Below are 121896 nucleotides of genomic sequence, written 5' to 3' on the forward strand. Positions count from 1 at the left end.
TTATAGCTTTGGCTTTTCATAACTTGCTCTTTCCAAAAGAATATTTGCCATAAATCCCCTTATGTAAAATTATCCCATAATTGTATATATACTTAATCATATCATAAAACAAAGAGTATCTGATATGGGGTATCTGAAATTTGCTTGGATGAATGGTTACACATACCAAAAGTACGTATAGCTATAATGTAGCTACATTAGAAAGTACATTGTAAATAACGATGATGAAGTACATCCATTCATTTAGAGAAATCATTAACATCTATAGTTTATTTCAAAGATGCATTGCTTTCTGTGGACTTTTTCATTTTTACAGTGCAGTCGTAAAAATTGTTGCTGCTGTTATTTTCCAAGATAGAACCATGGTTTACTAAGCTTAATTAACCGTCAGGCGTCTGTGCACTCAATACAAATACTCCTGTTTTGTCATCAGTCATTCTGCTCACTTGTATTACAGTATTGTGGTGTAATATTTTGAAATTTGCCCAAAGCTTCTTTTCTTTCTTTTTTCCTTTTTAATCATCACATTTTAGACAGGAGAATAGTGTACCCTGAGATTTGATGTGATGTGATGTGGAAGCCAGAATTGTATGAGATTGATAGCAGATAGCGGTTCACTCCTTGTAGCCTCTCTACTGTCGCCACCTGTTTTAATCTTGTAGGACATCAGTATATGGGACCAGGCAGGAATAATTGAGAAGCAGTTAGAGATACAGCTCGGGAGAGATGGAAACTGTGACTTGAGTTTAATCTCTTTTAATCTAACAGTTTATATTTAATTCTGTCTCAACTGAACTCCTCTCCTCTCGTCTTTGCTGCTGTAAAACGTAGCACTGCTTTGTTATACTTCGTGTGATACGAATAATACTCGACCAGCTGATCCTGGGGCAGTTGGTTCTGTTCTTTGTCCTTCTTAACAGTCCAGAAATAAGCAGCCATGTCAGTTTGTTTTACTTTTATTTTGTCACAACTGGTGGAGTGTTGTACGTGGCGTGGTGGAGGTAGGATGCAGATATTTTAGAAGTAAAAACTTGATTTATTTAGACAAAGAACAAAAGGCGCGGCTGAGCCGGAATACAAAAAAAAACCCCTTAACTATGAAAAAACTTGATTATGACAAAACAAACAAACAAAACCAGACTGTGACTATGATTGATAAACAAGGGCACAAACCTGACACGTGAAAGACTAAAAGGATCTGACAGAGTGCATGGGGGAACATGGAAACTAAATACAGAAGGGAGGTGATTAGTGATGGAGTGCAGCTGAGGGGGAAAGCACAGGTGAAGTGAGTGAAGCTGATAACCAAGAGTGACTGAGGGAAAACATGGCAAAACTAACGACTTAAGAGAAACCTAAAACATGAAAAACCTACAGTCATAACAGAAAAACCAAGAACTAAAAACATAACAAAACTAACAGACGGGACATATTTGTGATGGTGAACTTTTATTAGCAAACACTAGTCACTCACAGCGTTGCTGCATATTTCTCCACTGGTTCTCCTCACACCATAAATGAGTTCCTTTCTTGAGATCTCCCCTATCTATCCCTTTCTTTTCCCGGTCTTTTTGATCCTGTCAGGATCCCAAACATAAGGCTGTTGTCTGCCACGTATGTGTGCAGGCCATACTTGTTCAGACTTATTGAGTTGCAATCCTGCCATGATCAGTACTAAACAAGTTTAATTTGATGCTGATGTGTTTTTAGATACAAGTCTAGTGTAAGTGTAAAATATGTCTCTATAAAGACAAACTGTTTTGTACATCAGTAAAAGATATGCATAGGGTGGTTTGCTTGAAAAGAACTTATGGTAAACTAGCTTTAGATGGCATAGTTTGTATCGCACCATATAGAACTTTTTTACATTTATGACCATTAGAATCTAAGCTCACATCTGTCCCGGAGCTGTGGCAAAGCCTTTCTTATATTATTGTTTCATGGTGGTTAACAAACAGCTCATGTATTACTGCCCCAAAGTGGGGATAGTAGCAGTTTTATGCCAGTTGTCGGTTAAAACAAGATCCATATCAGAAAGATAGTTGACAAACTCGTAGATTTCTTATAACTGAATGACTATATAATAATATAATAAATCTTTGTTCATCTCTAATTAAAACATTAATGGTTTTACTTAATATATATATATATATATATATATATATAGATGCAATCATAGGCTATGTTCTGCTGTGAAAAGCAGCCATTTACTGAGGAACAGTGTTGAAATTAAGTATGAACCATGGTGGGTGACGTGTAACAACAAAATGACAGCACTGTTACTAGGGGCTAAGTGCTAATCTTGGGCAGTGGGAAAAAAATGAATTCTCCAAAGATATTTAACTAAAAAGAGGCTTAGTGGTGTGATTCTGCCCTAGTTCTCACCAACACTTTGTCAGTGTGTGAACATGATGTGTAATTATTAGTATGCATGTGAGGTTGTTAAGATGTGCATATTTTGTGCACATTTAATCCTCAGAGTGTAGAAACGCACACAAAAGCTGTTGTGTATGTAAGAGCATGTTACTCTAATCCAGCCCGTGTGTGTGTGGATCAAAACTACATGTGTCATTTAAGCTCAAAGAGTATGATCAATGCAACATTCTTCTGCAGCCAATGAGGAGAGAGCCCCTGTTACTGGGCAGTTGCATGTGTTTATTCCTCCCCCTCCTGTTCTTTCGTGAGGTCGATGTCATGCGTCAAGCCTCATAGACTCTTAGATCAGCATGAGTCTTTACGACACACCAGGGTCCTGCGGTTGTGATGAACATCAGCACTCTTACTGGTTTTGTAGGTCAACCAGTGCTGTATGGGTGCAGCCCAGCTCATGTCACATGTACTTGTGTAAAATTTTTCTCATAGAACAGAGGGCGTTCAGGAATTCCTTTTAACAACAACAGGATTATCGACAGGATGATAAAGCAAAAGGTATTTTTGTGGTTAGAGATCACCACGTTCGCATTCCTTTTTTACCATATTTGCACTGACAGCTTACTTGAAATTCGCTGAAAATTGTCTTCAAAGCATCCATCCATCCATTTTCTATACCCGCTTAATCCCATTCAGGGTTGGAGAGGCTGGGTACTCCCTAGACAAGTAGCCAGTCCATCACAGATACACAGAGACTAACAACCATGCATGGTCACACACACAGGGTCAATTTAGAAACACCAATGAACCTAACATGCATGTTTTTGAATAGTGGGAGGAAGCCAGAGTCTCCAGAGAGAATCCCTGTATCCACCAGAAGAGCATCCATACCAGTAAGGCCCACAACCAGGATTCGAACCAGGAACCCTGGTAGCTATAAGACAACGGTGCTACCCGGTGCTAAAGTTGTGCTTTCATCATATATTTAGATTTCCCTTTGCTAAGAAATGAGTGTTGCCAGGGCTCACAAGAGTGTAATGCTGAGACTCATGCAGATTTAACAATGAATTGTATGATTGCAATTATTTGAGCTAATTGTGATCATATCTGCATAGCCCTCTTCATCATCTTCAGTCCCCTGCATGAAAACAGCTGAGTGAAACCAACAGAAATGTCATATTTCTGCATATTTTTCCTTAATGTGTTTAATATTAGGCATAGATTCAGTAGGTGAGTCTATGTTATCTTATTGCACCATCATCTCTGGCTGTGGACATGCAGTTTTGGCTTTAAAAAACAAACATTTAAAGATTATATGGTTTTTTAAATTCTTTTCCTGGGTTCCTGTGTCATTTTTTTTAAAATGGGTTAATGTAATTACTCATTTATAAGTGGGCTAATACTGTGATAAACGACAAAATGAATAAAGACAGTATGACAGTCATCCACTAAAGTTTTTATAAATGCATGACCCCAACATAGCGCAGACTTATTGAGTTAAAACATTTGTTTGTCAGACTGAAAAGTGCAAATTTTGTTTCGAGTAACCCATGTAAAATTGGACATAATGTATGGGACCTGACATTTTTCACCTAAAGAGACAGGTCTGTGTTAAAACCATGAACAGATATGGGAAATGCTTATTCAGGGTACCATCTCCAAATGTTGACATTGCATTCAGAACGGTGAGTGTGCATTTTGCTCTGGAAAATTATTGTTATAGCTGGATTACCAAATACAGTAATGTGCATTTACGGTTTAGTCCAGCTCCTTAGACTCATTTAGGTCAGTTTTTGTTATTATAGCAGTACACACACAGCTGCATGCAACTTCCAGGGGGTGCCTGTTTGTTGAGTGTAAAGTTGTCCTGTTTAGTGACTTTTTATAGTGTATTTTTATAGCCAATGGTTAAATTTACCTCGACCTCACAATAGCTTCACACAATTTTGTTTCATTATGGCAGCTTGAATAAATAAAATCATTAACTTGCTGTGGAACTTTATCACTCTGAAGGTAAAATATTTCTTTCTTTGCCATTATTACATAGCTTTGGACCATACTCATTCACAGTAATTGGGGATTTATGATTTACAATTTTGAGCGTGTGATCTTATGTAGTCTTATTATCTTTATTGCATTCCCACATCTAAATAGGTTTGCTCATAATATATCGTGTTTTTTGTTTTAAGCAAAAGTAGAATAATTCAAGGAAAATATTTTGTTGATATATGACAATATGAGGTCCTATTATCTGGTACATCAGGTAGATCGCCGCATAAAGTTTTCAGTTTTTCCACTTAAATGCTGTCACATTTCAATCAGTGTTATTAGTGCAGCATCAGTGCATACGTTATTTAATATGCCAAACAGCCAACTACTTGCTTACATTTGACCAGCTACTTTATGATATGCTGTTTATGTTTATCAACCACCAACTGATAACAGAGCTTCCCGAACTTTTCTTCTCTATTTACCTGCGATAATTAGCTGCAGCTTCTGACAAACAAGAGCGACTGGTGAGGGTGTCCTTATGAGAAGTACACATTGTTTATTTCTAATTGATACAAGGATGCTTATATTGTACTTAGTGTTCTTTAACCAAAACGAGTATAATACTGTTCAGTAAGTTCAAACATTAAGAAAACTGATATTTCCAGCTGCTCCTATCCACCACAGGTATCCTTTACACAACCAGTGCATGACTGACTTACTTATTTGAGTTGTTATGACAATATGACACCTTGTGAAAAATCTGTGACTCTATAAAAACTATTCTACATTTTTATATCTGTGCATGCACAGAAGCTCTATTTGTTGCTTTTAAAAGCATGTCTTAGTGAAGCTATGAGAAACATTAACAGAAATGTGACCAAAGTGTGAATGACTAAATAAAAACGTTATAACAGACTGATGAAGCTATCAATGCTACCTATCTCATGTCTTAAAAAAAAGAAACAATAGTCCTTTGTTTTACATGGATAATAACAGAGCTTTTCAAAGCCCAATAGCTGCCTAGAATAAGATCACAAATACAACTGAGCAAAACAGGAACAAAATGGAGAGAAAGGAGGAGGAAGTTTAAACCTCTTCTTTTCCTTATTTGTCATGGCAAATGTGATTTTCGTGGTAGATATATTGGTAATTTATTTACTTTCTATGGGTTTCAAAATGATTAGAAATGGCTAAGCAGGCTGACGACAGCTAGCAAGCCAGAACCACAAGTGCCAATGGCTGCTTGCATGCTCAATAAAACTTTATTGTACTGAAGTGCACTGAAACTAAATTATATGTGACTTAAAAGGACATTTTATTACTTTGGCCGGTAAAATTATGCCTCCAATTCTACTGGCCGATGAGTCAAAAAGCTGTGCTGTGGGACTGTGTGTGGAACAATTTTAGCCCAGCTGACAGCCCTAAATCTCTGTTTTTAGATTTTAGTTCAAATAGTGACAATCAAGCTTTTCCTCTGGACAGGCCTCCTGTTGTAAAGGATGTAAAAACACATTCTATTTGGTATTCCATCAGTACCACCACTCCTGACCACATGGTGGCATCAGTTCTCACTGACTTAGTCTACAAATTCAGTGTCCCTGATGAGCTGGATGTTTGGAAATCCTCTTTACTGGAAGGGTTCAACTTTAATCTTAACAGTCTATTTTCACCCTTTATACAAAAACCATACATCAACAAAAATAAGGCAAAAACAAATGTCTTATCCCTTCAGACAAATAAAAAGAATAACAACAGGATTGACATGTAAGACAGCTAGTTACTCATAACAAGATCTCATATACAGGAAAACATTTCCATCTTGTTTTTTAGGTCATACATATTGTATGTTTTTGAGTACAGAAAACATGAGTCATATGAGTGAGTGACATTTTCTAATTAAACATTAAACACCCTTTTGGGGACACAAATTCCCAGCTTTACCAAGTGCTGTTTTCAGACTTAAACGTTGTTTTGCCAGTGTTCTCTTTTGGTTGGTCAGTATAGTATTGCTGTTGACAATTTTGTATTTAGGTCAGTGGTGCCCCCTCAGGGTCTGACGAACCACTTTCTCCCAGAGTCCCCATGATTGACACATTTTCTTATAACAAATGAAGTCCTGCTCCTCCGGTTTTAAATTCTTGATGAGTAACATGTTATAAAATACAAGATTAAATGCTGCTCTTGGTACATTCTCATTTGAATGTCCCTGAATACCACTCAGATGGTCCCTGAGCACCGCTAATACTAATGGTTACTATGAGTACAAATATATTACAGCTAGGCTACCTTACATTGTCTATCTGTGCATTATATCTGTTCCTTCTGTGAATGTCTATTTCATGTCCCTCTAAGTACCACAAACAGATATTTTCCCTCTGGGTGTGTAAGATCTTGTTTTGCATAGACTGCAGCACCATGTGACCAGACAGCAGCGATGGCTACCTGTTGTCCTCTGTGCTTCCTCTCATCCTCACCACTCCTACGCAGTGTGGTAATAATCAACAGCCTGGCAAAACCAGAATTACCAGGACATCCTCTAAGAACATAATGCCTGTCTTAGACACAAGGCATCTGGTGGCATTTCTTTGCTGTATACAGGGGAGGGGGCTGAGGTGAGGAGAGGGGGCGAGGAATGGTGAGGGAAGTGAGGGAGGGAGGAAGCGTTAGGCTGGGATTAAGTGGGAAACTCTTTGGGGGGGGTGACGACGAGATGACCTGACCACATGGTCCATCCGTAAAGCGCTTTTCTTTGGCGCTGGCCCTCTGCCTTGGACAGCCAGTCCAGGTCAGATCCAGAACCCCCGCTGAGCAATGCCCCATGCTGCTGTCAACATACTGATCTGCAGGTCTGCTCAGTCAGCTCGTCCAGCCTGGCGTCATACTTTGGAGAAGGTGTTGTCGGGCTTGCAACTTGATTCTTGACTCAGCGAAAAAAAATTGTCTTAATTATCAAAGAATTGCAATGCATACAAAATATAATGTTCATTTTTTTAGTTTATTATGTCTTCACCCTAACCGTAACAATTTCTTTCAGCACATCTCAACTGAACCCTAATATTTGCTAGGGTACAACATGCCTAAATATTTTGTTTTAACACCTGGATACCTCCTAACTTCTAAACTTAGTTTAATCAATGTTTGATCAGTCTTACTATGTACTTTTTTGCAAATAACTTTTTGCCAAAGTGAAATCAAGTTTGCTCTTGTATGACAAACAACAAAATGATGTATTCTACCATTTCTGTAACTTAGAAAATAACTCTTTATCTAACTTTTGTATGTTGGCAGCTTCATCAAATACACATGCCTAATTTGTGTGAAAGAGAAGGATTACCAGTCAACACTTTTGACAAATTTAGAGCAAAACAATTTATTTCACAGTTATTATTTTTAACCCTACAGCTAGGCTCTCTACTCACAATCATTTCATAACTGATTCATTTACAAATGTCATAAACTAGTTAAAAATCCTTCATATCCTTCGTTCAAAATCCTTTGTTTCATTCAATCAGTGGACAAAATATAAAAGATATTCAATATCTTTATGAATTGCAAGTAAAAACCTCAAATCTCACATTTGAAAAGATAAGACTGGAGAAATTTTTCATTTTAGCAAGTCTGATAAGAAAAAATGATCTATTATAAAGGTATTGGGCGATGCATTTTCTGATAGTCAGCTAATTGATTAACTCACCTGTTGCTTCACATACTATAGTGTGATCTGTCAGCTACTGTAATGCCATCAACCTTTAATTGTCTGTAGAGGCATGCATGGAAAATGTAAGGACCATAAACTGTTTAATCAGAGTGGAAGTCTTTATTTGCACTGTGCAGTCATTTGTGCTTTAATGTAGCAATGTTACATTATTTCCAGAACTTATCGCTTGTGTTGATGCAGAAAACAATATAAGTTGTGACTGTTGTGATTATATATTTTTTTAATTTACTGTTGGCTGCCTTTTTGATGTTTCTTTGTTGTTTGCAGCCTAATGATGGCCTGTTCTTGTGACTGCAGCCTGTTAGTTGACTATAACAAATAAACACACCAGATTCTTTTTCCTTGTTTCATTAATTAAGAAATAGAACGGGGAATAGCCCTGTTATTTGAACCCCTGAAAATACAGTTGCACATATTCAAGAGCTGTAATTCTTAGAAATATTCTCCAGTTTTTATGTGAATGCCCTTAAGTGAGGAGTGATCATCTGCAGCACACATTCATTACCTAACTGTAACTTGTAACTTAAATTTTGCTAAACAGCTAAAATATAATAAAAAAGATTGTATTAGAATTCAAATATTCCTGGACGTGGCTGAATATTGTACCCTGTCCACTGTCAGGCTAATAATAGAGCAACATTTCCTGATAATTAGAGAGTTTCAACTGCTTTCCAGCCACTGTCTGTTGAAATTAGTATTGACTGCAGCATTTGAACCACATCCTACCCCTCTCAACTTCTCTTAGACCTCCCAGAGTGTACAACGTTTTTGCACAAGGTGACTTCCAGCTCCTGACAGGCTTTCTGTTGAGGAAACGTTGAAGATGCCCCAGGGCACATTGCCAACACCAAGGCCAGATGGGAGCCTCAGTCTCTACCTGCCACCCCCCTCCACCCGGTGCCAGTCTCTTGACACCCCCTCCTGCCATCTGTGCCGACCTGCCCCTAGCTGTCAACAGTTCAAGAGTGTCTTGTGGTGCTCCAGCCGACAACACAGCTGTGCAGATGTTGTAAGGGCGAAAAGATGTCGATGGAGGCGACAGCAAGGCTAACATCTGTAGTCCCTGTGGAAACAACAGAGCAGCACTTTGTATGAAACCCAGTCACAGTGATACTATGAGCTGATAGACGTGGTGCTTAATGTCCTGTGTGGTGTCATCAGTGCTGCTGCTGGCTTATAAAGGCCTCAGAAACCCCCACGCAGGCACTCAGCCACCACTGAATAATACTGTGTCAGTACAATAAATATGTTCTGAGGATTAAATCCAGATTAAGACTCCAGGAACTACACAGATTTACATCAGCTAAATTAAATACATCAGAGAGATTTGATATGGATAACATGACAAACATATAATCCAAATATCATTATGATTCCTAAAGCTGTGTATCCCTTGCATGTTTTCATCTTTAGTAGCGTAGCAGAAATGTTTCAGTGAAAGCGACCTGCTCTCACACTTCTATCCTCTGCAGTTTTGCTGTGTAGCTTGTGACTGCTGATTTTCTTGTCAGTTGATGCTCCCTCCCACCTCACCCTCCTCATGCTGCTTGATGCAGTCTGTGGCGTGTGTCAGGTACAGCCCTTCATTACCACTCTCACACACACACGCACACAAACAAGAACAATGCATTTATGATGTGTTCAACTATACTGTGTCTATGTCAGTGTTCGTGTGAGACAGAGTGGGAGAGTGCAGTAGAGAAGGGGAAATGAATAAAAGGACTTCATACATTTTTATGACAGCACCGATAAGGTCAGTCATGTGTCTGGTTACTAAGCAACGCTGCCACCCCATGTTGGACAGATACGGACCAGAAGAGTCAAACTCAAAGATGTTTACTATTGCTTTGTGAGTGACAGTCTCTTGCTTCTAGGTTATCTCTGGTCAAATATCACAGTCATGATACCATGAATACAAACAGATTAACACACACCAATGCCGCATCACTCTCTAATTCAATAAAAGCGCAGATAAATTAAACACCTTATGAAGACATTTAGGCCCAGATTTACTAACTCTGTGAACCTGGTGCAAACTGTTTTGGTACTGATATGCTATTTTTGGAATTAACAATCCATTACTTAGCACCAAAATCATGTCTTAACCTTTGCTCCTGCTGCTGCGCTTTGGACATCCAGGTCTTTCATAACAAGAACGACTTTACTGACTGGAAAAAGTGACAAGGAAATGTGCATCACATTTTTTTTTAACTCTCCGTGTTGTTTTTCGCTTTCTTGGTTTTTATTTCATATGTTTATTTGTTTGTAAGCACCATCACATCTTTGGGTAGGATTTAATCCTCCACTTTTTTCCATGTATTGTTATCAAATGGATGCAGTGGATGCATTGGTGGTTTTATAGTCACATACCTCAATTTTGTAGAATAATAACCGCTTGCTAATGGACAAGGGGTGGACTCATCTGGCTGTCGGGAAAGTCAAAAGGTTTTTAGTGACATGATATCCTTTAGTAGATCTTCCTCACTTGTGTGTGCTGTCTGATTCTGAGCCATAATAAGCAATATGAATACAAATATGAATGGGAACAAGCTGTAACTGTGTCCATCGCCTTCTTATCCACAGATCTGTTTTTATTTGGCTAATTTGCACGTCAGTTCAATTCATTTAAGGTGTATTTATATAGCACAAAATTACAACAGATGTCATCTCAAGGTACTTCAAAGACATAATCCAATTCAAGCCAGTTCGTATCAAATTCATTGTAATACAATCATAACACAGTCAAATTCAATTAATTAAATTCCAAATTAGTCTAATTCATACATACAGAGCCAATTTTTTTAAAAAGTAGCCACGCTAAGGAAACCAAGTGTCACGTTTTGAGGTGTCCTTGGTTCATTTCTCTCATGTTTTTTCCCCTGTCACGTTAAGTTTCACTCACGTCACCTGTTTCTGTTCCACAGCTGCACGTCATCACTAATCACCTCCCCACAGTATTTAGTTTCCAGGTTTCCCTCACTCATTGCAGATTCCTCACTTTACATTTCATGCCACGTTCGCTCAGGTCAGGTTACCGCTTAATGTTTGTTATTTCATCGGCATAGTCTTAGTCTTGTTTATATATAAGTCATAGTCTTGTCTTGTTTTGTTTACTTATTCACAGTTTAAGTATTTGTGATATCCGGCTCAGCCGCGTCCTTTGTTCTTGCCTTGTACTTTTTGTTTGGAATAAACCTTGTTTTTTGAAGTTCCACATCTGGGTCCTCCCTTCCACACCACGAATACTATCCCCAAGAGATTGCACCGAAACTTATCTTCAATCCAATCCCCCATCCTGAGCGTGCACAAGCGACTGTGGAAAGAAAAAACTCCCTTTTAACAGGAAGAATCTTGTGGCAGAACCAGAACCATCTGCCTCGACCAGCTGGGGTTTGAGAGGACAGGAAAGAGGGGACAACAAACACCATAACACCAGGCCAGAGATACCTGCTGAGAAAGAGAAGCACAAGTTAATGACAGCATTCATGTCATATGTACATGGAGAGTGAAGAGAGCAGAATGAGGAGAGGTGCATCATGGGAGATCCCCCAGTAATCTAGACCTATAGCAGCATAGCTATACAATATTTCAGGGTCACCGAAGCCACCCCTAACTATAAGCTTTATAAAAAAGGAAATTCTTAAGCCTAATCTTAAAGGTAGAGAGGGTGTGTGCCTCCTGAACCCAAACTGGCAGCTGGTTCCACAGAGAGGGGCCTGATAACTGAAGACTCTGCCTCTCATTCTACCTTTAGAAACTCAAGGAAGTGCTCTATTTGGAAAATATTCCACTATGAGATCTTTAATGTATGATGGAGCTTGGTCATTAAGAGCTTTATCTGTGAGGAGAATAATCTTAAATTCTATACTGAATTTAAAAGGGAGCCAATGAAGAGAAGCTAAAACTGAAGAAATATGATCTGTCCTGTTAGATTTTATCAGAACTCTGGCTGCAGCATTTTGGATCTGCTGGAGGCTTTTCAGAGAATTTGTGGGACAGCCCAATAATAAAGAATTACAGTTGTCCAATCTTGAAGTAACGTATACATTTTGTTTTTTATTTAAACAAGCTGGATGCTCAGTTTTTGTAGATTTGGTTTTAGGATTTCAGCTGCAGAACTGGACACTCACATATTTATGATTTGCAACCACATACTAATATGGCCAGGATAGTAAATCTGCCCCTCACTGTTACATTATGACATATATATTGAGCATCTATTTTCAAATGTTGATCATTCAAATTATGTCAGAGAAGATTCTTCCTAATGTGTCAGTTTGAGTTCGCACAGAATAATTCTTTATAGTGACAAAGCTTAATGCAAGTTTTTTTTGTTTGGTTTTGTTTCACTGGAAAGATAACGAGCTCTGAATATTAGAGCAAGAAAACAGAATTTGTTCAGGAAACTGGTGGGGCTTGATTTATGTAGTGGCCTGTCAGGGGCTGATAAATTCATTGGGATTTAACATTGTTAAGCTAAATAGATTTTTCCAGAAATTTTGATGAGTTTTTGTTAAACACAACTTTAATTTCAGACAAATGAATCAGTCTTTTCATCAACATTTTTTTTGTCTTCACTGTGAACTGATAAATAATTGCAGCTGTTCTATTTAGTGAATATTATAATCTTAATGAAGCTGCCAAGTGCAGTGGACACAGATATACAATATTCTTATAAAAACCATTCGGTATGTGAAAAATGGTCAATGGATTTAAACCCTGTAGTTCATATTTTATATCACCATTATGGACTGACTCTCATAAATGTATTTTACACAAGCTGTAATGGAATCTAACCTTGTGAATCACGTCTCTGATAACATCTCAGACTGCAGTCCACCTCATGTGCTAATGCTTAAATTCGGAAGACCTGCGGATCAGACTGTTGACCACTCAGTGAGAACTGGACAGCAGAACAATGAGCTGCTACATGCAAAGTAGTCAATAAATTGGATCAATGAATAGCCCAGGAAAGGTTTTAAACAATATGTTATTGAACACCTAAAAAGGGTGTAAAAGTGGATATTTCTGTCTTTCACTTTCAAGACAATGATCCTTGAAACTGTTAGGCTGTTTTCAGCCAAAAAATGTAGTTGTAGATGGTGAATCTTCTTGGTTGACAAAACATCAAACATCAGGATTGATGGTATCAACAGTTTCTGTGTAACTAAGCCTGGACTTGTTGAGTAAATGTCCCTGTTAGAGAGTTTCGTTTGAAACCTTCCAAGCAGAGACGGCACTATCCACCCTATAATGGCCAGGAGTTATTCTCAAAGGACTCGCAATTTTGCATCCCGCAGACATGTCAACTCATTAATCTTGAATTGTAACTTTGTTTCATGCTCTGTTTAGAATTTATTGGTGGAGATTAGATTGCAAAGATAATCTAATAAAATGAGGGTCTCAGGATGTACATTACTACCGTTCCTACCTGTCTACATATAATGTAGTTAGAATTATTCAATAATCTGACTAAGGCAAACAGAATCCCCTCATTCCTAATGAAGTACAGATTGAGTTGAACATTTTAGTTTTCTTTAAGATATTTCTTGGCTTATTTGAATGGAATCAAAATGCTATGGGGAATTATGTTAATAAGAACAAGTCAAGTCTTTCTTTGTTAATGTAGCTCTTTGTAATTATAAAGAATTAATTGATGATATTCCTCCCTGTATGCTGGCTCCCGGTTGAACTCATATACATGTGGTACATTATGTTGTACACAGGTTTGTCTCAAACGAATAGGTACGAAAACTAACGGTTGAATAATGCCTTTTGATTTGTGCACGACCTCACAACATATCAGGGAGTTAAAGCAGGGATTAGACAAATAAGGTTTGAGCTGTATTTGACCATGCAGCAGTGACTTTAATCCAATCTCTGTACACAAACTCTACACATTGAAGAGAATCACTCAACATATGGCTGTGTGATTAGACATAACAATACAAGGCAGTTAATCAAGTAGACTGGTGAGGTATTGGGGCTTTTAAGTTGCTTCTCCTGTGATTGTGGGTGTTTTCAGCAACATAATTGCAGCGACATTGTTGTAAATGAGTTATTATGAAGTATAATTGTTAGCTTTTTTTAAATTGCCATTTTTTTGTAGCTTGTGCTGAATGCAGGACAATTACAAACCCATTTCCAAAAAAATAATAAAATGATTTATAAAGCAATGTTCGACATACAATAGAACGTTTAAAACATATCAAATGTAAAACGTGAGACACTATAATGTTTCATGAGAAATATTAACTCATCTTGAATTTGATGGTAGCAACACGTCTAAAAAAAGTTGGTACAGGGACAATAAATAGCTGGTAAAGTAAGTGGAACTAAAAAGAAATGGGAAGATCAGGAAGAACTGTAAAGAACATGTTGCAATTAATTAGGTTTATTGGCATCAGGTCAGTAACATGATTGGGTATTAAAAGAGCACCTTGGAGAAGCAAAGTCTCTCAAAGGTTAAGATGGGCAAATGTTCAGCAATCTGCAAAATCTGTGTGGGCAAATTGTAGAACAATTCCATATTATTGTTCCTCAATGTGAATATTCCATCATCTACGTAATATTATCAAAAAAGCCAAAGAATCTGAAGACATATCTGTGTAGAGGGGACACAGCAACAACAATCCATCTTGGTTGTCAGTGATCTTCAGGCCCTTAGACAGCACTGCATTCAAAACAGACGTGATTCTGTCATGGAAATCCCAGCATGGGCTCAGGAACACTTCGGGAAATCATTGTCTGTGAACACTGTGCCATCCACAAATGCAGGTTAAAGCTCTATCAAGAAGCATATATGATTCAGACATGACTCAGAAACATCACCATCTTCTCTGGGCAAAAGCTCTTTTTAAAATGGACAAAGTGGAAAGCTGTTCTGTGGTCAGATGAATTTGAATTTGAAATTATCTGACCTGCCTGCCTTTCACCAATTGAAGACATGCCACTTGCAATTGTGCATCATGAAATCCAAGAAAGCTACAAAGAAGGCCAAGAAGGTTAGAGGAGTTAGAGTCCTAAATTAGACAAGAATCGGACATTCCTCTCTCCAAGGTCCAACAACTGGTCTCCTCAGATCCCAGATGTTTATAGACTGCTGTTAAAAGAAGAGGAAATGCTACACTGTTGTGAACATGAACCAGTCCCAACTTTTTTTTAGATGTGTCACTGCCATCAGTTTTGAGATGAGATCGTATTTTTCATGAAATAGTAAAATAGTAAAACTCAGAACAGTTTATATTTTTTCTATGTTCTATTGTGAATAAAATACTGGTGTATGAGGTTTGCAAATCACTGCATTCTGTTTTGTCAGTGTCCCAACTTTTTTGGAATTGGTGTTGTGTAAATGTCCGGCTCGGATGATTGCTCATACATAAAAGGGTCTAAGTTTGGATTTGAGGTGTTTATGTGTGAGTCAGTTTTGCAAACAAGATGTCTCTTATTGGTTTTCAGTTTTGACTTGGTAGCCTAATGCAACTGGAACAAAATAAATGAATAAGCATTTATACTAATAATGCATTTGAAAAGGCTGGAGGGTCATTTAGAAGTGGCAGGCTGCAGACTGGTGCTATACCAAGGGAGGGAGAGGAAGATGAGGCATGCATTTTACACTTAACAGTAACTGGATGAACAAACAAATCAGCCTTACTGGGATCTAAGGAGACTGACAGGGAGGAGGATTTGATAAGATCCCCAAATAACAAAAAATAAACTCTTTGTATACAAGATGTGAGGAACAGAATATGTGTTCCTCTCTGCTATGTTTTTTTTCTGGTGGCTGACATCAGTGATAATAATCTGTTTTATTTTGGGGATGCCTGGCTGGAAGCGCATGCAGGGGCCAGACAGGCGATGACAGGTCCTGCATTCCTGGTGCAGAAAATCTTCATGTGCAGGTCTGATGGGGATGCTAAATCTAAGAGACAGATACTATATCTGGGGGGAGGGATGAAGCCAAGACCGCCTTTAAACAAAAATGGGCCATGGTAGATTCAAACAGTCACATGGGCAGCGAATGTCACTGCAATGCTATTGTGCCGGTGCCTGTAAAATCATTTCATATTTAACTTATAATGGAAAGGTGCCCTTCCTACCGCAAGTCTGAATAACACTCTCTTAACACTCACTCACATAGAAATTCTACATCTGACATTACATTCTTCGTATTCAGACAAATGCTCAGTGTTATATGGAGGTCATATCAAATCAAATAAGTTTATTTGTCCTCTTCTTCCCATTTAGTTTACACATGCTAATCCACCACCACCTCCTCCTCCTGTGTGGTTTGAATGGAGGTGAACTCATGGATGTCTGACATGGCCGCTGTTTGATGCCCCCTGGTGCAGTGGGGGGGTTGCCACTTATATTTGTCAAGGTCAATTAATGAATGCATGGGGTAAGGCTGTCAGGGTCCCCAAAACGCCCCAGGGGCTCATAAATTATCCAGAAAACACATTTATTTTAAAGACAGAATTTGATCTCCTAAAATTAAGGTAATTTAGCTATCCCCCCTCTCCAAATGCCTACATAGCATCCAGTCAGGTGTAGCCTACATCACTCCCTCTCCCTTCCTCCCTTTCTCCCTCCCTAAGCATCAGTCCTCCAGCTCTCTACACCAGCAGTGCCTGCAAGGCATAGAAGGCTGTCCTGCATGGGCTAATTCTGTCCTGCTTATGTTAATGTACAGTTCTCCCTCTGAATGGGGCACCTTGATCCGTCATTTCAGTGATAAACCAAAAGAAAGAGGGGTTTTTAACGCTACTTGAGAGGCTCAGCTGTGCGCCCCCTCATCCACCACCCCTGCACCTTTAAGGCAATGGAGAGGGACAAAAGCGGCTGCGGAGAAGGAGGCGAGGGTTTATTCCACAGTGCTCTGAGGCAGGGCAGGTTCTAAGCGCAGGGACCAGTGTGCGCAGTTTGTGTGTGCGGCTGCGGGGGGAAGATGCGTGTGCTTGTTGCTTGCCGGACGGAGAGAGGCGGCGAAGAGAGAATGAGTTTCCAGCGCAGCTAACAATCAACTCCATGCGCTTTTTCAACCACGAGAAAAATTACAACTTTCACGCATTGTTTTTTTTTTCCCAATATAGCTGCAATGACACATTTGGGTCTTTTCCATGCAGGCTTCTAATTTATTTATAGTTTAATAATCATTTTCTTTATTCTAATTTTGGAGGCTTTTTGTTTTGGGTTTCGTTGTTTTAATTGTTTCGCTGTGGAGTTGGGTGTGCGCATAGACTGTTTGTCCTGTGGGTCTCCAGCCTCTGACTCAGCAGCGGCACAGCTCACCTGGACCGGAGCGCACCGAGCCGAGTTCCCTCATGATCCACGCAGAACAGCACTCCGATACGGGGGGACGGCTGCACTGAGGCCTGGCGAGGTGCGGTGCGGTGTGGTCAGTCCGAAAAAAAGGGGAGACGCACAGTTGTGGATCATATACTATCTCCCGCTGTACCAGGAGACAATCAGCAGTAGGAAGAAGCTCAAACCTCCTCCTCTTCATCTTCTTCTCAACGTGCAGGATTGAGAGAGAGAGATAGAGGGAGAGAGGGAGGGAAACAGATTTGCAAGCTCCGTTTTCTTTCATTGCAATTGACTTGTTGAAGAAATAAAAGGGAGAAATAACAAGAAGAAAGAGTACGGGGAGAGAAGAAGAAAAAGCATAAGATTGGATATTGAACGGAGCGGGGCATGTGGATATTGGCTCTTATCTTTTCCCAGTGCATCTTGAATGGTAAGTGATGCATATGCACTCGTCTAACTTCAAGTTTAGGTTAATTATCCCACTGGGCCGAGCGTTGAAATAATAACCTGAATAATCTGGAAGCAAGTCTGCATTGAAGATATTTATTTATTTATTTATTGCCCTGTAAAATCGAACGGAGGAACAGGCTGTTGCTATGTCCTGTCACAGGCAGTAGGCACTTTTGGTGGGGGGTTGATAGTTACATCTGCAGGAACCCTCAGAAAACTGAAGAGCAAAATCGTCTAGCCATTCATACATGTTCAGCATTTAATAATAACCCTTATAGTAAGAGAAAAAGAGAGCTTCAGAAAGAAGGAGAACTGGAGACTGAGTGATAGGTGCTGCATGTGCTGCATGAGGAACAAGATATTTCAAAATTTATCATATTAGTTTTTCTACAATTCGTTTTTAGGAAATTTAAAGTCTAAAACAAAATCTTACAATTATTTTGCTTCATTTTCAGTAAATGCTAAACAATCTTATTGATTCTCTGCCATCCAGCTGCACAGGGCCTCAGTCTGTTTGGATTTTCCTGCATCATTTTAAGGTGCCTGATATGCATATTAGCAGTTTTCAATCACATTTATATATATAAATATGTGGCTTATGAAAATAATCTTTTAATAAATTATCTAGTGACAATATGTTTCCATGTTTACTTGGTGGCATCAGCATTTGTTTAAATCTTAAACCTACATTTTAATTGCATTTAGAGGGAACAATTGTTTCCCTAACAAGAATAATTTCTTGAATTCAAAATTCAATCCCAAATCCAAGAAATATGCTGATCTAAATGTGATGTGTATCCATTTGTATGCTGTAATATAAGAAAATAACTTTATAATTTAAGTATTCAGTGGAATTACATTAAAGTGTGATTGCATTTTTGCATGCTTTCTGTGAAATATATCAAAATATGTTGTTTATATTCTAGAAAAGGGATTAAATTGGTTGGCTGCGCTTTTTTTTCCCCCCACCGGCATTGCACCCGCCATATTAGAAGCACAGACATGGAGTCATTTTGGACTGGGGGAAAATAAAAAAAAAACAGACAAGCCCTTATCACCCTTGCCCAAGAGCACATCTAACAAAATGCATCCAGAGCCTGTTTTGTGCACAGTGCATTCCTCAAAAGATAAGCTTGATAAAAGGCGGTTGTGTATTTATTGTACAATGGGCGACTGATTTTTACTCTTTCTTTAAAGCGAATACAAGAAGTGGGGAAGGGGGGTTAGGTAGGAGGATAAGGCACTGTAGGGTAGAGGGTGGGATGCGCGTGTGTTGGGGGGCAGAAATCAGCTCGAAAGACAATTAGAGTATTATTGTTTGTTTTTTTTAGCTCTTTAGAAAGGTAGGTGGAAAGAAAGGGGTTAAAAGGGTTAGAAATAAATAGTGGACAAAATATGAACAGAGATTAGAGGACGATGCGTCAAGCAAACATGACAGGAAAACCATTTTGTGACCATGCTAAGGGCTCAGAGAAGACAGGGGTTATTTATAGGAGAGAATGGAGCAAAAGCAAATATCCCTTTCTGGAAGAGAAGCAGTACAGTTCCAGAAACAGAGAGGACACTGACGGTTATTCCAAATCCTATTCAGTGTTGTGCTGAAATCTCTGTTCACTGTGCTCGATCCATTGCTTTGCTTGTGAATGGCTTTCTCAGTCTCTTTGGTCCAGGCAACAGCGTTGCAAAATGGCTGCTGCTAGAGACATCTACATGGAAACTTTGAATGGCAGCAACAGCACTTGTATTTGTGATGAATGTTACATTTGTAACCGCTGCTGATGCACTCGCTTTATTTGACACTGACCTTCCCTGTTGATTCAAAGATTTGAATGTAGTTTTTGTGTCAGAAATTAGAATTGCTCAGATGCATTATGACAAGCCCGTCTGTGTGTTTTCTTTCTTGATCATGCTAAATTGACAGTAGGCAGAATAAAAGAACTATGACTATTGATCTTTGATGATATTGTTTCTGCTGCACATTTGTTTTCATTGAACAGACCTACAAAGATTAAACTTAATTGGCTGCTTCCATCAGAATCGTACATTTTGCAGCCCTTCTAGACAGAGAGCTGTAGCTCCCTGAAATAAAGGCTTTTAGAGCTCTGGTCCAGTGCAGGCTGCTGAGGTTGTCTCTATGGAGACCCAGGTAATGAGTGTTGCTGCAGTGTGGGCTTTGGGCTTGAGAAACACTGCACTCTGTTCAGATGACCCAAGCAATCCTGATAGATTACAATCTTTTACTCTTTTCTGATTATTTCTGTCCAAGATTTCATTTCAACACTTAAGATACCTTTTAAGGCTAAAAATACTTGAACTGATTTAGATCCGTATGATTATCATGTTCATGACAGCTCATGTAGATATTTGCAGTGCTTGTTAGAAGAAAGTGTATTACAAGATTACAACCTGAGTCTACCTTTTTGCAGTAATCCTCTACGAGTAGTTCCCAATGTACAAACTCCATTTAGTTCTGAACTGCTGTTTGCCTGTTTAAAGACACATTTGCAAGCTCATCTATAGTAGATATAAACAATTCAGGATAGTAGAGAGGGAAATCTGCTGTAGAGTTCACTTCAGTGATGCTTGAGCTTTTGAAGTACTTTTGCAAAAGCATCTATTAAAACATAAATGTGATAGGAACAAAATATTCCAGTTATTAAGGGACTGAATTAGGGATGTGGCATAATATTGCTTTTGCTTTGCTACATGGGGATGAGGACCTGAGTAGGGAGGTCTAACGTGTGCTCTTTTGGATAGTAAGCTAGGTTAATATACAGCAATACTCCTCTAAATACTCTCGTTTGTATTCACAGTCATATATTTAAATAAGTCATAAGTGACTCAAAGTCATTCACTGGCCACCTCAGCAAACTCCATCTGACTTCATCTAATCAAAAACATAATTTTGAATATCCAGGCAGTATGTTTCTCAGAACACTAGAGTTAAGTTTCTAGTATGCACTGTAGACTTATTTCCTAGGAGAACAGGGCTCATGTTTTACAAAGTACAGAGATGTATTTCCTTTCATTGCATCTCTGATCTGATGTAGCATTCCATGTTTGGGTCTATTTTATTGTCTTAACGAATTACCACCAGTCAAAATAACGACGCTTAGAGGTCACACGAGGGCCAGTGGTAAACTGGGTTTGTGTACAGTCGTGTCTTTTGGTATACATCTGTCACTCCACATTGAGTCAAGATGGGTTGACAGAGTTACAGAAACACACATCAGCAAACAACAACTGAGCTCAGCTCCTGAGTCGCACATTAATACCAACACAGCAGTCAGCAGTATGTAGGCCACATGGAACGTGGCTTCAAAATGCAGTACGATTTCTCTGTTTAAGTAAAAAGTTGTCATGTCTGCATGTGATTAGTTCTGATCTGAGTTACTGATGCTGCAATCAAGTATCAGGGCATTCATACGTCTATTTAAAACTTGTTTTTAGCGTCAGCATAAACAGAATTGGAAATAAATGTAATTATAGATTTGAAATGGATCTTATTGTTATCATTATCAGACAGACTTATTCCATTTCATTTATTCATATAGGATGTATTCATTACACAGTTACCACTTTGTTTAAATCATGCATAAGACGTAATATAGGAAGGAAGGATTAGTGACTTGCTGTTTCGTGGACAGAGTGGACTAATCACTATGGGATTTGTACGTGCCATCGGGTCAAGATTTTTTTTTTGTCGCTCCACAGTGTGTGTGCTTGTGCCTTGACTTGGCTGTGAGTAGACTCAAGCATATGTTAATGGATGCACATTGAACTGTTAAAGGTTTCATTTAACCCAGACCAGAATGCTTAAGGAGATGATAGTGTGTAGTGAGGCAGAAAAAGAGGAGGAAGAGTGGGGGAAGAGGGACTCAGAGTCAGCTCGTGTTATGTTGTATCTAAAGCTCAAAGAGTCATTTCAAATCAGCCTGGTTTTCCATGCAGAAACAAAGCCAAGACGAACAGTCCTTATTTTTCGTTCAGTTCATAGTGTTGTAAATAATGAGTGCCACAGCCTACATTTACTGGTATTAATGTAGTATTGAGCCCTTTTACCTGCATGGTGTGGTTGAATACTGTTAATATAACGCTCCCTGCCACCTTTTCTGGTGATACTCCATGACGTCAGGATGTGGATTTGATGAAAACAGCGTGATCATTTATCAAATGTCAGTAAATATGAAGTTGGATTTAATAAGGTTGAATAAAATGTGATAGAACAGTGCTCTTCCATCATTAGAGAAGGAAATGTTGCAGCTCGAAAGAGACTTTTTAACTGAATAATTGTTATTGTAATCTTTTATTCATACACATCTATTACTTTGAAAACATTTTTTAAATGAATTTGAGAAGCTCAGTTTACGGATGAGCTGTGAGAAAACTTGCCCCCACTAAAATAAGACCCAATTTTGTCTTTGGTTTCTGTCACCAAGTAAAAAAAAAAAGCAGCAGCTGATTGATGCATCACTGGAGTGATGGCAAACCTTATTACTTGAATGTCTTTGACATTTTCCATTTCATGTATTTTTTCTTCGCTCAAAATGGCTCTCCATGTGTATAATAAGTTAGCTTAATGTATTGGTTGAGTAAATGCTTTGGACCACAGGTTCAGGCATGTGCTTCCTGGAATTGTGACGAAACAAGATAACAAATAGTTGTAGTGTTTGTGTCTGTAGACTTATAAGATAAAATAGGGCAGTAGGTTAATGCTGTGATCAGGCAGGTAACAGAGGGCATAAGGTAAGCTTTTTAAATAAAGGCTATAGCCACTGTTTGCATAAACCTGGAAGATTTTATTTGAACTCAACATGCAAAGATGTACGGAAATCATAATGTAATTTCTGATTCAGTGATTCAATCAACTTAAAGATATAGAGACATTCTTCATTCAGACCATGACAGTAAACCTCTGTGAGATCTACTGTAGTGGCCATCTCAGCATGTAGTGTGATATATACAAATGATGCCTGCTGTTCAACCTTCATCCCTAATGCTTTTACTGTTGTGCCTCGGTTTCTGGGTTCCAGAATTTATGAAAAATTCAGTCATAATACAAAAATTGAAACAGCTTTATTCGAGTCAAATAAGTTTGAGAGATCTTCTTAGTTGTCATTGTCAAGCAGGATAGACCAGAGATATCACATTTAAAAAAATCATTTTCTCTCTTAAAACCTGCAAAATGCAAAGGGTGTGAAGGTCAAGGAGATACATCTGTAAGTGACCCAATGAAGTGCCCACACTGGAAGTGAGCATTTGTATAAGATATTCAATACGAATTATATGCCTAATTTGTTGATTGCTGTAAGTGACATTTCACTTTCCTTAAATCTATATTTTTCAGTGTGGAGAAATTGTTAACAGAGAACGGTTACTTTGTGAATGTATGTTCAGGAAAGGGAAGTGAGTTCATTCTATTCACTCAGACGTTGTCAAAGCATACAGTCTGTACTGTGTTGTATTGTGGCAGAAAAACAATGCTGAGGCTTAATGATCCAAACAACTGCTGTTCTACAGAAAGATCTGAAGTCCAATAATATGTAAATATTTCTTATCTGTTCAGTTTATACAATAGATTTATACTATAGCATACTTGATTTTTTTAGGTACACTGCACTGCAACGATTGCTTGATGGAAAAAGCACAATTGGGCTTCAGAGGGCTCAAACTATATATAATTCATATCAGTAATGAAATTTGATATGTGATACTAAATATGACATTTACGAGTTAAGAATTTCTCCTCAACAACTTCTTTTTGGCAATTTAACAAAGTGAGCGATGACCGTGCCATAGAAATACTCAACAGCATAATTGTCACTTTGTCCTTGTGTGACTTCCATAATTTGTTGAAATTTATTTGATAGCTTAGAAATGGAGATTGTCTAAAGTCTACATGCAGGAACATGGAGGTTCTGTTGTTATGTGTGAAAGCAGCCGACCTGCTTGGTAAACACATTAATTTATCTATTTGGAAGTTATTTTTATTAATTTGTTCTGTGGTTATTGACTGGATTTACTTTGACAGAATAATATAGTTTACCTAAACCAATTTTAAAAAAATTGGATGATGAATAAGAAATTTTTCTTTTTTTGTTTTTTAAATATAAGATCAAAAATAATCTCTGATGTTTTTTGCTGAATTGCAGTTTGGGATACTGAATGCAAACCCACAAAAGCCTATCAGTGATGAAATATCGAAGCAGGGCCTCAATGGCAATTTCTTCCCCCTGTGGCTGACTACTGGACGTGTTCATTAGGCATAACCAAACCGCACTGATTAGCATTCAAAATCCAGCTCTGCTCCTGTAGCCCAGAATGTGTAACATTTTCAAACATTCTGGCAAATGTTTCATTAAAGTGTTGTTAGCCCCCAGCTTCATTCCGCTCCAGTCTCCACTCTATCGGGCCTTCCCAAGAAGTGATTATGCTAATTGCTGTTTGATCAGATGATTAAATTATAATTTGATTAATCCTGGGCACTAAACGCTCTGAATGTGTTGATGTGTATTTTTCTGCCCGGCAGTGTTTGCAAGGCCCTCTGTCACCAATCTGGCAGTCTGATTGCATAGGACAAGATGAAATAAATGCAAGGTTGCAAGTGGAGGTAGATGTGGACATCAATGAAAAACTGCTTTTGATGTATTATAGTTTTGTAATCACGGTAAACATGATGGTTAATGAAAGCTCCTTCTCATCTTTGTGCAGATTGAGTGCAGCTCTAATGCAAACATCTGCCATTTTCGCAACCATTGCCTGTCTCTGTTGCTCTCAATTGACAGTGTATTCATCAGGGTGATTTATGATAGTGCTGTTGCAGACAGCCTTACAGAACTGAATAATTTTGGTTCTTTATCATATACCCACATAACAAGGTATGTTCTAAGTTGGACATATTTTGACTTCTTATTCTTCTTGAATGATGATGAATTGATGAGTTGTACGCACAAAAGTAGAAAAAATAGTGGTGCAGAGACAAAAAATCCACCCATCATGAATTGACCCACGGTGCCTTTGCAATATTGCAATAAAGGAGGGGCTGTATTCTGTAGTACGGCTGCTGAACATAAGATACTGTTGCCTCTAAGGGAGATGGTGGGCTGTGAAAGGGAGGGGAGGCAGGGATGAGGCACTAAAGGGGTGGCTATGAGTGGAAAGGCAGTGATGTCTAGTTGTCTGACCTACAATTACTTTTAACCCCAGGACTTTGATTTGCCTCCACCATCGCCTCCCCGCTTTTTTTAATCTCTTTGTTTCTCTACTGCAAAAGTAATTAATTCTGCCTCAAGATAATGCAAACACAGGAAGCAAAATGTCTTTTTCTCAAATCTCACTGCAAAATCGGCAAAGATCATGTTTTTCTAAATACTTGTTAATGTAATGTATAGCATAAAACACCACGGCTCCACATGAGCCTTTCTGAGGTCCTCCAGTCAATGCAATGAATAGATGCAACCATTAGAGTCAGCTATTACCTACAAAAATATGTCCTTTATATTTGAACAAATGAGTGGACACTGTCGTCCACAGGTTTGAGCACTAAAGGCTTTTTCTTTTTTGGGTGTTAGAATGTCGTCCATCTTGAATTACTGAGAGGATTAGGCAGGCATAATCTAGCAACTACGCTAATGACACAAAAATTTGACGGGTTAAGGGTTATGGTCTCTTTCCTCCTTTTTCAAGAATGTCCTCCAAAAATATTTGGTCTAAGTGGACTCCTCACATAGACGGTGAAGTCAAACCAGACGTGGGCAGGAAGCTGATATCAGTACTGTCAACATTTCCCACAAACATTATCGGTCTGTGGTTTGCTAACCACCTGTGTTGCATTTCAGCTCTCAGTCATTCACTTCAACATATCATGTTCATTTAAGTCAAATGTTATGACTGAAAACCTAATTTAAAGAAAAATGTTGATCGACGAGTTGATCTAGAAATTTTCTTGCAGTTTCCTCTATTTATTTATGAATGATAAAAATAATAATAACTTGAATTTATGTGGTGCCTTTCAAGGAACCCAAGATCACTTTACAAGTGTTGAATGAACAGCTAAACAGCTAATTTTCATAATAAATCATTTAAATCTGTGGAGTGATAGATATACGTACTTCCTATATAGCCTATACACTGTGCCATAGTATAAGTACTGTAGATGATTTGCAAGTTGTCAGCCTTCCTCCTCCAGCTAATCCCTTCGTTCATCCCCCCCTGTAGGGTTTAAAGTCCTCCTTCTGAGCTCACCTGAGATCCACTCTCTGTCTCTGTTCCTGCCTTCCCATCAGCTCAGGCAATCAACAGTATAGGAAACAGAAGTGGGTGGAATTTTCACTGAAATAGAAAAAATGCCACTCATCCACTCTCTCAAAGTATGTACAGTGTATACCGTGCAGCACTGTATTAGATACAAATTTAAGTCAGTTGAGTAAGTTAAGTACAGTTGAAAGGTTCGGATACGAAAGTCAATAACTAAAGAGGACTTCTTTAAAAAGATCCTTTATGTAAAATTCTCATCCCGCACTGTGTTGAATGAAGTTAACCAAATGTTAACCAAGATTCAACACCACTGGCAACAACACCCTAAGCACACTATCTGGCATTTATAAAAAAAAGTATTTTCATAGATGCAGACTTCTGTAATCACAAAGGCAGTGCTTTAGAAAACAAAGATCCTGCAACCATGCTCTGTGAGGATGTGCTTCAAAACAACAGGAGCTAGCTAAATCTTAGCATCAGCAAACCAGCAGTGACTATTCAAATATATCAATGTTTGTCAGGTGGAATGTTTGTCTTTTTTATCATGCTAACTCTGGTACTAAATATGGAAACATAAATTAAATGACATTGAGGGTATCATTAGTTTTGCAGGTATTTAGTCATAAACAAAAAAACTGGAAATAATTCTAATTTCCACCTAATTATGGCCTTAGTTGAAAATTAAAATGACCACTAAAGTAAAAATTAATCAGAGGGAGGAGGACACAAGCTGCTCCTAAACTCAAGGTGGTCAGTAAGAATATTTGGATTAGTAAGAAATGTAACATAGTCATACAAACCTGAACAAACATGCAATGTAAATTTGGAGAGATGACCCACCACCTACTTCAAGCTCTGATTCGTACGTAGTTTTTGTAGATTAATATGACATATTGCTTTGTCGTTTATGTGCTGTTATTTCAGTGCTGTCACTTAAGTGAGCATTATGAATGTCTACTGTCATTCTTTTTCTCCTCCTCTGAATTTCTATATCAGCGTCAGTGGCAGCAGATATTCTATGTTTACTCACTCACAGTTTCTCCTCTTATTACTCAATCGTGATCACTGCATTCTATTTCCTCTCTCCCCCACTGGCTCAGTCAATTTGCAGAAATTTGTCCATAGCCAGCTTGGTGATATAACTGATTAAAGTCTTAAATGTACCCAGTGGGTGGGAACTCCCTCCTCCTCTGTTTGCGCTCATGTAAATGAGCGTTCATATGCATCAACTAACCCACTCCACAGTGACTCTTCTCTTGTCCTCCAGAGAGTTGACATCAGAGTAGGGTATCATTGGTTTTACATAGCGGCTACATGGCACTGAATGCAGAGCTCAACATTATTCATGAGGGCAAATTGGACGCCAGTGATTTGGGAGAATGAGAGGACTCTGTTCTTCAATCTGCAGATCTCTGTTCATTGCAGCACTTCTCTTTACGGCTTATTGTGTAAGCCCCTAGGGCAACAGAGGAGGGGGTGGAGGTTGTGGGGATGTCATCATGAGGCTGTCCCGTCCTCCACCCCATCTCCACCCCTCCCTATCAATTGGCCTTTTCCACTCCCCCAGCCCCCTCACACTCCCTCCCCAGGCGGTTTCTGTAGATTTCTGCCTTAATTACCTGCATCGCCTGCCATGGGGCTGTCAGTGTGGCTCAGTGCTAGTTTGACCCAGTGGAGTTGCCCTAATGTCTTGATGCCCCAGTGCCCGATCTGGCACAACAGAGATCTCTGACCTGGTGAGGACCACACTTTGGCTTAGAGCCAATCAGACCTCAGTGTTTAAATACGTTAGCAGCCTTGGGCAGGGAAGACATGTTGAGGCTAATAGCTACATCAATGTGATAAAATCGTAGGTGAAAGGATTAAACCAGAGTGTTGTTTCAGACAGTGGAGCAGACACAAAAATATAGTAATGACAATTTTTTTTTTGTCATTTCAACAGGACAGTAAGAAGACTTGGCATACATCTAGCTGAGGTTGATTAATGGTGTTTGGTTGTAAGTAAGTGCAGGCTGAACAAAAAGCTATGGACACATCAGTGGGCTAATGCACAGGCTAATGCATAGGCCTATTTATGTTGCGTGTTGGTGGGTCCTGTATTGATCAGACATTTACTTAAATAAATTGCCTGAGTGATTTGGAAGCAACTACTGATTGGCATGGTCAGAGTAGAGGATCATAGGCGTTACTCTGCACACAATGAAAATAAAAAGCTAGATGTTTAATCTTTGGGGGGAAAAATATCGCTAAAGATCGTTTACATCCTGGGCCTTTTCAAACTCAGAGTTACCTGGCTTATATACACATTCACGTGCGTCCAGGCAAGTATTCTCTGTAATGGCTGTAGGCAAAACCAACATAGTTTCTGTCTCCATTGACCTTCCTGACGTCTCGACTGCACACTAAGCCCATGTCAGCATCTATGTTTTCATAGGCTTCTAGACATAAACGTCCACACCTCAACGCACACACATCCATTTCACACACACACACACACGTACACTCTCCTTGACTGAAGCATGTCTGGTGCCCTTGAGCTCTATATGTTGTAGTAGAGGGTCCACAAAGACAAGACTGCACGAGTAGTCACCTGCAGTCCACGATTAGAGGTTTCAGAAAAGCCTGCCACCAATAGGTGCTGACATGTGGGACTGTGCCAAGCATTATTTCACACAGCAAGCAGGGGGGACCCACTTCACTAACCCAATAGGACCCCATTTCCCCTCCTCTGCTCCTCCCCTGAGGATTGCTAAGACAGACAAAAGAAAAAAGAGAGTCCATCAATTATAAATGTTTTAGATTCATAATTTAACAATATGACTTCCTTTTTTGTGAGTTTTGGCTCAAAGAAAACTGTAATTGATTCAGACTCTGGCACAGGCTGCTATGTCAGAGACAGCATGTGTGTGTGGGCATGAAGGGCATGAGAGTGAGTCGGTGTTCCTTCTACACAATATTGTAATACAGTGTATGATGCCACAGCCATATCAAACAACTTGAGATAGAAGGCATGGAAAGATTTGTTCAGTTAAAAACAAACAAGGAATTAGCTACTACAATAAGCTTAATAGACACAGAGATAGAAATAGCCCCATTACAGATTTAGGTCTGTTAAATAAGAAGTTGCAACATCTAAAGAAGACTACTCAGTCAACAGTAATCTTTAAATAGGTAGCAGTCCAGCAGGGAGAGAAATCTTATGAAAGGTTACCGGTCAACTAAGTTTGGATAAGGTCTGCATCTAACATCAATCTCCATTTTTTACATTCTGCTGGCTTTTGTTATTTGCTTAATCCTGTGTTTCCAGATATCCAGTATCAATAGATCCCCAAAAGTGTTCTTCATTCCTTTTCAAAACAATACATTGCAAATGGTATCTCTGAGATGTGCATTTGTTGTGTTACATCTTACTATTTTATGCCAGCCATTCATGAGATTATCATTTAACTGTGGTGCTCAAAAAACACCCTTAATGACAGCCAACGGCCTCCCACATATTTTTTAATTTGCTTGCAAGCAGTGTATGAAAGGAATTGCCCGTAAGTCACAGTTGAATATCTAAAAAAATGTGCCTCAAAGTGAAGATTTTTATTTCTGCCTTATTTGATAACTAACTGACAAGTCATAGGGGGTAGACTGTACCATAAAAAACAAATTTTTTTTGTTTTTGTTTTCCTCTTTGTTTTATCATTTGCGCCTGTCTTCTTGTGTAAAGGTGGAGTTGTTCTAAATGTGAGTGGCAGGGTCAGAGGGGTCTGATGGAGAGAAGAACGTTCGAGGGGAGTGAAAACAGACAAACCAGAGCCACAAAAACAAGCTTTTGAGAAATTTGAAAGGTTGTTTGATGACAACTAAGAGTACACTCGCCTTTGACAACTGCCATAGCATTTCCTTTTTGTCTCCCTTACTTCCCGTTCTCTTTCCTTATTCTCTGTTAATAGTGGCCTGTGTGTCACATTTTGAGTGCATTCTCGCTCTCCCGCTCCCCCACTCAACCCCTGCCCGTACTGTTTTTCTTGGCCATGCACTGAAAAATAAATGCACTCCCCCTCTATCTGAACGGTTGGGATCTGGCAGGGTTTTGCGTCCATCAGGCTTTCTCATCTTCAGGAATCAGCCACCCATAAATGGCTGATGGTGGTAGTGGAGGTGGTTGTGTCCTCAATTTTTTATGAGCTGGTGCAAATCATATTGAGACAAAAGCAGTTATGTGGAAGCCTCTCCTCCCCTCATCACTCAGTCACTCTTTAAACATGCTGAGACCACAGGCTGCTTGATGACCGTTTGTTCTCATTCAGACAGCAATTTTTCTGATAGATGATTACAGCAAAATGCTACTGTGTTGGGGAGGTAGATGAATATGAATATGTTACTCAGATATGAAGAGATAATGCACTCTAAACAGATATGAGCAGAATCCTTATTCTATCCTTCATTATTGTTTTTTACCCATTACTCTGTATTAAAACCTGGTAGCTTGCTTAACCCGATAATAAATAACTGACAAACTCCCCCCACTATGCATATAATCTCTTTTCTCCTGTATAGGTAAAGAAACTGTGCTTATTTGGCAAATTGGCAGTAGGTTTTGTGTTCTGTCACAGAATTTACCTCTACGTAGACTTCCTCCAATTGTAAATGTATCAAGTTTGTGAAGATTAATCAAAGAATGAGGCCCAACTTGATTCTGCCTTTTATTTTCTTATCTTGCTTTAAAATCAAGCGCCTTGTCAGCGGTTTTCAATCAAACCAGCATATTGTGAGTTACCCGAAACTACATCATAGTCAAACGGTGTCCCATTAACAGACACTTGTGACTGTGCATTTGGGAGATCATTTACAAAAATGTATGCAGATGGTAAGAGGCAGTACTTCATTTCTATTTTGAAAGCAAATTAACTACATTATGGTTAAATAGTCACACACATAAATGCCTCAGGCTCCCTGCTATTCATAACAGATGTTGGGATTTTATGATCATCTTGTTGGCAGATTTTCCTACTTGAGAGAACCATCAACAAGCTGTTACTCTGTGTGATTACATGGTTGTAAATGAACCACTGAGAAGTTCCCCATGTATCATTACAGATAGAGAGCATTTCTAAATGATCTATTATGCCAGTAACTCATCATTTTGGCCCATGCTTTTTTGTATATGTATTTTATTTATGTCACTGTATTACAGTTCTTAACACAGCTTGAGTAACTTGATGACAGAACTTGTGAAGTTAAATGGTGTCACCCTGAAATACTGGTGAAAGTATGTACAGCTTTTAACATGGCCAAACATACAATCAATAGAAAAATCCCCACTTCTGAAGTGTAGTTCCTCTGCCTTTCCTTGCCACCTCTCGGATGAGAGACTACAGTCTTGTAGTTGTCGACAACTACAGGCGTTCCTCTTTCAACACCTTCAGGCCCGGCCCTCAGAGTACTGTATGTGTGAAGTGAGCAGAGCTACAAATGCGCAGAAACATGTGTACGCCACAGTGTTTGTTTGTCGTAACAGGTTGAACGACCAGTGGGTGGAAGTGGCTGGTGACTCGAAAACACTCATTAGGAATTTATGAAGCGCTAAAATGTTTGGTCTCGAGGGAGGGGGGATTGGCAGCTGTCGCGCAGGAAAGCTGGCGACAGGAGGAGGGAGCCCACATTAGCTGAGAGTAGAGAGCGTAGTATACAGTAAAGATATCTGAAATACTTACAGTAAGTGACTGACACTGATTGTTTATGCAATAGCTTTACAAGGGTATAGAATTAATCTTTTTAGTCATATTACAGTGCGTCTAACATGGAACTATGAAATTTATGTTTAGTTTGTAATTACATTGAGATGACAGAACTAACTAACGCATACATCTAACAGGCCTTAATTTTCTGTGTCACAAAAACAGAAGTATGCAGTGTTTCAGCATATATATTTGTATATATGTTGGTATGTGTTTTGACTCGTGTGTTTTCATTAAAGACAAAAAGAAAAAAGAAAAGAGTGCACAGTGGGTCCAGAAGAGCGGTGCTGGGAGTAGGTTCAGGGCGATGACTGCCAAATTGGGACTTGAATACCAAACTTTGTGCATCGGGCTCGAACACTTTTACAGTGTTATTATAGCATTCAAATCGGATTTATAATGAAAAATGACATGGAAATATTACTTTCTACTATACAGGACCCTACATAGCTGGTGCCTCCCTATCAGTTAGTGATATTCTCACAGTAGACCAGACTTATGTCGAGCCCCTTATGTCAATGCATAACATCTTTCAGAGGCACATTTGCAGAGTCTAATGCATTGCATCTGAAAAGTATAACTTTAGAAATAGTTTTTTAAATGCATTTAACTCAAATGACCAGAGCAAATTCTACCTAAACAGTTGAAGCAAGTAAAATAAACAAATAAATTAAAGAAACTTTATAAGTTTGAAACATTTGTAGAAAATAAATACAGCTTTGGTTTTTACTAATCGCTAACCACGGTATGCTGTTGTGTTTAGAATGAGTTGCTGGGCTGAGCATCTGAATTCACCACTGAATCAAATGCTTTTGGAGGGTTGTTGCTCATCCATTTGTTGTTTGGAGTTTAGATTAGTCCATAGATCTTACTTACAATAGGTAAACAGCTGGCAGGACTCTTGCAAAAAACAATATGATATGATACAATACATAATCATATTGATACGATACAATATGATTATGAATAAAATGTGAATAAAACACTTCTAATGAAGAAGCAGTGCAATGTAACCATGTTTTTGTCTTTAAATCTGTTTTTAATCGCAAGGTTTTGCTTTTTATCACCTCATGACCTTAAGAAGAACAAATATAACAGTGTTGTTGGATGTATTGGCACCTCTTAGTATCATGGTGAATAAATCAATACATTACAATCATTAATAAAGACTGTGCAAACACCACAAACAAGTTTGCAATTAACAGGGGGGGGGAGCTATTCATAGGGGTCTGGACCTTTCACACATTATGACTTTATTTTACACAAGTTGTATTAAACAACTCCCTCACAGTATGGCAGCCAGTATTGTGCACATCCTGTGGTTGTTCATTACCGCCCAGAGTGGCATTGTCAGTTTTCATCCAGAAGTGCCTCACATTACATTGACTCGCATCATTGGTGAAGGTCTTCTATTGCAGTGTACGTGAACAGCAAACAAACAGACAGACAACAAGCAAAGTAAAAACATAAGCCGTTTCCCTTCACAATGATCATTCCACCTGAATAATGATGAATTTACCATGTTTGTCAAGAAATTATGGAAGCTTTGGACAAAATCTCACTAGATTCCTGAGTTGTCCGTTTGCTTAACACAGAACCATATTGTTTAGTTGCTATATCTCAAGATGATGTAATCAGGTGTTTTGTTGAGCCAACACCATAAAGACGTACTGTTTATATCAATATAATACCTAGAAGAGCAGTGAATTCTGTCATGTGAGCAAAGTTTTTGCTTGAAAAATGACTCGGCTGTCAAAAGAGTTAATGAACGCTTTCAGCTTTAGGTTTTTGTGACAATAACACAGATGTGCATGTTTCATAGGGAGTTGTGTAAGAAGGTCTGACTCTTTCTCTGCTGGCTCTATTATATTTACATCCACTGCTGCTGTCCTGTTGAGCTTTGCTGCAATGCCTCCTCATAGACAACACGAGGAACACTCCTGCAACCTCCTTCTCACTGCAGTGAGCACAAACAAAACGGTCAGCCCAGAAAAAAACAAAACAGCCTAAATTTAAGCAGGGCAGGGGAGCACAAGTTTGTGAAGGCTAATAGTTATTCTGTTTTCACGATAGTTTGTACATTCTCTCAGAGATTATGTAAAAAATTAACGAGAAATGTTTAGTTTTTGACGAGAACGGGGAATATTCTAACTGCTTTTCTAACATTATTTTGCAATCTCATTTCTCTCCCTGCAGTTTTCTGTGAAGATCTACGTTCCAGCTTATATTTTGTCAATGCATCTGTGCAAGAGGTAGTGTTTGCCAGCACCACAGGGACATCGGTGCCCTGTCCCGCTGCAGGCGTGCCCCCTGTTTCACTGCGCTGGTACCTGGCCACCGGCGAGGAGATCTATGATGTGCCAGGGATCCGCCATGTGCACCCCAATGGCACCCTTCAGATCTTCCACATCCCCCCTTCCAGCTTCAGCAAACTCATCCACGACAGCACTTACTATTGCACAGCGGAGAACCCCTCAGGGAGAATCAGGACCCAAGATGTCCACATTAAGGCTGGTCAGTTTTCTTGAGCTCTTGACTGTCCACACTTCTTCTTTGTTGCATTCCAAACAATCACAGGTCCATTATGAGAGGTTGATTGTCTTATCTTGGTGTTAGCAGTTTTCCATCTTATACACTACACACCTCTCTGTCCCCTCCTCTTAGTCCTACGAGAGCCGTACACTGTCCGGGTGGAGGACCAGAAAGCCATGAGAGGCAATGTGGCGGTCTTCAAGTGCATTATCCCTGCCTCAGTGGAGGCCTACATCACTGTTGTGTCCTGGGAGAAAGACACAATGTCAATCAACGCTGAAAGTAAGGCATCACATCTTTCTTTTTAACTGTAACTTCCGATAAACATTTGAAAAGGTGGAAGTCCAAATGAACTGGAGTGACAAGGATTGTGTTTGCCTCTTTGTTGAGTTGTTCTCGTAAGATTCTCACTCATGTCTTGAAGGTTATGACTCATTTAGATTGGGCCTTACATACCAAACAAATCAGTCAGAAATGTCAGGTCAGCTTTGGTGATTTTATTGACCAGTTTTAAATTAAAAGATTTTGCATGTTTGCATTTTGATAAAATTACAGTGCTGTTTGATCCGAGGCCTAGTCTGTACCGGCAAGCCAGAACCCTGCTATATGTATGTGTGTCTGTATTTCCACATCTGTCTGACACAATGACAGTGAGGTCCCGCTCCTCTTCCTCTGCCCGGTCTTCCACGAGTGCACAGGCTGCCAGCCGTGTCACTTAGTCTCAGTGTATTGACCCATTTCTCTGGCTGATAGGAAGCTCTGCAGCATTCCGATCATTCAAATCACTTAAATGGAACACTCGCCTGCATGATTGTTTCCCAGCCCTGGGGGGCAAATTCACTTTATGTGGGGCATTTAGCAAACTCAATAGACTAGTGCTAATGTCATTTTGCTTTTGGATGGAGGGCAAATGTTGGCTAGCGACCGCTTTTGTTTTGTTGACGTTTCACAATTGTCCGCTGAGGCAGAATCAGCCATGATGAAATCTATAGCAATCTCTTAATTGACCATGAATTGATTTTTCAAGTAGCATGTTTTCAGACACAAGCAAAAATCTGTAGACTGAAGGTTTTCTCAGTTGAGTAAGTATTTTGACTGAATTTTTCTTAACACCATTGTATGGCTGCAAGCTTGAAAGTAGCTGGCATTGCAAAGTTCTGCTTCTTTGAGAATCTGCAATCTTTATCGGTCATCATCTTAATAGAGAAAGTTTCTGTGCTGTCAAAACAAAGTGTGAGTCTTGAGCCGTTACAATCGTCCCATCTGTAGCCATCAGCCATGTAAATGCTGTCAAAAGAATCATCCAGCCACCAATCCCCTGCTCTTCTCCATGCTAAATAATAGATGACGGAAGCCTACGAATCCATGAGCAAGTGGTCTTTATTCACGTGTCAGTAGACTCATCCTACACCATCCATTTCCCTTATCCTCAGCTACACACATTTTAAGTGCACTTTGTTTGTTTGTGTGTGTGTGAGTGACAGCTCAATGAAAAGATTGTTCAGCCCCTCAACCTGAAGACCGACCTACAGCATTTTAAAATTTCACGATTTCAAACAATATCAACTCAACTTTGTGAAATACAGCTTCTGTCTCTGTCATGAATAATTGACTGTGGCTCTCCAGTTTGGTAGGTGTAGCCTGGTGTGCAGCACTGGTTCGACATTCCTTCTGAGAGTCTCACTGGACTGGGCTTTTTTGAGTTGTTGCAGGGCAGACTAACAAAGGACTTCTGAAAGAACCCTGATGTCTATTACAAATGAATAGAAATATTTTATGAAAAATGCATTCACTCAGTCCATATTTTTAAAGCAAAAGTGGAGTGGAGTTTGTTTTTTTTGATAGCGCAGTGGCTATATAGTGGTCTTACTTTTATGGAAGAAGGTCAAATCTGTGAATCTTTAATGAATTTCATAAGTCTTTCAAAATGTTAAAATTCAGTTTTTAAGCAGCACCATCTCAGAAGGGCTTTTTGGAAACTGATGCTTTCACACTTGATCTGTGATCTATGGAGCAGAGCCAATTGGTAATTCAATTTTTTGCCAAAGCCCATTTGAAAAAGGTGTGGAATCATTTCCAAGATAGAAGCCTTCTATGCCATTCTTTGTTATTCTTTCCATGAACAAATACTTTCCAGTTTTGTTAAGTGATGCTTTGGGAGCATCTAAGCATAGCTTAAAGCAAGATGGATTCTCTTGCGATTGCAATATTGGAAATCTAATCAGAATCTCATACAGCTGCCATGAAAAGTGTAAAGAAAACAACTTTAATAGACACGCCACGTATGATGTATATCAGGTGAACTGTGTATGTGTGTATATAGTAATTATTTTATTAATAAGATAAATATTTCATTTAAATTTGAAGGAAAGGCATAGTTATTGCATGCCAAGTCATGTCAGAGTTTTTGGTTGTCTGAGATCCAAACAGCGAAAAGTAAACAGTGCCTGGGAGAGCAGCTTTCATGACCAGTATGGAGACGTCAAATCATTACAGCAAGCTGAAATGTGTCAGCATTCCCACCTTTTTCTAAGCCAAAGTTGGAATTCATAGACTTATAAATCACTTTATTCAGTGAATTTGTCTCTAAAATTTTGTGACAAATGTTTGGGTTTTAAATAACTAATTTGTGTAGAGATGCAGTTATGTATTTCTACTTGCCTCATGATTTCGTGATATAAAAGCATGTTAACATATGATCTATGTGGGTGTCACACATAGACAACAATGAGTTTTTACCTAAACAAAAGCAGCACATGGCCTTGGCTAAGAGGATCTCAGTTACTGTTTAGAAAGGAAAGCCAGTCAGGTCCAGCTCTGATGCGATGGGTTTATACAGTTCAGGGAGAGCTGTCATGGCATAACGCTCTGAAAGAAGGATTGTTCTGCTTTTATTTTACCTCAGAGTCCAAATTAACAAACTATATTAGGACATACTGTGTATGAGGTTCTTCTTTCTTTTTTAGGGGTGTTTTTAATAACTAGTGGTAATGCAGTTTGAAGCTTGGATGGATTTTACAAAAACATTTAAAAAAACACTCAACAATAGTTAGAATTAAGGTAATAATTGAACTCTGAATTGATGTATTTCAAGTTTAGTTTTGCTTCTGTTTGTCTATCTTAACTATTTCTTGAGGAAGGATGTTTTTAAGAATAGAACGAGAATTTGTGATCATTTCTGATACTAAATGTGTGTTGAAATGGTGCTGACAAACTGCTTTTATGTGTGAAAGAGCTGCTGCTGGTGGTATGGATCAAGATAACCGTGTATTTATCTGTATGTCTGTATGTAGCTCTTGGTGAAGGTGTTATGTTTCAGATCACCAACCAATTACAAAATCTCTTGCTCAAAAATCCTTCAAAGAAATAAGCAAATTATCTTTCATATAGCATATTAATCAACACATGTATAAACACTGATGATGACTGTTTTTGGTTACATTTCACGCATCCCCAAACAATTAAAAATCCCCTTAAAACATTGTGGCTTAAGCCTGATAGACATATGTGCACTTCCTGCAGTGCTACTCCTTAGGATAAGTCGTGGTGGTGTCTGTAGCTACGACTGTGCTTCAGTGCTGGGCCATTCCCCAGGTGCAGCCTTTGCTGCAGTCACTGAGGAGGCCTTGTAGTCATTTGCTGCGGCCTGATGCTGCCTGCTCTGCATTCAGCACCAGTAGGGTCGAGAGGAGGCCGACCCCCCCAGCACTATACTGCAGAGACTCACACACACACACACACAAACACAGACACGGGGGCTTCTTTTCATTCAGCACACGAGCTAAACACAAGGGCCATCGGTCATCACACAGATTCTCTTTGCTCTGCTTAGCCCTCCCTCATCCTCCCCAGGGTTTTTTTTTTTTGTTCATTCTCTTATTCCCACTGTTTCTATCAGTCTCATACTCACAATATTTTACATTAATAAATAAAACACTAACATCGACTCAACTTATTTTGCTCGAATATATGCAGTCTGGTTATTTGCTGAGACATCTTGTGGATTTCACAGTTCCTTTCATGTTTGTTGACATTTGAGTTATTTCTGCAGCCAGCTTCCATCCCCCCAGCTACTGCCGAGAGGGAGAAGAGTAAACTACACTATGTTGATTTAATTGGCTGTATAAAATGGGCCTTTGAAGTAAATATCAAGAGTTACTATCAAAAAGCTGCTGGACATCATCATGCTATGCCCACCATTTCTCCACCAGTCCTCCTTTATTTAAAGCCAGCAACTAAGTGAGGCTTGCTTGAAGCCACAAAAAAAATGTTTTTTGGGTGACATGGTTGATGTAACCTGCGTGAGTTAACTTATTCTAATCACTATGGATGCGTTCAGCCTAAGATGTCCATGGAGAAAAGGTGTGTTTTGCCTCATAGTGTTAACACTTGCACAGTAAACATTTGTCTAAAGGACTGGAGTTTATCCGAAGCCCACAGGTAGTGTAGTACAATGAACAGGTTTTGTTGAGGATTTAGCTTTGCAGCTCATTCGCTGTCAGTTTTACCCTTTTCTTAGAGTACATATAGGAAGCAATGCCATTGGTGCGGCACAACCTTGAGCTGGGGGCTGGAGAGGGTGTGTAATGGTTTTACTGGTCCCTGTGTGGTGAGTATATATATAGGAGGGAGGAGGGACAGGGGATAACTAACTCTCACTCTCTCTCCATCCCTGACTTGCTCTGTCGACAAGCAGGGTTGGGACTGTGACGTGTGACAGGCTCGATGTAGTCTTTTTCCAGCATTCGTTATCCCATCTGCCCATGATTGGCCGAAGCATTGTTATTCACACAGAAAAATGGGTCAGGTGGCCTGTGGAGGATGAAGTGTTTGTATGGACACAGCACGAACGCACACACATGCGCGCATACACATACAGTACATACCTCCACACGCATCCCACACAGAGCAGGATTATACTCTGCAGCAGAGCAGTGCTGTCAGATAAATAACAGATAAATGAAAATAAATCCAGGTTATGTGGTAAGCGTCTCATGTTGAATTCACTGTGTCCTCTCACAAGCTGCCAGCTGGTTCTCTCCTCACACCCAGTGGCTGGGGCTTAGCGAGATAAATAAAGGGTTGCACTGGAGAAAAAAAAAAAAAGGAAGAAAATCAATACCTGTGTGCATGAATCTGGCTGCAGCTGCCACAAAGCATTATGGGAACATAACGGGTAGATACAGTGCTGGGCAGCGTGCAGACAGCATGATAAGCTTAAAAAAAACAGAAGGGTTCAATAAGACTGAGCATGAAAATGAGATGTTGACTCTTACGAGTCAGTTTTACAGAAATCCTTGAATATTTGGTGATACGTGATCCCATCATGATCGTGCAGTGTAGTAATGTTACAATTTCGTCATTACACCATTACAGGCGGAAAACATGAGTGTATAAACTGTGTAATAGTGTGCTAATGCTCTGTGTGCTTGCTACAGCTCTCTCCACACAGCCTGCTGCTCCAGTCTTAGCCTGAGACTGACAGAGATATTAATTAAATTGGCTTATGCCCTTTCTCTCTCTTCACCGCTGCAATGATCACACTTCCACCTCCGTACTGTGCTGTTTGCTCACCAATAACCGCAATTTGTTCTTTATTAAACTCTCGGGACTGTGAACAATTATGTTGTGAGCTGTAGGTGGTGGCATGAGAGTGTGTATGTACATGTGTGCGCACGCATGCGTATATTTGAGCATATGCAGGCAAGGAGGAGGAGGAGGAGGAGGAGGAGGGTCGGGGGAAGATACTAAACACTGCTTAATCTTTGATAAACAGTGAGGGCTCCTTTGTGCCGCTGCAGTTTGGCACATCTTCTCCAGGCTGCTCAGCGCTGCGCTGGGCTAGCTCATGGCTGCTGCCTCCGCGGGTCCCAAAGCTGGATGTGAGCCAGGTCACATGTGGCTCCCTGCCAGGATACAGATTAGCTTTAAATGCAAAATGAGCTAATCGTAGAAGGAGCCACCAATTAATTGGCACTCAGACATTCTGATGACTGTTCAGAGTTGTGGCTGGATGTTATCAACTAGATCAAATTGATTGGCATGTATGCCAGTGGTAGTTAGATTTATTCTTAATTCATATGTTGGACAAAAATGTTGTGTGGGTGAATAGATGTTAAATGACTCTTTCTTAAAAGGCATTATGACTACAGACTCATATTATAGGGCTGTCATAATACTAGAATTTCAAACACGATACTGATGCCCAGTAAAATATTTTATACTCATTGTCATTTTCAATACCACAGAGGGGAAAATAACTAATTAACGGGCATAACATGCCTCAAGATGAGACATACTTATATACCACTTGCAGTGCTGGTAATAAATTTTATGCCGGTACTCCTGAAAATTGTGAAAAATTTAGAGACACCATTTAATCGACTTAAATGCAACACTTTTTAAATATTTATTCCATTTTGATTGCATTACTGGTAAATAAATGATCTGTCTGCAGTGGTGCTCTGTGAAGTTGTCTATCAAGTAGATGAGGAAGAGATCACAGAGTTGGTATTGATAAGATGTCTAATTTGATCATTTTTTGTACTGACTGGTATCTGAGTATCATTTTAAAAGAAAAAACTAATATGTAAAGCTCAATCTTAAAAGCTGATTCTGTTTACTCTTTTTGAGTTTGTGTAGTAGCAACCCCCCCTTCTTTGGTCATGAATGATACACACAAGGCTTTGGAATGCAAGGTGACAGAGTACTGTACATGGTGCACTGTTAGAGCAGAGGCAATTAACATCAAACCCAATTCTACAAAAGAAGAGGATGACAGGAACTATAACCGTGTACAGTGCCAAGAGTAATTTGTTATTAAAGGACTGTGGCTGTTCCTGATTTGAATGCAAAAACATGGGAAAATAAATTCAAACTGAAGAGGCAAACGTGGCGGAAGCAAGTCAAGTATCAGTCACAGAGAAGCCTGTGTTGCTGCAAACTAAGTGTAATGCAGTTACTTTGCCAGTGATTAAAAAGAAAGGTGATCCCCCAGTTTACCATATCAACCTCATTTCACTCTCCTGTACTTTAAAGTCAGAGACAAAGACAAAACAAAATTGTTTTTTAGGGACAATCTCTGACTGGTAACAATGGTTGCTTCAAATTGCCAGCATCTTTGAAGGAACCTGCAGAGCGACTGATTTGCGTCTAAGTGTGCGTGTGTGTGTGTGTATGAGTGTGTGTGTGTGTGGTTAGGCGACAGAGAGGGAAAGGAAAAAAGTGTTTGTGTGTAGGAGGAGGAAAAGGGGGAGTTGGCTGTGAATGGTTGCTCTTATCGCGTACATGCAGCTGCTGCAGTGTCTTTGAGAGACAGAGGGGCTGTCCATGCATGCCACTCACTCTGCCTATTCACAGCCTTCTTCCCTCTCTATATCCCTCACCCTTTCTCCATTTCTGTCCTCATCTGTGCCTCATTTTATGGCAAGGAAGTAAACAAAAGAAAGACAAGGGGAGGGGAAGCATGACTTGGGCTTGAATGCAGACTCATGACGCGCAGGCCCTCAGTTTTACATCCTTGTGATGATTCTTATAGCAAAGGACAGCCAAGAAATTAAATGTCAATGGACATCAGCGGATCACCACAGCTGACATGTGATGGTTTGCACAAGCACACACTGTGTCCCCCTTGACACAAACATTTTAATGATTCTTTGTTGTCCGTGTGGAGAATCAGCACAGACTATGATCATCATATTCATAGATTTTGTGTAAACAAGTAAATGTTCAGATTGCATTTAAAGGAGAATCAATGGCAGAACAAACCTGACATAGAGCTAAGCACAACAAGAGGTATCAACCTTTGCTGTCTCATAAGTAAGTAAGAAGAAAAAGCAGAAGAGGACCCTTCCAACAATACTAATGAAAACCTCAAATAATGACGTGAATTGATTCATTCAGGAGCCCGTGCCAGTATGTGGTTGACCAAAGAAATGTATTTCCAAGACAAGTCACCATGGGAAATCACCTTGATAGATGGAAGTCTGTGGGAGCGAGGGAAGCTATATCTCCAAGCAGTGCATCTTGCATGCTGACTGCATTCTGGGGTTTGTAACCCTCCCCCACTAAACTCCCCACCTCCTACCCTTTTTGCCCACGTTCGCTGTCATGTATTGCTACACTCGTGCAGCAGTTTTTTCAAGCTGTGATATGTAACCTTGACTCTGGTGGAGCAGATGGTGAGAAAGGATGATTAAGAATCTGTTTGGATCAAAGGCCTAGAGTAAGACACTTCATGTGTTTATCCAAGAGGGTTTGGAAGACACTTTATTTGTTATCTAACATTATGCCATCATAATAGCTATAATAGCCATAAAACTGATTCAAATTAGTTTTTTGTTTTTTTTTACCTTTGATTTACTGAAAGCTGCATTTGAATTGTAGACTTAAAATACAGATTTTTATTGAGTAAATATCTCACATCAAATAAAAAAGGCTACGTATGAAAGGACTAAAAGAAATGTAATTGTTTCCCTTTTTCATGGTAGTTTTAGATTCTCATTTATTTGCATTTTGAGGTAAGAATAAAAATGTATATATATCACTGTTTATAGGAAAGTTTTAAATCAGTTAATCAAGGTTTCAAATTTCCTGAATGAAAATAAAATTAAAACATTTTTTTATTAATTGAGGGACTGTTCATTGTCATGATAACCATGACCTTTTCAGAAAATAAAAGTATCTGTGTGTGTGTGTATATTTATATGTGTATATATATATATATATAATATATATTTTTGGCATTTTCTTCTTACTTACTTATGAGACAGCAAAGATTGATACCTCTTGTTTATTTATATATATATACATATATATATATATGTATATATATATATATATATATATTCAGATAGGGTATGTAGATAGATAGGGAATTTTGTGTCAGATTTATTTGATCTGAACTTCTTTAAAAAAAATATGTGCATGTAAATTCCCATTCCTGTAAAAATGAAAATAATATTTTCTTGTTCCTGTCAACAAACCATTTCATGATTTTGTTGAAGGTGAGGAAACTAAATTTTTTTTTTCTGGAAATGCTTGCATAATCGTTTAGTTCCACTTGGCAACTATAGACACAGATACAATACAGCGGGAGTGTGTGTAAAAATAATTTTGGAGGACAAAGAAATAAAACTGATAAGTGAAGACACGAAAGGTTGTTTGCATAATCCGAGTTAATCCATAATGCAGAATACAGCTGTCTGAAAATATCTCTTCCTGCCTTCAGAAAGTGAAGGAAACATGTTTAATTAGCCTGTCAGGAGCAACTGCTTTTTCTGTGACCAATAATGATATTGATTTTACAGGTCTGTGCTTTCACTTGTATTGCTCCACACTTAATTGTAAAGAGTCCTGATATAGTGTATGCACCTGAAATTAAACCATTTTGTTCCATCTGTCTAATTTTATATTTTCTGCTGGGTTTTTTTTGGTCTGTGATTTGTTGTATGAGCTGTGATGACTCCCAAATAGATTTTTCTCTTGCATACAGTAAATAGTCATGTTGTTGCTGAGGGCCTGAGTTGACGCTGTCAGCTACACCTGATTGGCTAGAGCTTGCTATGACTCGTCATGCGCCTAGCCAATGCGGTTCACTCTGACTCTTTTTCCCCCCACCCTAAATAAATTGCCTGGAGAAAGTGAACAAAAAATTAGAGAAAGAGAGAGAGCCTTTCATCTAATTGCGAAGCTCATATTAGCTGTGGTGGGAAGATAAGCTCCTCTCTCTGAGCAGCTATTAAGCTTACTGTAGGTTAGCCATTTTCTTCTCTTTTTATTTGAGTTTGATTTTTGAGGCTTTCTCCTCAGTGTACAGTGTTGGGGAGGTGCAAGTTTAAAGTTGCATGTGCAGTTTACTCTCCAAAATGGAAACCAGGTCATGTGACCAGAGGGAGCAGCCTTTTAGTTACACAGAGAATGCACAAATACACACACAGGCGCATAACTCCTTTTAACAGGATTGTTTTTGTGCTTTTGAAGAAATTCATTAGAAGCACATCTACGGACAGTGTGACACATCAGGTGAAATCCGTTTTGATACGTTCCTATGTTCATGGAAACTCAAATATATTCACAATATTCAAACATGTTTTCTTTTCTGAATGAAAAGAAAATCAATCATTTGTGGGGGAAAATGCATAGTTAAAAGAAACCCTTAAAATACATGTGTGCTTTTCTCAGTGTCTTCTACAGTTATTACATCCGAACATATGTTCAAATTGACTGTGGCTAAACCTCTGCTTGGATTTATCCTGATTCTTGGGGAGTGGACCTTCCTTCTGATTACATTGTGTCTTCTCATGCCTTGATCCCTTCAGCCTCCGTCACCCCAACCCCCAAATCAGGATTACATTTCCACAATGTAATTCTTTTTTTGGTGGCCTGAGGGGTCACTCTGAAACCCCTAGACATCTTGGTGTAACAGTGATGGGGGTAAAAAAGCAATCAAGTGGTGTTATAATGGCGATTAGTTAATCCTCTGTCAATAAGATGAAGGACAGAGTGCTGGAAAGATTGCTCTGTCGAGGCTGACGCTACTGCTAAGTGAGGGACTTTCAAGCAATTTCTTAATATTTTGAATCTTACTGCCAAATAAAGTTCAAATGCAGACACATCTGCAGTGCAGGCAGCTTTGTTCTTGTGGAAGGATCTTTTCAATTACCTGTAGACATTAACGTAATTGGCGCATTATTTCTTTTAAAAAAAATGCACTGCAATAAAAAGTTTGAAATAGTTCCATACATGAACAGAGAAAAACAAATGTATAGTGTTAAAGTTCATTTTGTTTATCAGTCCAGTTTGTATTTGTATTCATATGTTATTACAGGTGGTTGCATTTCTCAAAAGCAACAAAAATAAAAGCAAAAACAAACAAAAAAACAACATGATGACAGAATGACAGTTGCACATTTATGCTCACTCTAAATAATTGGCCTCCACCATTGAAAAGCACTTACCGGTTGGACACTAATGCCGGCCTGGCTTACTGCCTCTTGCTGTCCAAGGCAGCCATTTTATCTCAGTCGGGCTATGTTGCAACCAGCTCTCAGTTCATGTTAACAGGTAAAGTTGATCAGAAAAACAAGGCAAAATTATTTTGTAGACTCTTAACCGAGGCTTTTTTTCAGCTGAGACAGTAAACATTTACTGAAACAGTGCAATTGAAAAAAAAAAAAAAAAACTAGAGGCAATTTAGAATACTTAAATTCATGAATGTGAGGCTAAATGATTGTTCCTGTATAAGTGTGGTGAGTGTATAAAGTGAGCTCATAAAGCTGCCTGAAACAAACAAGTACTGAATGGTGTTTCTTGAATCTTTTAAAATTGAAAATGAATTTATGTCATCATTATCAATCTGTATTTTGAGCTGAAACTTTTATATTTTTTTTAAATTTTACATTTTCCCTTTTTAATTTTGAATCTATCAGTAGATTCTGATATATAGTTGTATCTGCTTATATTAACAGTTCTTATTTCTATAAAGTAATTTTCCTAAGTCATCTCAAGATAAAACATGAGTGGGAGGGTAGTTGGGACTGGGTGACGTTTTTTTGGGGGTCTTTTGATTTTGTGAGCCAGACATGCATACTGGACACAGAGGCACAAAACCAGCCCCTCCGGTGTATAAACATACTAGAATGGCGTATGTCCAGACAGAATGGCTTAATCCCTGAAAACCCTCCTCCCCATCCACACCCATACGCCTTACACACACTCCCCTCCTCCTTCTCCAACCCTTAACATATGGAGAGGGGAGGAATTAGTGCAGTAGAAGAAAATAAATTAGTTAAGGAGGCCAACGGCTTAGATCCCTCAATATTCATTCCTGGGTGACCCGTCTGAGTTTCTTAGAAGTAAGGAACAAGCAGCCTGTTGTCTGTCTGCTTGATCTTCCTTCCAAAACAAATAACAGCAAAGCACTAAGGCAATCTTAGACATCCTAAGAATGCGCTTTTTAGCATGTCTGATAATTCACAAACACACAATATGTTTGTGTTTATCATACTATTTAGCTGAAGCAAAGATAAGCACTTTGTTTTAAGAATAGATAATGTTTTGGATCACAACACCCATAAAGCCACTGCCGGGCTCCTCATGTAACCCCACAAACTCTCCCCACCCTAGATTCAGTCCCGATCTTGTTAAATAGGATTTAGCTGGCTACCTGCCATTCAATGGCTTGGACAGGACCTCTTATCTCCTGTCTTCAGATGGCTGCCAAGAACACCATAACGCACAACGACCTACATTGAACAATACCACAAGCAGGTTTTGTAATAGATCTTTATCTCATGGTCAGTGTAGGTATTGTCTTCTTAACGCTGATTTCCATGACTAAGTGTAGGTTACTAGGCCACTTACATGCCTAATTGGGACCTAATGACTGGCCTCTTGCTAAAAAAGCATTGAGGCTAAAGCCAATTAAATGTTTTGATGCTGGCCATCGCCAGTCGTGTGTGTAAGTTTGGGTGTGTGGTCATCGATCTTGTCTATGTTCTTTTCTATGCAGGCATTCGTGTGTGCTCTGCAAAGCACATCTTATTTCTCTGCCCTTACACTCCACCCCTTACTCTAACACACAAGATTTGTTTGTGTTTTCAGCAGGGCTGGACCCTGAGGCAGACTAGAGACAGCTGAAGAATCCATATCCTCCAACGCACATGTGACAAGTTTTGAGCACCCACCCATACTCTCCCTCGAAGCAGAGACACCAATTCAGTGGCATAAGAGGCTTTGTGGCAAAATCCCCAGTTGATCTTCATAAAGTTTGTGTCTTACAATTAAGTACAGATGGTTTGCAGCTGGTTGTAAGGCTAGTAAATAACTTGGGCCTCTATTTTCGCCAGGGATTTCGTGGGTTAATCCCTCTCTCTGACAGTTTACCAGATTCAAATCAGTCCAGGCTTTGCGTTCCTCCCTCCACTTCTTCAATCGTTATTTTTACCCACCCCCTTCTTTTCATCAAAAGCTCCTTATCCTCATTTGAATATGCTATCATTTAGTGGGAGCACACTCATGACTGTATCTAAGAAGCAGGATACCGCTGATGCAATTACCCCTTCAAATACCCCTTGCATTCTGATCGGGCCATAATGTTGGACAAGATCTGTGTTTTTAGGATGGTGGACTTGTTGAGAAATCCTTTAGGAACAGCGTGGACCTCAGGAAGACTAGCATCTGCTATGGTATATGCAAACAGGGATCCAGTAGAATAGACAAATGGCAAGTTGGCACACTGTGGCCCAATCCCTATTCCTCACCTCAGCCCAACTTGGCTTTACCCTTCCATTTTGCAGAGATAAGTTGTCCCTTTTTGAGGACAAGGGACTAGTGGTCATCTAATTCTTCAACAAGGGTGTTGGGGATCATTTGGATGGCTAGATGACTATGACTCCTTCATCCCAAAAGGGACACCTTATCTCTGCAAACAGAAGGGTTGGGTAAATGGGGAGGGTGAAAGGATGGAACTGGGATTGTGCCTATACGTCTATGGAGAAAAGTAAATCTACAGTTGATGTCATGACATCTCATGCATTCAGACCTCTTTCTACCAGCTTCAGTAACTTAATGTCTGATTAAGCATATATTCCCGAAGAAGTTTAGCTTTTTTTCTTACTTGTAGAACATAACTATCCGGTCAAAGTTTACCTCAGCTCTCCATTATATTTGCTTCTTTCTACTTGTCAAATGAACAACAAATTAATTTTTTTTAACTCTTGATCAGCAACCTTTATCGATTTCAAGCAAATTCTCTGCCTGAACATAGTATTAGTCTTTCCAACAGTTTCTGTTTGCACTACCTGACAAAGCCAGATTCCATCGTCAACAGAAAAAAATATGCTTTTTTCTATAATATTTATAACCATATGTGTACATTGTTTGATGGAGTAGTAAGACCAAGACCAAGATAAGCATCCTCTTGTTCCTAAACATTTTGCATTGTACCCGCCTTGTGGTATTTTATACAATGATAGGTACTGATATCAGCTGACAAACTGCACAGAAATATGTGGTACAGCTTTCTTCCGTTTGGTTATAGTTCTTATAATGTAATTCAGTTTGCATAGAAGACCCTTGTTAAGCACATTTCTCTCCTGGGACTGTGCTGCAGCCCAAAGGAAGGCAAATTCTAATGAGGACTTAGTTATGGAACTCACACATCCTGGAAGAGCTGTGATCATCAGATGGTATAAAGCAAACACTTCCCAGGAAGCAGCTTGACCCTGCTGCACCTTGTTTCCCCCTCCTGCCAGTCCTATTATTATTCAAATATATTTATATATTTACATCATCATTTATCCATTGTAAGTTGAAGGAGCTGGCACAGTAACACTTCATCTGCATAAGACAGTAGGTAACTGCCATAGAAGTGCCTGGGGATACGAACAGATGGGAGTGTTTAGCAAACTTACCCCCACTCCTCCCACCCAAAACACACAGATACATTTACCAGAACCCACATACACCTCCACTCCGTTCTTTGCTATGCTTATTCTACATGTGTACACCTTCAACTTGCTAAAGGCCCCCCCTCCCAAAAGAAAATGATCTGTTAACCTGTCAGTTCTCATCGCCTAAAATTCAAGATGCCATATGCCTCGCTCTGACTTCTAACCCTCCGCTGCTGCTCCTTCCTCTCTCCTTCATGATGACATGAAAGTCCCCCTTGAAATATGAGGATGTGTCTCCTCTGCTGTTTGATTCTGAATGCCTGGTTGAGATCACAGCGATTGCAGGCGTAGCTTGTCTTCTATAATAAAAGCAGTCACTTTGTGTTACATGACACAGTACACTTGCATTTATGGCAGCTGCGTGGATGGAACGTGTGATTTACCTGGGTAAATACAACAAGCATCTTTTGATGAAAATAAATGTCGTGCCTTTCTTTGTTTGTAATAGAGCACAAAAATGAAGCGTGACCGATGTAGGCAACGTCAAACACAAAACTCATGGTCTCATCTGCAGACAGCTATGTAGATGGAAATATTTTCTTCTGCAAGCTTTGGCTGTCCTGTCTAGTGAATTCCAGACCATTTGCCCTTCCACAGAGGGCAGCTCCCAGCAGGTTTGGCCATAGTGACAGTTTGTTGTTGTTTATAAGGTCATCCTCACCATAGGGGGCAGCATATTCATTACACCCACCCCATGGCTCTGTTTGTCTCTGGCAGTCTGTTTCTCTGTGGGCTCCTGTCATAAGGTCACAGGGTTCTTACTATCATTCTCTTCTTGTCTTCACAACAGGCCAGGAAAGTTACAATGCCTTCAGAAAGAGTAAAAAAGGCTAATTGACCTAATCAAAACTAAATTTTACATTAAGGACCTAAGCAGAATCTGTGTGCAGCAAGATTCTGGTAAATTACTGGGGCACTCCTAAAGCAGCTGGGATCATCATTCGTCTGCAGGAAACTTGATCTCACAACTCATTGTTTGCTTGTTAAGCAATACATTTAACTCATTAAAGGTTAAATATACAACATTACCATAATGCAGTGGCAAACACCTATTTGCTTTCTGTGGAGAACTCTTTGTTACTGTGACCTTACCAGAGAAAGCAGTCTTACTCTGTGTGTGTCCTGTAATCTAAGCTTGTCTTTTCTGTGTTGTGGCAGCCAGGCCTACCGTGAGTGCATATTAGTGCATGTGAGTCCCTGCTGTTTATTCTAGAGTTGCCTGATTTTCAATCACTGGAAAAAAAAAAACAACCATAATATTCTGCCACAAATAGAGAAATGACACAGGAGTGGCTTCACTGTGAGGGTGAGGTCTACAACCACCTTGAAGGTTTTAACTGAGGTTTGGCTTCTGGTTTTGGCCCTATTGGTTTGGACTGAAATTCTGCTTCTCCAGTGACCCCACTAGTTTCCTAAGTTCCTGTGTTGTACATTAAAAACACGCACAGTTTTGTTGATTTTATTGTTCTTTCCTTCTTCTGCTGCAGCGTTGCGTTGTTGACTCTTAGCTTATAGTTTTTATTGCAAATGAAAGCTGTTTTCACCGCCAGCACATTTTTCACTGACTAAAAACTTTTCGATAAACTTGGTCCTGGATTTCCACCAAAAGGAACCAAAACTTTATGTATTTCTTTCTCAAATTTCAGGAACTTTCACAGCGGTATTTGAAATGCTAAACAACACTTATTGATCCTATACTTAAAAATAAACTTGGGAACTCATGGTATGTTGTGTTATTACAATTGCAGTCATAAAATCCCACTTGAAAGTAAGACTACAAGTGACAATTATGTAGAGTCCAATAGACTGGAGTGTGTAGTGTGTTGTGAAAAAGAGACAGAGCAAGAGAGAGACATAGAGTAAGGAAGTGTCTGGGAGTGGGAGCAGCAAGCTAAGCGAGGTTGTTAGGAAGAAGCACTGACAGTCCAATCCAGCACTGCGACCATTCAAAAGACAGCTCCTTTTGTTTCTGCCTCCCTTTCTTCTGCCAGCATAAAAAAGAGGATGAATCTCTCTATGTGCAGTAACCCACTGACACCTCCCTCTGATCTGCCTCCTGCACCCCAGCTCCCCTCCCTCTGACTACATCCCCTCACCAGCACTCTCCTCACTCCACCTCGTCTCCCTCCACAGATCCATCTCTCTGCCCCCCCCCCCCCTCCGTATGCATATGCCAATGCCTAGAGTCACTCTCCTGGTTGCCACAGTAACCAGCTCACCTCTCTCCCTCTTTCTGTCTTTTTCCCTCTCACAATGCACCTAAACAGGAGAATCTGTCTCAGTCTGACAGAGACAGAGACAAGGAAAATTGTAGGGAGGCATATTTCAGAAAGACTGCTGTTGCACTATTGTCTGCCTTTTTAGTTTTATCCACGCACACACCACAGAGGAGACACAAAAAAAGAGCTCAGAAAAAAAAAAACTAATTGTAGGGCATAGAAAAGGAGGAAAAATGCAAGACCACATGTGTACGAAGTAAGCAATCCCAGAATGACAGCCTTTTTTCTGCATTTACAGCAACTGTAGCACTGCAGTTAACCAGCATTCTCCACCTGCTTCAGCCACGATGACCCATCCCCCTCCTTTATATCAGTCCACCCACCTCCCTCATCCCCCTTCTCCTCTGCCCTGTCGTCTGTGAGTGGCAGTCAGGTGGCGGATGTGGTGTTGGAGTGTCCTTCCATGCGATAGTGTGCCTTCGACAGATCGGTCAGCACCACAGCTCTCTGTCTGTCTGTCTCTCTGTCTGTCTCAGACTCTCAATGTTCTCTAAATGTGCCCAATGCCCAATTACACTCTCATTACCTCCTAATTACCCTGGACACAACAGCAACTGGTAGCACAATCACAAAAAGAGGGCAGAATGTAAATCAGTTACAGACAGCATTTGTTAGACTTTTTTTTTTCCTCCATTGGGTGGTGGCATGTTAAACGCTCCCCTAGTGATTGTGGTAATTTAGAGCAATATGGTAATAGGGGTGCTGATGGCTATTTCTCTTCTCACTAGCTGCTGTTTTTGTCCTTTCATGAGCTGTTGTTGGCTAGATTACATTAAATATATAATTGGGTTTTTTAAATCAGGGGCATCACAGTTGATGAATGATAGAAATAAGGTCAGTGATCATTGATTATCACCTCTCAGAACATGCATCATGAATTAGACCATAATTTACTCATGCTGTTTAATTTGTATAGGCTAAAGAAGAATAGCAGAGCAGACATGTATTTTATTTGGATATTGTCAGTGCTTTGTTAGCATCAGCAATGGTTGTGGACATAAGTATGAATTAATAAATAGGCTTTACAAAAAATAACTAAGCAGTTACTGAATAATCTAGCCCTTATCTCACCATCTTTGAAGGACCAAAACTTAATTTAAATTTATATATATATATATAAAACTTTTTTATAACCTTTCATAAAAATAACCTATCAGTAAAATGAATGAATAACTGTTATGAAATACTATTTAGCATTTACCAACTCTAAAACTAAAAGTAAGCTAAATAAATCTTGTTAGTTTCAGGTTATAGTCAATGCGACATAACCAAGACACACCATCAGTTTTCTTTTTGCCGATAGGCCGTTTACATTCAATAAGCTGAATAGAGACTAATGCAGACATTAGATCGATATATATATATGTGTGCATCACTAGTTAGAATCTATCTAAGATTTGTAGTATCAACACAATATTCTTATTTATACATCAAAAGTGTTCATTTAAATGTAAAACAATGGTCATAAATGTACTTTCAAGGGTGCTAATCTTTGTGATCAAAGAGAGATTCAAATACAGGGTGCATATATCTTTGGCAAAACTTAATTTTGATATTAAGTAGAAATGCTCGATATTTCACTGCATTGCTGTGTGTAAAAATGGAATATTTCACTATCGAATTTACACATACATACATATGTATAAATATGAGTTGTATGCATAAATATGCAATTTCATCTTTAATGACAAATTATCAAAGTCTGTTCACTTTGACACAGTGAATTCTGGTCTTTGATTTTGGAGTTACACATACTGTAAATATTAAATATTAAATCAACTTATTCATAATTTTTACTTTATTTAGTTACAGATATTTGCTTTTCGTTCCCCGATTAAGAAACACTCTCATATGAGTGGTTGTGGAGGTGGCATGCAAAGTGCTCTCCCTTTTTCTGTAGGTTTGGGTTTCCAAAATCACTGGAACACTGCATTTAGGTGACCTACCAGTAATAGCTGACCAACTTGTCATCAAGACTGAGGCACGAGGGACAACTTTAAGAAAATAAAATGTTTTGTTGTGTCAAGTGTCTGGAAAAGCAAGAGGGGAAAAAAAGAGAAAAATGACTTACTATACCATAGCAGGTCATGTAACTAGTAGGCCAACATATATTAATCTGAACTCAGCATGAAAATAGTATCCCATCATCTCCAGACATGGTCTGGCTGCTCAGTCACAGTGTGTTCAGCGTTTTTCCTGCACCTGTTAATGTCACGACTTAATTGCTTAAATTGATTTTGTTATTTTTTAAGTGTAAACAGTGGACCACCATAGAGAACAATCTCCAAATCCATCCATCCATCCCCCTCCACCCATGCAGGCTGGCGTCTGGTGTTTATGGGCTTCCTCAGCAGGCGGAGTTGTTTAACGAGGGCAGGGGGACAGTGTGGCACTAATTGCTGTGTGTGATTTATACCAGGCTGGGACCAGGCTGGAACACAGTCAGACGATGGTACTCCGAGAGCAGCTGCTTTGCCCAATATTTACTTAACCCTCTGCTGGCGGGCCTGGCACTAGTGCCACTGATGATGGGTCTGTGGGGAGTCATTTCACTGCTTAGTGCTATGTACAGCGGCAGGGTTGGGGCCATGAGTGGGGACTGGCTCAAAGTGGGAGTGTATGGGAGGTAGATTGAAGCAATTAACCAGAAGAATGTGATTGGTCCCTTGATAATTTGGCTATCCAGAGGGAATCGTTGCCAGGTGAAGAATCATGTTTTTTTTTCAAAACAGTAGAAAAGGGATTCTTACATTTTATTATTTTCACCAATATAAATGAAATATAAGAGAAGGTGACTTGCCTGCTAGTTTTTTCTGTATTGAGTCTTTAATTGTGAATTGTAGCACTGTGCATATGTTTCTAATTTGAGCACCCTGATTTCTACCACACTCATGAGTTAGCAGCAATAGACACTTCCATCCCACGCCTGTCTGTCTGCCTCATCTGCTGTGATAGTCTGAGACATCTTGGGGTTTGCATCTGCAACTCAATTAGTCACACCTCAAGAAATTAGCAGCTGAAGGTGTCAAAACATGTTCCTGTAATAGATCAGTTCAAGAAGTTAAATACTGTCTAAATGATTCACACCTTTTGTGAACCTAAGGATTCATTTATATTTCTGAGGAGCAAACAAACTCTTGATCACATTCAGTCTATGAACAGCACAATGCAAGAGTAAGATGATGGAAAAAGACGAAGGGTAAAAAAGAGAGGAGGGGAGCTTGATTCTGTCTCCACAGCAACGTTGATTGATATTCTTCAGGTGGAGCAGCTGTCAAGCGGCCTGACCGCTGCAAGCTAATGCACTGTGGGGAGAGACAGGAGGGGGAGGGATCTGAGGGAGAAAGGGGAAACACCAGCAGAAAGACAAGAAATGAAAAGCTAAGAAATAGAGGGGCCCACGATAAAGAGGGAAACGTGTTGGGGAGGGCAGTGAAATGTGGCAGCATAAATGGAAACAGAGATGTTGTTTTAACATGATTTTGAGACCTTTTTGGGAAGGTAGAGGCTACTGTAAGAATTTATTTGATTACATAAACAAGGAATTTGTCTCTATTTTTATCCACTGAAGAAGTAGAGGGGTTAAACAATGTGTGGAGACAGATTGTTAAGGACTTTACCAATACTGATGAGCTGATGTGTTCATTTTCTTATTCATTATCATTTAGAAATATTAAAGACTTCAGTAAATCTTATTCCTTTTGAATATTATTAATACAAGAACATCGTGGGTAAGTCCTTTGACTAATTTTGTCTTAATAATCCAAATCTGAGGCTAGTAAACACGAATGTGTGCTCACACAATCCCCTGAATGTTGGTCTCATTGAAAGACTTAATAATTTAATTGATGCTACACTACATTCTGAAAAATTTTACAATGAAGTGCACCTAAAGCAATTCCTGCTGAGAGAGAATATTTTGTGATTTTTGTGACTGCATGTCACTGCATAACCTATTTCTGCTTTAATCAGAAATATGTTAAAGCTTCTAAACCAGGCAGCATTATGTACAAACAGTATTACACAATTTGTTAGATGTGAGGTGGTGTGGAGATGGCAGATCTGTCCGTCTGCTCTCTGTGTTGGTAGATACTTAAGGATTGTGTTCTATAGAGTTTACAATTATTAAGGAAGAACAGTTTGCAAATTTAACAATTACACAGTTTTTATTTGATCTTTGCCTTCATATTTGGGCCAGAATAAACATTTTTAGGGCCTATTGTAAAAAGTTACATTGTTTGAGAGGGGTTGGCCTGTCAGAAAACTACCAAAAACTATCCGGACTGGTTGGACTTTAAATCTGTTTAAATCTAATTGTGTGTTTTAGAGGTTTGCATTGATCATATGAAAATGTCCTATCAAAATTATTTGATAGTTAAAATGGAATAAAATCCAAATGTTAAAGATGAAGTTTGAAGGTCATAGCATAGTATTTTTGCAACAACAAAGTCATTCTTAAAATAGCTTTTGGCCAAAAATCTAACATGTTCCAGCATCATGTGCCTTAAAAAGATTTGAGGAAACTGGATCAGTGGACGATAAAAGAAGAAGTGGCAGGCCTAAAAACTATCAACACAGGACCTGAGAGATGCAGCTGGACCTTCAGTTGATCCATCTACTGTTGACCCAAGCCTCATCAGAAATGGTCTCCATGGAAGGGTGGCTGTCAAGAAGCCATTCATAAGGAAGGGAAACAGGGAGAAAAGGCTGAGGTATGCCAAATGACACAAGAAGGGGACTGAAAATCAGTGGCAACAGGTCTTATGGAGGGATGAATCCTCCCCAGAGCCCGGACCTCAACATTATTGAAGCAGTGTGGGATCATCTGACAGAGAACAGAACAAAAGGCAGCCAGCATCCAAGGAAGAGCTTTGGCATGTCCTTCAAGAAGCCTGGAGAACTGTTCCTGAACAGTTTGCCTTATATACTGTATTTTAACAGTATATATGTCCATAATAGTGGCAGACTAACTTTTTCATAGGAATTTGTCTGCAGAGTTGAAGATAAAAGCTTTATCTCCAGGCTGCAATCAGACACAGTGACTCATTAGTGGGCAGTACGCTGTCTCTTCATTTTCCTTTGAAGGATCACTGTTTCATAGTTTCTTGTCTTTCCATTTATAAACTTTTATACTCACACTTTGGCAAAGTGGATGTAACTTGTTGGGGTGTCTTTTTTCATTATAGACTAGCTCCGTCAATAAAACACAGTTGAATTTGTAGATCTTTGCTGCCATTCTTATGTAGAGCAGATTAAGAAGTTCTTTATCAGTTGGTAGTTAATTTCTCTATAAAACACTTCAGGTGTTCAATTCTTTCTGTCTTTCTGTATGAATATCTCCATTCACTGAGTCTGTGAGTCTTTAGCAACTTAGTTCAGCACCACGGAGAGCGCCACTCAACATGTTTATCAGGAGCTCCAGAGGACATCATGTTTAGTGAAAGGCTTTATAAACAACTATTAGTTTTTCCTTTTTCCTTGATTGATTATTAATAAAACCAACTGCATAGTATTGATAATCATGCTGTTATATTTTGGACAGCTTAGTAGCATACCCAGATTTAGTCATTTTCATTTTCAGGCATTTTTAATTAACTTAAAATCTTTTTCTTCATAGTTTGGAGAAAACATATTACAATGTGCCCACTTGTCCCTTGTCCTCCCACAACATTTTTCCATCCTTTTTCCCACTCATCTTTTTCCTTTGCATCCCCTCCCCTCCCCTCCCCTCCCTCCCTCCTCAGTGTGGTTCCTGAATATTTAATAAGCCTGAATTACTGAGGCCCTCAACTGTAATGACGGGAAAATCAGACAATTAAAGCAGAAGGGCTCTGGCTTTAAGTCTCACCTCCCCCAGAGGAGCCAGAGATTATTTAAAGTGGCACACTGTTTGATTATCTAATCCTCCTCTTGCCCCCTCTGCTTTACTCACAGAGCAGCGTTGCCTGCTCCACTTGCCACCGCAAATTACCATGAAACACCAATGAGCGCTGTATTTAAACCCTTTTTCATAAGCAGAAATGTGGCACCGTGAAATCTCAAGGGAACAGCACTATATGTTAACTCTTTAACACTTAGGTTATCACAGTTTAAGAAGGGTGTGAAAGGTTGTCATGTTTTCACTTAGCAAATGTAATTAGTGACCATGTGAAGATGTGCACATTTGCTAGAAAAAAAATGCATTACTTTGCATTTGTGTTTCAGTGGAAAAGAATGTTAATTGCAGTCAATACTTCTTTTTCCAGGTGGCACAAAGGCTTTTTTAAATTTTTTTTATTCATGTCCTGAGCTTTTATCAAGCAGGAGTAAAAGCAAAGTAGAGAAAAAAATATTGCAATTGCATAAGACCCACCAAGATAATCTTGACCAGCTGGTCCTCTGTTTGAAGCTACAGGACTGAAAACAGGTTCTGTCTTTTTTTAACTCCCCAAGAAAGCCTGTTTTGTTGGGGTTTGACAATAAGTAGAATTGTTGTCAGCTAGACTTATTATTCAGACAAAGTGACAAATTGTGATTGAGTAGATAGTTACAGCTTCCTTAATGCCTGCCAGTGCAGCACACACACAGAGAGGTTTTCACAGACAGAGAGATGAATATTCATGATTATACAGCTGAGGCTCAACACTGGCTCATTTAGTGTTGGCCAGAGAGAGGCCAATGATAGCATTGTAAACACACAACCATCAGGGGTTTAATAGCTCGACTCCAGTGCTGGCTAATTACACAACGCAGCCATACACGCACAGGCAAGCAAAGATTTGAAAGCTATTCTGATGAGACTTCCCTCATCAGTTTTGACTTAAGCAGACAAACTTTTGTCTTGTAGGGAAAAAGAAAACACTCACGCAGCTGCCTCAGACAGTCTGACAGAGACTACAGACACATTGTCATAGCACATCAGAGCTGCCAAACAAGTCCTTTTCTAATAAAGTCAGTTCTTACATAGTCTATTGTTTGATTATGGTTAAATTTAGTTAGATAAAGTTTCATAGGTCTGTTGGACCCACAGGTTTCTGGACATCGAAGGAGTGAAGCATATTGGACAAAGCATGTAACAATGTCTACCACTGTTGCTTTGATATTTGGTTGGCATTACTTGTTTTCAACAAATATTCACTGTTTTCTCTCAGTTAAACTGTGTCTACCAACAGCAAAAAGCCACTGAACCTCGTATATTTGGTTTCAGAGAAACATTTAAATGTTCTGCAGTACAACCCTCTGAAGAAAGAAAATATCTAAAATGTCTTTGCCTTTTAATATGACAGAGGACTGTGGGGCAACGATGTGGCCACACGCCTCTGGGTTTAAGCTTCGCTATTGCCAAATGATTTGAATATCATTCACCGTCTACAGTATTTGCATTTAGTTTTAATAGCAGTTTATTCTATCAAGCAGAAGATGACATCTTTATCTGTGGTTGACATATGAGGCTGTGTGCCTGAGGCAAGCGTGTATCTAGTTAATGAGCAGAGGGATGCTGCTCCTGATTAGAACCGGCAATAAAAAAAGCCCAGCCTCCTACTCTGACTCAACTCTGTTGTGGGAAAATTGAGCCCAGATGCAGAGAGTTTATAGTCTAGGTGAGATGAGAATTTAGGCCAGATGCTTGCTTTGTATATTTAGTATCTTCCTATATCTTCTTTCCATCTAACACAATACCATTACGAGGATGTTATACTTTACACACTCTTGAGTGTGATTTGGAGTTCAACTGATGCACATGTACTGCCATCAGAGGATGTACATGAGGCCTTCTGTGGTATCAATTTGTTGTGATCATATGTCAGACATAAAAACTAAGAGTAAGTAAGATTTTTGTCCTGGTGATATGTATGTATGACTATTACTGCTCACTGAAAAAGAACAACATCAATTTTCAGCAAATTAGTGTCCCAGTTACCTGTGTTAAGTACTGCAATCTTTCTAGAGATCGCAGCAAATAACCATTGTAGTGTCTTCACTGTCACTTGCTTTATCATTGGACTCACGAGGCAGTGACAACAAACAGTAGATAGACAGCATCTTAATGTTGCATCACTGAACAGAGTACACAACTTTAAACCTGGTCTATCCGAGTGTTTCTGTCGCCATGTGTTTCTTTGCTGCAGCCAAGCTATGCTCTACTGCATTCTTTCCACCAATACTCACTATTCATTGACCACCCACAGTTTACCCACAAAGCCACCTTCTGTAACCCTAACCCAACACATTTTAAAAAATCGATTGGTAAAGTTATGCTTTGTGATTCAGTTTTGTGTTTCAGGGCCCCAATTTGTTGCTTGGATAGTGTGAGAAAAGATATAACATTCTGCAAATTTTAATAAGTTTGAACATTTTGGAAGCTTCCATGAGACATTTTGTAGTTCCCACTTAAAAAAGAGAACATATATTGTCATGCCAAATTTCGCTGTTTCAGTATTTCATATGTTGGTGTAAGGTTTTGAATAATTTCCAAATCATTGCATTTTGTGTCTGTTTGCATTTTACACGCTTTCTAAATTTCTAAATTTGAAGTAAAGTTATGAATCACAGGTTTACCACAGAGTTGGACAATCTCTTTGGCATCAAGTGTCCTGCTTTCCTACAGACTTCAGTGCACAAAGATTTGAAAGATATCCATTATAAAAGTTATTTAACTGCAAATCAAACTCACAGGCTGATTGTAGAAATATGCAAAGATTTGGTTGGATTAGTCAGTCATTCTCACTCTGTAGATTTTACATTGATGTGTGTATCTGAGTATTTGACTCACTGTTCACATGTGTTTCGATGTCTTCGTTATTTACAAAACTAGGAATATTGCTTGCTAAGCCAATGCGTTGTCATGACAACCCCAGGAGCTGTCAGTGTGGCTTCTGTAAGAATGACAGATGGTTTTTATTAGAGGGGATGAAAACATCGGTGGGGTTCCCCCCTCTTCATAGACATGCTTATGCCACCCTGATCAAAGTAGAGTTACGATGCCAATAATTTAGATCAGACCTAATTACAGCAGAGGCCCTCCTGGGCTCATAGTCCACTCATTATTACTAACAGACGACTCAGGCAGTGCTGGCACCAGTGTGACATTATCATAGTTGGAAACAATATACTGTTTCATATAGAAATATTATAGCTGCAATTTTAGGTCATAAAACATCAAGTGCTTTGATTTTATTATTTTACTGGATGGAAAATTCTAGATGGAATGAAGTGATAAACTATGATTGAACATTAACAGAAATAAATGGCCATCAAGCATCAGACTTGTGTTGTGCTACTTTGCATAACCACAGCACACAGTTTTCATACTGCAGGTTGAAAGGTCTAAGTTAAAAGACCTTGCTGGCAATCACTTTGTTAGTCTTGAGCTGTGCAAGCACTATGAATTATTATGGGGGTTTTTTTGTTTGTGTTTTTTTCCTCAAGTGACTTTGAGTGGCCAAGGTTACAGTGACACTGTAGGCCCTGGCTGTCTCCTGGGACCATGCTCCACTCACTAATACACTCGAAGACAGTTGCACAGTGAGGACACTGCCAGCAGAGTGATGAGGAGGCACTTTTTATCTGCATTGTTTAGCTGACTCCATTGGTTTCCTGTAAGTGGCGTCCAGACTGTTGGTGTTGATCAAGTTTAATTTAAAGTTCTTCAGAGGAGTCATGAGGGGAAACAAATCTAACTCTGTTTTCCTCTGTTAACAAAAAGAGTTTGTGGGATTTCGTATATTAGGGCTCTTTATGCCATTCTATTATGTTTAGTTTTTTTTTTTTAGCTTTTGCATCAGCATTTTTTTAATTCAAGAAATATTAACACAGAGAGTAAGACATGTTCTTGTTACCTTCTGTCAGACAGACAGGGCTGACACTTCTAGATTTTATTTTTTTTTCTTTCTTAATAATTGCTCTGTCTGGCCCTGATCTGAATTAGCATATGAAAGTTGTGTCTTCTTTTTTTCCCTCCACTGGAAGCGCAAAGCTGTAAGCCAATTTGTAAGTCATTTAAGATGACAGAGAGTGGTTGTATCCCAGAGGTGATCTTTCCCTCTTGATCTTTTTTATTTTTTTTTGGTCATTCTCCTTCTCTGTGTCTTCACCTCCTCCTCCCATCTCATCTTTTCTCCACTCATGTCTCAATTAAAGAATTCTGAAATGACTGGGTGAGCTTAGCTTATTCTTTCGGTAACAGTGTACAGTTTGGGGCAGATGGTCACCCAGTAAGCACAGGTCAAAATGCTCAACTACGTCACCACATGTCATCCTGTTCCACCTCAATGTAAAACCTTCTTTCTTAGTCCTTGGTACACATTAACATTTATGTCGTGTGATGACATACCTAGAACTGCTTCAATAGCATTGTAATATGGACATGATTTGCATTATTTCTATTGTGACACACAAGCAATTAAGTTTTCAACGACAAACTGCAAAGCCTTCCAGTGAACAAAGAGTCTACTTGCAGGCTCAGTGTGGCTTATACGGGGATTAATTGAAGCTATTGAGTGTGGATCCACAGAAAGGGACTTGTGTTTGTGGCACCGGGGATGCCAAAGCAGCTGGGCGGGCCAAGGAAGGGGAGACGAATGATAGTCCTGCAAGCCACCTGTGGTGAAGTGAAGCCATAGTTTCAAAAATATACACTAACACATCCAGGTGTGGACACAAACGCGTGCTAATATGTGTAACATAGCCACTCACTGCAAACACAGTGGAGGCTGTCTCTCAGGCAGTTTTAGTATGCAGTCAGTAGAGCAGGGAGAAGCGTAGTGGAGAACCTTCAATCGTTATTATTGACTATTGCTCCTTGCTGCTGTATGCAGCATAAACACATTCACACTCACTTATATGCACACATGCATGTAAAAATGTGAACACATACACACACACACATACACAAAGACTTTAATATACAGACACACAGAAATGCCCTCAGCTTACAAGGACATAGCAGCACAGTAATGCAGCACTGCAGCTCCATGTAAGACAATCAATGCAGGTTCTAGAAGAAAAGAAGTGGAATGTAACTAAGAAATCAAGAATGTGTTCCAGTTCAATGATCTTGAACGCAATTTGTTCACAATTAAGGGGTCTAAATATGCATTATCTGAGAAATATTAAATGTACATGTTGAATAATTGAAAACACTCAAGCGTTGGCACTCTACCATGCAGAATACTGCAAAACCAAATCAGACCTTTAACCTGCAACTTTTTTGTAGTCTAAGTGAAAGGAGTATCAAAGTATATGAGTATCAAAAGCTATATTATGATTTATTATACAGTGTTTTAACATTGAAATCAGAGGAAAAAAACATTCAGAGATGTTACTTTCTTCTCAGCTGATTACTAGGATTGGTCATAGCAAAAGAGCTTAGTGTTAGATGAATGTATGGAGCTGAGAATTCAAAAATGCTAGTTTATGATCAACATGGTAATGATGACATCAAATGATAACCGATACAGGACAAAATAATAACCATTTAGACCGCTGTTAGCTTGATTTGGTTGCTTCTAAAAAGAAATAGAACATGAAAGTGCAGTCTGTTCCAATGGAAGCTCCTCTTATTCGAAGAAGTCTGCCTGCATCCTCCTTGACTTTCATAGCTGCTTTCTTTGAATGGTTTTAATGTTAGTTTTTCAAAAAAGCTTGCATTTGGAACCTTTAAGACATAAATCATGTATATCTTTTTTCTTCCTTTCTCATTTAATTACTGGTTGTCATGTGCGGGTACACTAGAAAAATGTCTAAACAACAAGCTGGAAAAAAAACTCCTTTGGGATGTTAAATCCATGGTCTCTTATTTTTAACTGGGTCAACACTTGCTCACAATAGCATCCTCACCACCCTCCTCTGTGTATTCCTCCTTCTCCTTTAAAGTGTTACCCCTTCATTTCTCTCTGCCCTCCCATTCATGTCTTTCTTATTGCACCACACACTCCAAGATGCACCTTTTCATTTGCTAAATTGGTTTAAAAGTTTAATTTGGTGGAGAAAGAGACTTTCTTTGATATTGTTTACATAAAAGTATATGTAAGTTGTCACAACATGTAATTTTACTGATATATATACATACATATGTATAGATATATACACACATATACATATGGGCACTACAGGTTTGTAGCAGCAGTCTTAATCAGTGTTAAACTTGCATGACATGACTAAATTAGGGTAATTCAACACCCCATAAAGTCTGTATTATAATATGTCTAGCAATACCTCCAGGATACCCCACCGCACAGGGGCCCCATTTGATCACCATCCCAGATAGGCCTCTCCATCATTTGTGACATGAAATACTCCAGCAGCCATCGGCCTCAGCACACAGCGCTCCTCATAAATATTGACTACTTCTGTCTACTTCCATGTGTTCATACAAATTAGCATTGCATTAGCATGATCTGACCTGAGCAGCCATGCCTTATCAAAGCGCTCTGTGATCCCAGGCTCCCTGCACTTTAGTCTGCAGCAGAAAAAAAAAGAGAGAGCGGGTGTTAGACAGAGAGACAGAGACAGAGAGTTTCCCCCAAGAGAGAGAGAAGAACGATGAGCTACATGATAACGAGCTGTGTTACACTGCTACACAACACACAGGCTTGTCACCGCGCCTCAGAGCTGTTCTGAGCTAAATGGGCTGCAGCAGATGTTTGGTGACTACAGTCACACAGAGCTGCGTACCTCACTTGACTTGCAAATATTTGCTAAGAGAATACAATATTGGATTTTCTGTATTTCCTTCTTCTTGGATGTATAAAATAGTGCTTCTAGTGCATAGAAATTAATACACACAGCGTGCTTTCTGCTCTACAACCTATGACTGTACTGTATTTTTTCTTTTCTCTAACGTCTTCTGTGATGAAATCCAGAGGCAACTGATTATTTGTTTGTCCCTTTCATGTGTCACACACAGCGTATCAGACACAAGAACATGGCAAAACATGAAGAACAGAGCAGTTTGTCCAAGTGTTTGTTGACATTTTCTAAATTACAATGATTAGTTGTAGAGGCACATTGTGACAGGTCAAACCACAGCGGTTTATGTGTTAATGTTTGGTCAGTTCTTTTGTCATTGAGAAGTGTATAGTGGTATTTCTGTGGAATAAAATTGCACTTTATCATTTCTTTTAATTAGGTGCTTCTTGTACCAGACAATTAGGTTGAGTGAGGATTCAGTGGGGACTAATGAATCAAGAGAAGGTGCTGCACTGCAAACAACAGATAGCTTTTCCAGAATGATGAACAATATACTGATTTGCAATATATTGTTAGACATGTGAAGTCATCATATTTGATAGTGGCAGGCCCACAGGGATTTAATTTTACTTGAGTTTAGTATTTCATTGAGACTTGTTCAACCAGCAATACTGTACAGTGACCTAATAGCCCTTTCTTTCTGTTTCTTTCAAGTGTCACGGTTTCTAATTACATCCACGGGAGCCCTGTATATCCTGGATGTGCAAATGGAAGACGGGCTGTACAACTACAGGTGTATGACACGACATCGATACACAGGGGAAACCCGACAGAGCAATAGTGCCCGACTCATTGTCTCAGGTAAGAACTTCAGAATCTCCAGCTTAACAAATGTGTATTTGTTGTTGCAAAGAGAAATAATTTGAAAATGGCTTTAATTTTGCACAGGTGACAGTGGACTGTATGGCAGGAAATTTGAGCTTGTGGAAACCCATGTAGGTCATCTGAATGAAAAAGAGGATGCCCGTAAAAAAAAAACAAAAAAAAAAACACTTGAATTAAAGAGGGAATGACATGTGACAATAGAGGTCAACAGAACTCGAGCAGTTTCGGGAGGGGTGCTTTCCTTGCAGGATTTAACGCTGCACTTCAAAGATTTCCTACATGTCATCAGTTTATTGATCTACTTTCACAGAAAGTTTGTGTTGTAAATTGTGTACTTGTAGAATGCCTAGCGTTGTGAATGAACATGATGAGCGTGTTCACATTTTTTGTAAGCATTGCAGATAAACGTAAATTTATCTATCATTTGCGATATCATTTAAGTTTCTAAAATGACGCCGCACTAAAGGCTGCTGCAATAGCTGGACATATTGTCTATCTTTGCATTTCTTTAGATTTTCTGTCGAGCTTCTTTCTGAGAAAATACAGATTTTTAAAAAACATTTTTCTGTGCTGTTGGAATTATTTTTTTGCTTGTAATGAAAACTTTTTACATCTGTTATGGTGCATAATCATGGCATCTGGAACGTGGTTTGCATGTGGAAGCAGCTGATTGAGCTGTCCAAAGCGCAAGTTATGCCTGGAATAAGACCTCAAATCCACACGAGTTGGAAAGGAGATGTTGAGGATGCAGTGCAGAAACAAAATTTAGACAAAGGAGAAAGAGGTTGCAACCATTTTGTCCCTTGGTTATGATGGGATGTGTGAGATCGCTGGTGGATGAAATGGACCAACTTGGACTACGGACAAAGATGCAGCAGGAATATCAGGAAGGCATTTCTTTTTCCTTAGACATGGGTGCTAGAACATCACTAACACTTCTCTACTCAACTTCAACAGTACAAGGACAGACAGAGAGGTAACATTAAAGGAGGAGAGATTTTAGTGCTTGATAACAACAGATAGTGTGGTCCTGGACATATCACTGATGGGGGCCGTCACTGTACCCTGAATGCTGAACTGAGTTTCTGTCCATGTTGTCAACTGAGAGAGTTCACCTGTGTTACTTGCCGATGCTGTGTGTGCTCAGCAGATACCTTGTGGCAAGCTGCAAAAACAACACGCCAGTGAACTGATGGGGATCTTTTAAGATTTCTACCACACCTCTCTCTGCTTCAACTTTCTAAATGTTTGTCAGCTGATTTTTTCTTTCATTTTCTTTCATTTTTTCATCTATCCATAACAATAGCATATCTTTAATAATGATTTATATTGCAGTAATATAATTTGTCCAGGCATCATGGGAACGTTCATAGGAGGGGTCCGCAGAAGAGGAGGGGAGCATTTACTCTGCCCTCATCTGTGTCATCACTGTTGCCAAGTGTGTTTTTGTGTTTTGCTGTTGGGCTCCCACACTAGATTTTAATCACACAGCTGGTGGCCTGTTTTCTTAGTTCCTATTAGGAGTATGACATTTTGCGCTTGTTGGTTGGTTTTGAAGTTGCATTCTTCCCTGTTGTGGTATGATGTTAATTAAGAGACTGAAGCGTTTTGCATGGATCTGCTCAGACGGCTTTGTTGCCCAAACAAGGAGAAGAATTCAGAGCAGGTCACTAAATATTGAAAAATTAACGTTGACTATTTCATTATGGGACTGGGAGTCAGTTCAGAATTTTGAATAGTGAACTTTGAACATAGACAGGTCTAATCTCTGTGAATTGAACTTGAATGTGAACTTGCACAACAGTGGGTATAATCCTACCAAGTTAGATGAAAGATTTTCAGTTTGGACGGGCTTTTAATCAGCATAAATTTCTGGCATAACTGGCCTTCAGCCACTATGAACTTCCAGTATGAAGAATGTGCCCTTTATGCTCATAACAAATGATAACCTTAACCCTTGGTCAGACACCACTGTTATCGTTGAGAATAAAAATGCAAATTTCTAACCAGTCATCTCAGTTTTAAATCCTTGTGTTACCTGATATGTTTTAGATTGATTAATTATTCCGAAAACTAAAATCAAATCCCTCCCACAGATCCAACCAACTCGGCGCCACACATCCTGGACAGCTTTGAGCGTCGTGAGGTCATGGCGTCTCATCGAGTAGAGCTGCCCTGCAAGGCCTCCGGTCACCCTGCACCCAAATATCGCTGGCTAAAGGACAACCGGCCACTGGAGCCAGACACACGCTTCAGACAGAGTGTGACAGGCCTGCTGATAGAAAGAGCCCAGCCCAGCGACACAGGAACGTATGTGTGTGAAGTGTGGAATGGCTATGGCAATGCTGAGGTGGTTGGCAGGCTGCAGGTAAAAGGTCAGTGCTCATGGGCTTCTGCAGAGTCATTGCAGTGATTTTTTAGCAGAATGAGTCAAAACAGGGGGAAGCTTCAAAGCCATAGATGTTACTTTAGGTGTAACAGTGCTACGTGAAGTCTTTTTGTATCTCAGTGAAAACTAGAGAAAATACCTAATCATATCATAATTTTGTCAAAGTCTGACTGAGCTTTTTTTGGTTCTCTAACATATAGAGTTCCTGAAGGTGATGGTGAGTCCACGGAAAGTGAAAGGCAGTGTGGGAAGCCAGGTTTCTCTGTCCTGCGGTGTAACAGGCTCTGAGGAGTACCAGTTGTCCTGGTACCGCAACGGAGAGCTCATCTACCCCAGCAACAGTGTCCGCATGACAGGCCAAAATAGAGAAAACCTGGTCATGGCTGGTATGGCCAAGAGCGACGGAGGAGCCTATCAATGCTTCGCCAGACATGGCAAGATGTCGGCCCAGGATTTTGTTCAAGTCATACTGGAAGGTCAGAACTCGCATTGAGAGATGTGTGGGTGGGACCATTTATCATTCAGTGCAAAATAACTGATGAGACATGTATGATGTTTGTATTCACATGTGAATATATACAAAATAGGCACAATCGACATTCACACCTACTGTGTATGTGGAGTGCAGTGCTGCAGGGACAAGGCCTTTTTATTACATTGTCTGAAAGAGGTTTATATAATGATATAATGACTGGGCAGTTGCAGTGTCTGACTCCCATGACCACACCAATATATGGAGAATATTGATAATCAGTGATGACGTGTAGGCAGAAAAGGGAACTCTATTTATCTGCAGGGCACTCAGACAGGCATGCATGTGTTTCAGCAAAAAGGAGGTCTGGATTTGGAGCAGATTCTTGTTACAAAGATTTCTGATAATCTGTTACTGTTCAAGACTGATTAGTGAAGTGCTTTAAAATGCATATTGCCATGTGAATCATGTCTACCCAGATGGGACCCCCAAGATTCTGGTTTCATTCAGCGAGAAGGTCTACAACATCAATGAATTTGTGTCACTTTCATGCACGGTGAAAGGCACACCGGAGCCGCGGGTAACATGGACTCTGGATGACGAACCCGTGATACGGGACAGCCGCCACCGCATCTCCTACTACAGCAACTCTGAAGGCCATGTGGTCAGCCACCTGAACATTAGCCAGACCCAGGTCACTGATGGAGGGGTGTATCGCTGCATCTGCAATAACTCAGCCGGGACAGTTTCCTACCAGGCGCGAATAAACGTAAGAGGTGCTTGTCAGATCAACTCTTCCAACACACCATCACATATACACATCAGCATGTCTTGAGACATTCTGTTTTGATACATTTTTTAATTGGCTACCTTAAAAGACTCCAGATGAGCAGATGATGAAAGCCTGACTAAATTTGTTAAGGGGATTCAGTTTTTTGTCTACAGATGTATCTCTTTCAATTCTTTATGTTCCTTCTCAGAATAGAGTAAATCTAGTAATAACCTCATCTAACAGCACTTCTCGGCATTAACTTTTTCTTCAAGCATCCTGCTTTCTACAAAACACCTACAGATAGCTTTTGTACTATCAGTGTGATTTACTGTTAGCAGCAGTGTATGATGGAGCACCGTGAGCTCTGTACAAGGTTATGGTTGGCTGGATTGCTGTTGTCATGTAGCACTAATACTAGAGCGGTCAAGCAATCTGTGCTTGGTGCAAGGTCATTTCAGTTTCTCTATTACAGAGCGGGGAATGGTTCTTTCTACACGGATTGGTTTAATTTAACTGTGTTCATTCCTGCATGTTTTAAAGCTAAATAGGGCAATCCTTTAGCCCTTCATCGAAGGTCTATGGATGACAAGGCAGCCAGCCAGTGAAGATGCTATTGCAGAAAAAGTGTAATGACAGTTTCTCACATCGTTGGGTTCTTAATCGTGCTAAAGATAGTAGCAACTCTGGATACATTCATGCTCAAACATACACTACATACAGTTTAACCATCTTCCCAAGTACTTTAAATATAAGCTGATAGTCTATTTTCCTGATATATATGGAGCTATGGAAGTCGAGTGGTTATTCTATGGGTTTTTCAAATGTGTGTGCAAAAAGCTGGCAACATGAGTAATAGCTTTGATAATAGCTTCGTGAGAGAACATTCACTCGAGCTGTCAGAGGGAATAAGAGGTAATATTTACTACCGTCCCAAACAAAGGGATCCACGAGTCAGTGGCTCAGACAAGCAAAAGCATATTTGATATGAAGGAAGGCAGACCAGAACAAGCCCACTGGTGACGATTCTGAGCTCAACTTCATTTTTTTGAGTTGTTTGATGCTTTTCTTTTAGCGTCTACACGGAAGCTTAATCAGGCAGTCTGAAACCCCTTAACAAATTGTGACAATGTTTTCACACTCAGAGTGAATCAAGGCATGTAAACTTTGTGGTGTCTTGAAAACACACACAACACAGCACAGCTATCTATTAGCCCATCCCTAGCCTCAAAATCATTTTAAGAGAGTTGTCTCTCCAATGTGTCCTCAAGGGCCTGCCAGCATCAGACCAATGAAAAACCTCACTGCCATCGCTGGTCGGGACATGTACATCCACTGTCGTGTCATTGGCTACCCTTACTATTCCATCAAGTGGTACAAGGATTCTAATTTGCTGCCATACAACCACCGGCAGCGGGCCTTCGAAAATGGTACGCTGAAGCTGTTTGACGTGCAGAAGGATGTGGATGAAGGAGAATACACGTGTAATGTGCTGGTGCAGCCACAGTTGTCTACTCACCAGAGTGTCTATGTAACTGTGAAAGGTATGAATTCTTGTCTTATCAGTCTTTTATTAATTTGTTCAGCACAGGAATCAACTGGATGGGCAGTCTAGGTTCAGGTTTAAAATTAGGTTTCTGTAGCTGTTTGTAGTAATGGGCACTGCATTGTGATTAATACCAGTGTGTAGTTTTGCATAAGAAACTTAGGTCATGCATTGGAGATTTGCAGTCTGGGGATGACAGTCTTCATGACTCTGCACACTGACCCTGTAGTTTCTTACAGTCCAGTGTGTATGTCAGAGCATCATATTCAAAAGATACACGAAAGCATCAGTGTAGAATCTTCACATAGAAAATACAGCCATGCAGAGGAATATTTATGCATCATGGCCTGTGAATAAAAAACACATACATCACTGATAGCAAAGCACCATCTCCATCATTCCAGCCAGCTTATCTGTAGCTCATCTGAATATGCAGTGGTGCTGAGCAGAGCCAGATGATGATAACCTGAGATGACTCTCTTTCTTCAATGACGATGCATAATTTGAAACGCTGGATTCAACCCCTCTTGCTCTCTGGTGGGTCTTGACGTGCTAACGAGTGTGTGAAGGGGAAATCACACAGCGTAGACAAAGCTACGCCACTATTTCGCCTCGGCTAATTTGCCTCCCGGCTGCTTAGCATTCCACTGCTGCCGAGAGGGAATCCCCAGGAGCCTATTATGCCTATTTTGTTGTGAATTAAATAAGCGCTGAAGTGCTTCTTATTCCAATGGTATTTTGAATCATTAATTTTCCATAGCATCTGGTTCTCACGATAGCTACAGTGTCCCCAGAGAGCAGAAAAGAGAGTTAATGTTAATGTGCATGCTGTTTGAGAGAATATTCAACTGCTCCACTTAGGGAGAGCTAATAAAATATTTCCTCTGCATTTTGCATTCCTGCATATTCACAGCATGTTTTGACATAGAACACAGGGCGATAAACGAGAATCAAGACCAGTGAGTTGCTATGGGATTGCCTTGTAAACGTTCTTAGCCATAACATTTAAAAGTCCGTTGTCTGTTAATGCACACAAGTAGTGAATGATTTTATACATTTCCTGAAGTTAAAACTTGATTTAAGGGCATGAGCACAACATGCCCAAGTGGGAAATTTAATGTCATGTCTCCTTTACAGTCCCACCTACCATCCACCCATTTGAGTTTCCCCGGTTTTCCATCGGCCAGCGAGTGTTCATCCCATGTGTGGTGATGTCAGGCGACCAACCTGTCTTCATCACCTGGCAGAAGGATGGTCGACCAATCCCAGCCAGCCTGGGTGTTACCATAGACAACATAGATTTTACCAGCTCCCTGCGTATCTCCAACCTCACATTGATGCACAATGGCAACTACACCTGCATTGCACGGAACCAGGCTGCTGCTGTGGAGCACCAGAGTCAGCTCATCGTCCGAGGTGAGGAGGATGAGAGATAGGTGAGAAAGGCAGTGCAGAGTTGAATAGGAGATGTAGAGTAAAAGAATGAGGGACAACGCATAAATTCTAAGGACCCAATTGGACATGTGCTTTGTTTGCCCCTGAATCTAAACAAAGTTATTTCAGAATTACACAAATATGCAGGTGAAGATATTGATTTTCAGATGCACAATTCTGATCTCGAGGCTTCTTTACTTGCAGTTCCCCCAAAATTTGTGGTACAACCTAAAGACCAGGATGGCATCTATGGAAAATCAGTGATCCTAAACTGCTCAGCTGAAGGCTATCCTGTTCCTACCATCCAGTGGGAGTACTCAAAAGGTAAACACGGACACATTTCACACATCTATAATGCGCAACGCTCCCTTTGAGGTTTAGTGACAGTATTTGACAGGTTTTCAAAGAATCTAAGCTGGATAATATAAACCTTCCTCTCTTTTGACAGCCATGCTGAATTGAAAATTCATTTGTTTGTTCTGGTCTCACCCCCCTACAGCAAGCTTACACTCCACGGTAGATAATCTTTTTGCAAATGTCAGCATAGCAAACTTATGTCCACAGCCTTGAGGTTGAATGCATAAAAACGCCCACCTCAAATCCAAACAAGCACTGTCAGATGAAAAAACCCATCAGTGAGAGCTGTTCTGGCTGGACAAAAAAGTTTGTGTATTTTTAAAATGCCATAGGATGATTATTGTTGTTTTTTATTTGAATATCAACCACTTAACTTCCATATTGTGCACATAGTGAGCTCAGATAATTTTGGGTTCCTGATTAAAAACAAAATGGTAACAATGTTGGTGTGTTTTAATGATAAAAGAAAGAACTGCATCATGACTTTACTTATAATTTTTGGATGAAATGATGGTACAGTAGATAGCACACTTGCCCTACAACAAAAAGGTTCCTGGTTTGAGCTTGTGTGGGGTTTTGCTGCATGCATGTTAGGTGCAGGCCACAGTGTACACTGACTCACATCTCATATGAGTTGGGAGAAACTCCAGCCCTGCAGCCCTGAGAAGGACAGAGCTGGTATAGAGAATGGATGGGTGGTAAATACAGGGCAAGATGACACATATCTTTTGTGGGATAGGGAGAAGGCATTATTTGAGGATTTATAAATGTGATTTTTGAATATTCATCACACAGAACCTAATTTCCTCATAAACAGATCAATTGTAATAATACGATCAAAAGGAAGAAAGAAAACGCTAAACAGAGATAAATATGTTTGTTTACAGAGTTTTGTACAGAATGCAAATGATGAAAGTGTCATAGATTTCTGTTTTAGCGCAATCATTCAGCTTCATTTTGGTATAGCCACTCAGAGCACATGTTGTAGCTGCATACGTGGGTTCTCACAAAGCATGGCAGATCACAACATTTTCCTAAATATGTTGCTTTTGCTCATAAATGTTGGATTTGTCACACTCTCCTCCCAAAGTTTCCTGCAAGCCTTAGTTTAAGACTGTTTCAGGTGGGCCATCATCTCCATTAAGGCCATTAATTAGTTCCAGTTATAAAGACAGAACTATCTGTGAATGTTTCAGTCATTTTGGTGAAGATACTTAGAATATTAACTAAACAGTGCAGGCATTTCTTAACTGTATGTTGGTCTAACAATAATAAACACCCACTATGTTTTCTGTGACAGGCGCAGGGGTCCCTCAGTTCAAACCCATTGCTCTCAACTCAGGCTTTCGGATCGAGGTGCTGGTTAATGGCTCATTGCTCATCAAGCATGTTCTGGAAGAGGACAGTGGCTTCTACCTGTGTAGAGTCAGCAATGATGTTGGGGCTGATGTCAGCAAGTCCATGTATCTGAATGTCAAAAGTAAGTCTCATGGCCAAACACCACCTATCCGATCTTACAAAAAATGCTTCTTTTTTTTTTACTTTTCTGTTTGCATTTTTAGGCTGCTAACATTGTAACATTGAAGTAAAAAGATTTTGACGAAAAACAAAAGGATTAAACAAACTGAACTGGGCTTGGCCTTGTGTTTGACAGTCAGGCCACCAACAAAATGCAATCATGGTTCTCGCCCTTTGCTTTCTGCCCGAATGAATGCCACGGAAGAAACACACACACACACACACACAGCCACTGCTTCTCTTAGTGAAAGTACAGCATTCATCTGCTGCGTAGCCAAGGACTTAGCTCCCCTCCATTAAGTCCTGAATTCTGCATACAGGCAAGAACTGCCATGTGGAAAAGAGGGCTGAGGACTGCAGGAGGAGAGGTTGGAGGAGGAATGAGTAGTCCATGTTGGTTCTCCTGCCTGCATCCTTGTGGGTTCTCTCTTGTCCTTACTCCTTCCCTTTCTTTATAACAAATTTATCTTCTTCTTGATTTTTGTGTGTATTTGCTGAGGCAGTCTATCTTTATGGAAGGCTATCATGATCACACCATGCACAAATAGAACGCATTTATCTTTTTTTAGTTTTAATCTACAGAATTTACAAATGTAAACTGTTTTGTTTGCTGAGATGCCCGTAGTTCACTAAACACATTCCAGACATTTCATAGAGAAGTGAGATTTCTTACTGCTCTGTGCATTTATCTAAAGTACTTAATATGGATACAAGCCTGTTCAAGTTGAAAGAGCATTTAATAAACCATGAAAGTGATGCATGATTTATTTCCTTCTATCTTTGTGAAAATACAGAGATATTGAAAATGCACAAAAATGGAGATAAAACAGGTATTCAACTTATGGTGGTAACAACCATCTGACAATAGATTGTGATACACTGTACATCTTGATTTTACAGAAATATTCAGTTTGTCTGTGTTCACAGCCATCTTCAGCTGGTCTATTGTGGCTGGATGCTCGTTTTGATCAGTCATTCCTTGATGAGGCTTATGCACCTGCGGCTCTTATCAAGCACCCTGCTAAGTCTCTCACTGGCTAAAACCCCTTTATGGCCCCTCCTGTCTGACTGCAGCTGATCAGGCTCCCTTACAGACCAACACACATGAACAAAGACACAGAAATTTTACAAATAAATATTTATAACTCTTTGTTAGAAAAAGTATTTTCTAAAACTTAGTCACTTTTAGAGGACACGCTAACTCCTCACTCAAGGACAAGTTCATTTCTAGCCTTGTCAGTGCTTCTCATGCTTTTCTGTCTCCCAGCTAAGGAGTACATTATACAGTCTGTGGGTCAATCCTAATGTTAGATCAGTCATAGATTGTACAGAAGGTGTGCCTTAGTCGAGCCTGTGGCCTATGGGATGCATTGTATAAGCAGTAATACAGATAATTTAGCATGCAGATGTATTTCATTGTCATTTGATTAAGAAGCAAGAAGGTCACTGGTTCATTTCTTAATTTTGACTGTATATATAGACTGTGACGTTTGCATGTTCTCCATGTGACTGTGTAGGTTTTCTCCAGATACTCTGACTTCCTTCCACAGTCAGAAAGAACATGCATGTTAGGGTAACTGGTGATTCTAAACTGTTAATAGATATAAGTGTGTGCAAACATGGTTGTTTATCTCTGTAATGGACTGGTAACCTGCCTGGTGGCATAAATAATCCTGTGTACAAACACCAAATCTTGATCACAAGCTTAATTTTGGTTTTATTTCATTACAGTACTGTAGATTTCTGATTGACCTTGACTTTCAAGTTTTGTGTTTATTGTCTTTTTTTGTAGAGTCTATTCTGCTGCTTATAGAGAGTTGACTTTTGTCAACTGAAACTTTTCATGGCTTTATATTATAAACAGATTCATCAGCAATGAAAATCATCCTTAGCTGCGGCTAATCTGATCTGAAAATATCAGGAGCTGGCTTATATTGTGCATGTTGCTGCAATAAACTAAAGAAAACAAGGCTGTGAAAGATTACAGGTAGGAGTAAGAAACGTTGTTTGTACAAAGCAGTCAAAAGAATCCACTGTAGCTGTTGTCACTCTGAGGAGGCAACTGCAAACACCCCACACAACCTTTCATTAGTGAAACTGACTTTTTCTATCAACCACATTATTGAGGATGTGTCAAAAACACCTTTTCATATCACAGATTACTGATCTTTGTCTTCTGCTGTTTTGTCATCATTGTGCATCTGTCTGCAGTCCCTCAGGTGCTTGCTCTGCTCCAGTGGTATCTTGCTGTTGTGATACTTCTGCTGTCCTGATTTCTGGCTCCGCTCTGTAGTGGCCTGGATCTCCAGGGGAGCCATACCTCATCCTACCTCCCCTGTGTGTGGATTGTGATGTGTGTGTGTGTGTGTGTGTGTGTGTGTGTGTGTGTGTGTGTGTGTGTGCATTCAGACAATGAGCTCATTAACCCTTAAAGCTTCTCCCTGTGCTTTACAGGTACAATGTAGTCCACTATAACATCTAAGGCTTTGATGTTCAGTACACTGTGTTCTTTTTTAATGTTGTTTATTCAGGCCTGCTTGCACCACTTGAGCAGTGGTGGCTACTTAAGAGGCTTAGAAGCCAATTAGGGAGGCACACAAGCTGATGCATGCTGAAGCACTCACGTGACGGATAGTGTGATCTTCACTGTGTGTTATTGGCTGTTCAGATGATTCAGTACACATACAGTAAAAAAATCAATAGAGTGAATGAGAACTATGAGATGTATGAAACAGGCACATATACACATACGCTTATGATCTTGTCAGGTTGTGTATGGGATGCAGGTGAGCAAACAAGTGCACACAAAGACATCCATTTCACAAAAGGCAGCACCTTTTAATGTAAATACACAGATACGGTGCAGCCATTACTAAAGAATAATGGACCAGACGGCTAATGTAGTGCTTTAGATAGATCCTATTCTGCCAGGCTATTGTGGTGGACTCCCCAGGAAATGAATTGCAGCTATTGTGATGTCATAACTTGGCACTTTCATTGTTATGAGTGTCTGTGCATAGGCTAATGTCTGGTCATAATACACCATGCATCATCCAGCATCCAACACCATCACTGCACTCACAGCCAGCAGAAATTGTTTGCCCTTCCTGCATCAGGATTAAACCGTTCGCATCTGCAAGTAAGCACTTTTGTTTATATTTATTTTTCCTGCACAAGCTTCCTTATTGCAGTAGTAATCAGTTTTTATTCTGTCTTGACACTGGTTGCAGGTGGAGGCTTAGACAAATGATTTTGATGCAATTTTCAGTCAAGCATCTCTACAGTACTTCCAAAACAGATGCAATTCAGACAGTTCATTACCAATGCACAGTGGATGCTATCAGAGTCAGTCAACAGCCACTCAATATTTATCAGGGCCAATTAAGACCAATCAAGCCTGCTAGACATCATAATGTCTGAAGATGGCGAAGAGGGCAGGATGTATAATGAGGCTTCACTGAAGAGTCTTGCTAAATGGTATTATGGTCACCAAGAAGTCCCACAACAACATTATCCTTCAAAGAACAATACCGAAGTCCCTTTTTTTGTTTATTCTGCCCATTTCTTTCACCTTATTTACTTATCTGCAATCAGCCTTCCTCTGTACAGTGGTCCGCCCAGACTGCAGGAGTATATTTCCTATCATGATCCATGTCCAAGCCAATTGTGCAGCTAAGGGAATTATTTCAGTACATTGCAGGCGGCCAGTGAACCAGTCATCTATGTGCGATCTGTGTGCTCTTCCCCTCCCCCAGCCCCCAACCAGGCAGTCTCTACCCCAGCTTCTACTTACAGTCTGCCCTCAGGGTGAGAAGCTAGATGCATTTCAGTTTGTGTTGTCCAGGACTGCCACTATTGGTACTATGGCGCTTGGGTGCCCTGTGTACCTGTGTAGGATTCAGACCAGAGCCCTGATGCTCTCAATAGACATGATACTCAGATGATGGCCAAGCTTTTTTATAGAGGAAAAAGTGACATACCAAAGGATCTCTTTTGATGAAGTTTAATCACATGATGTAACATATATAGAAGAAAAAACTTTCTTGTGGTCAATGTAGTTATTAATTTATTAATTGGTCAAAAAGATACAGCACTCACATAGCTGTACTTAATCAACAGAAAATTTAAATGATGTATGAGTTCAGCACAAATATCAGGATATTTATAGCAACAGAAATGTCACTATCAGTTCAGTGAATGAAAAATGAAAGATCCCTAAAATTATTGCCTCATTTCATTGTTCAACTTCTTAAGAGTGGCTTGATGTTTCTGTCCTTTTGTCACTAATAACAATTAATCCAACTCAAATGATGCTGAAATAAATGTCATCCATTTCCATCACCTCTTACATCCTATTGAACCTCTAAGATGGTGTCAGTTCTTTCTTTCTTTGATCAGAATGAATAGCCTCACACTGAATTAGCCATTCACCTATAATTATGTGTGATTATGACACTATTTAGTTCCATTTGTTTCCCACATCACGGACACCACCAGTTAAAGGCATTAGAAACCTTTTCTTTTGGTATTGTTTCTTTTTTTATTTCTGCAATGCGACATTCAGGGTGTGATTGTGTAATCATTATACTCCCTTGGAAATCAATGGCAGGTCCATTTTCTATTCCTGGCTACTAGAAATGGCCCTTTTTGTAAGAGTGGAGTCTGGAGAGAAAGAAGAAGGAAGACAGGGAGGCGAGGTAGGAAGAGGAGAGACTGTCCGATGCTGGTTGGCATGGTAACCTGGCCAGGTGAAAGGGAGCCTGGGAGAAGAGAGGGAGGAAGGGAGGGAGAAGGGGGGGTCTTTTGTCTCAGGGGAGTAGCCTATCAGCAGTCAGCCTATCCCCCACAATCCCCTGCAGGCTTAAGCGTATCATCACTGCCCTCTGGGTTGCTGTGGAGGAACAGGGCTCCCTTCACCTCAACATAAAAGACACATTGCACTCTGCAGTAAACATATAGTGCATGCTCTTTCTTCTTTAGTTTATTTAAAGCTTTAATGCTGATATTTCCCTGTGCTCTCCCTCTAAAACATATCACTTCTGTGCTTCCACTAAAGGGGAGCAGAGAGCACGTCTGGTTACATTACGACTGTTCATGTTTAGTTATGTATGTATTGATTCAGCGTGTTTACACATTCACATAAATAAACAATTCAATATTTTCCAGATATGTGCATGAATATAACAGCTAGATCTACCTGAAAAAAATAAATATCAATAGGAAGAAAAACTCATGAAAATGCATGACTACTTAGGCAGCAGACTCTATTTCCTCTGTCTCACTTCTCTCTTTCTTGCCTTCTTTCTTTTCTTAAACTTTCTTTTCTCTTCTGTCTGTTGTCCTGTCACCATTGTTCTCCTGGATAGAAGAAGAAATATATCAACACAATAATTGCAGGGACCAAAGTGTGCTTCAGGGCCATCTCAGCTGAGCTACTCGCACACACAAAGACATACATTCACTAAGTATAGACCCATGCATCTCCCCCAGTGAAGGAGAGACAGCCTGTTCGATGGTTTAATTTTTTTATTTGATCCAGCTTCCTTAAAATCTATGTATATCCAAAAGAATATGCAAAAATTAACAAGCAATGACAAAACAGACTGCTCTGTAAAAGGAAAAAAAGAAGTCTTAACACTGGATAAGGCACAATAGTTACAAAGAAGAAGTAGAGTTAAATAGATACAATTTAATAAATAAATGTAATGTTAAAAAAAAAATCTCTTTGAGAATAAGAGGAGTATTTTGTTGTTTGCTCTATCTCTGGCTACCATCTTTCCCATCAGGTTTTTCATTGTCAATTCATTTAACACACATGTTGATAGTTTGTAGGCCCATCTATGAAATTTGGGTGGTTGCATCTTTCGATTGCTTGGATAAATCATATTTGGTCGTGACTAGGGCAAAAAAACAAATGCACATGTATACATATGTGTTTGTATTTATTAGCTTTTCTAATCATAAATGTTTCCCTTAGTGACCTTGGGATTATCATTTCTGTGATGTGCTTGTTGTGCATCAAAAACCAATACAATTTCAGATGTTAGTAACCCCAAAAAACTGTCCCTATTCTAGTTGGGAGTGCTGGGTGTTTAATTTGTGCAGCTTGTCAGGGGTGTAATATACTCTCTGAATTATATTGTATCGCATCATTTTAGAGTTACAAGAAAAGTGCTGACTATCCTTACATTGTGTTACCCACTTCCCATCTTCAGATACAGTGTGTTTTACTTTAATTCGGTTTATATAAATGCATCTGTCTGGCCTTGAAAAGATTGCCATGACAGCTGTCTCTTTTCACAGGATTAACTTTTTTGCATCTGTCCAGCTACTATCAGCTGTAAGAAGTAGATTTTCTTTTCCCACAACTTCTTATCAATAAATTACTTAATTAAGACTTTTCTTTCAAAAGTGCACCAAACTAAAGAGCTGTATTAGATTGTCTTTAGTAGTATGGAAAAGCAGCTGCTCTGACAGCTCAAAAGACACCCCTAACGCATCTTTCTTTGCTAAAACTACTGGTAGGTGATTGATGCATTTTCTACTTTTTTTTAACTTAGTTATCAGTAAAATCAACGGTAATATGTTAAAAATTGTTGTTGCAATGTAGTTTTTCTCACATCCACATTTATCTGATACAAAACTGTCGGATCTGTCCAAATCCCTGATGCTGAATCATCTGTAGTTTGTTGTATGCACATCAAGTGCACTTCTCATAGGCAGAGCGGTCTCAGTCTCTTCACCATCCTTACATTTTGGCACCTACCAAAGTATCCCACTCTGCCAGGGGTGTCAACAACACCACCCTGTGTCACCTTTGAGTCACTTACATGGAAAAATAAGAGGACCATGCTCTAAAATAACAACATTTACATTAAACCCAAGCAGCTATTTCTTTCCAAATGTGTCTCACAAAAAATTTATACATGTCATGCAAAATGTATTAGCGTTCTTTTCTATAGCCGAGCCCCAAATGGCAGCGGAGTGAATAAGAGATGAGGCTTAAATGTTTGCCGCCACCTGCCTGACACTTTCCATCACATCAGCAGAATCACGCTTAGTGCGTTTGTGTGTGTGAGAGACAGAGAAAAAGTGAGCATACATGTTTGTGTGCATGCATGAGCCTTCTTATGTTCCTCTTGGTGTGAGTTTGTGTGAGCATCTGGGAGCAGAGGGTTGTTATACACTCTGCTGTGGGTGTAATGAGCCATGCATGTCGTTAGTGTGCGTTAAGTGTGGTGTCTTTAGAGAGTTGTTAGAGCATCGGTGTACAATTTAGGGCCCTCAGATATAAGATACACACTTGAACCACATGTTTCCTTCAACACAACATTAAAGGAGGATCTATGTTGAATCCTACCAATGCATAAGACATGTAGGGTGCAAATTGTTACAACATTACATGCCATGTTTTTTTGATTAAGATTATAGTTAAGAAGTCATTTACATTTTCTGTGGAGATTTGGTGCCGTGTCAGATAACCAAAAGAAGCAGTGATTTAAAATAAAAAACAAGGAGAGCATTAGTACAAAAATGTTTAATGCAAAAAGAGATCCACTAGGTTCAAGGTTGGATGATAGAATACAGCATTATGAAAAGGAATCTGTATAACTGTATCAATTAGTGGATTTTAACTTGGTGGAAATGTTTCATTGTGGAAATTCATTTGAGAAATGCCCCTTTTCTCTATAATTTATGAGATTTCCTCAATAGAATTTATAATTCTACCTTTAATGACCCAGTTGACTTTCAATATTGAGCCAATCACATGCCAACAACCGAGAAAGGGTGTGACTAAAGAAGTAACGTTACATACAGAAAGCATTGTGGTCATTTCATTAGGTGGCTTTAGGGGAATGTGATTATTAAATAAATACAGGATGATGAAATACAGTCTTGTATGAAATAAAACCCCAAAAGTCGTGGAGTTTCTAAATTGAATAAAATATATTTGTATGTAATTTAACACTATATTAGATTTAAGTTTCCCAGTGCTTTGCTGATACTCTTCCTTTAAGCAACATAAAGCTCGTAACTCGACTCATATTCGGCCACAGTGTCATCTGTGAAATGAATCTAACAAAATATTGTCTTCCACCACACTTTATTTTCACCTTAGTTCCTGCCATGATCACATCCTACCCCAACACCACGCTAGCTACGCAGGGGGAGGAGAAGAAGATGAGCTGCACTGCACAGGGAGAGAAACCCATCATGGTGCGCTGGGAGAAGGAGGAACGCATAATCAACCCCGAGACCAGCCGCTATGTGGTTTCTGTCAAGGAGGTGGGCGATGAAGTCATCTCCACGCTGCAGGTAGGAAGCTGTGCTCACAGGCGTATAGTCTGAAGCTTTGAGCTTGATATATATGGTGGCATGCGGCAAATATGGCAAAGTGCTCACTCAAAGTAAATGTTTATAACACAGGGTGTTTATTCTTTACTGGATGGGCCGGTAAAAAATAAATGGCCAGAAATTAAAATCATAACGACCTCTCCAGGCACCACTACACCACTGAGTATATGACATATACAAGCAAGTGATTTCCTCCCATTTTTCATCTCAATCTGTCGTACCTAAAGATAGTTTATATAAAGACCAGATGGTACATACAGTCTGTGTAGCAAGGTAAGTAAAAAAGATTCCACAACAATGTTATTTTTCTGTACTACAACATACTCTCACTTTGTCAGATATATCCATCTCTTAAATATATGAAGGTCACAAAATAGCTTTGTCAGTTCGTGTCAACTCGCACTTTTCTAAATGCTTATTTTTCTTCCCCCGGCTTTTAGATATTGTTGTTTTCTTTTTGTCAAAGAGGAATATAAGTGGAAAAAAAAACTTAAATATTTCATGAAACCAACAATTATTTATCAAGTGACGGTTCAGAAACCAACTTTACCATTTTGACCTGAATGATTAGCAACTGAGGACAGATATGTACTTGATCTGCAAGGCGCTAATCAAGGGTTTGTGTTAGATATAAGTAACCAGAAAAGGGATAAAAAGATTGATTTTTTTATTTCTTCTTTTAGTATTATAGCTAATTCAGAAATGTTTGTCTCCCATTTCCATATTACAACTTGCATTGGGATCAGTGCACTACATTTTTAACTTATAAAGTTTATATAGTACATTCATAGAAACTGATCACAATATGTTTGCCATTTATCTAAAAAGAAGGCATTTTAAATGGAATGTTGATTTGGAAAATAAGAAAGGAAAAATTTGTCTTTAAGAGGACAGAGAAACTACATATGAATAGGGTATAATTTTTTACAAATTTGTGAAATACAATGAATTGCCTAATCACTGTGAAGCTCTCTCAGATTATAATTACAATAATTACATTTTGTGTTAGAAGGTTGACATGACATAGAGCTATGATTATCACTATTTTGTCCATTCACGATCACTAAGAGGCCAGCGGCCATCAATGGAATACTATCCTTCACACCAGTTAATTTCCGTCATTATCTCACCCCTCCGCATCCATCAGATCATGCCGACAGTGAGGGAGGACTCCGGCTTCTTCTCCTGCCATGCCATCAACTCATTCGGTGAAGACAGAGGAATCATCCAGCTCACAGTTCAAGGTACAACCACACCCAACTATACTGTTCAAAGAACAGAAAAATTGTAGATCCTGAACAGATCTTTTCAGCCCTCACACTGGTTGCTGTAGATGGCAATTTGTGATTCATGTTGTGTTGATAAATTTCAAAATAACAGTGTTATTCTTTGCGCCTTCTAGAGCCACCAGATCCTCCGGAGGTGGAGATCAGAGAGGTGAAGGACAGAACAATCGCATTGCGTTGGACTATGGGTTTTGATGGCAATAGCCCAATCACAGGCTTTGATATTGAGAGCAAAAACAAATCAGGTACATGAAAGCTCATTAAGATCCATGACTACATGGTGTGTTTGTAGTTTCCCACAGTGGACATTAGTTATTTCATATAGCACATCATAAAATCTGTATGCCAAAAATAAAAGAAGCAATTTGGGACATGTATAATTCCTGCATTCACTTGGTGTCAGCACTGTAATTTTAATAGCACTTGCCCTGATGCACTTAGCTTGATTTGACCTCTCCTCTGACTTCAGTAACCATAACAAACATTGGTCTTTCCCTGCACAGCCACCTGGGACACTGCTCAAAAGACCAAAGATGTCTCACCTCAGCTCAACCAGGCCACCATCATCGACCTGCACCCCTCCTCCACTTACAACATCCGCATGTTTGCCAAAAACCTCATTGGCAAGAGCGAGGCCAGCAATGAGCTCACCATCACCACTGACGAAGCAGGTGAGAATGAATAGCTGTGCCCTCCTGTCCACGAACACAAATACAGGCTGTGCTGTTTTCTGTACAGAATGACATCATGCATGTGGTTCTGTTTTTTAGAAGTACATAAATTCATAGTTGTAGTAAATCTGATTTGTTAGAGACATTAAGACATCTATCAGAGGTAAGCATGTGTGTTGAACAAAAGACAGGAGGCAAAAAGATGGAAATGAGCCCAGAGACATCAGCCCACTGGCTCTGTTGCATTATTGAACACATGCTGACCCTGTGCTAAAAGCAGAACTTTTCAATTAGCGGCCTCAGTAGTAAATGTCACACTACAGTCAATAGACTGAGGCTGAACCCCTTTTGCAAATTATGCCCCTATCCCATCATCAGACCCTTCTGTCAGCCCCCACAGAGCACTTCTTCTCACCCTCAGCAGCCACTAAGAAATACAACCATCGCATTTGTCCACAGAGTGACTTATTCTAATCTTTGAGAGTTTTGTAAGATGTGTATGTTGATGATCTGATCTCAGCTCCTGATGGACCACCTCAGGACGTGCAGCTGGAAGCCCTCTCCTCTCAGAGCATCCGAGTCTCGTGGAGGGTAAGTTCATTTGTTTGGAAACAGCATGTTGTCTAAGATTTCTCCTCCTGAATAACTGCAAGTCTTAAATTAACTTTGTGTACATGGTGACAGCATTTGTTGTCATTCAGTCTTGAATTGACTTCAGTGATTCAAATAATTTTACTTTCAACCAGTGGGCGCCACTGTTTGCACAATTTACCGTCAGTTTATCTGAGCACCAAACAGGATTTCCTAACCTGGACACATACTAAAGGAACTAGGCCTTTCTCTGTCTCCCCGTTCACTCCTGTGTTGGCCATGTTGATCATTCAGATCTGTTTGGTGATTATTCATTTTCCAATTCCAACAGAACATATCAGAATATGGATAGCAAAAGTGTTACAGAAAATTCTAGGTAAAATTGATAGGATTCTCTCTTAAGTCAGGTTTGTAGTAAACAGAGGCAGTGAGTGAAGAGGGTTATTCATCCCCATTGCCTCACATATTCTCTCTGATTCCTCTGCCAGGCACCTAAGAAGCACCTCCAGAATGGGGCCATCAAAGGCTACCAGGTGGGCTACAGGGAGTACAGTTCAGGTGGAAACTACCAGTTCAGTGTGATAAGCGTGGAGACCACAGGGGACAATGCAGAGAGCCTGGTGCTAGATAACCTGAAGAAGTTCACCCAGTATGGAGTTGTGGTGCAGGCCAGCAATAGTGCAGGAACAGGGCCGTCTTCAACAGAGGTGGCTGCTACCACATTGGAGGACGGTAAGAAAGAGAAGGTTTTTTCACACTGAGGCAAGTGTGCCTTCACCCACAATGTTAAATTTGTTTACCAAGAATTTTTGATACAAACAAAAATAAACATATCTAAGCATATCATACAATACAGATACTTTTGGAGTGTGCACAATACTGACACTGCTATAAGCATTCCAAATGAGGCAGAAAGCACAGTTTAATGTCAGACACATTTGTGAGGATCTATCACAACCTAGTGGACGTCCGAGGGTACTGCGGTGTATTGTCTGTCCTCTTGTGTCCTCTGAGGGTTTTCACAGTTTTCATGGTTCTCCTCCCTCAGTGCCGAGCCGCCCTCCAGAGAATGTCCAAGCCATCGCCACGTCTCCAGAGGTCATCTCCCTGTCCTGGCTGACGCCTCCCAAAGACGCTCTGAACGGCAACCTGCTGGGCTTCAGGGTCATCTACTGGGCCAACCTGCCTGATGGAGGTACATAAGTTTAAAAAAAAAAGACACAGATGAACATTTGATGGTGCCTAGAAATATGCGCTTTGCTATTGAGATGTGATTAAAAGCTGCTTGATTGCATTTTGGCAGGAGTAAAAGTAAATAAAACAATCATCATTGCATTTTGGAACCTGAGTAACATCTTCTGCTGAGCCATTGCATGGCTGTGTGGAAGTCAGACAACATGGCATGGCACTGTCACATGCCGGCTTTCTGTTTGTGGGATTGGTTATGACAGCGTGATTACCTTTGCCCCGTGCACTGTCACATCATGTCAGCTTCCCTTGATAGCGTGAACGCTTCAGTCATGACAGCCAGAGCTTGTTTGCATGGTAACAGTGGCCAAATACTCATGGTATAAATCAAACGGCTTACGTTAGATGCAAAGATAATATTCACGTTTCCTAGTACTTGGCATTTAGTATCTTTCATATATCTATGGCAATAAAACAGTTAATTGTTCCATACCCAATCAGTCCTGAACAAGTGCAGTTTGTCAGTATATTCTCACTGACCAGCAGAGGGAAATACAAGCCCTATCTAACTGCAGTGGTGCAGGCTGTCAGTTTTTTTTCAAGATCCCCACACTGATACCAATTTTCCATTTGTTTTCAATTAAGTAATGTACTGTAAATGCGATTAACAGAAGACCATGCAACATTTAATTTAATTCTATTGCTTTCCAGGAATTCCCTCTCCCAGAAACAAAAGTGACAGTTTTGTCAGAGCAACAATCCAATTACCTAAACTCCTCATTTGACAAGACAAATATGACAAAGGAAAGCAGCAAATCATCACAGCATCTGCAAAAGTTTAACTTTTTTGTTTGGAAAATGTTTCAATTAATCAAGTAATTATTTATAGTTACATGTAAAACATAATTTACTTAACATTGCAGAAATCCCCCAAAAAATTACTAAAATTCCGCATTGAGTTGTCTGTTTATCCTTTACTTGGATGGCAAAGGCAGTAACTGTCTATCAATAGATAAGGAAACTCACATAAACATATACAGCCTGGCATGAAGAGTACGTTTACTGAATTGTAAAACATGCTATTATAATTCTGTGCATTTCAGTTGCTCAATTGAAGTAAAAAATGACAGAATGCAGCTAGTCATCTGCTGAGAACCTCTGAAGTGAAGTTATAAGAGTGAAATCAGGGGAGGACAACATTGTGACAAGGGGATGAAGGCACTGAGCAGTGACATAGTGAGACATCATTCATTCAGGAGATAACAGGTTGCCTATCAAGGCCTACCTCAACAGCAGACCTTGGATGCAGGACTGTTTAAACTTTGTGATTGAATACTGAATCATATCCAAGGCTGTGATATGACACCTCTGAGCCAGGCACTTACCTTTTTATATGGGATCTTCTGTGTGATATATTAGTCACATGTTTGGAAGAGTGGCGGCCTGTGATATTACTACACATTAAGGGACTTGCAGTGGAAAAGGCTTTTTGACCTGAGTTTAAATCTTACAGTACTGATGTTCTAACTTTTTAAGTAGGTTTTCATATCCTGTTGTGGATGCATGATTCAGCAGATGTGTGCAGTCCTGGACTGCTATTTGCTTGGTCATTTCATCTCTCACTTTCTTCTCCCTTTCCGTCCTTTAGAGCTTGGAGAGATCAGGAACGTGACAACCTCGAAGCCCTCTCTGGAGCTGGATGGGCTGGAGAAATACACCAACTATAGCATCCAGGTGTTGGCCTTCACCAGAGCTGGTGATGGTGTTCGCAGTGAACAGATTTACACCCGCACCAAGGAGGACGGTAAGAAGATTCATCTGACCTTTCACAAAGAAAATGAATGAAAATAAACATGAGAGAGCTGTCAGATTACTCTTGTCAAAACAAACCTTTTTTGATTTACTGAGATGTAAAGATTTGTACTTGAATCCAAATTTGATTCACGGAATGTCAGTGTCTCTCCTCTTTACATTAAATGTCAGCATCGCCGATGTTTTCTAATGTTACAAAAATGATCCGACATCTTATCTTGTGAGTAATGATGCTGGTGGAATTTATTGCAACCAATTCCTGTTGTGCTTTCAGTTCCCGGGCCTCCGGCTGGTGTGAAGGCAGCAGCTGCTTCCAACTCAGTGGTGTTTGTGTCCTGGCTTCCTCCGCTCAAAGTTAACGGCATCATCAGAAAATACACTGTTTTCTGCTCCAACCCACACCCTACGGTAAAACACACACACACACACACAAATACAACACTTTTATTTTGCTTCCAGTGATCTTAGTGGGCTCACATTGGTTATGAAGCAGTTTAAAGCAGATGACAACAATAGTGTTTGTATCTTATATTCTAACTCAGTTTAGTTCCCCTCATCTCATCACAGCATCTTTTTTGGGGTTGACAACTTATAGGAATCATTTTTCAGTATTCAGAACTTTTTTTACCTTTGAATCAATAAGAAAAAAATGAGAACATCATCACCATCAACTTATACTACAATTAAGTTAAGATGGAAAAATAATTTGCTGCATTCTGAATGTCCCTTGCCTCCTCTTCTCTAGGTGAGTAGTGAGTTTGAGGCAGCACCCGATGTGTTCTTCTATCGCATCCCCAACCTGAGCAGGAACCGTCAGTACAGTATTTGGGTGGTGGCCGTCACTGCTGCAGGCCGTGGCAACGCCAGCGAGATCATCACTGTCAAACCCATGGCTGAGGGTAAAGCTTCTCTCACTTGTATGGCACCGTTGTTCAGTAAAATTATGTTAAAGCTTTGCCAGTTTGTCATAGCTCAGTGTTCTCTGAGCTGAATTCAAACAGGGTCCCCTGTTGGGGCCCCATCTGGCTGGTCTCAGTATCTCCTCATAAGAAGACAAGTATCAGAGCATCATCTGAATGCAAATTACTAAAAACACATGGCCGTGTCAACACTTTACATGCTTGTTTAGAGCTGATAAGCAGATTGCATATGCTGATAGATCCTGTGGTGTCTGGAGTCAGGACCCACAGCTCCTATCAGGACATTCACATCCTGCCAGAGATTCAGGTGATGGATGTCCTCTCCTCCCTGCTCCATTGTTCAGATACAGACAAAACACCATCACACTGTGGCCCACCGAGTCTACGGCCTTGACTCAGTTAGCTCTAGGGTTAGAGTGTAGAAAATACAAAAGATTTTATAAATTAAGAGTTATAAAGAACTTATACTAACCAGGTGATGCTAATCATTTCTCTATCATCCATTCAGCATAACGTTTCTTATCTGTTGCTTGACGAAAAATGTGTATTTAATTTTGCAGCTCCGGCTCGAATCCTGACCTTCAACAGGACAGTTACAACCCCCTGGATGAGAGACATCGTGTTGCCTTGTAAGGCTGTTGGTGATCCATCCCCAACCATCAAGTGGCTGAAGGAGATGTGAGTAAAATTTGAAAACCGTACAAACACAGTGTGGTTTCTTACACAAACCCAATTGTGAAAAAAAGCTGGGACACTGTGAAAAGTTTCAGTTAAAACAGAATGCAATGATTTGCAAATATTTCATTAACAGTAGAGCACAGATAAAAAATACATCTAATGTTGAAAATTAGACATTTTACCGTTTCATGAAATGATCATCTTGAATTTGATGACATCAACAAATAAACGTCAAATAAACATGGCTGGAAAACAAAAAATTAGCAGCTAAAGCAATATGTAGGTTAATTAACAACAGTTAAGTAACATAATTATTCAATTATTTAAAAAAAAGATCACCATAGTGAAGTAGAGTGAAAAGTTAAACATGGCAGAGGTTCAGCAATCTGCTAAAAGAACTGCATCTGCAAACTGCAGCACAATTTCAAAATAATGTTTTGTTGAGTGTCTGCTATATGTCGAGCCACACCTAAGATGATGTTCTGTCGTGACAGATGAAAAGTTTTTCTAATTTTGACTCTAATTCATTTTGAATGTCTGTGGCGCTCAGGCAGCACTATAGAAAAAACAGATTGGATCCTGTCCTGGAATGTCCCTGCATGGGTTCAGGAACACCTCCAGATATCATTGTGAACATGATCCAGAAACACTGCCATCCTCTCTGGTACAAAGCTCATTTAAAATGGACTGAGGCAAAGGGACACAATGTTCTGTGGTCAAACAAATTAAAATGTTTAATTATTTTTGAAAATCACAAACATTACATCCTCTGGATCATAGAAAAGAGGGACCATCTGGCTTGTTAGCAGCTCTAGGTTCAAAAGCCTGCTTTTCTGATATCTGTACATTAGTGCCTATGAAACTTGCAACTTCCACATCAGGAAAGGAATTATCAGTGCTGAAAGGTTTATACAAGTTTTAGAGTAACATATATTCCAATCAACGCAAAGTCGTATATGATATAGCTCATATCAGACAAGAATGGGACATCATTCCTCTCCCAAAGGTCCTCAGTAATGTGAGACAAAGGTCAAAAATAGAGGATGCTACCCAGTGGTAAATATGGCCCTTTCCCTACTTTTTTGAGATTTCACAAAATAGTAAAATGTCTCATTTTCAACATTTGATATGTTTTCTATGTTCTAGTATGAATAAAACATCTGTTTGAGATATACACATCACTACACTCTCAAATTTTACATTATCCCAGCTTCTTTGGAATTGAATTAATATATGAAAACGCATTTTTTTTTCTCAAACCAGTAGGCTAACTATTAACACATTTGTATGACAGCAATGGAACCCCTGCACCCGTTGTGATTGACAGCAGACGTAGTGTCCATGGAAACGGTAGCCTTGTTATCCGTACAGTAAAAGCAGAGGATTCTGGGAACTACACTTGTGTTGCCAGTAATAGCTTTGGGTCAGACAAGATCGTTCTCAATCTGCAAGTTCAAGGTAAGACTTAAACCATGACGTTAAACGTTTCTGTTCCATCCCTCACTGACACTGGCTGTAAATGATCTTTTCATGTCTAGATTCTTCTCTGAAATCAATTTTTGTTTTTTATGTGCTTTATCTGTTTTCTTTCCTGCAGTTCCACCTGACCAGCCTCGCCTCACTGTGACCAAGACAACCACCACATCTATCACCCTCTCCTGGATCCCTGGAGATAACGGAGGCAGCTCCATAAGAGGTCAGACAAATTCTGATAATTCGTTTTCAAAATCCAGATTCAACCAGATGACTGACAGTTGTGTGTCCACTGTGCTGTCACCAGGCTACATTCTGCAGTATTCAGAGGATAACAGCGAGCAGTGGGGTAATTTTGCCATCAGTCCCAGTGAGCGCTCTTATCGGTTGGAAAACCTCAAGTGTGGTACTTGGTACAAGTTCACCCTCACCGCCCAAAATGCAGTGGGTCCTGGACGCATCAGTGAGATCATCGAAGCTAAAACACATGGGAAAGGTAGAACCTAAGTTTTCTTTTGACTTGATGTTCTGTGATTAGGACTGATAACTGAAGTTACTGTCAAACTATCCTCTTGTATTCACAAATCTGTATTGTTTACTTTGTTTTTGAATTTTGAACTTAAGTATTATAACAATTTGCCAAATGGCATGTTTTCCTCAACTTACAGGAAACTTTATTGTGCATTACTCCTCTGTGACAATAACTACTTTTCTGAATGGTGATCGTCAGCTGTATTCATTCGTTCTTACTATGTTTAAACAGAACCGCAGTACTCTAAGGAACAAGAGCTCTTCACCAGCATTAATGCCACTCGGGTCAAGCTTAACCTAAACGGCTGGAATAATGGTGGATGCCCAATCACCTCCTTCACTCTGGAGTATCGGCCTGTAGATTCGCCCACTTGGACCACAGCGCAGCGCACATCTCTTACCAAGAGCTACATCCTGTATGACCTGCAGGAGGCCACCTGGTATGAGCTGCAGATGAAGGTCTACAACAGCGCCGGCTACGCAGAGAAGAGACTCAAGTTTGCAACGCTCAGCTATGACGGCAGTAAGTTCGTACAATAGCAGGAGAACAAATGTTTGGACAAACCTACCAAATCTTTTGTTTTGTGGTTATAAGTCTTAAAGCCCGCTATCTGTCATAACACTATCACATGACCTCTTCACAGGTACCATTGCTCCTTTGGTGAAGGCACCCAATGTGAGTGAGGACATCTCTGGTGGCGGTGAAGGTTTGAAGATGATGGTGACTATTTCCTGTGTATTGGTGGGCATTGTTGTAATCTTCATCGGACTGCTGGTGCTGAGGAGGAGGAGGAGGGAACAGAGGCTCAAGAGGCTGCGAGGTGGGATAAGAGAGAGCTCAGTGATGGTCATGTGGATCCATGTTTGCCTTTATTCTCAAATCTAAAATGTTTCTGTTTGTTTTCCAGATGCAAAGAGTCTGGCTGAGATGCTAATGAGGTACGTGTTCATTTTCACTAACCCAGTAACAGTTATCTAAGTATGTCCAAACAGTTTGAACAAAGTTACTTTTCCAGATATTAAAGTTCACTTTTGTTTTGGTGTTTCTTAGTAAAAACACACGTCCAGCAGAGCCAATCAACAAACAGCAACAGACGCTCCGTATGCACATCGACATCCCCAGAGCCCAGCTTCTCATTGAGGAGAGGGACACCATGGAGACTGTCGGTAAGCAACCCACTAGCACTGTACAGCCATTGTACTAAAGTCACTGCTCAAATGGAGGGGCTGAGTTTGTGCCTGTTACTGTCCCACAGACGACAGATCCACAGTGTTACTCACCGACAACGACTTTGGGGAGACACAGAAACAGAAGTCGTCCACAGTCACCCACACAGTCCATTACCAGTCCCTCTCCCAGGCCACTGGTCCACTGGTAGATGTATCTGATGCCAGACCAGGAACCAGTAAGTCCAGTACGGACTCTTTTTTTTTTTTTCCAACTTTATAACATATAAAAATACCTCTAGTAGTGGTTTTGTTACCCTAGCAGTCTGTCCTCTTGTTTTTTAATTTCTGCTGTATGCTTTGGAAAATGTATAAAGTTTAAAAAACTCCTATTGCTGTAACACTTATCCTACACATTGTATCCAGCCTATAAAATCCATTCCAAGTTGATTAGTATTAAGTTTAGTATTAAGTTTAGTCTCTTCCACCCTTTCAGCTCATATAAACCCCCCGCACTCTCCTACTTATTCTCAGACCCCACTGCCCGCCGCACAGCCAAAGCTGGCCCAGCTGCCCGCAACCGCTACGCCAGCCAGTGGACACTGAACCGCCCCCACCCCCCTGTATCCTCCCACACTCTCAGCACTGACTGGAGGCTGCCCACACCCAGGGTTGCAGGTTCAGTTGACAAGGAGAGTGATAGCTACAGCGTCAGCCCATCTCAGGACACAGGTAAACAACATACGGCGCATTGTAAAACCATGTCTCCAATAACAAATCAGCTGTCTTAACTTTAACTGTAACAAAATTACATCCCACTTATTCTGCTACTAACTCTTGGAACTAATCCTCCCACTAACTCCGCACAATGTCCAGACCGAGCACGGAGCAGTATGGTGTCAACAGAGAGTGCCTCCTCCACCTATGAGGAGCTTGCAAGGGCTTACGAGCACGCCAAGATGGAGGAACAGCTCCGCCACGCCAAATTCACCATCACCGAATGCTTCATCTCTGACACTTCCTCAGAGCAGATGACGGCAGGCACCAACGACTACACCGACAGCCTGACTTCCAGCACACCGTCCGAATCAGGCATCTGCCGCTTCACTGCTTCCCCACCCAAGCCTCAGGATGTCAGCAGGGTCATGAACATGGCCGTGCCCAAGGCCCATAGACCGGGTGAGGCCAGACTGTCCATTGACCACAGCTCTGTCTACCTGAAAGCCACCAAGATCTATTTTCTGCTGTTAATCACTAAACCTTAACTACATGTCTGATATTGACATCCTGTATTAACACTAACAGTGAATCCAAATTAACTGTTACAGAACCTAATTAAGATGATTTCCTCAGTTAATGGCACACTAAGCAGAGTATGTTTAAGAACACAACATATATTGTTGTGTCTTAGGACCCAGTAGAGGTGTGTTTTTGTTAATTTCTCTGCAGAAACACACTCTTCTACTTGTTTTCCCTTGCGTGTCTTCTCATAAAGTTATTTAAGGCAGTTCTTGGGCTGCAGCTTTTGAGCAGTGTGTGTCTAAACAGCACTTCTAATCTAACAACGTAGTCCCATCAAATTGGGTCTGTAGAGGTGTTGACGTGGCCATGAACCCGTTTGTGTGCTTTAATGCTTAATTTTTCCCAATATGCTGCTTTGTTCTGTGACTGGTAGCAGTCTGTCTCTTACGTCCTCTGAACACCTCAACATTTTTGCTGCATTTGAGGCAAGTGGGAACTCTGACTTTCATATCTCTGGTTTGGAAAAGTCAAAGAAAACATTGGAAAAAGTTGGGTTTCCTCATCTGCAATTCTGGAAAGATTTCCAAAAAAAATCTAACTTGCACAGTAAACACAAAAGCTTTTGTTTATTTTGATCTCAAGGATGAAAATTTAGTTATTTTGAGTTCCATCTTCCCACTTATGAGGTGCAGAAGATAGTCTTGGTCTTTAGCGAGGTATATGAAGGCCAAGTTTGAAGTGCTGCAATAAATGCTCAGTATATTTTTAAGTCTTGCACAGAGAAAAATAGAATCTGTCAAATGCAATCTAAACTAAACACATCAGCACTCTCCAATATGTGAGTTGATTATTATTTCACATCAATGACTCTAAATGTGGGAAATGTAGAAACTATGGAATGAAACTACGGCTTCTTTGTTGAAACTAAAATCTGAATTTCATTTCTTGTACCTAAATTTATGATTTAAGACTGAATATTCAGCCTTCTAAAACCAACAAATAAAGTCAGCTTATTATTACTATTGATACTCAAGATACTTGTTAGTTGTCAATAGAGTTTTTACAGGACTGATCTGCACATACTGTAGATCCAAATACTTTTAAAAGACAAATGAGGAAAAATATACATTAAAATTTAGTAAAATTTATAGTTAAAGCAGTGCCTACAGGAGGGAGAACCCGGTTAGTGATGCATTAATATTACCCAGTCTAGCCACATCCCCCACATCTGTTTAACAGTAACATAGCTGAAGAGGAATTCTTGTTGAGTGACAATTAAATCTATACCTATAAACACATAAAATAACCAATTTCAGTTAAATATATTCAATGTTGTCAGGTTTCCTAAAGCATATGCCAAATACAGTCTCATGTTCAAAATGCTCTTTGTGTCTTTTCATCATATGAGATAAGAGATAAGTGTATTGCAACAAATTTTTAAATTACCGTGAGGAGAATAAAAAGGATTATTTTAGCTTGATAACAACATGACAGCTCAAACTAAAAAAGCTACATTTAAAGAGCAGGATTCAGATGATGTTGGTCAGGAATGTGTGCTTTGTTAGACTAATTGTGCGCTGTGTGTTGTCCTACAGGAGGCGAGCTGGTTCACCTTCCTCCATACCTGCGCATGGACTTCCTGTTAAACCGAGGCATGTCCTGCTCGGGCTCATCCAGGGGGACAGCTAGCGGGGAGAGAGCAGCCATGGGTCAGGCCTGCCTTGAGCCCCAGAAAAGTCGCTCACTAAAGCGGCCCTCTCGCATGGCACCCCCAACACCCACAGAGGCCCCTCAGGCCAGCAGGGAACCAGTGGCCCAATGGCAGCCTGGCTCTGCAGCCACGCTCCCCCACAGAGAGGGCACAGAGCTGGCCCAAGCTGCCAAGCTCAGCACCTCCCAGGAGTCCCTGCTGGACTCGAGAGGACATCTCAAACAGAGCAGCAACCCCTACGCAAAGTCCTACACGCTGGTATAACAGCAGGGGCACCTAGGGCGGGACTAGAACTCACTCTAACACTGGACTTAACACTCAAGTGCAGTAAACTGACTTTCACCACGCAGTTCTGTATATACGTGCCTCTCCCCTTCAAGGGTGGGGTCACTTTTACTAATCTCCTTTTATTTATTTTAGAGTTTTCTTTTATCTCTTATTTGTATTTTTTGTTTGTTTCAAGTGAGAAAAAAATTCATTCATCAGAAATGACTCCAGCCGGAGCTTTGCCAAACTAATTGAGTAACAAGGGAGCATTATTTATTCTTAATTCTTTATAATTAATCAAGTGATTATTAATTGTTAGTTGTCAGCTATTAATGATCATTAATTATTGAGTCCCAAATGATCTATTATCACCATTACTATGATGTTTTCATAAGAACCAGGACATCTTTTTTATTTTTGATTTCCTGCAGTGGAAGATGACGATTTGGAGTCATTTTTTCCTATGGAATATCCTTCTGAAACACTGAATGAAACCTTGGAAGAATCTTGGAATGAAAGCAATTGACACCAGTCCAAACTTTTCAGCTGCTCTCAAATTGTTACTTTTTTTGAAGAAAAAAAAAAAAATCTATTTCCTATGGATGCATGGGGACTGACCAATTAAAAGACAATGAGGATTACGATCATGGCTGGACAGTCCAGTCGAGCATTTTGTCACACTATGAAATGATCCAATGTGAAGATTTATTATTCTTATTACTATAAATATATATATAAAAAGAGAAATCACTTTTATTTGTGGATATTACAGGGAAGAATTGATTTGGTTAATAAAGTCCTTAGTCATGTTTGCACATATCTCGTTTTAATTAGGAAATGGAGTCTCTGTTGATCTCTCTGTGTCCCATTCTTGATGGTGCAATATGAAAAAAGATATGAAAAGTATATGAAAACTATTGATCTATACTGTACTGTAATGATGAAAAATAACTATGTTGTGAGTATACTTACAGGGCCGGACACACTCCAGCTTGTGTATTCAGGTGTAGTTTACCACTTCTTGTTTGCCAGGAAGGTAAATGATGTTAGCTAGGACAGGGAGGGTTTAGAGAACTAATGGTTTGCACTTCACAACAGCCTGACTCAAGTGTGTCCATATAGATCCCCCCACTCTCAGTGCACTAGGTAGTCTTCAGGGCTCTCACTCTCCTCAGTAGATTTACTGTTGCTGCATTGCAGTGATGCTCCACGACAGGGAAAAAAAAAAAATGTGAGACAATCCAGCAGAGTCCCCCTTTCAAACCAAACCTATAATGTCTATGGGAAATATCTTTTTAAAAAAAAAATGTGGATATACATACAAAGCTGTTTTTTCTTCTGTCTGCCCTGGCCCATTTCTGTTTCCGTTTCTTTGAGTTAGCTTAAAGGGAGAAGAGTTTGATCCAAAACGCTGTGAGATCATTCTGTCAGTTTCTACGATTAGTTTCTATGATTAACTGTCTTCATTCTGATTATACATTTTAACAAAAAAAAAATTATAAAAATGTCACTTTTTATTTTTAACATGAGTGTTCACCATGGTGGCACTGGAATAAAGAGAAACTAACACAAAGGTTCAAATTTAATTAATAAAATGGCTGTTCCCCAAAGTGTCCCGAGCAGTTTTGAAATGGGTGACTGATAGTGGTGTGGAGATTGTGGGTGAGTGGAGGCTCTGCTCTCTGGATGGTTGGCTCATGAATCTAAGCAGAACAAGACCTTTTTTTGATCTACTTCTCATCATGACAGATGAGACGTCAGCTGTGTCTCAGCAGCTATGATTCCCTAACTATAGTTATCCACACCTGCAGGTGGCAGTGTTGGGTTGCTCAATAATCCAGCTTTTTTCCATCCACTTCCAATCAAAGCTTCATCAGCCTGCAGAGAGGGATTTGCCTCTCGGTGAGGTTCCAACAACTTGACATTTTTCATCGGATACAAGCAAACTAAAGACCTTTAATTCTGATGCAGCTTTTTTCTATTCTATTTTTAAATTTCCTTCCAGTGCCATGTTGAACCCGCTTAAGCAGATGATTTATAACCAACTAAAAAGCTAAAATCTTCGTATGAGGATGAAATTTTTAAACATCACAAATATCAAGCAATTGTTATGTGACAAGTAGCACTGGAAAAGTTCAGCTGCAGCATATGACAAGACGTTTCCACCAACAAAGCCTCAAAAGAACAGAATTGAATGCAATTACAAATGTGCATTCTCCCAGTAGAACTCGAAACAGTTAAAGTGATAGTTTGTGACAGATACTGTGGCGGATAATTGTGGTCAGGTTGGAAATAGAAACAACCATCTCAAACGTTGCCGTCCTGGTATCAACCAATTGTATATCAGTTGGCCAGTTACATTACTTGTTGAGGAAAGTGGGAAAAGCCACACCAGTATTTATTCTCGCCCTTGGCTGTCCCAAAATTGCTTCACCGCTTCATGTTTTCACTTCTTTTGCCAATCTGATTCACACAAGCATGAGCCACCATTTTTCCAATCAAAATTCTCAGAGAACAGCATCTACAACCACTGATTCATCCACTTTCTTCTCGATTAACCTCTGAACAGCACTCTTAATTTGTTGATGGACCAGCTTTGAAAATAGATGTAAATGGTTTATTCTCAGAAAAGAAAAAAAGAATTCAATTGATAAAGTGATAGGATACCGATTGAAACATACCGTTTAATCTTAGAAATGATTGTTATTGGCACATTCTGCAACCTTATGTTGGATTTTTAGGTAAAATACAGAGCACAGGGCTACAAAAATACATTGCATGAAAAATCCGACCTGAACAGAACTGATTATATTTCACTGAGAAGTCTGTTGCTGACTTGTGATCACAGTCAGCAAGACAGTCCAGCTCAGATGATCTGAGGTAACATTGTTTAACAGGTGGTGAGCAGTCTGTGTCAGGGAAATCATCGCCAAGAAGACACTGAAATAGAGACAGTTAAGCCTGAATTAGCTTTTTTTTCCTTTTTAATTTGATGAAGTTGCTGTTGGTCTCGGTAAACTGGGCTTTTAAAAGGTTATCATTGCCCTATTTTAAAAACAAAAACTAGTATACAACCAAATTACCTCCAGGATTTATCTGCATAGGAGAAGATGGTGAAGTTTTAAGTGCTGCAGACTATACAAATCCGTTTGAGTGCATTTTTCATCTAAGCCGTAAAAAAAAACATTCTCATAAAAGTAGGCAGTTACAGGGAAGATAAAACTGTGTAGTTAAGACTCTTAACATAATAGAAGCTTCCTGAACCTGTTGATTAATTGAAAACTTTCCCCCTGCCATCCTGTAGCTTTTGCCTGAGCCCCACATTTCCTGCCTGCTTAACAGTTTCCATGGTCTTATATCACTGGATGGGGGATTTCACAGGAAAGCGTATCACTCAGCATGACAAGTATACCTGCCCTCCATCTCCACAGTAAATCAAGCGTGGTGACAGAGATAACTCGCTGCCACACTTGGCAGTTAATGGTATCGTAAATACGGTTCAGACTGCACTGAATGTTTTGCTACTGATCAGCCAGAGATGCACAAAGATATCCGCCACCATATCTGGGAAATGATTCTGAAAAAGTGAAGCAATAAACAAACATGCACATCCCAGCGCAGAATTGGTGCATATTAGCTTCCTAAAGACACCTGTCATTTATTGAATTTCCCATAAAACTTATCTGGGGAATCATTGCAATAAAGAACAGTGTGCTCTGTTCCTCAGCAGGCAGACATAAAGACATCAAATATTAGACCAACCTGAAAAACGGAATATCAAATGGTGAATCGGTAAAGATAGAATACCTGCATACTGATGACTGACTGGTTAAATATACCAGGTCAGTCCATATCGTTGGTTAACAGGAGTCAGCAGCCTATCAGCTTCTTGAGTTTTATTGAAAAGAGCAGCCTCTACTCTATGAAGTACCTAAGCAGCACTGTTCTGTAAGCGGCAGGTGGCCGGTAATAGCTGTTCACACACTTCTCCATGGATATAGGGACACTTCCTGAAGGCTTTTAAGCACATGAGAGCAGAACTTTAGCTCTGATTATCTAACGTTAGAATTAAACTGTGCTCACTATAGTAAATGATTGAATAAAAGTTACATAATAAAACTGTCTAAGAGAATGAGACAGATGTTAGCGGTCACCTCCACATGTTGCACAGAGTTCAGTTTAGAGTGAAATGACAAAGTGAAACACTCCTTGATACTGTCTTTATTTATTTCTCTGTTTGTGTAAGCATATGTGCAGGCTAGCATGCATAAGTCTGTGAGCTTGTACAGTAAACACATGTGAGCCAGTTCAATGACACTATTCTAATCACGTTTGAACAAAAGCAATGAAACACAGACAAATGGATTTAAATGAGCATTTTCTAAAGAATTTCTAAATACACACAACTGAGAGAGATTCATGTGATCTGGTGGAAATGGGTGACAAAGAGACCTTTGATGTCCAAAAACTTATTAGATATACTAATTTGATATCAAAACCATTGTGGAACACACCAACAACAGCGTGGTAGAGTTTTGTCCAGCCAGACCATCAGAAGGGCCCAAAAATCTTTGGATATGAGATAAGAATTGTCTATGAAATCACAAAGCAACTTTTAGTGACTGACTTTCTCTTCCTCTCAAAGGAAACATAATTGTTCAACCATTTATGAGTAGATGTAGTTAAGTTTGGTGCTTGAGTGGGTAAATTACACTGAACGTGACATAACACTTATCATACTGAAGCTCTACTGCAGCTACATTGTGAAATGTCATCGATGTGGGGGGAGGAAGCACAAAATAACACATTTAGAGGAAAAATCCCTATATGTACACCAAGAATTCAATCATCTACCGCTCCATATGTAGTAAATAAATCGTAAATAATAATCAATAATCATCATTAATTAGTAATCATACACAGACTGTCACAAACATATAACTCAGGGATTATTCCCTCCCTTCTTTCATCACAGTTCATGACGATGCAGTATGACATGCAAAACCGGGACCACATCATTTGTCTGACTCGTCTGATAGCATCCGCTCTATGACTTCACATCCTGCTTCTTTTTCTGGAATTTCCTGAACTGAGACTGGATGGCCACAGCAGCCTTCTCCGTCTCTGGATTGTCCATGTCAATGTCGAAGTCCTGCGGCTGGTTGTTCTTCTTGTCATCTGGGAGGAGAAGAAGGGAACAGGTGAAAGGACAGGAACGTTCGTGTTCATAGTCAGTCTGTTTTGTGGCCATTGCATGCATGGTGGCTGCCCATCATATCACGCTATTGAACAGGTGCCAAAACTGCAAACTATTAGACAATAAGTTGAGTGGGGGGACAAATAAAAATGGAAAAACTCAAACACTCAATCTTTTAAATCTTCGCAAAAGTAAAACCTGCTAATGGATTAAATTCCTCAGGTAAGAAAATAGTGACAAAGTAAATACCTTATTGACAAAGTAAATATCTTATTTAGCTATTTACTTACTATATAAAGCATTCACTTGAAGATCTATCAAATTTGTTTTAGATGGAAATTTACTTCTCATTGGCCTTGTTCTGAGCAGCTGTGAGCTCGGCTCCCCATTCAGAAAGCAGAGTTTTCCAGTTGTCTGTAGTGTGAATAAGAGTAAGCTGTGTTTTGTTGAAATCTATTTTGTTGTGTAGACTACAAATCTCTGTAATTTGCTATGAATATAGCACCTATATTTAGCATTATCCTAAAAATTCCAAAAAGCAATGGCTTTATTTACATGGACAGGAATATACTGATATTACAACCTGGTTACGACCTTACTTTGAATAACACAAGGTAAAGAGTATTTTCTGATTACCTTAACCCGAATAAGGTCATATTCAGAGTCCCAGGGGTCATTTGGCAAGAAGGGGCTCTACCCTCGTGAGGTCGCCAGTCCATCACACAGCTAACATGGAGACTAAGCAGACAATTCACTATGTATACTCACATCTACAGGCCTAACATGCATGTGTTTGGACAGTGGGAAGAAACCCAAGCATCCTGTGAAAACCAACCAAGGGTTGTTCACAGGGAGAACATGTTGATTTAAGATGCGATTAAACCAGGAGGTGAAGCGACAGTTAAAAAAAACAAATCATAGTGCAGGTAGAGCTGCAGCCAGCACACTAAAGATGGCTGGGGTTGATAATGATTGCACTAGAAGGCAAGATTGCTTTGTTCTTTACTGAAAAGTAAGTAAAGGTTACAATTATAATCCATGATTCGAAAATAAAAGATTGTAGTCACAAGTATTATGGTAAATTATTTAAAATGCAGCAGCCAAATTTTTATCTTATAAGATGTTGTACAATACAGCAAAAATATTCCAGTACGGACTTCCATATCATTGTAGCTGTCAACTGTATGGCAAAAGGTGTATGCAGCCATTTGGTATAAATGTTTCCTATTAGTCAGCATGGTGTCATTAGCAATATTATTTTCTTTTAACTGGTAGGCTGCTGGTCCTTTAAGAAAATAGTTCCATAGTTAAATAGATATCTGGCCTTAATGATACATATTATTGTCCAATTAGCTGTCAAGCACCTTGTCACCCAAATATGGTCACTTCTGGCTCCAAAAGCAGTGATGAGGATGCTACACTGGTCCGTTTTGCTAAAGAGGGAGCTGAACCGAGAGACGAAGCATTTGATTTGCTGAGTATCGTCATTCCAACCCTCACCAATGGTTATGAGATATGGGTAGTGACTGAAAAAATCCACAATCTTCAGAGGGCGTCGGAGCACACCGAGAACATGATGGGTGGATGGACAGGATGCTTAGAAGCTTTATAGATATGAACCAAATGTCAACAGCAACGACCAAGTTCCAGCTACAACTTCAAATAAGGGTTTTTATATACTAAAAGGTCACCTCGCTGTGCTCACCACAACAATCTCATCATTGGCCCCTGAGGCAAGTAGCCATACTTAACAACTGAAAACAGGAGCACAGGCAGTATGTTTTCTTTCCAGTCCCAGAAACTCTCTACTGCTTCTTTAATGCCAGTGTTAACACATTCCAACAATTCTTTTTTTACATTTTAGAGAAGAAGCTGTTTAAATTTGCAGGCCAACACGGGTAACATCCCAGTCTGTGACACATAGTAACACTAGCTGCTTACTGAACTTTCCCATGGAAGCATACAGGTACACATACACATGCCTGCTCTTATAGCTCATTCAGTCATTAGGAAATAAGTTGCATGTATACATGCTTTATCCCTACACTCACAGGTCACCATGAATACATGGAAAATCTCTTTAAACATCATTACTCCTGTCAATGACAAGAGCAACCAAGTAAATGGTATTTTTGGCTTCTGAGAGAGAAGGAGATGACGCAAAGCTGTGGCTATTTAAAGCTTCTGTATCAGAATCATGTGTGTGTAAACCACCGTGAGGATGACAAATGATTCATTTCAAGTACTAAAATTGAAACTGACTTAAAGAACTTCCTATAGCTCAGAGTAAACATTAGGTTTTCCTGTAGTTTTGCTGTTCTGTTGCAGTGTTAAAAGACACTTCCTTCACGTCAGATCTAAATGTCACAATTGCCTGACATTCAGTGTTGACAAACTCAGCTCTTCACAGTCCAGCGGATAAGACTCCCTTAAGCCTTCATGTGTTAAACTTTCCATCCACATTTTGTTATTCATACTGAAAAAATAACTCTGAAGAGAATGAAATCTAAAATTCAATTATCTGTGCCTCAGTGGCCAAACAGAGGACTAGAGTCAGTGGAGGCTTCTCAAACACACAGAGGACATGATTATAACAAGTAAAAACATTCTATGTTATGTGATGCGGCTTTGGATCTCTCAACATCACTGCTCATTCACTCAGTAATAGCAAAAGATCAGTTGTTTATTCAAGCATAACAGCGGTCATGCAGTGCAAAGCTCGTGTACTACTGTGCTGACCTGCTCTTGTGCGGTGAAGTTGTGTGCTCTTGCGTTAACTGGGATTTTTCCAAATGGCCTACTTACGTTTAGATGGAACCTTTTGTTGACCTTGCAGCTCTTGGGTGACAATGAAAACAAATTCAGATTTTATATTTGCAGAAACTACACACATCTTACACACACTCCTAAACACAATCACATCTGCTCTACTGGGTCAATGGCCTTTACACCACAGCAGGACCTCAGAAACCAGGCACATCACACACTTTGGGTAATGTGTCATCCTCCTGCATGAGTAAATTTTTCCATGCAAGATTTGTAAAAGGTCATGTTCAAATTGGTTCCAGTAACTTTAAGGTGATCTAAGAGTATTGTTACAGTGATGGATGAAGGAAAACAAATTATTGGGAGCTCTGTAACAACTCTCCAATGCCTTTGAATATCAGCTTTAAAAAAGGGGAAAATAAGCATACCCTGAGATTGTGAGATGCAGTGGTCTATAGGAAAACAGCACTCACTGACTCTCATGCAGACATGGCATCATTTCTTTCAATCATAACATGTTAGACCCTACTGCATGTCCAGGTGCATGGCACCTCTGGTGCATCTTATTTGGATGCTGGGTCTTCTGAGCTGTTAATGTAACCATTACATGACACACAGCCATGGGCACAGGGAAAACTTCTGCAATAATATGCATGCCATTGTGTATTTCAATGCCTTACCACAATGTTTTATTAACCTTGACAAAGTACCCCTCACCAAGTACTTTAATTTCCCGACCTTCGTGAAGTAGTAGTAACCAAGTGCTTTATTGTATAACAAAGTATAACAACAGTAGAGCAAAAGAATAAAAAACTAAATTAATTCTAAAAATTAATATTAAATTACATTTGGACTTTAACACCAGCCCCTGGAAGTCTAATATCATTCCTCTCCAACCAGTTTTTGGAGCACTGTAAAAAACATGGTTTCGTGGTTTAATGCTCCCATTTATTATTGCTGCAGCTGGTATATACTGGTGGCATTAGTGAAGCCATAGAGCAGTTCCCTATGTGTCTGAAAGTGATGCTAAAAGCGGAACCCCAGCGTGTTGACATGAAGGGCTTTTGGCCAAGCATCAGAATGTGACAAATTGAGATGGAGAATATATAAAAAATACTGCATATTTGGCTCAATGGCAGTGTTTTCATTGATGGTATGCCAAAACCAAAAGGAACTGATAACAGCTTTTTGGTTGTAATCTTTGATAAATCTCTTACTCAGGGAGCAAATGTTTCCATGCCACACACGTGTGCAGTAGTGAGTATTGTATGTGTAGAAAGTGTCTTTTTAAGACTTTTGAGAGCTTTGGTAGTATTACCACCCCTCTCTTCCGGTATTCATGTATTGCCTCTTATGTCCCAAGTCACAGTGATGCAATATAAATCTGTATTTATGAGTACATACTGTAATAGAGTTTCAGTATCTCTTCATAATCCAAAACAAAGACAAGTAAAAAAAAAAGTGGGAAAAAGAGGGCAAATGCCAAATGAATGCTATTCACACCTCTATCAGTTTCAATTAAGCTTTCCAAAATCCCTCCAAATCTTGACTGAGATGTTTCCCTCCAGACGAACCTTAGCTGTGACACACTTCATCATCCTAAAGGCTGGACAGAAATCCATTTAAACACGGATCTTTACAGTGTTATCAGCTGGCCCAGAGAGTAAGAAGAGAGGACGCGTGGTCTCCAGGTACACACAAGCAATGCTTTATGTGCTGAATTGAGGTTATAGAGCCATTTAGCTGTGAATGGGCTGCCTTTCACCTTCACCAGCATCCTGTTTGAGGAGAAAGTTCACTTGAAGAAGTGGAGGAGATTACATTCTGCGATTCCTCTGCATATTGTTTCATATGCTGCCATGAAACCTAATTCAGTAAAAGTGAGGACAGAAAAAAAGTAATTAAAGGCTCTATAGTATCTGCTGGCTGAAACAAGAAAATCCAGCAGAGCTGCACCAACAGTGAATGTGATGAAATACCACAGCTTGGTTAGCATCTGCTAATCCAACAAATCAGACGGGGAATGTCAGACCGATTCTCATTCCTCTCATCTGAAATGAGGATTTGAAAAATCTGTTCACTGATGCAGGGTTCATTAGAGACGGGCTATTGTTCTTTAATAATCTTAATTTTGCCAGCGTGGCAGTTCTGCACTTAACACCATTTATGAATTTCAAAGGCTGTTGCCAAGTACTGGGGGCCAAATTTCAGCTTTTATAACTCAAGGGATTTGAATTACATTATTATACCAACAATACGAAGGCCCAGTTTTCTAAGTAGGTCTTCATGTAAAATGCTGCCATGGAAGAGGAAACGGAAATGTTGTCTCTGTTACAGGAGGAAAACATTCTGAAATATTCTCTTCAATAAATTATTAATTGTATAATCTTAGCTGCTGCACAATGATGTCATATTTGCTTCAACTATCTGCGTGAAATTGTAATTATATAACAAAAATATATGCACAGACTGTATAAGGAAGTTTACCAAAGTTCTCTTTTGAATTTGGTTGCAATTTAGTTCCACCTGAGAACAAGTTAAAATCTTTGTCAAAGCTTCTGAGCTTATCAGTTCCTTCTTAGTAGCCCACAGGTGCTGCAGCAATGGGAACCAATTGCAAATCTGTAACGTTCTATATTTTTAACATCCCATATACGTGTTTATATGTGCTGCCTTCAAAACAGAGTCATGATAAAAAGAAAAAAGCTTTCCAAAGCATGGCTACATTTAATTGAGAAAGGTGATTACAGCACTAGATCTACTATTTGCTATATGATTAAATCAGCAGCAACATACAGACGCATCTTTCTACACAACATGGGATTCACTTTCAGAAATTAACGTATTTGATGGTTTGTTGATTTGCAGCAGAGGTGCTTCTGCTACCAACCAAACAGATAATCTGTGTACAAGGTAATTATCCTGCAGATCTCCACCATGCTTAGCACGTTTTTATTTGATTAAGAAAGCCTAAGTGAAAACAATATCCTCTCCTTTCCTCCTTTTTTGGTTGTTCACCAAGAGACTGTTGCTACAGGTAACATTAGCTCTCAAGGTTACAACTGACAGCTCAACTAAACCCATTTACATTTACCGCATAGGGAGGAAAAGTGAGGAGTGAGAGTAATAATGAACAAGAACTTCTGCTGTCATAGAATTAGTTATGAAAGGTTTGCACCCGTCTTGAACTGTAGAAGACATGGGTTTCACGTAGGTAAATTCATTTAACTCAAGGCACACTGCTCTGAATGTTTTCCATGTGTCCCTGCTCCAGCACACCTGAATCACACCTGATTCAAATTAATAAACTATATCAGCCATCTGTAGAGCTTAAAGAGCTGACCCATTTATTTGAATCAGGTGTGTTGGAGTCACATACAGGGCTGTGTGCTTTGAGGACTAGGGTGGGGAAACACTGGGTTATTTTACATAAACTGTGTTTGGATTAACAAATATCTCTTCAATTTCACAGAAATCATTCTGGTTGGAGATTCAGATTTTAGGGTTTACACAGACACTGAACAAAGAGATTGGAAAATTGGGATTTTAACATGCTGCAAAGCATTTAATCAGAATTAAACTTGAGATGTAAAAAGTAGGTCTGGCTGAAATATAACAAAAGAAGAAATGTTAGCTGAAATTTTCCCATCTTTATGCCTAATGACAAATTCTCTGGCTATCTATAAACAAGTGAAGAGTGAAAGTGGATCTTTGCGTCTCATTTCACTCTGTGCCACAGCCAGGAGCCTCTGGATGAAACAGTTATCCTAACTGAATTCACTGTTCAGGAATGAAGAACTGTTGATAATTTAGACAAGACGTTCAACAGTGAGTGTCCAACAGAAAAGTGTGCATCGCTGAAGTTGTGCTGCCAACATGATTCTATGACTCTGAAACTCGCCTCCTCTGCCTTCCATGTGGTTTGACAAGAGCACATTTATTTCAGAGAGAAATCCGATTAAGTTTACGCAAGGTGACATTTTCCTGTTGATTAGCTCATAAAAACGTTTAAAGACACCACCTCTCTTGATTTATTAAAGTGGTCTGTGTAAACACAGCTAAAGTCTTCTATGGTCCGATATAACAAGATATCCAATAACGTAGTTTTCAGAGTAGGGGTTAAAATTTGTAAAAATTATCAATTTCGTATGTCGATTAGTTTAGATTGCTGGGTTTTTTCAGATTATAAGAAGTTGTGTTGACTCTGAAACCCAGCGTAGAGTATTTGTTTCTTCATAGGAAATTGGGTCAAAAAAATAGATGAGGTTGGATTCCGACTGATGTATTTCAGGTGTCAATGGTTCCCGCTTCTTATTCACTTGGAATGGGGTGACAGCTTATGTTACCAAATTCAATTTGCGGGTCTGTTGCTTGATTTTGGAAGTGTAGCTTGAGGTGGAAAGTTGAGAACAGTCTCATTTTTTTCAAGTGGCAGCAGAGGTGCCAACCAATCAAATCACCTGATTGATCAATGGTCTGATCGAGCTGCCGATTGTTGCTACAATTACAAGCAACACGCCTGCTCACCATTGACCTTTTAAACATTATGTCCCTGTAAATCCTGTCAAAGGGAACTGATTAAGAACAAGAATCGATGAGCAGCATTGACAATGCCATTGGTAGCAATAAAATCTTATGAATTCCCATTCCTAGTTACAACATGACAAATTAACTATCATGTCCCCTCACCAGCCTGCCACTGAGCTCTGAGATCTTTTTCATGATCAGTGCAGGATCTCCTCTCATCGCTTTTACTCATGGTCTAGCACAAAGTCCTTATCAAGTATTTGGACAGTGTGGTCTTTCAGTTATGGTTCACAAGGCTGGGGAAATTCAGAGTTACAGTGTAATGGAGCAGTCTATGTTCAGTGTCAAATCAGTGCATCAAAACTCATTAGACAACATGTCATTATTCAAGAGAATGTTGCCATATTCTTTCATTCACCTATATATTCATTTTACTATTCAGTAAAAAGAATTCCACCTTTTCAATATCAGATGACTTTTACATAAGATTCTTACAAAGACTGATAACTGATAAAGCGCTGCTGTGTTACCACATCTGTCTTTATGAAGATGCAATTTAGTATGAAAATACCTTGGCCGGCAGATGGTTTGCCGCTTCCAGTCATTGCTCCAGATGTTTGTCTCTGAAAATGTAAGAAAAAAAAGACACATTTGACATGCAAAAATAACACAACGTGTAAATGTTGCATACAAACATTACACAGACTCCACATGAAATTATATAAACGCCTACTTATTATTTTCTCATTAAAAAACAAAACAAAAACAAATGAAACATTTTGGACTCTAAGGCAAATACCAGCAACACCACAACCAAAAATTATAACTATGAACCATATATATATATATATATACACATACACATATAAATAAAAACATGTTTTGTTTTGTCAACTTTGTTTAAATCAATATGCATCAGTTTTTTGCATTCCAGACTTGCAACTCAAGCCAACAAAACATTTGGGATGAGAGACATTTAGGGCTGGTAACACAGCTTTAAAAAAGATAATGAAGTTGTTTCAAACAGGTGATGTCAACAGCTGATTGTAATCATGATTTCACACAAAAGCAGCATCCATGAAAGGCTTTGAGGAGCAAATATGGGCAGAAGGTCTCAAGTTTCTCTGAAAAGATTGGAAGGAATTTGAATTTTTCTCCCTCTATAGTGCAGAGTATCAATGAATATATAATAAATGATTAAAGGAATCTGAAGGCGCGAGGGAGCAAGCATAAGCTTAACACCTATGATCCTCAATCCTTTACATGACATCAAGAACCGAACCACTGCTGCATCAGTGCCTTTTGCAAAGGTCATTTACACTTCTGTGTAGGCAGCATTAATGCAGAAAAGTGCACTTAGATTTTAGAACAAATGCTGCATTCAAGACAACGTCTTTTCCAAGGATGTCAGGCATTTTTCAACAAGACAGTGTAAAACCACATCCTGCACATATTACAAAGGTGTAGCTGCAGTCCTGCCCTGTGACCAAAAGAGAAGGGGTGGAGATTTTAACTTTAACGACTCTATACTTCTTGCACACCTCAAGATGTGCTCGCAAGAAGAATGGGGGTTGCTTGCAGTCTTAATGGCATGTCCTTAAGAGGGTTTTTTTTCTACAATATCTGTAGAAAACAAAAACAAGAACATTCAGCACATGTAATGTTCAGACAGAGAAAGCACCATAAGAAGTCGAGCCAACACCAACCCCAGTTACACTGAACATGTTACAGGTCAGTGTGTGATGGGACTCAGGATGAGATATATTGATCTATAATCCATGTTTCTGTGGCAGAGGCACGTTTGCTCTGAGTGCTCTAACAGCACCCGTCTTTTCCCCTGTGACAGACTGCTGCTGTTCTCCAATATTACAAGATAAACAGAGTTGCTGAAGTAAGACAGCATCCAAATGCAAACACGCTGCAGCCCGTGAGGGAGGCTTTACTAGCTGCAACGATAGCCACAGATTTATTTGCTTGGAGTAAGATAATTTACATCACATCGAGCTTAAGTCTGCGATTCACATATTCCAGTTACTCACTCAACATACAACATTTTAAGTTTACACACAGAAATCAGAGTCAGCCATTGCCTCTGGGATTTTTTGTACATTGCTGACTCATCAGCTAGATTCGTGCTCTGGTATTTAGTGGGGCAGCAGTGGATCCACCCGGTCATGGTGCCATACATCACGCCTCCAGCCACCGCAAGCGAGTGCTGAGCCAGACATGTGACTGAGTGATGGTCTCAGTGTTAGATGTAGCTACAGAGCAATATTGAGAAATTAAGAAAAATGCGCCAAACTGAAATGCATCCATCCATTTTCAATACCCGCTTAATCCAATTTTGGGTTGTGGGGCGGATCGCCTGTCCATCACAGGGCCCCACAGAGACAAACAACCATGCATGCGCACACTCACTCCTGGGGTCAATTTAGAGTCACCAATTAACCAAACATGCATGTTTATGGACGGTGGGAGGAAGCCGGATTACCCGGAGAGAACCCATGCATACACAGAGAGACTTATTAGCACCCATGTGCAAGCTATATAGAGATTTTATTCCATTCATCTTTTTTTTTAAACACTGACTGGTTCTCAGTCTTAAACCCTATACTTTTTCAACTCTTGTGTTCAGTCTCCATTTTATGTTGTGGCCCAATGAGTCGGGGCATTAAAATAGCAGTTGAATAAGCTGTTACTGGCACTTAAAGCTCTCCTGAATGACTGAGCAATCTGATGTCAGCTCCGATGTGATCATGTCTTGGTTAAAAGCACTTAAAGGCCACCAAAGTCTCATAACTGTTCATGAAGCGATAAGTGAATCAGCATCAGCCCTGTATGAACAGTGATTAAAAATTAAACTAAAACCAAACCAATGGTAGCTTTAGAGGAGACAGTAAACATGTTGTGACTACAATCTCTAAAGTGAACAAAACAAAATTATCTGGCACGACAAAATGAAGTGCAGATTGAGCTCATCATCTTCTTTCAAGCTAAGCTTGTGGGTGGACGTAAGCTGGCAAAACTTAAAGTGGAAATAATGTGAATTAATTATTTTCTGACTCCTTCAGATATAATGAGAACGCTTGAATATGTTTTAAAAAATGGGTGATTCAGAGCTACTGAAGGACACAAGATAAGGGGCAGCTTTGCGTTGTTGCTATCGAAATAATTGCAAAAATTTTACAGGTGAGCTCCGACAACAGGGAACACCGTGCATTCTAGTTTGTAAGAAGAAAGTAAGTTGCAGCTCATTTTTTTGTGGTCAGTACTTTCAACTTAATTGCATGATATCAGATTGGAAACCAATCAGCTTAACAGTATTAAACTCCTTGGGTTTCATTCTGAGACTTTGAATACAAAAGGTCTTAAACTCATTCATTAGTGGAAAATAATTAATGAGGTATGCTTGAATATTTGAGTGAAAATCGGTCAGATTTGAGAAGAGGATTTGGACTGATGCAAACTAGCATCAGCTGTCAGTGTAGCGCATCATAACATCATAACGTGTGGCTGTCCACTTTTCATTAACCCTCACGCCTGTCAGCTGGCTCCTTGACTTCAAGGATCACAGAGAATACAGTTGCTGGCAGGGGACACCAAGCTGAGAAGCCTGCAATCAGCATCAATGATGGCAACTTAGGAACTTCTGTCGTTCATAATTAGAAAGACTGAAGGAAAGACGAAAGTTAAAAGGACTTTCAATATATACTCTGATTTGATTTTAAAGAGTAGTTTAAGGTAATATGTATCATGAAAGGAAGGTGAAATTAAAGACTTGCATAAATGCAGTCACTTAAAAAGAGTTTTTAAGGGCGATTTGAAAGATGAGATTTGGCCCTGCTAAGCCTCTTACGCAGGACAATCTGAACTCTTGAGGGCTCTTTTTAATCTACATTTAAGAGCAGCCAGTTGGGACACAAATTTTTATAATCTCAGCTTTGGAGCTGCCAGTATGGAACCTGCTGAGATCACTCAGAGGTCAAAAAATGTGTGATGCAAAACCACCCATGCGCTAAAGCTGCACTAAGCAGCATTCAATGCACAAATCCCACCATTGTCTTGGCCTTGATCACCCAGTGTCCACAACAGAAAACTGTTTCTCATTATTGTGATTCTGGAGTTTTCCCAGAGATTAATTTTTGCTGTGTCCACAGCAGGAGACTTCATTATTAAAACAGTGGACCGAGCGCATTTTGATGTTTATCTATCTCCATTGATAGACTATTTTCCATGTGTGACAATGATTCTGTAAAATCCCAAAAAAAATTGGTAGATTCTCAGGTTGTTCATCATTTCCACAAGGTTATACTTTAAATGTAGCATAAGCCAGTATTGTACGATTCCAGGTAGTAGCCAATCGCATGCAGGTTACATAGGACCCAAAATGGTAACATGCAGTATGGATCACGATTGGTACACCAGTATGATTCATAAGTAATAATTTGGTTCAAATAGTTTCAGAAGGCTTTTAAATGTTTGATATCAGAATGCTCATTCACTCCGGAGAACTTTAAATGCCAGTAACAAGTGACAAGGCTTATTCAACTGCTGTTTTAATGATCTGGCTCATTAGGCCACAAAATAAAATGGAGACTGAACACAAGAGTTAAGAAAATATAGGGTTTATGACTGACAACCAGTCAGTAGTTAAAAAAATTAATTAATTTCTGCAAGACACTGCAACCAGCAGAAGTGGGAACCAGCCTACAAATTACACCCAGACTGCGTCATGCACTCCTTCACAGGTGTAACCAGTGAAGCCAATTAGAACAGTTAGGTCCATGCACCACCCAAAGACTTTTGCACTGCAGCTGCTCGGGCCAATGAGAATGCAGAAAGGCGTAACACCTGCCTGTTTAAAAAGGCTCCTCCAGAAAACCACCTGAACCAAGACAAAGCCTGTTCCCCAGTCAGACCGGGTGCTGTAAATATAGTTTTATCTTGGCAAGATTTTTCTTTGAGAGAGTTGTGTAACTGATTTATTTTTCTATTCTTATGTCCGTTACTGTTTTTCTACTGACTGATTTATCATCTTAATGTTTTTTCTCTTCTTGTATTATTATGGTGTGAAGCACTTTGAAAATATTATCTGAGGTGCTATATAAATAAGCTATTGACCCACTTTTTTTGTTGGGATAGATATGTGGGAAGTCTACAGAGTTCTTGGATCCCATTTATAACCTTTGTATCTGCATTAACTAGAGCCTGAATGCCTACATGACTATCTATAAAAACAACCTTGACAGGAAACTGTGCACAACTGTTCACAAACTGAAGCCAGACTATGGAAACTTAATGCAAGAGTCTGTCATACATTTTTGAGTCATATCACATGTTAAAGAACATGTTAAATGCTGTATCATCACCACTTCCTACCCACAAAGTACAGAGTGACCAGACTAACAATGTGGTCAGGTGTGAAGCCATATTTGATGGGAATCCAAAAAGCAAATCAATAAAAATCAAAAATATGTGTCTTAACAGTTACCATGAAGCCATGAAGAGTCAACCACCAAAAATGTGAAAACCAACCTTTTAAGGGATATTTTATCTTTTTTTTAGGTGGAGTTGTGTGTAGGTTAGGCGTTTTGAGTGAGAGCCATCTTATTGATTTTCACACTGCGTCACTTCTGCAGCAAATATCCACAAAATAGAGTTCCCTTCAAATACTGTTTTTTTTTTGTTTGTTTTTTTTTTTTAGGTTTTAGCTGTTTAGCTAAAAAATAGAACGAATGGCTTAGAAAAATGTAACAAATAATTATTGCATTCTTGCTTTGAATTTTTTACATATACATTTTTTTTTGGCAATCTAAACTGAATCTACTGTTTTACAAACATGCACTCACACATGCAGACACTTTCAGTCCTGCCAAAAAGCACCACTCCTCATTAAGAAGCAATATATATATATATATATATATATATATATCGCTATGTAGCCGGCTGGCTTTGGAACAGAGCTTGCGTACAACTGGGATACAGATGCCGTCTTGTTGCAGTCGCTGAGGAGGAACCATGGTGTTTGTATGCTCCCACTCCCATATGCTGGAGACAGAGGGAGCTTCACAAATGGATGGCAGCGATGATAATTATGTTAATGATTGTGTCCTTCTGTGGAGTGCCAGTCCACTGGCTGCCATAGTTGACTAACAATACAAAGAGTCTCGCAAACACTAGAAACTGTTATTGTGAGCTCCTGGACCAGAATCTGTTTCAAGTTGTACGTATGTGTGTATAAGTTCAGTGCTCAGATACATGACAAAGAGTAACTGTCAAACTGATAAAGTGCCACTACTATCTAATATAGTGTGATCCTGCACACAAGTGGGGGAAAAAAATGTCTTGAAAGTGCAGTTGCTTTAATGTTTATGTTGAATTTTCAAAAGCTGGATTTGTATTTGGGTGACAGGTACACAGTGCATCCTTAATGATGAACTATATACAGCTATCAGTCCTTGGCAGAGTGGTTTTCAGTATTTCAGAAGGTCAAATTTGCATCCACAGAGACGGGGTGATTTACATTTACAATGTACTTTTTAAAAAGTTGTTGTTCCCATCACTTCTTGCACATACATTCACATTGGCTGATTTTCTAAAACTCCACATATGCATGAAGGGTTGCCTTGAACATTGCAGAAATTTGTAAAATAAATAAATTAGCTTGCCAGTGTGGTAAGGCTATTTTAGGTTCTCATGGTGGCTCGGACTCCCCAGAGAGACTCCATGCTGCACTCAGGATCCATTAACAATTTAAGAGGGGAAGGCAAAACTAGGTCACAGACAGCTCATCCCAGCACCATCACCAATCTGTGATAGCTTCCCCACCACCAGTTTGGAAACAAGGATGACAGCATGAAAGAGTGACATTGCTAACAGATGGTTGACAGAACAAACTATGTGGTGAACTATACTCTTTTCTCATCAAATCAGTCCAGCACTTCTGGAGAGCTTTTCGTTTTCTTCTTCTTCTTTTTTTCAACTATAAAGATTGTCACACGGAGATATTTAAAGCTCAAGTTAAAAATAGAACTTTTTGGTGAACTGAAGCAGCACTTGAAGCATCAAAAGTCCCAAACAAGACTAGAAGTCTGCAGGAAAGCAGGCATTTCTAACATCAGAATGCTAACACGCTCATATTGACAAAATTGGCAACTAAACACAAGCAAACCGACAAAACTGGTAGTCGTCAAGTACAAAGTTTTATGTTAGCATGAAAGCATGCTAATAAGCTATACAGGTCAGCTGTGCTTTGCAGAGTTTTGGTCATAGACCAAAGTTTGACTTAATGATACTGCTAGAGTATATGGAAGTTCACAATATTAGTTCCCAAACTTTACAGTGAAGACAATAGAAGCAATTATCTTTTTACTACATGATGTAGCTACCAAAATTAAGAAATATTATGCTATATTATAGTCATTATAATCATGCTTTAAAATCTAATTTTATGTAAGCTGATTGTGAGAGCAGGAATGAGAGATAAAACACAGGGATTAGAGCCTGTCATTCATATAGTACAGTCACGTGACATAAAGAAAATCTGAATTATTATGCTAGTCTGACAAAAGCTGAACTTTTAGAATACATGTAAACATATTTGTCACAACTGGTGAGCTTGAGTGTGGTGGATGTAGGATCCAGATGCAGAAATTTAAAGGAAACTTGACTGTGGCTGTGAAAAAGCATGAGGAAAAATCTGACAAGATAAATGTTGGTGGCATTAATGACTGTGAGGCTTTCGCTTGGACTTGAGGGAACCTGGAAACTAAATACTGAGGGGAGGTGATTGGTGATGGAGAGCAGCTGAGAACAAAACAGGTGACGTGGATAAACCTAATGACGGGGCAAGAGTGACTGGGGAAAAACAATGGTAAAACTAATGACTTAATAGAAAACTAACATTAAAAAAACCTAAAGTCACAGCAGAAAAATCAAAAACACAACAAAACCCACAGACATGACAATATTGGTCTAACTTAAACATACTAAATCAAATGTCTCAAAGACTAATACCAATGCCTGGTACATACTGAGTGTCTCGGCCATCCCAGATGCGAGATGACCAACATGAAAGATTCCTGTCCTCTCTGCTGTTTTCCTTTTAAAAATAATTGTGTGCCTTGTGTCATAAGAAAAACCTTGCGTGTCCTAACTGCAGACGTTCTTTTTATTCATGGTAAAAAAATTCTCTGACCAGTTGATGAGCCTTGGGCTAAACTTATCTGTGGCGTTCTTTGCAAAAGCTGATAATACTACAGAAGCACTGATCCCATTTTGGCAGTTTAAGAGTATTCTGTTGTATTTTCTTCTGTGTTGACTACACACATCCCACTCTTCAATCATTTGTTTTCATCAGTTTCTGTGTGCAAAGCCCGGCAGAAGCCAGGATTATTGCGGAGGACGGGTTACGGCATGTGAAGGCACCAGCAAAGAATGCTGACAGTTAAGATGTACAAAAGATTAAATCAGTGTAATCTCTGTTTATCGTTTAAAGTGGAACAGGGGATCAGTGTATATGCCTACCAACAAAACTAAGAAATTTGCAGATTGACAGTTATCTATATTGTCAAAAAGTGAGAAATATAAAAAGTAATCAACATGACTGAAATAATCCAGACGAATTGAAGAGGGGGTTTTCTTCTAATCACCACTTTGGTCAGGATCTTAATCACTTTATAAGTCTTAAGTCAGCAAAAAGGGAAAGAGAAAATCCATCTCTGATCACTTTTCCCCACTCAGTTGGCACCCCTTTTTACATTGATCAGCAGCTTTTAACACTCTTATCTCATTAATTTAATAAAAAGGACTGGTCCTCTTTAGATGATGAAACAAATGGCTTTGCCAAGTAGCCATCATAGCCACCACTCTCCTCTTAATTAAAGAATGCTATAGGTAAACACAGCAGGAGACCTCTCAGATGTGAAAGCACTTACTGCAGGACCAGTCGTCTGTTAAACAGGATATTCTTTTTAATAATGCCAATGGACAATCTCTCAAAATGTTGATTTTTCAGGCAGATTTTAAACAGACGACCAAGGATTTCGCCGTTGATTGTTCACTTACTGTGCAGGATTTCAGTAAAATCCATACCAAAGGAATTCTCATATCTAACAGCACAAAAGCTAAATGTGGTGCAATTTACCTGCAGAGTAATTACAGCGCATTACAAGAAAATCAGATTTCAACTTCTGACTAAAATGTCACTTAAATAAGCTTACTGGAGTAATCCACCAAAAGTGTTCATCTGCTGCAGAATTTGACACCAAATACTGTCAGTTATACAGTTGCACTTTATTGTAACCTCAGCTTTGATCTTGAAGTTTTGTCCATCTTCCAAGTGGTTCCGATTGTAAACTGCAACGCTATAAACCACCAAGTCCATATGATCATATTCGGAAATGTGTCAAAGTGAGCTGTCAGAAATCATCAACAGCTTGTGGACTCTGTATTGGAGCGAGTTTCTCGAACAATGTGGGAACACACAGTGAGATGGTTAAATCTGACAAGTGCCTGGGTGGAGGACATTCTGCAGCCTGGTCTGACAAAAAGGCTTAGTGACTGAAAGCCAAGTCATGTCACATGAAGTTAGGACAAGATTTAGTAGTTTTGTGTATATCTTACACATTGGAAAATTACACCTTGCACCCTCCTGTACTTTTACCCTTACCTTAACCAAATGACATGTTATTTAGATTGTGTAAAATCACTCTCCAAAAGCTTTAAATGTGTATCAATGACACATTAAAAGTGCCCTGATGTGGCTTGCTATTTGTATTAATTGACATCATGTCACACATCAGACTGAGTAGCTCCTTCAGAGACAGGTCCTTATCTCCTGCTGCCTTTCGACTTTACAGCACACACTTTAATCAGCGAGCCAAATGTATCACTTCACCTATGTGCAATATTAATGTTAACTTGTTAGGTCTGGCCTGTTTGCAAAATTATGAACATTACATATTGATGCGTGTAAACTTCCCCGCCGTTTGATTAATAAAGAAATAACTTATTTTAACTGCTTACAACAAACTGCTTGTGCTCAGTTAAGTTTTTCTAGTTGCACCAACAGTGTTAACAAGACGAATAGACGAATAGAAACTAATGAAAATGACACTTAAGATATAAAAACCTGAACTAATGCTCTACAAAATGGCATGGTGATGCATAGATATTACAAACAGAAGGGAGATGTTTGTAGAACTTGCACCATTTCCACCTGAGACATTGGGGTCCTGTGTGTTGTGTACGCCTCTTGGTGAAAACTGGGATGGAAAAAAAAATCCTAATCTTTAGGTGAACGTTTGAAAGTATAGCTGCAACATCTAACAAATTCTCAAAGCTGGCTCAAGCCCCTCTACTGACTGCCATTAAATTAAAGTTCTGTTAAACAACCCGAGGCTTAAACAGAGGAGGAGTAAGTCTCCCGAGCATTCTGTGAGTAAAACAGAAACCAGTGAGAGTGAGTTCCATTTGAATGTTCTCATTTGATGAGTAAATGTACAAAATCAGAACTCATTCTGTCAAATTTTGGCTTCCACTACTTGTTTATATCTTTTACTAACAAACTGAGGATTATACGGAGTTTCAGATGGTAAGAAAGCAGGTTCTTGTTTCATAGAGGGAAAAAAATGGGAAGGATTGAGTAGACATTAAAAATAATCCACACAAATAAATATTTATGCTTAGTGTGTCGAATAAATGGCAGAGACCTTCATGGGTCCCAAAAGTTTTTACTTCAAAGTCTGCGATTGGCTTGAATAATGCAGCCATGAAGTGCAAAATTGCTCACCACTATGGGGACTGGCTCCTCATTTAAGCCATTTTCACCAAACTGCACGATGTTTATGGACCATCACAAAGATAAATCAGACAAAGCAGGAACAGCAACGTTGAGGCTTCATCACCAGCTTATTTCTCCACAATAATCAGAGTAGAGTAACCGCTTCCAATCCAAGCAGCCAAGATAATGTCTATACCTCTGCATATGAGTACACTCTGGCTGTGAGGTGGTTTGAATCTTACAGATGTCAGAGCACAGATGGGTTTACCATTTTTATGTTGTATGTTTGAGATCATTTGATAAAATGCACCTGCAAAAGGAAGGCTCTACATGGCTATAACAAAGAAGGCAAGCAGAAAATAGTCTCTAATTAAGCCAGATGATCCAAACTGGACAGGTTACATCATAACGATTAAGAAATTCAGCAAAGTCCTCTGCTCCTGATGAAAGTGCCAATTACTGTGATGAGCTCAAACTCTTTGGAGTCTGAACAGATCAAAGGTTAAAAGAAAAAAAAATCAGCATGTGGAGGTAGAAGGGACAGGACATTGATTTCTATTTAATTATTCATCCAGAGCAACTTGCAGCTGCAATGCACGAATCCATCACTGACATGAGACACAACCAAATGTCTTGACTTTTCTTCTGCTTAATGTCTTATTTATAATATTCTTAACTTCACTCTGTAAGTCATACACAAGAGGGGTAGAGTAAAGTCGACACTATGACTTGATTGCGTTTGCCACGCTCTGCAAAAGGACGTGACAAGTCAACATGATAAAAGATTCATCGGAACTGAAGGAACATGCAGTGTTATAGGCTGCTTACGTTATCAAGAGGCAATAAGCCACCCTGAAGCAATTACTCCACTTCACAGAACAAAGCTGGATAGTGGGCTACCGCCTGCAGCCAAGAGGAGAAAAAAAATAAAAAGATGCATTTTATGCTTTCAGTCAGTCCAGTTCCTTTGGGTGAACAAACTCGTGGAAAGGTCTTACTGGAGCCTGTGCTCAAGTGTGCACACTGTGAGAATGTTTTATGTCTCTGGTTTTGCAGCTACCCTGAATAATTCAGTGACCAAAGACTGTGCTCTGACCCAGTGAATATTCTTTCCACTTCTCTTCACTGTCACATTATAAGAGATTCGTCACCTCTCAAGTCCAACTTCTCAAGGTTTGATTGCTCAGATGCATTAAATGAGAAGTGTGTGGATCAGGGCTGCCTTCATCCTGCATGGGCTCATTAGGCTGTTGAGACGTATTTACCAGTAGACATGCATAATATATACACTATAACATCTGTACTTATTGACTTTAATTTAATAAAAAATGTATACTTGTTCGTCAGATCTGCAGCCTCTTTTGGTCTTTAAACAACATAATTTTCCCCCCTTAAACACAAGTCACAGTACACTGTATGAAAACAGAGGGGGTATAAGTATGCCCATGTGGTAGGTAGCTGTAAGGTTTTATGTTATTATGTATTTTCTATTAGCGTAAAAATGCAATCATATTATTATGGTTGCTATTATCATTATCATTATTATTATTTTTAAAGGGGAAGCAGTCGTTGTCTCAGTGGCTAAAAACGAGAAACAGTAGCAGCAAACTTCGCACAAAAGCACATTTCATTCTTTAAACTAATCGAATTGTTTTAGGAAGCTAATCATGTTTACGATAATACAAACAAGACATATAAGTACGCATTGGAGGGTCCGTGTGGTTTTGCAAGCGTCCAAAACTTAGAATTAATATTAATATCAGCTTCGTTAAATGCTCGAGATCAACATGAAAAAAAAAGTTGGTTTGCGGCGCACTATGAATCACCTACCTCACTCATGACTGCGCTGTGACTGTCCGTGTGATCTCAGCTGTCTATGATGCGCACCGGCCAGCTGACTGAAGGTAAACTCTCCTCCAAGCTGCGCTCCGCGCGCTCAGGCTGCTTTTATAGCCCGCTCAGCCCCGCATTTCCATGAAACCAATGAAGACTGGTCTCCTCGTCTCTGGGTCTGTACCTTCACAGGCTATCTCCAATCATATGCTACGTGTTGTTTTCGGATTCTGGGGCGATGGAAATGTGAGCTAAGTAATGAAATACATTGCCTCATAATCTGAACACATCGACCATGTGGAATAATCGAAGCATTTCACTGTTATTTTTTGGTTTTAGTTTTTGGTTTCACCAGGACGTCTTGCATTTTGTTTACAGTCTGTTGACTCGCAGTGGCTATTTCTGATAAACAAAACATAATATACATACAAATTCTATGTGACACCATTAAGAGACAAAAAATAGCAGACAACATTCAAGTCATTTACTGTGCCCCAAATAATCTGTTTCAGATCTATTCCACTTTGCATAAGATGAATGTGTGTTGTTTTAGGAAAAGAGTAATCTTCTTTGTTTTGTATCGCAATGATAAGCTAACTGTGTGATAAGGAATGCAAGGAAACCTTATGTGAGGCACTTTACCCTCAAATGTTATCATTTAGATGTTAACTTTCTGGGGAAGTCGAACTGTACTCGGAGTGTGATGATTCACCAGAATTATCATTATCATTCTTCATACAGATGAATATGTCCCACACACTGAACACTCAGCAACATAGGTTCAATCATAAAAGGAATGAGGGGCAAGGAGAGGTCTGATCACTCTGAAGAAGCTGTGCTGTTGCACATCTGATTAAAGATGTGAGCAGCTGTGCAAAGGAAGGTTGTCTTGGTTGAAATGACATGAAGACCAAACCTGACATCTGGCCAGGTGTTTGTCATAGAATAGGTAGGAGATTTTAACACAAAATGGAAGACGGCTGCATGACATTCTTTTCTATTGCTCGGTTTAAGCCCAACCCCTGCTCATCACCTGGCTCACACCACACCTGGCATATTTTCTGTGCCTTGGCGGAGTCTCTGGTGTTGACAGTAGCAGGCTGCATGGTGGTGCTTATACCAGCAGGAGCTAGAAGGGAACAGTGAGAACACTATTCACAATATTAACTGTGAGGGTGGGAAAAGGAAAGTTTGAACAAGTTTATTTTCCTGCGTTACCATCACTCTAAAAAAATAAACCCAAAACAGCTTTACAGTCGCACTAGGTGCAGAATCCAGACTTCAGTCCGCTCCAGGTGCTTCTCTACCACCATGACATCTTCCAGAGCCTGAGCACTTTCGCAAATAAGAATTACTCCCAAAACCCTGAAATTACCAAGCCTTTTCCATCTTAATAACTTCATTCTAGGCTTCTATGCAAACAGAGCAGCTCACTTTTAGAGTGCTTAGACGTAACGTGTCATTCATGAGATTTCAAATGAAGACAGAGCCTTCATCCACCAGGCTCCTCTCTTGCACAAACTCTCAGTTTGAGTTCAGACTCTCTTTATTTTAAAGATTATGCTTCAAACTTTAATGTCCACGCCAAGAAAAAAAAAAGCAGTGAAAAAAATCTTTCGTTGCTTTACTTTTTTCCCTTGGGGCAAGAAGAAATATCAATGTTTTTTCTTTTTAAATTTAAAAAAAGTAATGGCATACCACAAACTGAGTATTTTAAGCCCAAACAGAGTGGTAAAGACGGCTTAGGCAGGCTTACTTCCAAAAATTTTCAGTA

The 121896-nt window shown here is 39.6% G+C and overlaps 2 protein-coding genes across 5 annotated transcripts; one reads left to right on the forward strand and one right to left on the reverse strand.

The window, feature by feature from the left end:
* The first annotated feature begins 16751 nt into the window (after positions 1–16751).
* On the forward strand, positions 16752–96627 carry LOC140279914 (cell adhesion molecule DSCAM-like). Of its 3 annotated transcripts, none has more exons than XM_072375138.1 (33): positions 16753–17816; positions 34018–34335; positions 34486–34635; positions 64469–64615; positions 66736–67014; positions 67229–67504; positions 67980–68276; positions 69541–69813; positions 70953–71231; positions 71454–71573; positions 72907–73086; positions 81244–81440; positions 82627–82723; positions 82882–83010; positions 83269–83436; positions 83957–84027; positions 84516–84759; positions 85076–85222; positions 86864–87019; positions 87302–87435; positions 87773–87926; positions 88508–88625; positions 89920–90083; positions 90223–90321; positions 90406–90594; positions 90862–91152; positions 91274–91450; positions 91538–91568; positions 91681–91796; positions 91886–92044; positions 92331–92528; positions 92673–92975; positions 94634–96627. In XM_072375138.1, the coding sequence occupies exons 1-33, from the start codon at positions 17774–17776 to the stop codon at positions 95011–95013; spliced, it is 6084 nt and encodes a 2027-aa protein (XP_072231239.1). In that variant the 5' UTR covers positions 16753–17773; the 3' UTR covers positions 95014–96627. The 3 variants fall into 3 exon arrangements, with proteins under 3 accessions (XP_072231241.1, XP_072231239.1, XP_072231240.1); XM_072375139.1 differs by having other exon boundaries at positions 91886–92035; XM_072375140.1 differs by lacking the exon at positions 92673–92975 and having other exon boundaries at positions 16752–17816.
* A 2595-nt stretch (positions 96628–99222) lies between these two features.
* pcp4a (Purkinje cell protein 4a) lies at positions 99223–120226 on the reverse strand. Of its 2 annotated transcripts, XM_072374884.1 has the most exons (4): positions 120120–120226; positions 108078–108129; positions 103019–103051; positions 99223–100194 (listed from the first exon to the last, which is right to left on the reverse strand). In XM_072374884.1, the coding sequence occupies exons 1-4, from the start codon at positions 120126–120128 to the stop codon at positions 100064–100066; spliced, it is 225 nt and encodes a 74-aa protein (XP_072230985.1). In that variant the 5' UTR covers positions 120129–120226; the 3' UTR covers positions 99223–100063. The 2 variants fall into 2 exon arrangements, with proteins under 2 accessions (XP_072230985.1, XP_072230986.1); XM_072374885.1 differs by lacking the exon at positions 103019–103051.
* Positions 120227–121896: the final 1670 nt, after the last annotated feature.

The sequence above is a fragment of the Leuresthes tenuis genome, unplaced genomic scaffold (genome assembly GCF_036924035.1).
Source record: "Leuresthes tenuis unplaced genomic scaffold, fLeuTen1.0.hap1 SCAF_21, whole genome shotgun sequence".
Taxonomy (NCBI): domain Eukaryota; kingdom Metazoa; phylum Chordata; class Actinopteri; order Atheriniformes; family Atherinopsidae; genus Leuresthes; species Leuresthes tenuis.

Excerpts from the sequence above, each read along its gene's own strand:
- LOC140279914 (XM_072375138.1), top strand. The coding sequence starts at position 17,774 with ATGTGGATATTGGCTCTTATCTTTTCCCAGTGCATCTTGAATG. Across the intron at positions 88,626-89,919 it reads ATCAAGTGGCTGAAGGAGAT|CAATGGAACCCCTGCACCCG; the intron begins GTGAGTAAAATT and ends TTTGTATGACAG. Across the intron at positions 90,595-90,861 it reads AGCTAAAACACATGGGAAAG|AACCGCAGTACTCTAAGGAA; the intron begins GTAGAACCTAAG and ends ATGTTTAAACAG.
- pcp4a (XM_072374884.1), bottom strand. Across the intron at positions 103,052-108,077 it reads CAAACCATCTGCCGGCCAAG|AGCTGCAAGGTCAACAAAAG; the intron begins GTATTTTCATAC and ends TTGTCACCCAAG. Across the intron at positions 100,195-103,018 it reads ACAAAAGGTTCCATCTAAAC|ATGACAAGAAGAACAACCAG; the intron begins GTAAGTAGGCCA and ends TTCTCCTCCCAG.